Raw genomic sequence first — 110,309 nt, 5'->3', positions numbered from 1 at the left:
TAGTTTCTAAAGCTTAGTACCACACTACAATCCTTTGGTTTTCAAAGTACAAAATCTAATATCAGTTTGTTTATTAAATGTGGTTCAAATTATCTAATTTACATCTTATGCTATGTTGATGACATTATTATGCTGTTGAAATTGACAATATGATTCTTAAGTTGCACAACACTTTTATATTGAAAGATTTAGGACCACTTTCATATTTTCTGGGTATTGAGGTTCACAGGAACAACACTGGTCAATTTCACTTATCACAGACTAAATATATAACTGATTTACTTTACTTGAAATACACGAATAGAGTGAGACAAGGATTGTGTTTTGGATGAATTCCTTGAGAGAATCATCTCTCAGCGTCAATATATATACATAGGTACAAAAATAAAATTCCTTAATACTAGGAGATACAACCGAATTAGATATCTAAAAACAGAAACTATATCAAAACAGAATAACTTATATAAAGCCTATATCTCTCAGAATAACTTATATACAACCTATATCTCTAATCTGATATTCAACACTACTCCCCCTCAAGCTGGAGCATATAAATCATATGCACCAAGCTTGTTACATATGTATTGTATCCGAGGACCCCGGAGAGCTTTGGTGAAAATATCTGCAAGTTGATCGTTGGAGTTGACAAAGGCTGTTACTATTTCCCCACTTTGCAACTTCTCCCTTATGAAATGGCAATCAATCTCTATGTGCTTGGTCCGTTCATGAAACACAGGGTTGGAAGCAATATGTAAGGCAGCTTGATTATCGCACACCAGTTCCATCTTACTCGGCTCACAAAACTTAAGTTCCTTAACTAATTGCTTCAACCATATAAGTTCACATGTGGCAAGTGCCATAGCTTTATATTCAGCTTCCGCACTAGATCTTGCTACAACATTTTGCTTCTTACTCTTCCAAGATATCAAATTTCTACCAATAAAAACACAATAACTAGATGTAGAACGTCTATCAAATGGAGATCCTGCCCAATCTACATCAGTATACCCAACGATATGGTTATGTCCTTTATCTTCATACAACAAACCTTTTTCTGGAGCACCTTTGATATATCTAAGGACTCTAACAGCTGCGTCCCAATGACTATCGCATGGGGAGTCAAGAAACTGACTTAGGATACTTGTGGCAAATGAAATATCTGGCCGAGTGACTATCAAATAATTCAATCGGCCAATTAATCTGCGATATCTACCAGGATCTGCAAGAGGTTCTCCTTGATCTGGACTAAGTTTTGTATTGGAATCCATTGGTGTATCTACAGGTCTAGAATCCAACATTCCAGTTTCTTCAAGAATATCCAGAGCATATTTTCTCTGTGAGATACAGATCCCAGCATTAGATTGTGCCACTTCAATTCCTAGGAAATATTTTAACTTTCCCATATCCTTAGTCTGAAAGTGATCAAACAACTGCTGTTTTAACTGAGTGATTCCCTCATGATCATCTCCAGTAATGACAATATCATCCACATAAACAACCAGATATATGGAGGTCGTGGAGGAAGAATGACGGGAGAAAACTGAATGATCTGCTTCACTCTGAATCATGCCAAATTTAGAAATAACAGCACTAAAGCGACTAAACCAAGCTCGAGGGGATTGTTTCAAGCCATATAAAGATCGGCGTAAATGATATACTAAGCCGGAAGACTCCCCCTAAGCAACAAACCCGGGAGGTTGCTCCATGTATACTTCCTCCTCGAGATCACCATGTAAGAAAGCATTTTTAATATCAAGTTGATGAAGAGGCCAATGGCGAATGGCAGCCATAGAAAGAAAAAGATGAACAGAGGCCATCTTTGCAACAGGAGAGAAGGTATCACCATAGTCCAAACCAAAGATTTGAGTGTAGCCCTTAGCCACAAGGCGGGCTTTTAATCGATCAATGGTTCCGTCTGAGCCGACCTTAATAGTATAGATCCAACAACAACCCACAGTAGATTTGCTCGGTGGCAATGGAACAAGATCCCAAGTACCAGTAGAATGTAAGGCAGACATCTCCTCAATCATAGCATGGTGCCACCCTGGATGTGAAAGAGCTTTTGCTGTGGTTTTGGGTATAGAAACAGAAGACAAAGAGGAGGTAAAAGCATAATGCGAAGATGATAAACGATGATAACTAAGAAAATTATAAATAGGATTAGGATTACGGGTGGAACGAGTACCTTGTCTGAGAGCAATAGGAAGACTACTACTAAGTCCCGAAGAAGGATCCAAGGACGGTTCAACCACGGGTTCAGGAGATGAGTTATCTTAGACTGCAGGCCGTGGGCGGCAATGATAAACCTGGAGAGGCTTTGTGGGAATACGAGGCCCATCTAAGTAAGGAACAGGAAGCACCTCCGTAATGGAAGGTGAAGTGATGTCGGGTGCAGAGAAAAAAGGGGTATTCTCAAGAAAAGTGACATCTGCAGACACGAAGAAATGATTAAGAGCTGGAGAGTAACAACGATAACCCTTTTGAAATCGAGTGTACCCTAGGAAAACACATTTGATAGAGCGAGCAGTTAACTTGTCTTTACCTGGGGTAAGATCATGGATGAAACAAGTACAACCAAAGACTCGTAGTGGAAGAGAAAAAATGTGCTCATGAGGAAATAAAATGGAATGAGGAACTTGATTTTGCAAAATAGAAGAAGGCATACGATTAATTAAATAACATGCAGTCAGAACAGCCTCACTCCAAAACTTAAGGGGAACATGAGTATGGAGAAGAAGAGTGCGAGCAGTTAATCAATCAAGTGACGATGTTTATGCTCAGCCACACCATTCTGTTGAGGGGTATGAGGACAAGACGATTGATGTAGAATACCTTGGGAGGACAAGTAAGACGAAAAGGGTGCTGAAAAATACTCACGAGCATTATCACTTCGTAAAATTTTAATTGAAGTTTTGAATTGGTTTTGAATTTCATAACAGAAAGACTTGAAATGTGCAAATAATTCAGATCTGTCCTTCATTAAATATAACCAAGTGCAACGAGAAAAGTCATCAATAAAGGTGACAAAATAACGAAAACCAGAATGAGAAGTAACACGACTAGGTCCCCGTACATCAGAATGAATAACAGAAAAGGGAGACGCAGCTCGTGTATTGACACGACTTGAAAAAGAACTACGAACATGTTTACCTAAATGACAAGTTTGACACTCTAAGGTAGCAAGACGAGATAAACTCGAGACCATAGCTTGTAACTTCGAGAGGTTGGGATGTCCCAGGCGACAATGGACCACGTCCGGAGACTCAACAGCAGCAACAGAAGACACAGTAGTAGTGGGTAAGGCAAGCCGATACAGTCCTTGAGACTCACATCTTATACCAATCGTCTGTCCCGTCCCTCGATCCTACACAATGACGGAGTCAGCAAAAAATGTAACAAAACAATTAAGAGAACGAGTAAGTTGGCTAATAGAAATCAAATTGAAAGGACAATTGGGCATGTAAAGAACAAATTTCAAAGGTAATGTAGGAAGATGAGTAGCTTGACCTATTCCCTTAGCACCAATTTTAGAACCATCAGCCAAAGTGATAGAAGGAAGAAATGCAGGGTGTTCAAGTTTAGAGAGGACAGAAGAAGTACCAGAAATGTGATCAGAAGCACCTGAGTCAAGGACCCATGGTCCAAGAGAAGAGGAATGAGAGATACAAGCAACATAATTACCAGAGTGGGCCACCAAAGCAACGGGAGTAGATGCCTGCTTTGAAGCTTGGTACTTGAGAAACTAATCATAATCATTGCCAGAGACAAATATCCCTTGTGGTTGTGCGGCGGAGTGAACGTCAGATGGCTCATTAGTTTGGACAACATTAGCTACCTTGGTAGGACGACCATGGAGAGCATAACATTTATCATGAGTATGACCAATCCTATGGCAATAGGTACAACTAAGGCGAGTACGATTACCACGACCCCCACGGCCGCCGCGAGTGAGCACTTGAAAGGACACTTGAGAAGAAGATTGGGATGCCAATGCAGTTTGGTCGAAAGTATGTGTCTCAAGAGAGGGGCCGGATTGCAAGAGTCGTGCAAATACGTCCTCAAGGGAAGGAACGGGTGAGGTGCCCAATATTTGTTGCCGAAGAGATTCAAGTTCAGCTGGCAACCCAAGTAACGTAAGTACCAAAAACAGCTTTCCCTGTTGAGCATGATGGTCATTAGCATTAGACACATAGGGAAGGAGAGTCGAAAACTCTTCCTTGACAGCTTCCACAGCCCCAACATAAGATTCCATATCAGTTCCTTGAAGCTGTAAACTACACAGCTTCTTAGCAACATGGTAAAGTCTTGCAATATCATTAGTGTATAAAGATTTAGCATAGTCCCACACCTTTTTAAAAGTTTTGTAAGCCCGAAACATAGTCAGCTTTGGTGGATCAATGGTCTGCCACATAAGGTTACATAGCTGGGCATCAATCTTCTTCCAAGTGGTTTTGTCAGCGGCGCGAACATCATCAACAGATTTAGTAAGGTGGCCTTCATAGCCTTGGCCCATGAACCAAAGTTCCACAGAATCAGCCCAAGAAAGGTAATTTTTGGCACCCATCAATTTTTCAGAGGTCATTGTAGCGGTTCCAAAAACAACAGATGTTAGAATAGCCGGTTTGCCACCATTGGAGTTGGTGTCGGGGGTTACCTCAGAAGACATGATGGCAGACACTCAGAAACGGCCGAAAAACACCTGTAGAAGGGAAACGAGGTCCGGAAAAAGCCTGGGTAGCGGAGCGTGACGTTCACGCGCGTCTGGAGTGGAGGCACGTGAGGACCACGCGCAGGAAAAGGGGCGGCGCGTACGGCGGTTGACGGTGGTGAAATTTTGGGGACAGGCCGAACTTGGCTTTCCGGTTCTGATTCTGGGGTTGCTTCGGAGTGGGTCTGATGTTTGACAAGGTTTTGGTCGGAAAAATAGTTTCTGACGAAGAGACACCACTGATAGTGTCAGCTGGTGGGAAAAGGGAACACGGCTGAGAGATTGCAGCCGAAAAAGAAGAAAAACAAATAGAAACCAGAGCCGGTTCGGAACTCGCTCTGATACCAACTTGAAATACACGAATGGAGTGAGACAAGGATTGTGTTTTGGATGAATTCCTTGAGAGAATAATCTCTTAGCGTCAATATATATATATATATATATATATATATATATATATATATATATATATATATATATATATATATATATACATAGGTATAGAAATAAAATCCCTTAATACTAGGAGATACAACCGAATCAGATATCTAAAAACAGAAATTATATCAAAACATAATAACTTATATAAAGCCTATATCTCTCAGAATAACTTATATACAGCCTATATCTCTAATATGATATTCAACAACTTTCAAAATTAGGCATGCGTGAGGCAAGCGCTATGCCTACCGCTATGATTTCTGCTTTACAACTTTTCTCTACAGGGTCAAAATGATTTGAGGATCCTAAATTATTTAGGTCTGTTGTTGGCACACTGCAATATATTACCATAACAAGACCAGATTTGAGCTATGCTGTTAGTAAAATCAGCCAATTTATGCACTCACCGCTATTGGCTCATTGGAAAGCAGTAAAGAAAATCTTGCGATACCTTCAAGGAACTAAACATCATGGCTTAGTCTTTCACAAATGTACAGATTACAGGTTGTATGGATTCTCTGATTCGGATTGGGCAGCAGACTTGAAGGATCGAAGGTTAGTCTCTGGTTATTGTGTGTTCTTAGGTACTAGTCTAATCTCATGGTCATGTAGGAAGCAAACTACTATCAGCAAGTCCTCCACTGAAGCTGAGTTTCAGAGTCTTGCTGCATGTGAGGCTAAACTTGTCTGGATCAGGAACCTTCTTTTGGAGTTATAGATTGAAGTACCTACAGTTCCAGCTATTTACTGTGACAATTTAAGCACTATGCTTTTGACAGCCAATCCAATATTACATGATAAGACAAAGCATTTTCAATTGGACATTCAATTCGTCAGAGAAAAAGTCAATTCGAAGCAACTACAAATTGTCCACATACCAGGAATTGAGCAAATAGTTGATATACTTACCAAACCCCTTTCAACCTCATCGTTTGAAAGACTTAAGACCAAACTCAGAGTTGTTCCTCGACACAACTTGAGTTTGAAGGGGGGTATTGAGGATATAAAAGGAAGAGTAGAATAACTAGAAGGGGTTAGAAGTAATTTTCTGTTTTTAGTTAGTGTAGCAGCTTTATATATTAGAAGAGAGAGCTATAACTTGGGTGGGTATCTTCTATTCTCTCATGTATAACCCTAACAGTTTAGTGCACTATTTTTCAGAGTAATCTTCTCAGATTTGATAGACTCTTCTCTGCTTTATTGTCTTCTGGGTTTTAGCTCTTTGTTATGAATCTTTTGTTCATTTCTTGTTCTTTGAGCTTCTATACTTGAGCTCCTACAGGAAGAGGAAGGTGGCGACGATGCCGGCGAAGGAGGACGGACATCGCACACCGCGTCGCCCTTTCTGCTCCTGCACTAATGTTCGACCTCGACGCCAACAGATCGGCAAGGGAGGACATCTGTTGCGTCGCCATTTCTGCTCCTCCTCCTCGCTTGCTCGCCAGTCGCCGCTGCTCCTTACTCAACGCTGCTTTGCGTCCTCGTCGCTGCGCCTCCCTAGGGTTTCAGATCTGCTTCTAATTTGTTGATTTTGTTAATTACATTGTTGATTCTTCTGCTTATGTTTCTTTTGTTAATTACATTGTTGATTTGTTGATTTTGTTAATCATATTGTTTATGATTCTGATTCTATTGTTGTTGTTGATTCTGATTTTATTGTTCTTCTACTTCTATTTTTTCTGCTTTTGTTTCTGATTCTGATTCCATCCTTCTACTTCTAATTTTATTGTTGTTGATTCTTCTGTTTCTATTTCTGTTTTTGTTTTTTTTATGTTTATTATATTGTTTCTGCTTTTGATTTTATTGTTATTGTTGCTAATGTTGTGATGAAGAAGAAGAAAAAGAAAAAGAGATGCTGCTGTGATAGAAAAGAAGAAAAAGATGAATAAAAATTGAGTATTTTTGTGAAGAAGGAGAAGGATATTTTGATCCAAATGACGATTTTAAAACTAAGTTAAATCTTAAAGATATTTGATATGCAAAAGAAAAAGTTAAAAAGGAAAAAAAATTAACCTATATCTTAAAAATTAAAATCGTACTTAACCCCAATAGATTTGTAAGCACGTTAATGCTTTAACACACTAGAGATTAATTTGATAATTTTTGGAACTTTTAAAAGACGTTTCTATGTTTATCAAACAACAACAACAACCATAATAATAATAAAAAATAAATAAATAAAAAGAAAAAAATAAATCTTTAATTTTCTTTGATTATTCAAAAATATTTTTAAGTTTTTAATTCTTTTAAAAATTGAATATATTTTTTTGTTTATATAAATCCGTCAAACCTAATAAAAATGTGTAACGTAATTTTTATAGTGCTAACACAGCTATTACAAATGCACATGTAAAAAAAGTAATTTTAAAATGGAATAATTTTTTTTTAATTTTTCTTCAAGTTATTCAACATCAAATTTAAGAGCTTATGTATATAACTTGAATCTATCTTCTTTATTCTTTTTTAACATATTTACATTAAAATTTAAATTGTATTTTAGACAAATCAATTACAAATAACATGATATATAACCTAAATGACATGTTTCAATACATAACAAATAATAGAACAACTATTTTCTTAAATTCATTTTTCAAACACTATAAATATAAAAAGCAATACAAACAACATGTACAACTATCTCAATACATTAAATTAATAGATTTTTTTTTCTTCTCTAAAATAACCAACTTTTTCAAAAGTGTCATCTTATGATTTAGTCTCTATTTTCAATCATCATCTTCAATAACTTTAATATCCTTCCTATCCAAATGCTTTCCACCAGTGTCAGCACTCCCAATTTTAATAACATGTTCATCTATTCAAACAAAAATTTTGCAATGCAGTTATTTTTTTAGTACAAGTCAAAATTTCTAAGATAGTTTTATTTTTAAAGATTAGAATTAAAACTGAAGGATTAACATTTAGTATTGTATTTGGTGGTTATAAACTGAAATAAAAATTTTAATTAAAACACAAAATTCCAATCATTTCATTACCTCTAAAAAATAAGGACAGAAAGAACTAAACATTTTGATACTAGAAATTAAAATTTTAACAATATTTTTTTTTAAATATTCTCATGTAATTTTTTAAATTTTAAATTTATCTCTCAATCTTTATGTTTATCTTAAATCAAACATGATACTTAGACATAACTTAATCTAGTCTATTTTACACCAAATACAATACAAAGACTTGATTTAGTCTCTATCTCCTAGACTCTGTTTTTTAGTCTTAGTCCCCCTTTCAAACGAAACTTAAGATTATATACTATCTAAACTCATCCCAAATCAAGCAAAAACAATTTATTTTACTTACCTTATAAAATGGGCAATTCAAGAAGAGTCCGTTAGAGTTGCTGATGGTCTTTGACATACACATTATTACATAAACTCCACAAAAAACATTTTGGAGCAGCGTCGTCTCTTCGGCATGCATAGTGCATGAAACCAAACTTGAAAATGAATTTTCTTGTCTTGTCCCACCTATGCTTCTTCTTAAACTTGAGGATACTCTATTTGTGGTCATTGTTACGGCAATTAACACTCTTCACGACTAGTCTATACGAAACTCCCTAATTGAATGATTAGAGTTACTAATTAAACGACGTCATTTTTAAAAAAAAGAGGATTAATTTGTCTCATTTTAAATTTTTTTTTTCTCCACGTATGTATCTATAACGATTAGATTTGACGAACTCATATAAATGGAGGAATACATATGTCCAATTTTTAAAGGGGTCAAAGATTTAAAAGGACTTTTAAATAATAAAAAATAAAAATATCTACAAAATAAAAAATTAAAGATCTATTTATTTTTTTTTAACAAAGGATAATTTTAAAAGATAAAATATTAAAAAAAATGAATAAATATATACATAAAAGATCACACACAAAACAAAATTACCTATTAATTGTTTAATAAGTTAAATATATACATAAAATGTATGTTCCATTTGCCACATCCATCCTTCCGGTAATGAAGTTTTATTTCCGTTAAAAGAAAAATTAACATGTGTAATTAGAGTGTTCATGAGCAGGCTAATTTAATTAGATTTGGACCTACCTTAAAAAAGTGGCGGATATATTTTAATTCAATTCAAAAGTGATTTGAAATAAATCGAGTTAAATCGAAGATTGATCTAATATAAAATTAATATATACAAATTTGTAAATTTTATATATATTAAAGTAATAAAATTTTATTTTTAAAAAATAAATTTAATAAATGATATATTATATTTATATCAAAATAAATTTTTTTACAGTAAAAATAATATTGTATAATATAAAAAAGAGTAAAATATATTTTTTCGTATTTGAAATTTGTTAAAAGTTTTAAAAATACCCATAAAATTTATTTTGTTTTAATTTTATTTTAGAAATTTTCGATCTGTATCAAATATATTCGTCGTGGTTAATTTTTCAAAAAATTTAGGATGAATTTAGCAACAATTTCACAAAAACAACATTTAACACAAATAAATCAAACATAAATATCATGCATTATTGCTGAATTGATCATAAACTTTCTAAAAATTTAACTGTCAAGAGTATATTTGATACAAGTTAAAAATTTCAAAGACAAAATTGAAATAAAATAAAATTTGAAAGTATTTTTAAATTTTTGACGAATTTTAAAAAACAAAAAATATACTTTATCCTATAAAAAATATTAATTAAAATAGAGAAGTATAATATGACATTCACCAATGGATCTATATATATTTTTGTGAGGACAATTGCTCCCATTGAATTTTTTTTTTTTTTAAATAACAATTATATACGTGTAGATAATTTCTCTCATTGTAATAATTTATTTCTCCCCACATTTCAAAAAATATCATGTATAAGAAATATTTATATTATTAGATATTAACACAATAATAAAAATTATTCTATTATATAAATTTAAAACAAATAATAATAATAACTAATAATAATCTAATTATTTAATTACCTAAAATTAATCTTAACTTTTTAAATATAAATAAAATTATTAGTATTTAATATTTTTTATAATATATATAATTTATTTACTTTTTATAGTTTTGTTTAATTTGGTTTTGTTTATACATATAATATTATTTTAGTAAAAATTTTTTTACCATGATATTATAAAATATCAATTTTACAATTAAATATAAAAAAATTATTTAAATATTTTTAATAGAAAAAAATATTATTTTATCTATATCTATATAAAAAATTGTGGTTATTTAATTTGAATTTTGATTTTATTTTTTAAATTTTTGTACCTCTCATATAATTTTGGTGAAAATTGAGACACAAAAAAAAAATCTAAATTAGTTCATTAGAATTATACTTCTTATCTATTTTTTGGATATTGAATTATATATTTTTTTTGTATCATATACAAAATAATCAATAAAAATATAATTTGACAGATATTAACTGCTTGATTAGACACTAGTAATAATAATAAATATATTACTCATAAAATATTACTAAAATATTGAAATAAAAAACTTTTAAATTAATATATTTTTAGATGTGTTAATTATATTTATTTATTAAAAAAATTTAATTAATTAATATACTCCAAAATTTAAATATTTAAATATATTAATATTAATATTTTTTATTATTTTGCTATATTATAACTTTTAAATTTTTTTGAATTCGTCGTTAATAACATTATTAATTTTACTTTAAAATATATATTTTTACTATAAAAATAATTTCAGACTGAATAACCCAAAATATAACTAAAAAATAATATTGAATAAAAATAACAAATTTAATTCAGTAAAATATATCTCGAGTCTGGATTGAGTTTTGGAATTGGGCCGGGTCTGTCACGTTTTCTTTCACCTATCTGGCGATTAGGTTAAATTTTTATTTAAAAATATTTTAAAAAAATATAAAATAAAACAATAAGAGTCAGGGTTCGTGCTTTCTCGTAACTGTTGACATTTTAACCTAGGAGCGTCCCAGTAAAAAGGTGAAAATGAAAGTGGATAACTGAACATATTGTCATATTGTATTCCATTTTCATCCAATTTATGTTTCTGAAGCTGAAGCTGAACATTCAAGGACTGGGTCAAGTGTTCGTTCAACACGCACAGTAGAAAAGTGATCCTAGAGAAACCACTCTCACCCGAGACACGATCAAAGGTAACATATTTATAACTATCAGCTTGTCTTCTCATGGTTTCTTTGTTTGTTTGCAGTTGTATGAATTTATAACTACAGAACTTGTCTTCTCTGGGTGTATGAATTTTTACTATCAGTGCAATTAACTACTTGCATGATTAATTACTCGCATTTACGCAGAAGTTGTATTTGCAATAAGATTGTCTTCTTTGTATTCAATTTTGTGATTAATTCTATATTTCAGTGTGTTACTCATTCTGGATTTGTTATAATTTTACTTTGTGATGAATTTGTTACTAAAAAGTGAGATGCAGTGATGATGAGAAAATTAAAATGCAGTGATGATTCAAATTTGTTTCTCTCTTGATACAGGACAATCTTTTGTCTTTTGATGTGCTTGCTGCTGCAATACTAATTCATCAAAATGTCTGCTCCACATACTATATTAGTTTCTTTCATGATTGATGTTTCATAGTATCTTATTTTAAAAGCATGATTGTGTTGTTAAATGTTTTCAACTTGCAAACGTGCCTTTGATAATCAGATGCTAATTAACCAAAATTATGAGAACGAGAATAGCTTCGGTTAACATTCTAATATCATGAAAACAGCTTGATAAGAAATATGTGCCCAAATGTGAATTTCATTTTTAATATCATGAAAACAGCTTGTATTCTTGTTTTCCATTCTAAGACTTGTTCTTTGTAACATGGTCATTGAAACTTACTTGGTATTTATAAGACTTATTGGATTGTATAACTTATTCCTGTTTCACTTCTTCTTAGGTAGGAATGAACAAGCGCATGTGGAGTGATGAAGAAACCAAAGCATTTGTGGGTTTCATGAAGGAGTTCGTTGTTGATGGTCTGAAAACCGATTCTGGACAATTCAAACCAGGAACTTTTAAAAAACTAGCTTTGAAGATGCTGGAGGCCTTCCCAACTTGTACCATAACCGCCAAACATTGCAAAAATAAGCATAAGCGATTGAAGGAGAAGTATCAATATGCCTCTGAGATGTTGGCTTGCAGTGGATTTGGGTGGAATTCTAAAAAACAGTGTGTGGAAGTAGACAGTAAAGATGTTCTTGATGCGTGGACGAAGGTCGTGTGTAAATTTACCTAAATTTAATTGAATTGTCACTTTAGAGTATGTAGATTAACTTATGTTTATTTTATCGCAGGCACACCCGACCAAGTTCTACACTGTTGGGAAGCCATTCCCTTTGTTCCACCGACTAGAGGGTATATTCGGAAAAGATAGAGCCACGGGTGTAAGTGCAGTAAGTGGTTTCAACACACAGGAACAAGTTCATGAAGAAGGGGAAGATCAGAGTCCAGGAATACTAGAGGGTACATTCGGAAAGGATAGAGCCACAGGTGTAGGTGCAATAAATGGTTTCAACACACAGAAACAAGTTCATGAAGAAGAGGAAGATCAGAGTCCTGGATTGGACGAATTTGAGGTGTCAGCAAATACAAGCTTTGATGGAGAGCAAGGAGCAGCTTCACACTCTGAGGCTGGTGCAGCTAGCGCAAGGCATTCAGGAAAGAAGAGGAAGCAAAATGACATTCTAGAGAGGATGGTTGAATGTGTGCGGTTTTCTATTGCTGCCCAAAAGAAGCATGTTCAAGTACTTGCTGATGCTATTTCAGGTGTGAATGAGAGGTTTAAGATCGGCGAGAAGCTTGAACAACTTGGATTCGATGATGATGAGGTTGTGCAGGTCGTGTTGAAGTTTTCTGATAACTCAAATTTGGAGAAGAGCTTCTGGAGTTTGACAGATTCTCAGAAGATTGCATTAGTGCGATCCATTCTAAGATAGAATTAGTGTTGATTGTCTCCTGTTGTGGTATATTGTGAAACCTTTGGTAGTCTTTTGGAACTTAGTTAGGTTGATTTAAGACTTTCAATGTCCAAGTACATATTAGGTGACACATATTTCAGACTTGTAATGGCATTCTCAAACCACAATCGCAAAAGTGTTCTCCAATTACATTAGAACTGTTGGTGCCATTGGAACCACACTTGTAAATCTTCTACTTCTGCATGCCATTATTAACAAAACTCATATACCTGTTAGAGGTGATAAAACAAAGAACAACATTCAGAACAATTCATTGCAACAAGTCACAGCCAAATATTTTCCGCTTATAAGACATTTCAATCTGATGCCTGTTTTTGTACATCTTTTGCCATAAAATAAGATACTATTGGTAAAATAATGCAACACTTTTTACCAAATCATGATTGTCATAAGCATCTAACCTATTCAATCAAAATATATGGAAATTAGCTTAAAATCTTTATACTACCACTTTCAACAGATTTTGATCAGTGGAGTTGTGACTACATTAATGCAAGTCTGAAGATAGTTTGATAGCTAACAAGAACCTTTTCGGTGATTTTTCATCCATAGAAATTAATCTTTGCAGCCAGCTGGACTATCTGCAACAAAGAAAGAAAGAGCTTGAACAAAATATGGTTAGGGTAATTTAGTCATTTTATATATTTTAGTTTTTATTTTTATTTTGAACCAAACAAAATATTGAGACATAATTCAGTTTTATTAATCTTACACCAATTCTCTATCTTCCAGTTTTTATCTCTCAGTTTCAGCCCTTCTTTCAAAAGCTACCTAAGTAACATGAATATTCTTTTTTTTTTTTCAATTACGAGTCAACCAACATTCAAATCCCACATGGCAATAAATTCTAATAAAATTGAATTTGATTTTGATTTATTTTTCTTTCTTAGCAGTTTGAACTCTCTAATTCCCTTCTCATTTTATTTTCTTTCGTAAACCCTCATTTTCTTAGACTATAATATTCCTTCTCTTTGTAGTTCCACTTTTTTTTTTTGGTGACTATTGTAGTTCCACTTTGTCCCAACTATTTTGAATACCAGAGCTTGATTAGTAGTTTAAGAATAAAATAGACATTTTATTTTTCTTTTTTATCTAATTTTGGTTGGTGACTTTCAGAGTGCATAGTTAGATTTTTTAGTAGGTATAGATAATTTTAGATGTGCTTAGTTCCATTATGAAAAATATATGAATTTTTTATTTGCATCTTTAGCATTTTACATTGCACTTTTCGTAGTGGTAATTCGTTGAGAAAAAAGAACGAGTAGAAGGAGAAGTGAGAGGACCCGAAATAGGAGAATGGAAGGAGGTTTTGGTTTTTTATTTTTGTTTTCTCTAAACTTTATTTTAGGTCTCAAAATGCACACTGAAAATGGGAATACATTTTATTGAACCTTGACTTTCAAAAATGGTAAAGAAAACAAAAGCTAGTTTTTATTTTTTTAGTCCAAGAATACAAAAATAATGAGTCAATGATAGCCAATAGGTGCTGGAGCCTGTTTCAATTGCTTTCCTTGATGATGAATATCCTGCATAAGGAAGGATATAATATATAAGACCAAAATGCAAGTAAATATATGGAAACAAATTAAAATAAGTATGAGACGAGCTGAAAAATCACGTACAGTTATCTTGATGTAAAGTTGATAGTCGAGAACATTTCTCAACTATCAACTTTACATGAAGAAAACTGCACGTGAGTTTTCACGAAACGCACAGAAGCAAAGTGATTGACGTCTCTATGGTGAGCCTCATCAGCGCGAATGACAGTAATAACATCCTTGAGAGTTGCATCCTTAGGAAGCCTCCAATAGTCAATTGCAATAGCAGGAGCAGGGACATTCTGGACTTTGCCAGTCTCAATTGCCTTCAAGTGTTGTGTGTAAGAGATGAGAGCCTCTTCTTCCAAGTACCCAACAAACCTATGCGCTGCTTTTGGTGAGATGAGGTAGAACACAAAGAAAGCATTGAAGAAAACTCCTTGAGCAGTAATAACAAGAAGCCTCTCGTGCCAGCTGGGTTTCACAAGCTCCACCATGGTCATCAGGTGCATCCTCTCGTTCTCTGCCTCCTCAAGCAGTGCTTTAATCCAACCTCCACTGTGTTCAAACTTCCTCAGAGACTTGAGGTGCAGCAACATCCCTCCTACCATTCCAGGGACACCTGCAATTGTTTCTAGCATCATGGCATGGCACCCGTACCGCTCCTGCAATTATATTTGTTAGGAGCTTAGTCTTTTTAAGAGTATAGATAAGAGACTCTTAATTATTTTATTATTTCAACAGCATATTCAAATTCATGTGGAATAATCACACACACCTTGAAGTACAAATCCGAGAAAACCCTAAGAAACTTGACACTCCTGTATGCAAACTTGTCTGCAAAGGATTTTGGCACATGGTGCTTGCTCACGTCAATGGACACATCTGCTTGGTAAGTGTCCCATGGCTGAAAGAGACATCATTTACAAACATCCTCGCTCATCAAACTACAATAATAGACATTACATATACATCGTGTTCTGTTGCAAGATTCTTAGTTTCTTACCATGAAACAGTTCCAAGGCCACTCAGTACCATCCTCCCTTTTAACCTTTGGCCTTGTGATCCCCCAGTAACTTGAAACCACACCATTGTTGTTGTTGACTTCGCTCTTCTTCTCCTCCGAGTGCTGCTGATCCTTTATCTCAGGCATGGTGGAGGAGGAGAAGCAGCGGCACTGATAGTTCCGGCCACTATTAGACAGAGCTCGTGCCGCGAACCTTGTTAGAGTTATATACTTCATGTTGAGAGAGCTTCAATCTCAATGTGTGTGTGTGTGTGAACAAAGTGGCTGAGACTCTTCCATTTTATATATGCATGAATGCATCATTATGCAGATGGCAAGATGATGGGATTATATATTAATTTATTGTTGGAAAATTATGATTATGAAGCTTCCAGACTAGATAAAATATTGTAATGAAACCATCAGCAAACTAATCCCATAAGTAAACAAATATAAAAGTGAACAATCAGAGGATTCTAGAACTAGACATCATCAAAGAATCAACGTAGTTGTGTGATTGTTATTGGCAGTTAAATATTAGAAAGTAGAAACTAGCATTTCAACTTTTGACTGGTTTGCTAATTTTATAATATCCTTCCTTTAACCTTGTCCACCAAGTTTTTCTTAAAACCAATATATCAAACTAACAGATTATTTGCTAAGAAGTTTCGTTGTACCGATTTCTGTGAATGAGGGAGGGAAAGAGAGGCCGTATTCCGTATACACTGTATACTGTTACCCTGTCTTCAACATGATATTGGATATTTTTATTTACTATTCAACATGCTTCGTCAAGAATAGCTTCAGTGCTTAAGATAAAATAACATGAACAAGTATTCAATTTCCAACAATGATACATGATCAATAAGTGTTGATCCAAAGTGTTAGTTAAATCAGATGCAAATAGGCCAGTTAGGTCAATTTTGTTTTATGTAAAATCGAATTTCGCATTAGTTTTTTTTTCATTTATCTTATGTTAAACTTTTTTTAAAGTAACAAAGATCAAATTTTAAACATTTTTTTGTAGTTTATAAAAATTCTGATACGATATAATAAATTATGAGTTAAAAAATGAACATTCAAGATAAAATATTACTAATTTCTCAAACACAATACACTCATACTATCCAGAATAACCATCCGGGTATCAGAGATAATAAATATCTGATATCCTACTGAATCGAACATTTCTATATCCCCATTATACATATTGTACAGATATTCCATTGGCTCCCTGTACTTTCTCATAAATTATTTGTTCAAAAGCTTTATCCAATAAAAAAAGAGAACAATTATATTATGCATACTTGTTCTAGGTTGGGTCGATTATGATTGTAAATAAAATCAATTCAAGCGGACTTGATTTGCACATTTCAAAATTACCCTATTAGAGTGAGACGAGGCACTCAGTCAATTATATGACTCCTATGTTAGAATTAAGAATTAATTAATGAATTATTTGGTCCGAAAATGCACACTGGGAATACATTTTATTTAACCTTTGGATACATAAATCGTTTATAAAGCAAAAATAATGACTCAGTGATAACCAATAGGAGCTGGAGCCTCCTTCAATTCCTTTCCTTGATGGTGAATATCCTGCATAAAGGAGAAGTGGAAAGAAATCAAAGAATGTTGATGGAATTGTAAGATAGAGAGTTAGTTGTTGATTGAGACTTACAGAAGCGAAGTGATTAACATCCCTATGGTGAGCCTCATCAGCACGAATGACAGTAATAACATCCTTGAGAGTTGCGTCCTTTGGAAGCCTCCAATAATCAATGGCAATGGCAGGAGCAGGGACATTCTCAACCTTGCCACTTACAATTGCATCCAAGTGCTGTGTATAAGAGATCACAGCTTCTTCTTCCAAATAACCAACAAACCTGTGTGCGGCCTTTGGTGAGAGAAGGTAGAACACAAAGAAGGCATTGAAGAAAACTCCCTGAGCAGTAATAACAAGAAGCCTCTCGTGCCAGCTTGGTTTCACAAGCTCAACCATGGTCATGAGGTGCATCCTCTCGTTCTCTGCTTCCTCAAGCAGTGCCTTGATCCAACCGCCACTGTGTTGGAACTTCCTTAGTGACTTGAGGTGTAACAACATCCCTCCCACCATTCCTGGCACAGCTGCAATTGTTTCTAGCATCATGGCATGGCATCCATACCGCTCCTGAAATTACAATCATACATCTCTTTAAATTCTATCTACCAAACAATCATCAAATCATTTGTAGGACAGACCTTGAAGTACAAATCTGAGAGAACCCTGAGAAATTTGACACTCCTGAAGGCAACCTTGTCCGAAAACGTCTTTGGCACGTGATGTTTCTTCACATCTATGGACACATCTGCGCGATAAGTGTCCCATGGCTGAAAGTGGCATACATCAGTTATCACATATTCACAGGACAAACTACGAGGCAAAAAATCAGGTACAGTTAACTTAACTTCATATGAAATTAATAGTCAAATCTGTCAAATTATTTAACGACTATCAGCTGAAACTTTAGGTTAAGTTAACTGGACCAGATCTTCCAAAAAAAAATACATAACTGATCAGTGTCCTGTTGCAAGATGCTTACCATGAAACAGTTCCAAGGCCATTCGGTACCATCTTCCCTCTGAACCTTAGGCCTCGTGATCCCCCAGTAACTCGAAACAACGCCGTTCTCGTTGTTGGTGGTGGTGGTGGTGTCCTCCTTTTTCTTCTCTTCTGAGTGATGCTGATCCTTTATCTCAGGCAGGGAGGACATCTTCCGCCACCAGAAGCTTCCGCTTCCGCCGAAGGCGCTTCCACCATGGTGGTGTGTCGCCTCCACGTTCTCCAGTTGTCTGGCGATCGTCACCGTGGAGAATTGGCGGTGGTAGATCCGGCCACCGGTGAATAGAGCTCGTGCCGTTGACCTTGCTAAAACGACGTACTTCATGTTGAATTAACTAGAATCTTGATGGGTGTGAGCAGAGTAGGTGGGAGTTGGCGCAATTTATACTGAAGTGTTATTCACAAGTTGCAGATATTTGTTTAGCGATGTTTGTGTTCAATTTTGAATTTGCCATTTTGAAGAGAATAGTTTCATTATTCCACGAATGAGGGAGGAAAAGTCCGAGGAAGGTCAGAGGGATCGTGACCATGTGCTTTTACAATTATTTCTGTCTGGCTGCTACATTTTTTATCCGTTGGATTGGATTATTTGCGGCACTGATTGGCTTCATGTACTATGACTGCCACGATTTACAAAAGTTGGTCTGCTCTGACTGCAATTCGGCACAACAATTTTTACTTCATCAAACAGTGTTATTGTTTTAAGGACCAAACTTGTTGGTACCTATACCAGCGAATACTTATTATATTTAGAGAAAGACAGAAAGTCTAGCACTCAACATTTTTATTAAAATTTAGTTTTATAAAAAAAAAAAAGTAATCTTATATTATTAGATAAAATTTTATATTATTAAAAATATCAATAATAACTAATTAATAGTTATAAATTATAAAATTTACAAGTTCTGTGGCACTTTTTTTATATTTATATAAAAATATTTTTAAAAAAATAATAGAAAAAAAGAAAAAATTATAAAAAAATCTTTGTCTTTTTCTTTTATACATATTTTTATCTTTTATTATTTAAAAATATTTTTTAGTTTTTTATCTCTTTACAAGTTGAACATATATATCTTTTCATTCATATGAATATGTCAGATTCAACAAAAAAGTCTTATATAATTTCTGTTATATATATCTTTTAAAATAGGATAAATTATCTCTTTTTCTTTAAAATAATATGACATATAAATCCTTCTTCTCTTTTTTTCTACTTCTACTCACATACGACTATTTTTATTTTTCTTCTACCTCTTTTACCCTTCTTTTTTGTTATTTTTCAAATAATAACAATCAGTAATGTTAGAGAGTTAGTATATTTTGTGATTTATCATTAATTAGTCATTATTAATATTTTTAATAATTAAATACAGACTAAATTTTTATAAAAGTACTAACCTTGAGACTTTCTCAATAATAATAAACATTTTTACCAAATCAAAACAAAGCAAATAAATAGCAACATTGAATACATTGGACAAATCGAAACAATGCCATGAACAATCTCTTAAATCATGAATAAGTCATGACACAATAATATCAAATTTAACTAACACAAAACACATTTATTAATTGATTTAAAGTGCTCCAACAACAATGCTTTTCACAAGTTTGTTTCTAATTTAAAATAAGCTACAACAACATACTACAAAATTAGAAAATCAAACAAAAATCTTTCAAATATTAAAATAACATTAAATTCAACCAACACAAAACACATTCGTTAATTCCAAAAATTAATTAATTAGATGAAATTAGAAGAAAAAAAATTCTTTAAAAAAAAGCTAAAACCAAAAAAAACTTTATGTTGACCTAATTCCTAAATCAAAGATTAAAAATTTTTCATAAAAGAATACAGGTTCCAATTAGTTATAAAACAATAGCCACAAAATCTTTCAACGCTTCCATGAATTCATTTCTATAGACGGGCTATGGATTGACATGAATGAAGTTTCTAATTTTTAATTATTAACTTAAAATTAATAGCATATAAATCTTTAATTTTTAGTGAGATTTTTCTACCATGACTTTTCCTTTTTTTTGTTAGACTTTATCTACGATGACGACAATGGTACAATTTTCATATTGGATCTGAAATAGTAGTAATACTCACTAATACAAAAGTTTAAAGTATTAAAGTATTAAAAATTTGTTGAAAGTTAGCCCAGAAAAAAAATGCAAGGTGCGCATTAATTATGTACCTTTTTTTTTTCTTAGCGTGTTTTTTTTTGTTGTTTTTCTATTATTATTTCTGTTGTTGCTGTATTTTTTTTATTTCTTTGCATCTTCTTTTTGAATTCTGATGTTATTGTAATATTTTTATTTCTTTTTTTTTTGTTTGTCCTTTTTCCTTTTTTTTATGTATTTATTTTTTCTAAGAGAATAAAAATAAAAAAATTATGAGAAGATAAAATAAGAAGAAAGAAAAAAAAAAGAATAAAATCAAATAATAATGATGAAAAAAAAGAAGAAAATGAGAATTTTTAATTGTGCGTAATTTATCAAAAAATTACATTAAAACTTTTTAAGTTTGACACAATAAATGTTTAAATTTTGACACTAATTTTTTAACGATAACACAAAAAAATACTTAACTAATTAGAAATTATCAGAAATAAAAATAATACCAAAATTTCTTAAAGATAACATTAAAATTTTTTAATCATGGCACCGAAAATTCTCTCATATATCTTCTTCTTCTACTTCTTTTTCTTCATATTTTATCATTTTTTTCTAATATCTTTTTCTTTTTCATTTTCATGTTCTGCTATTGATACAATTTTTTTTGTGTCTTTTTATGTTATATTTTAAAATAGAGGATTTTATCGAAAAAAATTTGTTTTAAACTTGAATTATATATTATTAAGTGCTAAACAACAAACTATTTTACAATGTGGAGTTGAGATCAATTTAAATTATATGTTTATCGTAATAAAATTTTTGTACTTTATATAATAAATTTTGGTATTATTTCTATTTTATTTCTGTGTTTCATATAAAAAAGTTCGTTGTCATTCTTCATCATCATCATTATTATTTTTTGTGTTATGTTTTTATTCTTTATTTATTTTTTTATAAAATTTTTAAAATATACAGACAAATAAGTAAACAAAGAAAATAAATAAGAACAAAAAAAATATGTAAAAAGAAGAAGAAAGCAATATCGATGACAACAATGACGACGATGATGATGAATGAGGAGAAAAAAAAAAAGAAATAGAGAAAGAAAATGAACGGAAAAAAAATAAAGCGCGTATATATCATAACTTGAACTTGGTTACATAAAATGCTTGATTGTCTAGAATTACTGCACAAAAATGAATTTAACACTTTAAAGTTGCGGTTGTTTGCAGACATAAGATACTAAGACATGGACATAGAGACAGAATCATATTTGAGACATGGACACATATATTGTATATAAAAATACCGAAATTAGTGTATTTATTTTTTTATTTTTTATTATTCCTATCAATTTTTTATAATTATATTTTTATTATTATATATTTTTTTAAGTTTTTATGTGAAAAAAATATAGTAAATTAGACTTTTATAATGTGTTCTTTTTTATATTTAGTTTATTACTAAATAAAATACAAAAATAATAATATTTATATCTCTATTTTTTATATCTTATTTCATAACCAAATGCATAAATTTTAGAATAAGAGAAGAAATTAGTCAAATTTTGTCCTTAATAGATGAGATATGCAATAAAATTTATTAACGTAGATCTAACATGTAGCTTATTATAAACTATTTATTAAACATTAAACATGAAATGTTGTCAAACTTAATTTGGTCAAATCTATTAAAAATTTTGATAATTGTTACGGCCCAACCCAGTTGGTGGGGCGGTTGACCCGGCCCACAGGTAACTCGATCTATGCGATCGAATTGGTGCGCACAACCCGTCCGGCCTTACGACCCGGACACACACCCCCGCTGCCAGCTGCATGACAGCTGTAGGGAAAGAAGCTTCCTGAAAGGAGGCCTCCCCATGTGGGGCCCGCCCTACTAACAGGTTATATAAGGGGAGGGTCCTACCCCTCCCCCAAGGTACGTCATCATACCCTTTACTCTCATACCACCTGCATATTTTTCTGACTTGAACGTCGGAGTGTCCTTGCAGGTGGCACCCCCTCATCTCATGAAGAGCTCGAGAAGTCGGAACTCACGCCTCACACGCCCCACATCCAGATGAAGGTTGGGACCCACCTTCACACTCAGAAGACATCCCCGAACCGTCCGAAAACCGACTAGCCGGACATTGGCACCGTCTGTGGGGACAAGTCGATATCGACTTTATTTTGGGCCCAGTAGTGGCGGACGACGGAGGCGAGCCCCGCGGGGAGGGAATGAACCCAGAAGCGGGAGGGTAGCCACAGGGGCTCCCTCTCGCGAGCGCACCAGATCCCCCCTGCGGCAACCCGAGAGACGACCCTTTGGGGGAACAGGTAGTGATAGCGCTAGAATAATACAAGAACTGCGTTACAGAGTGTAAAACTTAGAACGGGAAGTGGCTAGCAGAGAGCGCCATCAACCGACTCCGAGTCAAGAGCGTTCCCGATCTCCTCAAAGGAGAGAGAGGAGTCTCCGAAGAAGTCGTTCCAGGCGCACTCCAAGCCCCCCGGACAGAGTCAGAGAGCCAGGAAAGTAGGGAAGTACCCAGGAGATGACGAGATCCCGTGATTTACTCCCGATCACCGACAGGAGACACCGTAGAGGAAGACCGAGAAGGCAGTAGAGAAAGACCAAGGAGAAGCCGACCACAGCAAGAAGACAACAGAAAGAGGTCAAGGAGAAGCCGACCACACAGAGAAGACAGTAGAGAAAGACCGGGAAAAAGGCGACAACTGGTGGTCATGGGAGCAACCCCTTTCCACCATTCAATCTTGGAAGTCCGGCTACCGAAGCACTTCGATAAGCCAACGGACATGAAGTATGATAGGACCCAAGACCCCCAGGAGCCCCTAACGACCTTTGAGGCTAGGATGAACCTGGAAGGGGTGGGCGATGAAGTAAGGTGTCGCGCTTTCCCTGTAACCTTAGCAGGGCCGGCAAATTGTTGGTTCAACGCCCTTCCCCAGGGCTCGATAACCACCTTTGCCGACATCAGTCGGGCTTTCTTGGCTCAGTTCACCACACGAATCGCTAAGGCAAAGTACCCAATTAATTTGCTAGGGGTAACTCAAAGGATCGGCTAGCCGACCCGAAAGTACCTGAACAAATTCAACGACGAGTGTTTGGAGATCGACGATCTAACCGATTCGGTGGCCAGCTTGTGCTTGACGAACGGGTTACTGAACGAGGATTTTAGAAAACATCTCACTACCAAGCCTGTGTGGACAATGCAAGAGATTCAAAATGTCGCCAGGGAGTATATTAATGATGAGGAAGTCAGCCAGGTCATGGGGGCCAATAAGCGGCAACTTGCCTACTCCAGTGTTTGCCCACCCGGCAGTGGGGAAAGGTCAAAGGAGCACTCCAAAGACGGAGCGCCCGCTAAAACCTTCAAACCGTTTGCCCGGGTAGGGAAGTTCACCAACTACACCCCCTAGCAGCTCCAATCGTTGAAGTCTATCAACAGATCGCCGACAAGGGCATCCTGTCTAAACCCCGACAACTCAAGGACAGGACGGGAAGAAACAAAAACCTCTATTGCGACTATCACAAGGGCTATGGGCACAAGACCCAAGACTGCTTCGACTTGAAGGATGCTCTGGAGCAGGCCATTCGGGAAGGAAAGTTGGACGAATTCTCTCACCTTATCAGGGAACCAAGGAGGCGGGATCATGATCGGTCCAACGAAGACAAAGGCCACACTGTAAAGCAAAGACGAGAGCCCGAGGAGAATAATGAGCGCGGCCTCATTGTTGTAAATGTGGTAGTCGGTAGAGATGCTCCCCCCAGATCGAAGTCAGCTAGCAAAAAGGACGCCAAGGTCTTAGCTATGTCCTCAGGCTCCATGCCATCCGCCCGGAGGGTACCATCGATATCATTCGGCCCTGAAGACCAATGGGTTGACGACGTCACGGAGAACCCTCCGATGGTGATTACAGCTAGGGTTGGAACCGGCATAGTAAAACGGATCCTGGTGGACACGGGAGCTGATTCGAACATCATGTTTTGCAATGTGTTTGATGCTTTGGGCCTACGGGATACCGACTTGAGGGGCCACCAACATGGTGTGGTCAGCCTAGGGGATAATTTCATCAAGCCTGACGGAATAGTGTCCCTCCCGATCTTCATTGGCGGAGGCCGGGGGAAGAGATCGCTGATGGCGGAGTTTGTTGTCCTGAGGGACTCCACGGCCTACAACCTCATCTTAGGAAGGATAACCATCAACGAGTTTGGAGCGGTGATTTGCACCAAGCTACTGTTAATGAAATTTGTTGCTGATGATGGATCGGTAGGCTCCATCTGAGGAGATTTGGAAGCGGCAGTCGCGTGCGACAACGCCAGCCTCTCCCTGAGGAAAAAATCCAAAGAAGCATCCGGTGTCTTTCTCGCCGACCTGGACGCCAGGGTTGATGACAAACTTAGACCGGAGCCCGAAGGAGACCTCGAGAAGTTCAGGGTCGGCGACTCGGAGGAGAAGTTCACCTTCGTGAACAGAAACCTGCCCCATGATTTGAAAGAACCTTTGGTGGAAATGATCAGAGCTAACGACGACCTGTTCGCCTGGACGCCGGCCGACATGCCGGGGATAGACCCCGGTTTATGTCACACCGCCTAGCTGTGAGGGCAGAGGCCAAGCCAGTTGCTCAAAGAAGAAGGAAAATGTCTCGAGAAAGGGCGAAAGAGGTGGCCAGGCAAACGGCCAGCCTACTTGAAGCGGGGTTTATCCGGGAACTCGACTACTCGACCTGGCTGTCGAATGTAGTTTTAGTCAAAAAGCCCAGCGGGAAGTGGAGAATGTGTGTGGATTATTTCGATCTTAACAAAGCATGTCCCAAGGATTCCTTTCCCCTTCCCCAACATTGATGCTCTTATGGATGCGGCAGCGGGGTACTGATATCTGAGTTTCATGGATGCCTATTCTGTGTACAATCAGATACCGATGCACCGACCAGACGAAGAGAAGACGACATTTATAACCCAAAGAGGAGTGGAGGCCAACCCGGAGAAGTGTGAAGCAATCCTACAAATTAAGAGCCCGAGATGTGTGAAAGAAGTCCAAAGGTTGGCAGGAAGACTCACCGCGTTATCCCGTTTGCTCGGTGCGTCGGCAGCCAAAGCCTTGCCATTCTTCTACAAATGAAGAAGGGGATTGTGTTTGATTGGACCCCGGCATGTGAAGAGGCCTTCAAGCACTTCAAGGAGATAATCTCGGCACCGCCTATCCTCGGGAAGCCTAAGGGCAAAGAAGCACTATACCTGTACTTGGTAATAACAGACGAGGTGCTAGCGGCGGTCTTGGTACGAGAAGAAGGAAAGGTCCAACAACTAGTGTATTTTGTAAGTAAAACATTACAGGGAGCGGAGCTGAGGTACAATAAGCTGAAGAAGCTAGCATATGCACTCCTGACCTCTCCCGTAGGCTGCGACAATATTTTCAAGGACACCAGGTAATCATGAGGACGGACCAGGCAATACGCTAGGTGCTCCAGAAACCCGATCTGGCGGGAAGGATGATGACCTGGGCTATAGAGCTGTCTCAATACGACTTGCAATACGAACCCAGGAATGCGATCAAAGCTCAAGCTATGGCTGATTTTCTAGTAGAAGTAACAGGAAACCCTACCGAGACACTGAACACATGGTGGAAACTCCATGTGGACGGAGCATCCAACCAAACATCTGGAGGAGCAGGGATCATCCTGGAAAATCCAACTGGATTCGTATATGAGCAGTCAGTCAAGTTTGAATTTCCGGTGTCAAACAATCAGGCCGAATACGAGGTCTTGTTGGGCGGCTTAGTCCTAGCAAGAGAGGTCGGAGCCACCAGATTAGAAATATGTAGTGACTCGCAAGTCGTGACCTCGCAGATCAATGGGACGTACCAGGCCAGAGATTCGCTATTGCAGAAGTATTTGGAGAAAGTCAAGGAGTTGAGCAAGCAATTCGAAGAAGTCACGGTGCAGTATGTACCCAGAGAGAGAAACACACGGGCAGACGTCCTGTCAAAACTGGCGAGCACAAAGCCAGGAACGGGGAACCGATCTCTCATTCAAGGTTTGGTAAAAGAACCGGCTGTGACCTTGCATTTATCCCAGGAAGATCCCTCCTGGATGGACCCAATCACCGATTTCTTAGAAAGCGGTAAACTTCCTAGTGACGAGAAATCGGCAAAGGCCACAAGGCGAGAAGCGGCCAAGTACGCAATCATAAAAGGCTAGTTGTTTAAGAATGGCCTTAACCAACCCCTGTTGAAGTGCCTGCGTCCCGACCAAACAAACTACGTGTTCAGAAAAGTCCACGAAGGATGTTGTGGTCACCACATCGGAGGGAAGGCCTTAGCCAAAAAGCTCGTCAGAGCCGGTTATTACTGGCCCTCTATGATGGCGGATTCTAAAGAATTCATGAAAAAGTGCAGAAGATGCCATGAGAATGCCAACTTCCACAAAGCACCAGCAGCCGACTTGAGCCTACTAACGGTTTCCCAACCTTGCTCGCAATGAAGAATCGACCTGTTAGGACCCTTCCCGATCGGGCCAGGGCAGGTCAAGTACCTAATAGTGGCCATTGACTATTATACAGAGTGGGTAGAGGCCGAGCCGTTAGCTAGTATATCCTCGGCAAACTGTCAGAAGTTCATGTGGAGACAGGTAATAGCCAGGTTTGGAATCCCGGAAGTCGTCATCTCGGATAATGGGACGCAGTTCGCTGATAAGAAGTTCGGAGAGTTCCTTGTCGGCTTGGGTATAAAGCAAAAGTTCTCATCAATGGAACATCCCCAAACTAATGGTCAAGTTGAGGCTGCGAACAAGGTTATCCTACAAGGCCTCAAAAAGCGACTTGACCAGAAAAAGGAAGCATGGGCAGACGAGTTAGCGTCAGTCCTCTGGTCCTACCGCACAACTCAGCAGTTTTTTACTGGGGAGACCCTCTTCCGACTCACATATGGGGTAGAGGCAATAATACCTGTGGAGATTGGTGAGCCGAGCCCACGGCTACTCTTAGGAGGGGTTGGGGAAGCCGTAGAAAAGGATTTGATAGACGAGGCCAGGGAGATGGCCCATTTATCAGAAACGGCGTTAAAGCAAAGAATGGCCCTGCGCTACAATGCGAATGTGCTCAAAAGAGAGTTTGAACAGGATGACCTGGTCCTAAGGCGCAATGATATTGGGCTCCCGACACCAGGGGAAGGAAAGCTGATGGCAAACTGGGAAAGCCCATATAGAGTAAAAGAGATGATCGGCAATGGGGCCTACAAGTTGGAACGGCTGGACGGCAAAGAAGTCTCGAGAACATGGAACGCGGGCAATTTGAGAAGATTCTATTCCTAGGCCAAACCCACCGACCGGACAACCAACCTGCCGTTCCAGCCTACTTAGTACGACATTACTTTATGATGGATTATTTGTCCTTGTCATATATTTGCTATCATTTTATATTTGGACCATTTACCACTACTATTTATCTACTACTTGTCATCTCCTTTTCCCATTCATTATTATTAATTAAGCTACCATGACGAGTAAGCAATTTCATAACAACACGGTGCCCTGGGACTGATCACCCCGGGAACCACGAAAGTAACGAACGCCATAATATGCGACTGTTGAAATGATAAAAGCCACAACCTGGCTTCACTAATTACCGGCAAGACGGTAAAACGTTCACAAGCAAACAGTTAATACCAACAAAACGGTAAAAGAACATAAAGATACTTAAGCGCCGACAAGGCGGGAAACAAGCGGTTTGTCACATGCCGATCAGGCGGCAAACAGATTCAAACTGTTCAAAAGGATTACAAAGTTTACAAAAGTTACAAAAACAAACAAGTTACAAGAACACAAGTCACTTCTTCGGCATATCAACGATCATGCCATCCCTAATAGTCTTGAAAACGCCAACAGCTGAGGTGTCAAAATCGGGAGCCAACAGCTTTACTTGAGCTTTGAGGGCCTCCTCGGTCATCAAGATAGCGTTCTTACCCTGCTTCACAGTGTCTTTGTACTTCTTAAATTCAGTAGCTTCACCCTGGGCCGCCTTGGCCGACGAGAGAGCCTCATCGCGTTCCTTCTCTAGCACGACCACCCGACCCTGAGCAGTGTTAAGTTGACTTTTTAGGGTGAGCTCTCACTCGGTAAGACGCGCCACAGAGGCGTCAGCGATCTTGACCTTTTCTTTAGCAATCTTGACTTCCTCCTCAGCAACCTTGACCTTCTCCTCGGCTGTCTTGGCCCTCTCCTTGGCAGCAGCAAGTTGCTCCCGAAGCAACTTCACCTTATCTCTATACTTGGTGTTGGCCTTGACAAAGGACTCAAGTTTCGTTTCCAAAGACCGCGTTCCCGCCTTCCTCGCTATAGCGGCTCTTCGGAGCAAAGTGCGGTACATCCATCTCGCTTGCGAAGCGAGGTCCCACCGTAAAAGAAGTCCTCCATGCCGGGAAGCAGCTGGGAATCGATAAAGTTTCCGGCATCAAAGTTCTTCTCCATAACGATGAGAACCCCCTCAAGACTGGAAGACGGCCTCTTTTTTCTTGGATTGTCAACCAACACCTTAACTTCAAGACTAGAAGACGACTTCTTTTTCCTTGGATTGTCACCCTCCTCCTCAGCCTCCGGGTCCCCCTCTGGTCGGGGTCCCAAACCAGTCCCTGCCTCCTACTGAGGACCCGAAGCGGCGCTGGTTCTGGGCCCTTCCTCCTGGGTAGGTTGGGACTGGACCTCAGGCTCAATGACGTCGTTAGCCGGCACTCCCTGGGCAGGGGTAGCGGAGTCATCATCACTGCCATCAGCCAAGAAAGTATTGAACAAGGTATCAAGTCCTGTTACCTCGGCAGACATTGACACTGTAACAAGATACGGAAACCTGTTAGTCGTCAAATTGGCCGGATAAATAAGGGTAAGGGTAAACACAGGAAAATTACTAGACGGCTACTCACATATATAATTCCTAGCCATGTCCCGATCACCCATAAGGAGATGAGGGTTAACAAGATTCTTCCCCAAAACAGCCAACAATACGTCGGCAACCCTCTTATTCTCAAGAGATAATCCCTTATACGTTATTTTGGTAAAGGCGTTAGCTCTCGCCCCAAAACTCTAGTAAGTCGGTATGCGACGTTCCTCTTCTAACGTCAACCAAAAGGGGTGCCGACCTTCCGCCAGGCGAACTTTGAAATACTTATCCTTAAAACCATGATAAGAATCTTCGAATATGCCGAAGATTCTTTGGCCTTGGGCCACCCGGAAGGACATGAAGCCCTTTTTAGCCTTCCCCTCTTTCAAAGGATTTGTTAGAGTAAAAAGAAAAAGAAACACTTCAACGGAGACTGGCAGCTCAAGATACTCACACACCATCTCGAAACAGCGAATTGAGGCCCAACTGTTCGGATGCAATTGGGACAGCGCCACGTCACAACAGTTAAGTAACACCATTTGAAAAGGGGAGAAGGGGAGGCGAACTCCCAGGCGGGTGAACATGGCCTTATACAACCACATCCAATCGGGGACCTGGGGAGAGTGCATATTTAGTTGGAATATTCGTTCGTTGTCGGCGGGAACGAAAGCTGCATAATTAGCCTCCTCGTCAGTTCCTCCGCAAAGACAATCGGCCCGTCGGAACTTGTCAAGTTCCTCCAGGGACATTTGGTTTGGGGTTTCCTTCACATCTGAAATCACCCAAGCATATCGGTCATAGGGCGCCAGTCTCACGACCCTCACGACAGAACGCTGGGTCATACCTACAGTGGGGCACCACCTAATATTAGTCTAAGAAGCCGGGAAGCCGGTAATAATACCAGAAACTATAATTCACCTATTCAACAACTATAAAACAATGTATAAATCTACAGCCAAGAGCAAGTCCAGAAAAGCAAAATCCTAGAATGGTAACCCCCTATAGTATTTTCCTAATGCTAAAACGCCAGCAAACATGCAATTCAAATCAAGAGTGCAATGCACATGCAAAATCAGGAAGATGAACGACGAAAATAAACAACTCTACACTAATACTAGAGAAAAGAATATGGAGCTTACCAGGGTAATGGCGATGATCAGGGAGGATCGAAAAACTAAGAAAGATCTGGACAAAGCAGGGGCTTGCAGTGAAGATTTTGGGGAGAGAATGGAGAAAGCAAAGGAAACGCAGCGGCAATACAATGAAACTAAAATGAAACCAAAGGAAAACTAAAAAGAAACCAACTCTAAGAAGCGCGAAGGGCAGGGGTAAAATAGTCTTTTCTCGCGGGATTTTGAATTGCCCATTAACAGCATTAAATGCTCGGCACGAGGAACGAGATGACAAAAAACGTTGCCTAGTAACGAACAGGCACACACGCCTTTGGAAGGCGCGTCCTCCATACGGACGACCAACCAGACGACGACACGTGAAAGAGAAAACAAAACGCGCCACCAACGGCGCTCACGGCCATAGCTGGCGCGTTGGGGGCACTGTTACGGCCCAGCCCAGCTGGTGGGGTGGTCGACCCGGCCTACGGGTAACCCGATCTATGCAATCAGATCTGCGCGCACAACCCGTCCGGCCTTACGACCCGGACACGCGCCCCCGCTGCCAGCTACATGACAGCTATAGGGAAAGAAGCTTCCTGGAAGGAGGCCCCCCATGTAGGGTCCGCCCTACTGACAGGGTATATAAGGGAGGGTCCTACACCTCCCCTAAGGTACGTCATCATAACCTTTACTCTCATACCACCTGCATATTTTTCTAACTTGAGCGTCAGAGTGTCCTTGCAGGTGGCACCCCCCTCATCTCACGAAGAGCTCGGGAAGTCAGAACTCACGCCTCACACGCCCCAGATCCAGACCAAGGTTGGGACCCGCCTTCACACTCAGAAGACATCCCCGAATCATCCGAAAACTGACTAGCCGGACAATAATTAAAAAAATAAATTAAAATATATAATGAATAAAAGTCAAAGATATTAAATATATTTACAAATAAAACTATATATATGTAATTAAAAAAATAAATATAGTAAATATGAATTTTTAAATAAAATAAAACATATAAATTTAAGTCTACATTATTGTATTTTTTTAATATAATAAAACTATATATTTATATATTTTCATAAGTTTTTTTCAGTGATTAGAAAGAAAACAAACAACAACCAAGAAAGGAAAAGACAAACAAAATACTGCTTAAGAAAGGTAGTCTCGCTGAATATTACTCTCAAATTTCTTCCAAGACAACGGAATCTCCACTTAGGGAGAAAGGGTCCTCATTGTAGTCTTTGACAGGATAGATGTCTGCTACTGTATTTGTATCTCTCAAGATCAATCGAAGATCAGCATGCCATTTTCAAGACATGATATCTTGGATTTTCAACACTAAATGATCAATAAAACCATAGTAATCCTGTAAATTATTGACAATAATAAAGGCCTCTACACAGCCTGTCTCACATATAATATCTCTTTGTCTCGAGTCTCAAGCTAAAAGAAAGCCTCTCCAAATACCAAACAATTCTCCTTGCAGAGTACTATGACTCTCTTCCAATCTCTGCTAACACAGGCAAAACCAACTCGAGCACCATTGCCATGATAATTAGCATCACAATTAATCTTAAAGGTACCCACCGAGGAAAAATCCAAGAGCTACTAATAGTGGAGGGGATAGACACTCGTTGCAACTCAAAAATATTTTGGAGCTCCATTTCCAAGGACAAAGCCATACCAGTCACCTCGTCCGTGGTCCAAAAGGCTTGTGGGGATATAAGATCTTGTTATTCCTCGAACGCCAAATCCACCAGAGACTAGAAAAGAATCTAAAGGGGCGCTATTTGCTATTATGTAAGAACTAACTCATCAAATCCAGTGGTTGGCCGGAGATCTCCAAAGCTTGCCAAACTAGCTGGGCTTTTGGACAATTCAAATGCAATGTAAAACCGATTCCTGATCTGAGAAACATCGTGGACAGCTATCCATGAGCGAAATACCCGTCCTAAAACGAAATGCAGCAGTAGGAAAAGCCTCCCGAAGACATAGCTAGGCCAAGAATTTGTGCTTTTCTAGAACATGTTGTCGCCAAAGCCAAAGTCAATTCCCCCTATCGTCCCAACTAAACATCTTCTTACTGAGCCAGAAATAACCACTACGTGCGTCATAAACCTTTGAAGTCGCACCAGTCCAACAACAACCGACCTTTGAACCAACTTGAACATCCGAATTGTAAGAGTTGATGTTGTTCTGTAGAGACTGATTAAGAGAAGAATAGATATTCTCAAGGTTCCATTGTCCAGATGACCAAAAGTCCAAGATTCAAAGATCCGAATCAGAAATGTGAACATAATTCATCTCATGATACAGTCGCTCCTCTCTTCTCCATTTCGAAAACCAAAAGTTCTGTTCTAAATCCCTAATGCACCAAATAAAACCTTTCTTTAAGATATCCCAAACTCGACATACACTCTTCCAAACATAAGATTCCCTGCCTTGAGACCAACTGAAGAATTCATCCTTAGACGAATGGTATTTCTCCATCAACAGTTAAATCCATAGCTTTTAGAATGGTGAAAAAGTTGTCAAGAAGAGAAATATTAGTACAAAAAGGATCTCTAATTTCCATCCCCCCAAACTTCTTAGGGGTGACCAACACCTTCCAGTTAACTAGATTCAGGCCTCTACCATCAGCTTGACCCTTCCATAGAAAATTTCGCATCATGGATTCTATCTTATTAGTTACTCCTTTCTTATTAGTTACCCCTTTAGGGAAGAGAGATACCTGCATGTGATAAGTAGGAATCGCAATCAGTACTAAATTGAGCAAACAAAGTTTGCCCGCCTTATTAAGCAATCTCCCTTTCCAGCTGGCTAGCCTTCCCCGAATCTTATCCAAAATATCGTTGAAAGTTGCTTGTGTCACCCGAGAGTGATTAAGGTTCACCCCTAATTACTTGCCCAAGTTCTAGACGAATCTGATGGAAGATACTCCGGTGAAAATCTCTTTTTTTTTTGTCGCTGAAACATTCCTGGAACATAGCGCTTTAGATTTCTCTACATTAACCTTCATCCCAGAGGCTTTGCAGAAGTTTTCCAAAGCTACCAATACAGTTTGAACTTACTGTTTTTTGGCTTTATAGAAAAGAAGCAAATTATCGGAAAACATCAAATAAGAAATTCTTGGACCCTCTTTAGAAACCACAACCGGCTTTCACAAGCCCCTATCAACTTGTTGATTAATAGAATAGGACAATCTCTCTATACGCAACACAAATAGATACGGTGATATATGGTCTCCTTGCCTAAGATCCTTGCTCGGAGTGAAGCTATTTAATCTATCTCTATTCCAGAGGATAAACAGCGAGGAAGCAGTGACACAATGCATAATTAGATTGACTATCAGAGGAAGAAAGCCAAAACTCACAAGGGTTTGTTTCAGAAACTCCCAATCCACTATATCGTACGCTTTCTCCAGATCAATCTTAAAGGCCATGGTGCCTTTCTTTGACTTTATCTTCTTCATGAAATGGATAACCTCTTGTGCTACAATAATGTTGTCTGGAGTTCCTCTCCCCAGAATAAACCCTCCTTGAAGGGGCCCAACAATCTCTTTGAGATGAGGACGAAGTCTATTGACCAGTACTTTCATTATAACTTTGTAAACCACATTACAGAGACTAATAGGTCGGAAATCCTTCATGGAAACCGGATTTTCTACCTTCGGGATAAGAACCACAAGAGTTTCCATCATCCTTGGATTCATATCCAAATCAAAGAACGCATCACGAACCATAGTCCAAATATCAAAACTAACAATCTCCTAGTATTCTTTAAAGAAGAAAGCCTGAAACCTATCAGGGCCCGACGCCTTAAAAGAATGCATATTGAAAACAACTGACTTAACTTCTTCAAAAGTAACTGACACTGTGAGGCTACAACAGACTTCATCATTCAAAAAAGGTAGCAGCACATCACCAAAACAACCTAAATCCACATCCTCTGACTGGCAGAATAGGCGTTAATTCTAAATCTAACTTATTAAAGAATTTAGAGTGTACTTAACTTTTGTCAAATCAAACTAATTTTTTTGCAGACAGTCTAATATTTTTTCACCTGTATTTAAGAGTCCACATAAATCTTCACATATGCAATTAATATGTGATCCCCAAACCTAGTATTTTAGGGATATTTCTAAAAACACTAAAGAAGAAAAAAGTAATGAAATACCACTTGTTAAATGGTTATATAAAAGGTTTAATTATTCGGTAGGTTTTTATAATTTCATCAAATTTACAATTAAGTTTCTATATTTTTTTTTTCAATTTAGTCTCTCTCTTGATAAAAACGTTTGAAATAACAAAATATTTAGTTAAAAAAAAAACAAATATTCTCACTATTACGATAGAAAACCTAATTGAGGACACCTCCATATTTTCAAAATACTAAAAGAACTCTTGGCATTTTGTTCCAAAGTCAGAGAGTCCTAGCTTTATGTTATTCTCAGAGCTCCTATTGTCTCGTCTAGCCACGTTTTTCGTGCTCGTTGTCCGTCGCATTTTTGTATCGTTGTCCGTCACGTATTCCTTGTCTATCGCGTGCATGTCACCCTCTGCTTCATCCATGGGTCGTTCGCCGCCATCATTGCTCGTCCGTCATCACTGGTCGTCCGCCATCAGTGGACCCATCACCTCGCCGCGCCGCGTCTCTGTCCCTCCCTTGCTGCCTAAACTGTAAACCCCGGTTAAATTAGTCAATAAATTAGTTTTTATTAAGGAAGATTAGAAATGCGGATATTATATTAAATTAGGATAGAGCTCATCGAAACGAGAATTTTGACACTAATTTCGAAGAAATCGGTCCAATATTAGACCGAACGGGACGAACCGGTTGAACTGGACCCAAACCGGACCATGGGCCCAACTGGGCCAACCTTTAAATAAACCCAAGGCCCATCTTTTCCCCATTTTTGGCTGAAGTAGCGTAGCAAGCGTACAGGGAAAAGAAGGAAGAAAATCCCCCCAACGCTTATGGTGATTTTAAAATCCCGTAACTCCTCCGTCTGAGCTCCGATCGCCGTACCGTTTACAGCCACGCATCCACCGCGTCGAGCTCTACATTTTTACCGGAACAATTTCATAGGTAAGCTCTTAAATATTCTCAGCCACTCTTTTCTCCCAATTTTCAAAATACAGGAAGGGAAGTTGAATTTCTTTAATTTCTGATGTTTTAGAATCCAATTAGCTTGAGAAAAACGTTCACTCTTGCTTACGTGAAGCTTGGGTAAGGTGAGGATACGATAATTCTATTTTAATTTCATTGAATTTAAGCTTTGAGTATTAAGTTGGGTATATATGTGTTATAAATGTGTATTAGGTTGAGAATAAATAATTAGAGCTTGAAATTGTGAATATTGGAACTTGGAGGAAGCTGAGCTTAGAGTCTGTTAAATTTTGAGGAGCTGCCTTGGTTTTAAGTAAATTGATTTGGTCATTACGTGAAAATCGGCCAAGGCATGGTTTAGGTTTCTTGCATTTAATATATAATGTTCTGTGAAAACTTAGGCTAGATGACCATAGGATAAGTTGGAATGCAGGTGTATATTTAATGTTTAGTAATGGGTTGATGAATATGCTTGGTTTGGTTTGGTGATTTGTTTGTAAGATGATATTGGTTGCTAGTTGGATCTTTGAAAGGATATGTGATTGAATTGTTGATTATATGGCTATATTTTGGTTTGGTTGAATGATGATTGATGAAAAGATGTGGAGCTTGTTGAGGATTATTGTTGGCAATTTGGATTGGTGGTAATAGGTTTGAAAATAATTGGGATGGAAATTTTGAATGAAAAATGAGGTATTTTGTGTTAAAAGCCTAGGATTTATGAACTATGATTTTTAGTTGAATTTTGGTTGTTGGATTTGAATATTATATGAGTATAATTGTTGATCTGAGGTAGATTTATTGTGGTGATTGTTATGATGATGAGGAATGGTATGTTGAATTGGAAAGAATGCAGGTTTGGACCCGAAAATGGTGGCAAAGTCCGAGTTTTAGAGGAGATGCTGCCGAAATTTTATAAAAATTAGAGATTTTGTTTATATGATTATTTAAAAAGATTTAGATTCAAAGGTTATATGGTTTGATTTTGAGTTATTAAGAAAATGAGCATGTTTTAAGTTTGATTCATGTAGAAAAGAATGAATTATGTTTTGAATTGGAACTATTGATGGACGGAATGGGAGGTGTGGTAATGAAGGATAAGGATTGAATATGATTGATGTATGATGATGAATGAGATGCGATTGAGAATGATGTGGATGTTGATGAATTATAATTGAATTATTTATATGGCTTATGAATTTGAATAATCTGAGATACGAGATTTCCTAGATTAAGTGCCGTGGCTTGCCACCACGTGTGCCAGGTTGAAAACTCGATACTCTGTTGACTTTACGACGTAAGTATGACCGGGCACTATATAAATTCCCGGGAATGTTACCCCCATTGAGCAATATTGATTATTTTAGATAAAGCTATGCATAGACTCTTGGGGATGCACGTCGGGGGACAGTCTAAGGACAATTCAGACTTGTCGGGTTGGCTGGATAACTGACAGATGAGCCTCATCAGCCATAGGACAAGCATACATCATATGCATATTACTTGAACTACTTGCTTGTGCTTTAATTGGGTGTACCTATATGTACTTGCCATGCTAAATGTGAATTTATTATCTGCAGTAATTGTAACCTTCTTGTGTTTGTCTTTATCCGTCTATTTGTCTGTGAAAATGCATGATGGAGTTGGAGGTATGGAAGAACGGCAGTATGGGACTTAGATTTAAGATTAAGTTAAATTAGGTTTAAATATTCTTAGAAAACCACCTTTTATGGCTCCTATTTAATACTTTAAGCTCTATAATCTGAGTGTCGACGTTCTAGGATTGCCTCTGGCATTCCCAGGACCTTATATATTATGTGTGTGGCACCTTTACCATACTAAGAACCTCCGGTTCTCATTCCATACTATGTTGTTATTTTTCAGATGCAGGTCGAAAGGCATCTCGTTAGGCGTCTGGAATCTTGAAGCGGAGTGGTTATTGAGTAGTTTTGCTGTATAGTGATGTATATATAAGTACTTGGTTTTCTCTCCGCATAACTTGTTTATGGAGAGGCAGGACTGTGTATATGAACTTTTGGATTTTGGATATGTATATATATGTATATATGTGTGTATATTCTCCGGCCAGTCTTGACTTCGCAGGTTGAGTCAGGAGCTCGTTATTTTGTACCTTTGACTCTTTGTTCCTATTTTTGGTTACTTTACACTTGACAGCTGTAGCTTTCTTAGCACGCAAGTTAACTCATTTCTCGAGCGTTGCGCTTTTATTTCGCGATTTTTATTTCCTCTATTCTTCAAGACTCCTAGCATATTATAATTCTTCTGCTATTATATATATATATACATTTTATTTTAGAGGTCGTAATACCACATCACCTCTATTTTACGACTTAAGCGTAAAGCTCTGTGTGGTAGGGTGTTACATAAACTGCTAGTCATCGTCCTCATATTTTAGCTCTGCAACAACATGTGATAATTTAATTGATTCATGTTATCATTAGTACAATTTACATCCGGTTATACTTGTAGCATTTTTAAGGGAAAATGTGAATGCAAATATTGTCCCTCCCTTATTTCATATTTATCCTTTTCTTTGGTGTTACTCATAAATGAATCGGGAGTAAAATTCCACTCTGACCCTTAACTATTTTGCGAACTTCTATTGCACTCTTTATCAATTGAAAAATGACATTGCGGTCCCTAACTACTGTTCCTGTCAGACCTTTTGCTCCCTCTGTTAATGTCTCCATCTATAACTAACAAATATTGCTTACGTATATCGTTAACTCAACATGTGCCAAGCAACCATTTAAAGGACAAATCGTCCCCTGATCACTTAACAAAAATGATGCATTTTGCCCCTCTCTTCAATGATTTCTTCGAAGCTGATTTTGCTAATGGTTTAGATAATTTTACTCTCGGCGGAGGAGGTAGGCCGGAGACAAATCATGACGGTGATTGAACGCGATGCCTCCAGTACGATTCTAGTGGATTAGAATTTGTACAGAGATTGTAGTGATGAGCTCGCTATGACTGTGCTTGATTCATCGGGGTTGTTAGGGTTTAGTAAGATAGAATTAGGAATTGTGATAATAATGTTAACGCTATGGTTAAGGATAATGAGAAGTGTGGGGTTGGTGATGGTGATGCAAAATCCGAAAGTGAAATTGATCAATTGGATGATGTGGAGAAAGCAGAGGGAGATCAGTTATTGAATTTGGATGGAGAAGATTCAATGTGCATGGTAAGTAATAGTGATGTAAAATTAGAGAGTGGATTGTGTGGTGAGGGCGGGAGATTGGATCAATTCAATAATTTTGGTGTGCAATTGAGGTTGGAAGACAAGAAAGAAAGAGAGAATGAGAGGGTTGAGGAGGGAGCGTTGTCTGGTTTTGAGCATTCAAAGGTTGAGAATTCAATGTATAACTATGGAAGCGACATCAGTGATGGCAATAGAAATGAGTCTTGTGTGGCGAAAAGTGTGCAATATCACAAGGAATTAGAAGTGCGGAACAAGAATCCATTGGTTATAAACTCCTCTGTGACCTTTGACTCAAATGATTTGGATGATTTTCTGTTAGATAATGATAGGTTTGATCGAGGTCTTGAGATGTCTAGTTTTCTTTACGAGAAGTAAAAATGGAACAATAAAGTTGAACAACAAAAGGAAAAAGAAGTAAAGCGTTCCTGGCCTCTCTAAAACTTAGCATTTTGCTGAGTTATCACGATTTGTTCCTTTAAATAATTATTTGATACGAGTTGAGTTAACAGTACACATAAGTAACATCCATTAATTATAGACGATGACATTAACAAAGAGAGAAAAAGATCTGACAAAAATAGTGATTAAAAGTCGCAATATTATTTTTTAATTGATGAAAGGTGGAATGAAAATTTGCAAAATAATTAAGAATCAGGGTGAGATTTTACTCATGAATCGGAGACATGGGAAAGGGAAACTTCTAACCACAAGGGTGATACCAACTGGTTGGCGTCTTTATATTTATCCTCAAGTACAGTGATCTAAATTCCAATGATAATTTGCGTGCATTCCTAACAAAAATATGTTAATTAACTTTGTTCTCTTTTTTTTTTTTTTGTCAGTCCTTCTTAATGAGCAATTTTAATCAATTGAAGTGGTTTGATTAGTATATATAATTATATATATTCTCTAAAACTTAGCGTTTTGCTGAGTTATTAGGGAGGGATTTATCTCTTTAAATAGTTGTTTGCTATGATGCACGGACACTGACACGGACACGGGACACGACACGATACGGGACACACCGACACGCGGATTTTAAAATCTTACATAACACGGGGACACGCATATATATAAAATATAAAGTATTTTTTAGATAAAATATAATGATATTTTGATATTTTATTGATATTAAAATATAAATTAAAATTTTTAATTATTTTTAATATCTTATTTTAATTATATCAAGTATTTAAAATATTTTTTGTTTTAATAAATAATAATATATACTATATCTAAATTTATTTTAAGAATATATGTTAAGAATAAGACTGGATACGCAGACACGTGATGGTATTTAGGTGTGTCCAGGCGTGTTCAGAGAAGATTTTTTTATTTTTTTATTAAGACACGGTTGGACACAGCAGACACGCGTGTCGGATGAGTGTTGGTGAGTGTCGTATCCGAAATGTGTCTGACATACGGACACGATAACTCAGAGAAGTGTCCGTGCTTCATAGGTTGTTTGACACGAGTTAGATTAACGGTATACGTAAGTAACATTCATTAACTATAGATGACGACATTAACAAAAGAAACAAAATATTTAATGAAAATAGTGATTAAGAACCGCAATATCATTTTTCAATCGATAAACGGCGAAATGAGAATTTGTAAAATAATTAAAAATCGGAGGTGAAATTTTACTCATAAATCGGAGACATGAAAAAGGAAAACTTCTAACCACAAGGGTGGTACCAACTCAGTTGACGTCTTCATATTTATCCTTAAATACAGAAATCTAAATTCCAATGATAATTTGCATGTATTCCCAACAAAAATATGTTAATTAACTCTGTTCTCTCTCTTTTTTTTTTTTTGTCAAAACTTCTTAACGAGCAATTTTAATCAATTGAAGTGGTTTGATTGGTATATATATCCCCCCTAGTCAAAAGTCATAACCAAGCCAAGCAAATTTTTGAGAAAGAAGCATTATAAGCACACCCCCAATAGTTATCAAATTTTATTTCTATCTATATCTGTCCACTTTTAGAGTCTTGCTACTTGATGCTATTACCTTTGGCCAATTTTATGGTGTTTTTTATTTGGTGTCTAACTTTTGTCTAAATTATTTTTTATAATAATTTTAAAATTTTTTAATTTTTATACTTTTAAATTTAAAATTAATTATTTTACCTATTTTAGTAATTAGATAATACTTTTTAGACATCATAACAAACACCATTACTTTTATAGAAAATGTAAAATACTCTTTTATTTATATTTTTTGAATGGTTTTAGTGTAGAGGTATTGACACTTTTAAATTAAAAGTAGATAGATGGTACATATATGTTTAACTTAAAAAGTTTTATTCTAAAATTATATCTAATGGCTCAAGAAATAGGAGATGATAATCGAACTCTACTGGATTACAAACTCTATCCTACATGGTAATGCTTTTAGTCTGGAAGTCTCAGAAAAAGTAGAAGAGAAAAAATGAAAAAAAAAATCTTAATTCATATGAATCTATTATAAGTAAAAAATAATAGTATATAAGTAAATTTATAATTTATTAACGGTTTTTAAACGTTTAATATTAATAGATATTAAATTGAAAAAAATTATATGATATAGAAATTTAAATAAAAAATATAAAAATTTAATTAAAAATTTGATATAAATTTACAGAATAATTAAATCTATATAAAAGGAACAGTATATAATGCTCAAAGAAAAAACTTAAAAAAAAAAAAATAATTGAGAGGCCATTGTTGCAAGTTTTTCCCTATTTTTTTTTTTGCAGCAACCAATTATAAAGCAAATGAGGCATCTAATCATTAGAAGAAATTGTGAATCTCACTCATGTTTTACTCGTCTAATCAACTTACTCCTTTTTTTTTGTGACTGAAATAAATTAAAAAAAATTAAAAAAAAAGGATCTTCTTAAATAGAGGAACGATCATTTTTAAGATAATTTTTAAACTCCTTTTAAGATAAAAAAAGTTTCACATGAGAATGTTGTAACTTTATCGTCATCTTTATTATAATATTCATCTCTCATAATCAAATAAAAGTCAACACGCCAATTGGGTAAGAATAAGTTTAACCCACCCCTTTTAAGAATAAGTTTAACACCGCATTGTTAAAAGTGAAAGAAAATGTTTTTTGTAGCATATATTCTCTTGTCAGAAACACTCGGCTCAGGATCCGAAAATATGCGCTTAAGGGTACCAATTGGGTATCCATATACCCGACACGGCTCATAAAATTATTGGCGACAGATATTCTTTAAAATAAGAGAAAATGATAAATAGATCCCTGATCTTTTGTTCTGCGGACATTTTTGTCCCTAACCATTGAAAAATACTTTTAATTTCTTGACCTTCACAAAATTTGGACGGATCAGTCCCTCCTTTCAAATGCCTCCGTCAGGGACTGATCCGTCCAAATGTCTCCGTCAGGGATTGATCCGTCCAAGTTTTGTAAAGGTTAGGGACTTAAAAATATTTTTCAATGGTCAGAGACAAAAATGTCTGTAAGACAAAAGGTCAGGGACCTATTTGTCCTTTTCTCTTAAAATAATATACTCATCCATTCTTTTACAAAACTTTTCATTAAACAATTACCAAAAAAAAAACCTTTTCATTAAACAGTTTAATTAAATATATTAAATTATTTAAATAATTTCAATTACTATATATATGTTTATGTGAATAAAAAAAGGATTTTTTATATCTTGAAAAAATATTTTTATTTTGTATTATTTATTTTTATCAATTGAATATTAATTTTCATTGTAGTATTTACAATTTTATTATATTAATTTTTAAAATTTAAATTAAAAATAGCAGTAAATTCATAATATTTTATTAATATTAATATTTTCATTATACAAGAATACTTATCATTTCTGAAAAAAAAAACATGTGCGTATTTTGGGTTATAAATTTTTCTACGTCAGTGTGAGAGAGAAAGCAAGGTGCAGAAGAAGCTGACTGGAAAGAGCGAAAAAGCGCAGACAGACGGACACTAAGAAGAAAATCTCTTTCTTTCGCTGAAATTCATTCAAAGATACACTCTCGTTCTTATTTCTCTCACCGCGTGGCTCTCTAGCTGATTCTTCACACTTCGACATGGCGGAGCGTTCTTCCTCTTTTGGACTTGGTCCTCGATTAGGTCAGATTTCTCGTCATTGATTGATAGCATGATTGATTTTTTTGTTGTTTTTAAATTATATCTTATATTGATATCTATTTTACGATTTGTGGAATTGTTGAATCCTGTAATTTATGTTCATTTTCTTACCGCTTTACGCAGCTTCATGAAGTTTCGGCTATTTTGGTTTGTTGTTTTACCATTGTCCGTCACTGTAGCTTTCTGTAGAAGTTGGTGTCTTTTTGTTTCTTGAATGTGTTAGTTCAGTTGGGTTTAGTATATTGAAAATTGAAGAAAAAAGAGAACAAGCGTCATTGATGCCATTTGTGCCACTATGTCTGGCAGTAGCAGAGGTAGGTTTCATTGAGTATCCGCCGAAGAAAGCTATTATTTTTGTGGAAGAATTGGGATAGTCTATGCTAATTGGCAGACAGGCTTCTGTAGTTCTGTGTCTCTTTTGGGGAAAAAATCTATGTTGTCTAAGAAATTCTGCTACATTGAGCATCTGATTTTCTAGCTGGCTGGGTCGTGTTGATTAAAAAAGAAAAAATTGTATAGAGCGCTGCTGCTGAGGGCATTGTTAGGTTGGAATATTTGTGCCAATATAGAATCAAGAAAACAAATGAAAAGTAGAATAAAGAACAAACAAAAGCACAGCAATTTATATGTGGTTCACAGAAGTTTTACATGGCAAGATATAAACTCCCCTTTGAATATTTCAGAGAAAATTGCCGCTTTATTGCTTTTTATTAGTTTTCTTGATGATTAATTTCCAGCAGGCTTGCTCCTTCTTTCATTATTTTTCTGTTTTAGTGTTGAAATGGATTTTGTAGCTGAGATGCTCAACTTTCAGCACTTTCACCCAAATTGTAGGCTATAGTGCTTCATCTGTTATCAGTTCCTATCCCCTAATACGAATGCATCAATAATAAATCCATGCAGATTAACATTTTTAACTCAAAGTGGCAATGATACATTTGTTGCGAAATATAGGATATGAAGCACATATTGGAATTTTAAATTAGTAGCACCGGTCCACATCATGTCTTGTACAGGTGTTTTATAGCATGAATATTGAATGTTAGATTTCTTATACATGCGAGACAGTTTTTTTCTTAAAAGGAATGAAAATAAAAATAGAACCTAAATATTTTCTTACTAATGCATGTAACCTCTGGTTAATCGTTTCCCGTGTATGTCATTAATCTAGTATTCAAAAAGATATTTAGCTGAATGTCATATTATATCATTTATCAATTTGCAGATCTTCAGCAACTGCAGTTTGAAGCACAGCATCGGTGGTTGCGCCCTGCAGAAATATGTGAAATTCTTTGTAACTATCGTATCTTTCATATCACATCAGAACCACCAAACAGGCCACCAAGTATGGTTCTAAAATGTGTTGCTCATAAATTTATTGCTAAATTCTCATCACATGTACTTAACACGTGTGGTGATTGCAGGTGGTTCGCTTTTTCTTTTTGATAGGAAGGTTTTGAGATACTTCAGAAAGGATGGACATAATTGGAGAAAGAAAAAGGACGGAAAGACTGTGAAGGAAGCTCATGAGAAGTTGAAAGTTAGTAAACATACTTCTGTTTCGAGTTTGTGATTGATAAAATTTTTGTAAGAGGGAATTTATTTATTTGCTTACAAATTTAGGTGGGAAGTGTTGATGTGTTACACTGCTACTATGCCCATGGAGAAGAAAATGAAAATTTTCAGAGGCGTAGCTATTGGATGCTTGAACCGTGAGTATGAATTATTTATTTATTATAAAATATTTTATGAGAATTGATATGTTGAAACTAAAGTACGTCAATATTTTCCATGGCAGTTGCTGGCTCGGTTTTCTTTCTAAGTATTACATTGTTGCATTTGTAATTAATCTTGAAAAGATTTGTTGATAGTGAATATAGTAATATACACTTGCACATTTAATTTCTGTTTCTGTTTCTTAGAAATTCTTTTAGTTTTCAAATTTCAATATAGTTCTGCTTAAGTAAATATTATTTTTCTTTAAAATCAGGTACAATGTTTTGATTAATTTGTTTGCTTGCAGGGATATGATGCATATAGTATTTGTCCACTATTTGGATGTTAAGGTATTTTCTTCTTCGTGTACTTCTCCCTCCTCCTTATTTGTGTGTGTGGCTGAGAGAGATGCTGTTGTTATTGCTGTTGGTGATTTTGTTTTGTTTGTTATAAGTTGCCCTGCACCCCCCCCCCCCTTTTTAACCTGCGTCAGTTTTAGGAGTAGATAATTTTTTTTGTTAATATATCTTTTACCAAAGAATCTTAAAAATAATATTTTATTGACTTAATATTATTTCTTAATTTTGTAAAGCTGGTATTGACTCGATTTTTGGATTAATTGATATTTTGTGGGTTCTTTATTATTTTAATTTCCTTTTTTTTTTAGGTTAACAAGACCAATATCGGTAGAAATATTGATACAGATGAGGCTATGTCAGAATCCCAGAAGGGCAGTTCTGTGTTATCTGGCTTCCCCACAAGTTATAACAGCATGCCTTCTCGAAGTACAGATTCCATGAGTCCGACTAGCACTTTGACGTCATTATGTGAAGATGCTGATTCTGGTAATCAAGGCTTTAAATATCTTGATGTACTGTTACATTTTTTTTTTCTGCATTGGAGTTTGGTCCATGGCTCATTGTTTACCATTTAAAAGCCTTGATCAAATTTCATACCAGAGGATATTCGTCAAGCAAGTTCTGGAATGCACTCGTTTGGCAACCCTTTGGGGAGTGGTCAGGCAATGGATATCATTGATACTTGTTCAAATAGATCATATTTTATGCATCCCATTTCAGGTTAACTTGTCTTCCTTTCTTCAATTTGTTTTGCATGATTATCTTCTAACTTAAGTTCCGCGCCTAATGTTAATAAGATAGTCAAAGTCTCGACTTGTAAGCTTTTTTGGGAATCTCTATTGTGTATTCATAAAATATTTCAGGTGATCATGGACAATCAACAATTTCTGTAACAGACTACATTCCACATGTCCAAGGGGATAAATCTAGATTAGGTATTACTGCTTACATTGAGGACCGAAAATCACATGTCATGCCATTAAGGGACACTATCACAGAGCAATCTGTTGGATTGTATACACCTTGTTCTTCCATTTCATCTGGTTCAAGGGGAAGCACCCTTGAACAAGAAAAAGCTGTTCCTGAGAATCTCTTCGGATCTAAAAGTGGCCTCAATGAGGAGTCAAGGGGTTCTCAGTCTACCCAGTCAAATTGGCAGGTACTCACTCCTCCTTACATGCAATCTTCTGATAAAATTGCATTGCTGCTTGTGTTAAATTGCAGTTCTCAGGACATAGACGAGTAGTTTAGATTTTGTCAGCAATATATAACACGTGCATATGCTACTTTAATTGTTTATCAGATTACTTTTGATGAGAATACTGGACCTTTGCCAAGATGGAGCCTAACCGAATCGTTAAGTTTGGAATTTGAATCTGATTATAGCATGGCTTTATTTGGGGGTGAAACTGATAATGCAATTCCAGAGATTTGCCCTGACTTGTTCACTTCTAATGGAGAGCTAAAAGAGCAACCTGTGCAACAGAAGTTCCCAAAGCAGTCTACAGATGCACAATCTCAGCATGCACCAAGATCCGACAGTGAATATGAACTTCCTCGGGAGGATAGTGCTGGCTATTCCTTGAATGCAAAGCATGCATTACTGGATGGAGAGGAGAACCTGAAGAAGGTTGATAGCTTCTCAAGGTGGATTACTAAAGAACTTGGAGAGGTGGATGATCTGCATCTGCAGTCTTCCCCTGGTATTTCATGGAGCACAGATGAGTGTGGGCATGTAATAGATGATACATCATTGAACCCGTCCTTATCCCAAGATCAGTTGTTCAGCATAAGTGATTTTTCACCTAAATGGGCTTATGCAGATTCCGAGATTGAGGTACTTGTTAGTTATCAACTTATCATGTCAGTTAATTCTTTCAATAAGAAAGAGACCACAAAGGTGACTTTGATTTGAGATTTAGTCAGAGATATATAACTACTTTTTTAGCCAATTATTTTTGGCTCTAATAATATATTTATCTTGTGTGTTCTGTGCTAAAAATATGATAAATGAAGATTTGATTGATTTTTTAAAAATCTTTTTTTGAATTTTTTTTCCAACACATTTTTTATTTGCATGTGATATCAACTGACCCTGTCTTAAGCGCTTTTGTTTTTGGATGTTTTCCGTGCCATATCTCCTCCTCTGTTACTCCTTTCTTGTATTCTATGATGTATATGTTAATTTGCTGTCTGCTATAGTACTTTATTATATGTGAATAATGGTTTTACTCTTTCCTGCCAAGAAACTACTGGTTATATTTACTCCTTTTCCTTGTTCTTTGCTTAAATATAAGTGTACAGAAGGCACCTGTAGTTTGATTACATCATATCCTATTCGTTATCACACAGGTGTTGATTATTGGAGCATTTTTGAAGAGTCAACTGGAGGTGGAAGCCTGTCACTGGTCCTGTATGTTTGGTGAAGTGGAGGTTCCTGCTGAGATTTTAGCCAATGGAATTATGTGCTGTCAAGCTCCACCTCGTCAGGTTGGACGTGTACCTTTCTATGTGACCTGTTCCAATAGGTTTGCTTGTAGTGAAGTGAGGGACTTTGAGTTCAGAGAGGGATTTGCTAGGAATGTAGATTTTGCAGATTTTTTCTACAGTTCAACTGAAATGATGCTTCATTTGCGACTTGATGAGTTACTTTCTTCGAAATCAGTGCTATCTACTAATCAAGATTTTGAGGGTTATATGGAGACAAGAAACTTAATTTTTAAGCTCATCTCACTTAAAGAGGAAGAGGAATATTCACATAAGGAAGAGGCAACTGCAGGGTTGAGTGTATCACAACACAAATTGGAGGAGCATGTGTTTCACAGGAAGATTAAAGAGAAGCTCTACTCATGGCTTCTTCACAAGGTAACTGAAGGTGGTAAAGGGCCAAATGTATTAGACAAGGATGGTCAGGGTGTGTTACATTTAGTTGCTGCTCTTGGTTATGATTGGGCCATAACTCCAGTTATAACTGCTGGGGTTAATATCAACTTCCGTGATGTGAATGGATGGACAGCTTTACATTGGGCTGCATCCTGTGGCAGGTAAGGGATCAACATTGTTTCCTTTGTTGATTTGAGTTGATTGTGCATATGTTGCAACTACTACTTTGCGTAAACGTTTCTTTTACTACCTTGATTATTCCTTTTTGATAGAGTTCTGGAAACTGCTTGATTGGCCATAATTTCCCCCTTCATATTTAAACATTTTTATGCTAAACATCACAAGTTCATTCACGTTTTTTTTACTGCAACTGCTGTGGTCAATTGATCTTTCTAATCTCTATATACTGTTATGCTGTCAGTATTAGTAAAAACTCCATAGTAGTACTTCTCAAAAGTATTGCAAAATATATGTTCATTCAGCATAACACATCTTTATGTAATTTTTTGTCCGGTGCTCAGAGAGCGAACAGTTGCTGTCCTTGTCTCCATGGGTGCAGCAGCTGGAGCATTGACAGATCCAAGTCCAGCATTTCCTTCTGGTAGAACAGCTGCTGATCTTGCTTCTAGCAATGGACATAAAGGAATCTCTGGTTTTCTTGGAGAGTCATTATTAACTAGCCACCTTGCGTCACTTACAATGGATGATCCAAGTGAAGATGGCAGGAATAAAACTTTAGGTGGGAAAGCAGTGCAGACAGCTTCGGAGCGAAGTGCAACACCTCTACTTTATGGTGATGTATCAGATACTCTCTGCCTTAAGGATTCTCTTTCTGCTGTCCGTAATGCTACACAAGCCGCTGATCGCATACATCAAGTATTTAGGATGCAGTCATTTCAGAGGAAGCAGTTAGCTCAGTGTGAAGACGATGATGAGTTTGGATTGTCAGATCAACAAGTTCTTTCCTTTATAGCTTCTAGGGCTTGCAAATCTGGACAAGGAGAGGGTTTAGTGAATGCTGCTGCAACACAAATTCAGAAAAAATTTCGTGGTTGGAAGAAGAGAAAAGAATTCCTGATCATTCGCCAAAGAGTTGTCAAAATCCAGGTTAATTGTTCTGCTCTCGTTCTTGATTTGTCTTATATATTCTCGAGTACACTGGATATTCTAGATGTTGGTTTCTTTTTCTTTTTTTTTTTTTTTTGGGTGCATTTAGGTGTTGGATTCAATTCGAACTATCCTATTTCTCTTTCTGTTATTTGGGATATTGGAAGTGCAACCTTTATAATTTTCAATGGAGTTCATTTGATGAGAACTCACTTGGGAATACTATATTCTTTTGCCTGTTAAAAATACTGCTACACATCTTTTCATGGGGATTACTTCTAACATCGGCATTTATATTGTTTCCAACCTCTATCCTGTAAGGAAAATTCAGGGATTTGAAAAAGATTTGTATTAGTCGCATCCTTCCAGTCATTTTATGCGTTATTTCTTTCCCGGGTCTTCTTTCTGGATTATTCACAAGTTGATTTTTTCTTTTTTCTTTTTTTATTTTTTTATTTTTTTATTTTGTGCCTCTCTACATTTGAGACATCCTGTCACTGACTTGAATTCCATGTTGTTAAGGCCCACGTAAGAGGTCACCAGGTAAGGAAGCAATACAAATTAATCTGGTCTGTTGGAATCCTAGAGAAGGTCATATTACGCTGGAGACGTAAGGGCAGAGGCTTACGTGGATTCCGACCAGATACCCTTAACATGGTCCCCAACCCACCAAGCAATCCTTCACAAGAGGATGACTATGATGTTCTCAAAGAAGGAAGGAAGCAAAGTGAAGAAAGGTTCCAAAAGGCCCTTTCAAGGGTGAAATCCATGGTCCAGTACCCGGAGGCACGTGCTCAATACCGGCGGGTGCTGAATGTAGTAGAGGACTTTCGTCAAACCAAGGTATTATATTTTCTAATATATGGATTAATGACGAAACTCTGAATATCTAGCTTAATCATAGGTTCTTTTACTATCCAGCAGGAATATACCAATTCGGAAGACACTGTTGATGGGGTGGCGGATTTGATTGATATTGATATGCTTTTGGACGATGAGAACTTCTTGCCTATAGCATATGATTGATCCTCTGCAGTGGTTACTACTACTACTGCACTTCCCAGTGTAAATACATACATGGCCCAGTTGGTTTTATTTGGCATTGGAACAGCTCTAACATCTCTTGCTGTATATAGTTCTAATCAGAACTCTGCTTGGGTCCTTGGCTTTCGAGTTCTGTATCAAAATCCTTGTTGGACCCATGGCTGAATTCAAAGTAGATTGTAAAAGCTAGAATACATTCAGGTTTGACAGTTGTCACAGGTCATATACTGTAATTTAGATATGGTTTGACTTTTATATATGGTGGTTTTTACTTTTTATACGCAAGGAAATCCTATTTATAGTAGTGCGGGACTTGTACAAACACAAGGGTAGTTTAAAAATTATACTTCATTACTGATCTTGATCTTGTTGGGTTAATACATGTTCATAAACAAATTTCTTGAGTTTAAACTATTATATTATATTATATAGTTAAATATTTAAAATATATTAAATATTTGTAACTTATTAAAAGGAATTTATATTAAAAAATTGAATATTATTTTAAACTATTAATGCTATTAACTTTTTAATTAGTAAGAATATAAATTAATAAAAGAAATTATTTTATTATTGGTTATGCAGATGAGCAGCTCCCTCACTATTAATAAAAAATTTACTGCCAAAGTAAGGCCTTAGTTCATTTTTTTTTAATTACTTTTGTTTCAATAAAAAGGTACATTTATATATGAAAATCCCGTTTCAACATCCAAACACAACAAATTTCTACTTTTACTTTAATAATAATAATAATAAATTCTTGAAAAATTTAAATGAATTCATAAATTTTCAATAAACCCTTGGAAAAAAAATTATCCAATAATTTCTAAAAATTATAATAGTGAACTTATAAATTCCTACAATAACAGAATTGAAATCTAAGAAAAATAATTGGGTTCAGCTTGCAGTTTTTCACTATAATTTTCAGATATTATTTTCTTTTCTTTTATCAAAATTGGCCATAATCTAATAGTCAATAGGGGCTATTTGTATCCGTCAGCTATGCTATAAATGCTGGAATCCAAATTTTAGTCAAGACCTTTTCTCTGTTCGAAGCTTATTTGTTTGGTTTATGAATCTATAAACAGAAAACAATTGTTAGCAGACGTCTCAGTCAAATTTTGCTTTTCCTCTCTTCTTGCTATATTTCTCCTTCCAAATTGTGTTTGTTTAGGGTAAACATAGGTGAAATTTTTCATGGAAAAAGTTCCAATTTTATGTATATAATTTTTCTTTTAGAACTGAAACAGATTAGAGAATAATTGGTGTTAATTCAATAAAATCAAATTACGAATATACATAACAGTTCTATTACTTTTATGGACGATCTGAGACATAAGAGAAAAGATCTACTTGTGACTTGTGAGAAAAGGGAAAGAGACCGATTGGTGCTTAAAGTCTCATCTGATTGGATGATACTGATCAGAAACTCTTCTTGGTGGCAGCTTTCGCAGTATGAAAAGCACCAACCCTGATGGAACAATCTCCACCAACTGCACGCACATTAACAACAATCAACAAAATATAGATAACCATTAGAAAGTACTACATTACTACATGGAAGGTTCAGAAAGCCTTTTTAATTTGTCACATGATGTAATAAGATTTGATCCCCTCTATAAGAAAGATAATCTAAGCTAAGATCATGTTGAAACCTACCAAATAATAGATGAGGTTAAGAATGGGATGATCCAACACATCCAGATCTGCTTCCTCGTCAAATGCAGATACTGCAAGCTACAATGAAGGTGACAACTAAGACCATGTTGTAAAACCAAAAATCATTCAACAATATACTTGCATCATTGCATTTATTTGTCGGGGTGTCAGTTTTTGAACATCATCAGAACAATGCATCATCAGTATCCAAAAACATTTGTCCAAGCTCACATCTAGATATATTGATCCAATGATGTAACAAAAAACCAACGGTGATTGATTAAAGAGAACAGAGCGCATAGTATAGCTTTTAAAATGAAAGGAACTAACCATAGTACATCTTATCAAGAAACATGTACAGCAAATAGTTGTCACTGAGCCAACCTGCAAAAGCGAGAAGTTATGCACCGAAAACTTTTACCAGAGTTTGCTGAAATTTCCCCCAGTGAGACTTGCTGCATGGCTGTATTTGATATTGCAAGTGTATATTTTTCTTCTAAGGTTGAATAGCTTAGAGGAACTCAAAGTTTAGATACGAACCTCGTAAAGCTTCTTTTGACGACCTCTGGATTCAATTGGGAAGCGCCTCAGCAGGAAAAACAGCCTAAACCATTGCAAGCAGCTTAGTGTTGAATGACATAAGAAGAATGGTGCTATTGCAAAGAGAAAAGCTTACCTTCCACCATACAACAAGAATCCAAGAGCAGCGCAAAATGAAACAACTGCAACACAGCATTAGAATGAAATTCACAATTCTAAACAACTACGCATAAGATGTTTCTAGGCACTTATACTCCAAGCCGTATAGATGTTTTAACATATCAAAAACATTCCCCCCACCCCCCAGTTTTGCATGTTAAATAGAACATCAACCAAAACAAAGTTGATAGAACTTAGAAGTAAATAACCTGCAAGGAAGAGTTTAGCAATCTCTGCGCCAGTGTCAGCGCTGCTTACGCTCATGAAAATCCAAAAGCAGATCTATAATTATCAGGTCAGAAGATAAAAGCACTCTCAATCTCTTTGAACTAAATTTAAGAACACTTTCTGTTTTTCAGGACTAAAATTGAAGGACAAGGCTATAGATTCAGTGCTTGCCTGTATGAAGTAAATAAACCCATTGATAACAAAATAAGCAGGCCTAAGTTTTTGCGCTGGTTCACTTCTTGCCTAAAATATATTTGGGTATCATGAACAGAATATAATATACAGAGAATTAATAAAATGACTGTTATTTTAGTTATTTAGTACTTCCAGAAGTAAGTAATTATACCTGGTGGTATATCTCAGCCCAGAACAGGACAAGCAACGTATAAGTAGAGAAAAACAGAAGACTAGGAATCTCCATTAGCACCCTCTCCAGTGACTACAATAATAACATAATATGATAAAAGGTCAGAACAGAGAGGAAACAAGGTAGGCAAAAACAAAATGAAAGAAAAACAAAGGATACAATAAAATTTCTGATATTATATTGTATCTGTGCATTTACTTGAACTACTTTTTCTTTTTCCTTGTCATAAATTACAGTAGAAAATATAATCTCTCATAATAAAGGGTACCAAAAGTGCTATAGATTTAGCCCCCATGGTCAACGTGTAGGGACAGAAATACATAAAAAATAGGAGATACAAAGTCACAAGCTTTTGAAGTATCAGAGACACACAAAGAAGTAAGATGTCTCTGTGAGACAAAATCCACTGAATTCTTTGTCCATCCAGAAACTGGGAACAATAAGTCAAGGCTAGAGAAATAACTTTTCTATCTTGTTTCAGTGTCTATGTACCTGTCACGAGGGATCTTATCAATTATCATACACACACCCTCTAAGAGTCATCAATTGTACTAACAGATTTTTCTCCCATTTAAAGAAAACAAATCCTAAATTGATCCAACTAATTCCGTAACACATTTCCCAATTTTACACTTGCCAAATTCATTCTTTGCAAAAACCACTATACGTGCTATTTTCTCTAACTTACCAAACCAGGAAGTGAAAGGGAATTAATGCACAAGTGTCAGTATTTCTAATTCTGAAAATGAAAATTACCTTGGGTTTAATTGCAAAAATAGTTTCGTATGAACCAAATATAACAGCCCTCACTGCAAATGTAACAAAGGTTCATTAATCAGCAAACATAAAATATGCATACAAAGCTAATTTTAGCTCTCTTAACAAAAGAAATTCACAATTCTTACATCCATTGACAATAAAATTCATTAAGTGGAAAACCTTCTGTGTTGTCCATCCATATTCAGGTACTCTCATTTGAATGCGCACCAGTTGCACCTAACATTACCATAAATCAAACCAATGATCATTGAATCCTTTTGATACAATCCTCGTCTTAAACTAAAAAATTAAATATAATCTACAAGAACGAACAATTTTTCCACAGCTAAATAGGTTCATAGGGTTTGCAAAAAACAGTTATGCTAAGAGAGAAATATTAGTGTTTGAACATCGAGATTCAAAAGAAAATTAACAATAGCTACAATTTGAAGCAAAAAAAGGGGATTGAAAACGATTGCAAAACACCAATGCAGATCCTTGAAAAATTCCATTCAATTTCCTGTTGTGAACAGTCATCAGTTGAGGAGAGAGGTAGAGCTTCTATTTTTTATTTTCCCGGGAAAATGAAAGAAAATGACGTACGATGGCAACAATGGAAACGGTGGCGTAAGCGGCACAAAGAGCATAGTAAATGCCTCTTTGCCATTCATCCGATTCATCAACGTCGTTCCACCAGTGAGATACAGCATCAATCTGAGGTCCTCCTTCTCCGAACACAAAACTCTTTGTCCTCAGTGAAGACGCCATTGACGTGGAGCTGCAAATGCAGAAGGAAAGCGATGAAGAAGAAGGAGGAGGAGGAGGAAGAAGAAGACGGAGAAGAAGAGAGGAAGTTTTGTTTGTGTGTGTTCGTCACTCATCACTCATGAGAAGAGAACCGGTGGGACACGTGGCGAGAGGGGAGAAGGGACAGGTGGAGGACGTTGTTGAGACACGTGTGAAAGCGTGGCATATTCTTTTGTTGAGTGAGAGGACGATGCCTTGCTTTGTTGGAAGAAAGAATGGTGAAGTGATGATGTGATTTGTGATGCCCCTTCTTTTGAATTGACCTTATCAAATCAATAATTAATTAATTATCATATTCTTAATTCTTCCGATCAATCAGTGCACTGCACACGCTTCCTTATTTACTTTCAATTTGACCCTTTCAACTTTATCCATATTTTGCATTTTCCTATTTTCCTTCAAGGATTTTTTTTTTTAATTCTTTCTTTTCATCTATATAAGTAAGGTTGGAAGTTAGTCGAGATAAACAAAAGTTTAAGCTTGGCTCATAAAAATTGAGTTTGGCTCACGACTTAGGGGTAGCAATGGGTAGGGTTGGGTAGGGTTTGGAGTCAACTCTAACCCTACTCGCGGGTTGAGATTTTTATATAAACTCAACCCTACCCTACCTGTGGGTTGAGAATATCTCAACCCTAACCCTACCTGCGGGTATCCGACCCTACCCGCGGGTTAAAAAAAAAAAAGCAACGTTATTATATAACTTGATGATAATTTAAAATAGAATTGACTTTTATGTAAAAAAAGTTTATTAAATTATCAATTAATGATCTTCTTTTAATGACTAAGGATCTTTTGTATTTAGTAAGAAGTCTTTATTTCAACATCCACTTAAAATATATTTTTATATAAATATATAACATATACATATATAGGGTGCAGGTTGGTCGGGTAGGGTTGAGGCTCAACCCGCACGAAAACCCTACCCGCACCCTACCCTACCCGCTGCGAATCGGGTTGGCAACCCTACCCAACCGGGTGGGGTCGGGTTGGGTACCCGCGGGTAGGGTACATATTGCCACCCCTATCACGACTCGACTTATTAATAATTGAACCTATTTTTTAAGCTCAAACTCAGCTTACCAAAAGCTCACGAGGTGGCTTTAACTCACAAATTAGCTCAAATAATAAGAACATAATCTATAATTCTATATCAATAAATTATAATTTTTTTTATGTTCTACATTAAAATTATATATAAAAAATAAATATAAAATTTTAAATAATTAAGATCATTAATATATATAATTATATATTACTATTTTATATGTATATATATAATATTAAAAGTATAGATTAAATACATAATATATATATATATATATATATATATATATATAATCAAACCAGCTCATGAGTTAATGAACTGAGCTTATTCAAACTCAAGTTCGACTCATTTAATTTATGAGTTCAATTCCAGACTTAAGTTTGACTCACTAGCTCATGAGTTTAGCTTATCGAGCTATTAACGAGTTAAGTTTAAGCTGACTCATGAACTGACTTGCCTCACTTCCAACCCTATATATAACTCATATCCACTCAACTATTTAAGGGATAAAATTCGAATTCATTTTAAAGATCTTTATTAAGCAAAAATATTAAATAAATTTTAATTCTTGATTTAAGATTTATATTTTAAAATTTAAATTTTATAATGTTTTAATTTTTTATTTTTAATAATAATTTATTTTTTTAAATATTAGAATTTTTTACTTTTGTCCAAAATGTATTAGGACATGCCTTCATTTTATTATTCAAAATTGATGGTTGAATTAGATTGTTAAGTTTTTAAAATAATCTACTTCATATGAATACTATCATATTAGTTGATATAAGTTAAGTTACATAAATTAATTTTAAAATATTATATTAACTACAATCAAAAGTATTTATAAATTAATTAGAGGTTAATATTATATAAATGTATTGAATAGAAATTAGTTATACATCTATTTTAAACAAATTTATGTAAAATGAATAAAGCAAATTTAATTAAATATATACACATAAATCGAATCGATCAAATTCAAGTAAATCGAATTAACTAACAAACACAAATAAAAAATAGTAAATTGATCTGATTTAATTTGATTTACTAATTTTCTACTACAACAACCACGACCAAGTGGAATGAATAGAGAAAGTGGCTACTCAGCTTTACATTATACTCACTTACTCTAATGCTATTATAAGGCTACTTTACTACACTAGTTCTCTAAATTTACTATTTATTCATAATATAAAATAAATATCTAGCATACTATATAGTTATCATAAGAGCATCGTTGAGTATTATTAAATTTTTTGTCGAATTTAGCATTGCGTGTTATCGTCAATTTAACAGGAAAAAATTGGAATTATTTTATCGTATCAAATATTTATCGTCGGATTTGCTATTCCAATGGTAAACTAGTAATAATTGGATGAAAAATGGAAAATTTGGCGCGAATTCGTTACCGTCCGATAGATCCGAAGATAATTCAATTTAGTGCGGTGCAGCGTTTTAGTCACACGTAAAATATTATTGTCGAATTTAGTCGCCAATAAATCCGATGATAACGAGTCCTAAAATTCAAAGTGTGAATCCTTTTCCATTTATTTCGAATCCCCGGCCCTTCTTTCTCTCTCTCTACCATCTCTTCTCCCACTCTCTCTCTAACCCTCTTTCCGCTGCTCCGTCAGTCCCGCCACCGCTGGCAGCCCACTTCACCGCCTCCTCTCTACGCCTCACCCTCTGCAGGCACTGTAGCCCACACTCTCTCTCACCCTCTCCCTTGACATCCTTTCTGCGCGGCCCCCTTCTCTCTCTCTCCGTGCCATCCACCTCTGCCAGCTACCACCAACAACACCAACCCTCCAACATTCTCCCATCGTCATTGCTATCGCTGTTACTGTCTTTACTGTTGTTGCTGTTGCTACTGTTATTGCCGCCGCTGCTCTCTTTTCTGTTCTCTTCTCTACTCCTGGATTCTAGGTTCTTCTTCATTTTAATATTAATTTCACTCTTTGTTTTAGTTATTCTTAATATTATTATAGGTTTTAGTTATTAATTAATTTTATGCTTGAGTTAGATTTAATTTTAAATTTTAGAGGATTTAGATTGTTAAGATATGCTAGATATAAAGTATTATATTTTAAGTTGTTGAAAAGTATTTGAAATTATTAATGAAGTGATCAATTTATTTGGATATTCTGCTGGAAATGTTGTAAATTACTGCAGCTATTATATTATTAATGTTGGCTTCTTGTCAATTAGAGTTGAAAGAATGCTTGGTTGTGTTATTTGATAAGTTTGATGCTTTTGAATACCAAGTATTCCATAATATGCATCTTGTAATAATTGAATTTTTGGTGTGTATGCAATGATATAATGTCATATTGGTTTGTTTATGAACTTACTTTTAATTGCTATATATCATACTTTAAAACTTTACTTTTGTACAAATTTACCATAAATTGTTATCTTTCGTATGTGTATTAATATTTTTAGATTTGGTGAATTTAATTGAGTTTTGACTAATGTTGTGGATTGAGGTTGGTTGGATTTGTAGGACGGTGGATATATATCCAGTTTTAGAGAAGGTTATGTCAAATTTTTTTTTGAATAGTATAAATATTGAAGAATTTGTGTTGATTAGTGTTAATTGGTATTCTCTTTGTAGACATGACGACTAGTAGCAGAGGTGTCATGAGTTAGTCTCGTGGTCGTGGTAGAGGGAAGGTTTCTACCAGTACCCTAGGGACTTCTTAATCATCTCCCTCTACTTCGATTACCCCGTCAACCCCTGTGACGTCGCAGGTGGGTCCACCAGACCAGTAATTCATCATGGTCCCGAACCCCAACTACGTGGCTCCTTCTGCTATGTCCCTCCAACTCCAGCGACAGAGGCCGCGACGCCGGAATTCTCTAATGCGTCCCAGCTAGATGTCCTTCCACTACTGCCTATCATACCAATGAGCAGATGCGCACTGGAGGCAGCGGCGCTTAGGGCTGGCAATTCATATCCTATCCACAGGTACCCAACCCGGTCCAACCCGTTCAGGTAGGGTAGGATACCCTACCCGTTGCGGGTAGGGTAGAGTACGGTCCGGGTAGGGTACGGGTTTAGGGTGTACTCTACCCTACCCTACCCGCACCTCAAATATAACACATATTTTATAAAAATTAGGTATATAGTGAAGGAAGTGAGAGTTAAACCCACAACCTCTCTTATGTAATAACTTACAATAAGTGAACAACCACTAAACTAGTTAGTTAATTTAGTAATTTAGAGCATTAGTTTGTTATTTTTTATGTTATTAATATGTATAAAATTTGAAATGATTGAATTTTATATTTACTTTGAAAAAATTTGATATTTCTACGGGTAGGGTAGGGTAGGATAGAGTTTAGAACTTTAGGGTGTGGGTAGAGTTAGGGTTGAGAGATTCTCAACCCGCGGGTAGGATAGGGTAGAGTTTTAATAGAATTTTCAACCCGCTGGTAGAGTTAGGGTAGGGTCCAAACCCTACCATACCCTACCCATTGCCAGCCCTAGCGGCGCTGCTAATTAGGCACCGACATCATCACCTAGACCGCCGCCTCAGCAGGGGAAAGACGACGACAACTAAGATTAATGGGGTCCGTAGGGTTTAGGGATTTTATGCACTAATTTTGTAAAAAAAAAAAAGTGAATTTGACTACTAATTGTGCATTAATTGCGAAAAAAATTGCTTACAGTCAGATTTATCGGCGAAAAAATCTGACGATAAATAGACATCACAAAACATAATATGGCGCCAAAATTACTGTCGAAAAAATCCGCCAGTAACCATAAACCGCTTATTTTCATCATGTTGATTGCAAATTTCAAATGCAAAATCCGCTAGTAATTACCGTCAGACAAAATAATTCGCCGGTAAATGTTTTCCAACGCCGTTTATACCTCAGATGCATTTTGTCGTAAATCTAACGGTAAAAAAATTACCGGCGGATTTCAATAATAAATTCGCCAGTAAATCTAATGATATTTAATATTTTTCTTATAGTGTATTATTTATTCAAAAAATAATGATTATTAGTCATTATATATTTTTAAATTAATTATCATTTATTTATTTGAGTAATAATTTATTATTAATTAAAAAATATTACTCAAATAAATAGATAAATAAAAAATAAAGTAAGTTATTTTAATTACAAATAATATGATTGATTTTCATAGTAAATCTAATATTTTTTTTTAAAGAAAAAAATATTTTTAATTATATACAAAATTAAGAAGTAAATTAATTTCTTTAATAATAATAAAGAACACTAACCCATTAAAAGAAATTTAAATATACATATAACTAGAAAAACATTAAGTAGTGTTAGGTGAAATGTTACTGTATATAGATACCTTGATCAAATATTGTTTACTCTACAGTTTACACATCATATAGCTTGCGTTTGTTTCTGAGAATAGAATAGGACAAGACACTAAGAATAGGACATTAATGAATAGAGACACAAATTTTTATGTTTTTGTATTTTATTTAGTGATAAACTAGAACAAATTATAAAAATTTAATTTACTTTTATTTTTTTTCATTCAAAAAATTTGAGATAAAAAATATAATAATAAAAAATTAACAAAAATAATAAAAGAAAAAATAAAAAATAAGTTATGTCCTTTGTTAGTGTCTTCGTGTTCTTCATGTGACACAAAATACACTAATACAGTATCTTTGAACACATTATTTCTGTCTATATCTCTTTTGTCAAATACAATTTTGTATTTTTGTATTCCTGTCCCAATATCTTGTCTCTGTAAACAAATACAGTCATAATGTTTTTTTTTTTTTTTGTGACTACATAATGTCTTTAATTTCTCCTCAAAGTAACAATGACGGTAAAAACGAAAAAAGAAACAACATGGCTGGATCTTGAACAGTAAAATCTCCCAATATAATCCATGAAGACCCATTGAGGTGTCCATAATGTAGCTGACTCAGCTGATGGAAACAAGTGCAGGAAGATGGTATGGACTATGGAGCTTCTAAGAAATTGTATGTTGCATTGAATAATTGCATCCAAAAATCGGCTAATTTTTTTGGTTATAGTAAAATTTAGTATAATGCATCGATATAAGATGAGATAGATTTAGAACAAATTGGGAATGACGATTTAAATAAGCGACGAAAAAATATACGAAACTATCCATTTATAGAAAAGAATAAATTTTTTTTTTTTAAAATGAGAGCCATGATTTGTTAAAAATATTTAATAAATAAAATTGGTAATGCCGATTTTTTCAATAAATTTTAGCCATTAATCAAAGATCGGTTCTTGTTTTTTCTTTTTTATTTTTTCTCTCTTCCTAAAAGTGTCATTTTCGATTTCTTTAAAAATATTAATACCGATTTCAATAAAAAGTTAAAAACCATTACTCTTTTCATATCTATGCATAACACGTTGTAATGTTTATTTTACTGTATTACACTCATTTAATAATCATATTAAAAATAAAAAGCGCAAAAAATTAAACCCCGCAACTCCTCTTCCCTCCAGATATTTTCTCTTAACCCAAAACGGAAAGAGGTTTTAAACATGTATTTATTTGTTGTTAATCACTTATGTTATCTTTAGTTACAATATATTAAGTATAAAATATAAATAATAGAAACACAAAAAAAATAATATTTTTATATTTTTAAAATAAATTATAAAAATTTAATTATTTATATTTTTTATTTAAAAAATATTAAAAATATAATAATAAAAAATTAATAAAAATAATTTATATTTTTATTAATATTTTAATATTTTTATTATAATAAATATAAAATATATTAATTTAATATTTTTTAATAAATATTTTATTTATCAAATATAATTTTATGTATTTATATTTCTATTTCAATGTCATCGCCTCTTCGTATTTTTTTTTTTTATTTTATTAAAGATAGGAGACCTCGAACCCGCAACTTTTTAATTGAGTATGGAGAGACTATGTCATTTGAACTATAACTCTCTTGATACCTTTAACCAAACCGTCCAAACGGGTTTTTATGCCACCACGTACGTGGTACTAGCAGGAGGGTTCAATGACCCATATGAGAAAATATCAACTATATGCAACCTCAGCTTTGACTTGTTAACGCGTTTTTCTTTTTTCCAATCTATCATCATCAATAATTAAAATAATATTTTATATTTAATTACAAAATAATTACTATAATATTTTAAAAAATAGTGTTTAATTTATAAAAAATATTAAAAATTAATATTTAATTTAAAAAATATAAAAATAAATAAAATTTTAAATATTTAAAATTTATCACAAATAAAAATTAAATACTATTATAAACATCATAAAATTTATCTAATTAAAAAATTGTTGAGATTAAGCATTTTTAAGAATAATTTCTAACCTTTATGATAGGTTATTAATTTTCTACTTTCATCCGACAAAAAGCATATTTTATTTTTCATTTTGAGAAGTGTAAAAGTAATAAATAAATAAATAAAGGAAAAAGATTAAAAATATGTTTGACACTATTAAAAAGTGGAATAACAAGTTCTTAAAAATGTTTGTAATATATTTTTAAGAAAAAAGTATTAGATACGTATTTGAGAAATTTTTTCATTGACTTATAGGTGTTTGGAAAAAAAAAATGATGTCTCTGAAAAATTATATTAGCGAATTTATAAATTACTAATTGAATATGACAAAAAAAATGGCAAAATGTGTTCAGCGGTATAATTTTTCAAAAATCTATAAATCTTTGCATCACTAAATTTATAAAAGATCGATAAAAATGATGAAACACACTTAATTTTTTTAACTCTTTCATGACCTAAATTCTTGTAGACATATTTAATACTTTATTCTCAAATTTTTATAAATTTATCATTAATTTTTTTTAGAAACTTATTTAATGATTTTTACTGTAAAACCCTAAGTTCATCACAAAATGTTTTAGAATCTAATTATTTTATTTTATATTAGTGTATCAATAGATATTAATATATTTATTAATTTATTTTTATTTATGAAATATTATAAAAATATAAAAATAAAATTAGTTGAGATGACAAGTTGTATATAACTTAATTAAGAGGGCTTGACTTTATCTCTTAGAAATAGCAAATTTTTTTTTATGATTATATATATATAATAAAATGTATTTTCGTAAAAAAAAGTTGTACACTAGCTCTTTTATAGTATAGTATTTTTATATAAAATAAAAATTTAATTTTAATATATTAAAAATTGTATACAACTATTTAATTGAATTGGTCAATTTAAATAATATTTTATCTAACAAATTTTAAAATTAAAATTTTTATAGCCACAAAAATAAATAATTAAAGAATTTATTTTTGATATATTATTAATATGTATATATATTCAATTATATTAATATTCAATCATATTACGCATATTTAAAATTAATTATTAATATAAAATATATATTTATATATAAATATATGGTAATTGATTTCGGTAGTTAATTTTAATGTATAAATAATATTTTTTATTAATATTATGTTAGTAAAAAGAATTATTATAGCCAATGAGTAACAGTTTAAATGGCATAATCTCCATCTAAGAGGTTGTAGGTTTGAGTCTTTATTTTTTTTTTTTACCAAAGATATGAGACTCGAACCCGCAACCTCTTAATTGAGTATGGGGAGACTATGTCATTTAAACTATAACTCATTGGCAAAAAAAAAAAAAAGACTATTATATATTTACCGCATTCGTGTAAATGAATAAAATTAAATTATTATGTTGGTGGATGCATTAAAATTAAAGTGATTAATAGATTGAAGTTAATTTGATAAGAAAAAATCGGCCGACTTTTGAGTGGAGCCCACGGTAAGATCCACACGGCCGGGGGGTGAGAAACCCAACCAAAAGCAATGACAAGGTTTCAGTTTTACGGAAAAGAATCGAGTGAAGGAACAAGTGAAACCTCAAAATCAGCTGTAATAATCAAACAAACAGTGTCAGCAATAAAAAACAAATCAACACGCACAGAGAGAAGAGAAAAAAAGTCAATAAGGGCAACCTACGTATGTATTATCCCCACTTCCCCTATTTCCTGCTTGCAAGCACCAAACACTTCTTCTTTCTCTTCACACATACCAAATTCCAGACGGTTACTTTCTCACTCTTTCTTAAAACCATCGTCTCTCTCTCTCTCTCTCTCTCACCCTATTCTATTCTTATTATTTTAGTTCTTGGGTTATAAAATATTTTGTGTTCTTAGTTTCTCTCTCTCTCTCCCCCTCAAAGTTGACGGTAGAATTAGAGACGACCCACTTGCTCCTCAGATCTTTCAACTTATTTTTGTTGCAGAAAGTTTAGATTTTTTTCGGTAAGTGAATTTTTGGATTACCGGTTGATTATCTTGGTGTTGGTGTTGTAAATTAAAATCCCGCCTTTTAAAAAAAAATGTTTTGAATGATCCGGGTGGGGTGGTTGTGACTTGTGATGCTAATTCCTGTTTATTCAGAGTTGTGGAGTTTGTTTGACTTTGGTTTTCTGTGCTGTTTGTATATTTGTGTGGTTTGAAGACTGGCAGAAGAATTAGATGTTGAATAATAGAAGGAAAAGGTGAGGTGGGGCTGAATTATATGGATAGTCTCTGTTGCTTCAGCTCTGTTAGAGGGGTAAGCAATTTTTCCCGCTTTCTTATCATAATTTTACTTCTCTACTTTAATTTCTTTTAATCTTAAGAATAATTAATCTCTATGCTTATATTATTGCTTAAAGTTTTAAGGGATTTGGTTGGATATGGAAGAGCCTAGGAGGCATATGATCTGGTTATATATCGTGTATCATTTGTCTATTTGAAGATTAAGTTCTGGTGGTATAGAGAATGGACTTGGAACTTCCTTGATTTTTGTCTTCCTGAGCTTATTTGGTGAAAGAATTGGATCATATAGATTATTGTTGATTGTTTGTGATTATGGCTACCAAGAACCAATTCTTTTCAATACATAAGCTGTGAGATGGAGTCTGAGTAGTGGCTTTATATGGACAAGTTGCCGACTGTTAAAGTATCATGGATTTATTGTACAAATTTATGGAAAAAGGGATGTAAATCATAGATTTTAAGGTGTGCGTGGATGAAACGGAAGAATGCTTCATGTATTTTGTGTTATTGAAAGCTCTCAAGAAAATTTTCCTGAACAAACACAAGAAAGGCCCAGCTATGTTTTATGGTAGTTAATCTTTTGCCACAATTTGTGTACAAGGCAACAAGGGAACTTGAAGGCATAGGTAATCATGGAAATACAAAGACATAGATAATAGTTACATTTGAGCACCTGCTGTTGGTTTGGTATTTCTTGTTTAGTACAGAAAATCCTAGTAAGAGAGGAGATGTTGTCCCATTCCAAGATTCGGGCATACCAGATAGGCCTGGTCATGTCAGAGTTTATGAACTTGCTGTCCGAAAATATCAATCATGAAAAGCTAGTGCATCATGAGAGAGAATATGGTTGGTTTCTTGAGCTGAATAATCCATAAAATGAGAGAACTGGTTCAGAAATGTTGTTATCCCTCGCTGTAAAGATGGAACTGGCATTTGCGTCTAATGATATGCAAGATAAAATGCTCTAAGCAATCAATCACCTTTTGAAGCTAAGTGGGGTTTGGTCCAACTTTGAGTGGGGACTATGGATTGTTTTTCTCCATTTAAATATGGTTGTGGCTTGACATATCTATACTTGTGCTCCGGGTTGTAATCATGGATGTACAATTTTTGTTTTCTTTAATATACATATTGTTGAAACTTGAAATATGTTAAAAAAGACCTAAAACACTTCCGTTAACTGTATTTGAACTTTCATATCTTTAGGTGGTTGGAGGGCATTCTTCAAGTAACTCTGGAAAGGGCAAGAGCCATCAGTCTACAACCAAGTATGGCTATAGCCTTGTTAAAGGGAAAGCAAACCACCCGATGGAGGACTATCATGTAGCGAAATTTGTCCAGTTCAAGGGGCAAGAGCTGGGACTTTTTGCTATATATGATGGACACTTGGGAGATAGCGTACCAGCATATTTACAAAAGCATCTTTTTTCAAATATCTTGGATGAAGTAAGTTGTTTGATCAAACAGAAGATATAACGTTGTTGTTATTGTTGTTATCACTTTCTATTTTATGTCGAATGAAGTATTATAAGTTGAAAATTTTAGTTCTATTCCCAACTGGCCAACTTCCCATACTTTTTTGGCAACAGATATCAACCATGTAAAAACATAATCCACTTTGGTTAACTGTCTTGATGCAACCAGTAGTATACCTTTCCTGTCAAAAGAATATTGTGTGGATTCTTCATAATTCCTTTTCCCATAATTTTATTTATGATTGGTTATCCAGAAGGACTTTTGGGAAGATCCGTTCATGTCTATTTCTAAAGCTTATGAGACAACAGATCAAGCAATTCTTTCTCACAGTCCTGATTTGGGACGAGGAGGGTCAACTGCTGTGACTGCAATTCTTATAAATAGTCAGAAATTATGGGTAGCCAACGTTGGAGATTCACGAGCAGTTCTGTCAAGGGGAGGGGTGGCTGTACAGATGACTACTGACCATGAACCTAATACTGAGCGGGGCAGCATTGAGAACAGAGGTGGCTTTGTCTCAAACATGCCAGGTTCTTCAACTAACCCTGATTTCTATGCTTTGTTGCTACTGATATTCAGTGCTGATTTTTGTGTTTTCTATGATATCTCATTTGCATTTTTTCGTATTACAATATTCTTGTGGAAGAGATTGTAACTCGTGTCTTGTGCCTTCTCAAATTATGATATGAGTGAGTGATATGGGGAGTAGTTCTGATTTCACTGTATGCAATGCATTCATTAGAAATGGAAAGGATGAATTGAATGAAACAATAAGTTGCTGTCTTTTGGAATTAGAAATATCTTCTCAATTATGTATCTGACATGCGTTTGACATATTTTGAGGCCAATACTCTTAAGTAATCTGAATGTTGATGGAAGGGATTTTTGCATCCTATTTTATTTAGTTTGACCATCCAATTTCAAGAATTGCATAGGGGATGCTAAAACATCTGTCATAGTGATCTAGAATTGTATTGACAAGTGATGTAGCAAATGGAATTCTAAACTTGGCTTCAATGCCAGTGTGTTATGACATATTGTGCTGCCAGTGCAATATGCCTCTCATTTTGATAATTCAATTTTGTTCCAAGGTTTACATGTTGAGGAGAGACCAAATATTTGGCAATGCACACTCGCATCCTAATAGTATCACTACTTTATGTTTGAGTCTTGTTCTTTTTTGTTGTAATTTATTTGTGTGTGGATCATATCAGGAGATGTTGCAAGGGTGAATGGGCAGCTTGCAGTTTCGCGAGCATTTGGAGACAGAAACCTCAAAACACATCTGCGATCGGATCCTGACATCCAGTATGCCGATATTAACCCAAATATTGAGCTTTTGATACTTGCTAGTGATGGTCTATGGAAGGTTTTCTATTAATCTCTTTTTGTTTCCCTTATTTCTTAAAAGGCAAAAATGCACTTCTAAAATCACATAAATTTGTCATTTGGTTTTTTATTTTATTTTCCCCACAATCATACATTCATTCTCATTCCATTTCTTTCCAAAATTCAACAAATTTCTTCCACATCAACTCCAATAGAAATACCAATGGTGGTGGTACCCGGCTCTTTGCCATGCAGGATGCACTTTAGAGGGTAGAGTGTAACATTTAAACATTCAACCATGCTACATGTAGTAATCCATATTTTGGTTTCTCACTTTTTATTCAAATATTGCACTTTACTTTCTAAAGTGCACCTTGCACGGAAAAGGAGCCCGATCTTTGGCATCTGATTGGAGCATGTTTAATTTTGGCTGCTCAATCTGGACGAATTTGATGAGGTTTTGAAATGATTCAGAATGAAAATGAATTGGATAAAGATAAGTGATGGGAAGAAAATTAGCCTTCCACAAAACAAGTAATTATGTTTGTACTTAAAATTTTTCATTAAATCCAGGTAATGGGAAACCAAGAGGCTGTAGATATTGCAAAAAGGATAAAGGATCCACAAAGGGCAGCCAAACAACTAGCCACTGAGGCATTGAACAAAGACAGTAAAGATGACATTTCATGCATTGTAGTTCGTTTCAAGGGATGAAATAAGGAAAAAAACCTACTTGGGTTTTGGGTACATAATATGGGGGTGCAGTTCCATACCTACTTATATATATCATTTTGGTATTTTATGGAGAATAGCTTTTGCTCCTTCCCTTCTTGATATGTAAAATTGAAGTTATTGGATTTTAGGTGGTGCCTTTTAGTATTTCTTGATTTCTTGGCTGTGTAGATTCCATACCATAATTTTTGTTTTGTAATATGCTTTATGACCTGGAGTAGCAGTGTGAAGATGAGCATAGTTATACACTCGACATTTGTTTTATGATATACTTCAAATGACACTAGCTTGAGTTGCTTCAGCTGCAATTCAAGTGAGTATACCCATGTTTGAGATTTGTTTCAATTCCCTTTTTATCCCCTTTCTACACGCTATAAATGTTAATTATGAATGAAAGATTAAGTATGATTACTTGGTTTTATTCGTAGTGACAAAAGAACAACTTCAACTTTATTGGGAGGGTTATATGCAAGAAAGTTGCTACCCTAGGATACTAGGCTAAGTTTGGTTATGAGGATATGACGAGATATCGAGAGTAAGACATAAAAAATAAAGATACAAAAATTAGTATTTTTGTATTTTATTTGATGATAAATCAAAATAAATTATGAAAATTTAATTTTATTTTTTATACAAAAAATTTGAAAAGAAAAATATAGTAATAAAAAATATAATTATAAAAAATTAATAAAAATAATAAAAAAAAATAAGTTACATCTCTTGTTGATATTTTAGGATTATATATGTTGAGAAAGACATAAAGTATAATAATTCAAACAAACAAATAAGTAGAAAATATAAAAGTAAAAGCCTTTTTCGGTTTTTAACCATTTATTCGATCAATATTACGTCTCCTAACAATTATAAAAATACAAATTGGTCTCTATCCACTTTTATATTTGTCAATCTATCCCCTAGAACTGGTTACAGTTAACGATCACGTGTTAGGTAACGTCTTCTTGGTAATAGGGACAAATCGCCTCCTGAACTCTTCAACTATCTCGCTCCTCCGAAACTCTTTCTTCCTCCTCTCCTCCCTCTTCTCCACCGCCACTGCACTCACACTCCTCCCTCTCCCTCCGATCCTCCCTCTTCGCCACCGCCACCATACTCACAATTATCATCGTCATTAACAATATCATCACCACCATTTATGCATGATGATTAATGAAAAATTTATATTTTTCTAAATTCTCTCTCCCTCCTCTCTTCTTCTCCCTTTCTCTATTTTTTTACTTTCTCATTTCTCTTCATCACTTACCACTACCACCACCGCCACAACTAGGGGTGTTATCGGTTCTTACAGATGCACAACCGTTCGGTTTGTTGTTTTTACAACAATCGAACTGAACCAACAGTGATTTGGTTCAGTCGGTTTTTTTGGTTTTTGATTCCTAATGAGAAGAATATGAATCACAATAATTAGAGGTTTAAAATAGTCAATAAACTCAAATAATAAGAGTAAAACATTGAAATGGTTAGGGGTTAGAGATTTTTGTTGTTAGGTTAAAGGTTAAAATGTTTAAAACATTGAAATGTATGCATATCTTCGGTTCGGTTCCTATCGAACCAACTGAAAATCGAATCGAACCGATCGGTTTTGTCAGAAAAAACAAAAAAACCGATTTTTTCGGTTTTCAAGTTGGTTGTTGTAATTTTCGGTTCGGTTTTGCGGTAATTTTCGGTCCAGTTCGATAACTTACACCCCTAGCCACAACAACATCATGAGTTTCATTTATTTAACACTCAAACTTTACTTTTTTTTTTAGTCATTTTTCTGGTAATTTTTTCGAAAAATAAATGAATTTTTTCCTCCAAGTGGTTAGGTACTTTTTTAGTGTGATTATGTTTTTAGTTTTTGAATTTTTGAATTCTGATGATAATATTATTGATGACGATAATGATTGTGATGAGAATGAGGAGAAATGAATACAGTGATTTTGATGATAATTGTGGTGGTGATAATTTTGATGATGATTCGGAGAAGAGGTAAGGCGGATTGAAAGTGTTGGGGGTTAGGGTTTTGGAGTTAAGAGAGGCGATGCAGAAGAGGAAGAAGAGGAGGGAGAGAGAGTTTTGGAGGGAGAGGGAGGAGGCGGTGGCAGAGAGAGAGAGCCAGTGAAGTGGAGGAGGGAGATGGTTGAGGAGATTTGTCCTCATTACAAAAAAGACAAAGCCACGTAGACACATATACCTGATACGTTAGCATTGACCTGCTGTTAATTAGTCTAAAGGGTTGGATTGAACAAATACAAAAGTAGATAAGGACCAATTCATATTTTTATAATTATTAGGAAACACAATATCCATTAGATAAATGGTTAATGTCCGAAAAAAACATTTACTCAAAATATAATTATATTACATATATCCTACAAAATTAATTATCAATCAAGTCGCGGTCTACAAAAATAAGTCGCAACTGTAGATTTAATTATTTTACTAAACTATTTTTGTTTGCGTAAAAGTGTTATTTTTATCATAAAGGATAAATCTTTTAAATTAAAGAAATAAAATTAAAAATGTTTGTCAAAAAATGATGATGTAATAGTTTGATTGCATTTGCAAATCATGGCCGTTCAGGAAAATTCTTAACCTTTTTTCTGTGTCAACAATAATACGCTATGCGATGCTATATGCTAATTCAGTATCACCCGCCACCAAACCTCTCTTTACTCCTTTCTCGCTTCGCTAAAACCCTTCCAAAACCCCTCTCTCACACAAATTCGTTGACACTGCTTCTGAATTAGCCTCTCTCTCTTGATTGATTGATCTTTGATCATGTCCAAATCGTTGGAGCTGATCAAGGAGCATGCTTCCAACCCCAAGCTCTGGTTGGTCGTCGGAGTGGGAGTTGCCGGGATCGTTGTTCTGGCAGAGACACGCCGGAGAAGACGGCGCCGGAACACACACAAACAAGACTTCGGTGCTTTTGTTGAGCGTTTCGAGCTTCTACCATTTCCTCAGCCTCCACCTCCTGCTGCCAAACAGATGCTTTCTTCTCTAACTTTTGCCATCAGCGACATGTTCGTCTCTAAACATCATACTTTTTAGCTTTGCTTCAATTTGAGTGTTTTTCTAATATTTTTTTAGTTCCCCTTTCATGTGAAAAATTACCTGATAGCTACAGTGTGCGGTATCTGTATATAACATTTGATTTGTTATGAAGGCCATGCTTGTTTCAGCTAATGTTTATGGTTCAGGTTTTCTAATGGTTTGTATAAAGGAGTTGACCTTTCTTGGTTTTCTTTGTCTGGGTTGAAGGAATAGGTTTGCTTAGAGCTTTAGAGTTGATACTTTTATCGGGTCTAATTAGATTTTTTCTGGTTCGAAGGTTTGATGTGAAGGGCTATGTGACGGGGTTTGGGAATCCTGACTGGAAGAGGACGCATGAGGAGGCAGAAAAGACTGCGGTTGTGGTTACTGCACTGCTAAAAAATGGTGCTACTTGTGTTGGCAAAACCGTTATGGATGAATTGTCTATTGGGTAGGGACTCGGTTAGAAGTTCTTTAGTTTTGTGTACTAACTGAAAAAACTTGTTCTGCTCAAATGTGATTTTACTCAAGACACTCTGTGTCAGGATTTCTGGTGAGAACAACCATTATGGAACTCCGACGAATCCTCAAATGCCATCTTGTATCCCAGGAGGGTCTTCTAGTGGTTCAGCGGTAGCAGTTGCTACTGAGCTTGTTGACTTTGCCATTGGTAAGCTTTTGTGATTAGTGGACCTTGAATTGCTTGAAGTGCTAGACTGCTAATCTATTGGTTTGTTTATTACCTTTGACACTTGTGATAATAATAAATTCTGAGCTTCAAAACTACTTGCTTGATTTTATTTCTTATCTCTATATGTAAACATAGAAGAAATAAAGAATATTGGATCTTTGTAGGTACTGATACTACAGGATGTGTGAGAATTCCAGCATCATTCTGTGGTATTTTTGGTTTCCGGTCATCTCATGGTACTGTTTCTACTGTTGGAGTTCTTCCAAATGCACAGAGCTTAGACACTCTGGGTAAGTGCATAATTATATGCAATTATTGCGATGCTTTTAGTTGGTTATATATTTAAATAATAAGTTTCTGCGTCATCGTTTCCTTGTGACTAACTTTGTGAAAAGAAACTGGAGCAATTAGGTGCCTGTTTTTAATACTAAATAAATTTACATGAGTAATATCATTAAAAAAGAATATGGCTGGTTGTAAACTTCTATAGTTGAAATTTGAATATATATGCTCTAGGTCTTGATCTTCCATCCCAGTTGAATATATGATTAGCTTAATAAGAAATTACTACATAGTGAGGTGAATCAGCATTTTTGGAACCTTTTTTTTTCCAAAAAAGGTTAATCTTTTTTCTTCGGTTTGTTGATTACTTTATTGCATGAGTGCATTACAGGATGGTTTGCCCGTGATCCGTCTGTCCTGCATCGTGTTGGACATGTTTTACTTAAGTTGAATTCTGCAGAGACCAAAAGGTCAAGAAGCATTATATTTGCTGATGATCTCTTTCAGTTATCTAAAGTCCCTACACAGAAAACAGTATATGTTGTTGGTAAAGCTATTGAGAATATGTCTGGGTGTAAGTTTCTTTACCTGTGAAGGCTAATTGGTGAAACCAGTCTCCCAAAAGAAAGTGTCTGTTATAAATTACAGTGTTTGATCATTTTGGTTTTGCAGATCAAGTTCCAAAGCATATGAATCTTTGTCCGTACATTGCTTCTAAAGTGCCCAGCCTAAAGCTTCATCCAGCATCAACAGACCAAGAAAATGGAGCATCTATATTGAAAGCTCTTTCTTCAGTTATGCTTTCATTACAAGGGTATTCTATTATATGCTTTATGATTTGGTTTATTGTAGTAGACAATATTGTACCATATGGTTATCTATTCTTCATTTTGATATTTAGAAAAACTTTTTTGTTTGTTAATTGATGCCTTTGCCTGAGATATTTTTCTCAAACATTTTTGAACTTAAGTTTCAAAGAACCATCCTTTGCAATGAATGGTTACTTCTTTCTTAACTGCAGAATGCTTTGTGGTGCGTAAATCATGTCTTATTTATTTATATGCTTATATTGTTTTGTATTCTGTCTATAAGAAACAAATAATATTATGGCATGTATTTATTCTAGAAATGTGTTTTTTCATCTGATTTCAGATACGAATTTAAAACCAATCATGAAGATTGGATCAAATCCATCAAACCCAAATTAGGCCGTGATGCTTTTGATCGTGTTATTGCTGCTATTAATACTACTCATGATAATATAAAAACCTTGTATAAAGTCCGGACTGAGATGCGAGCTGCATTTCAAAGTCTACTAAAGGTACTATAACATCTGTAGTTATTCTTTATTTATATCCATTGTGCTCTCTAGTTAGTGTTATCAATATTGAAGATTTTTTAGTGATGTTAATCTTAATTCTATCATAGGAGACAGAAAATAAAATAATGTAGTAAGCTGTTCTTATTATTTAATATTTTGAATAAGTGGCATGACTTGTCATGGAATTTCATTATTTATGCCAAAATTACTTAGATCTCTGATTTTTACCATGAAATGACCAAAAAATTTTGGCAAGTCTACTTTCCATCCCATCCAATTAAACACATCCTGATTTTGGTTAGTCGTCCCTCAGGATGATGGAATACTCGTTATTCCTTCTGTAGCAGACAGTCCATTAAAGCTTAATACAAAGAAAGGGTTGTCTTCTGAGTTTCATGACAGAACTTTTGCATTGTCGAGCATTGCTAGCATGTCTGGATGTTGTCAGGTAATTTACTATCTTTAGGTGCTAGAGGTGATCTTGTTCCTTTTCTCAGTTTCATTTGTTCTGAAACCTTGCTTGAGCTGCTTGCTAACTTTTATACTGTTTGTTGCAGGTTACAGTTCCATTAGGTTCTCATAATGGTGGTTGTGTTTCTGTTTCATTCATCTCATTCCATGGGGCTGATAAATTTCTGCTTGATACGATCTTGGATATGTATTCAACTCTTCAAAAGCAAGTTAGTGTTGCCTCCTATTCTTTGCCATTACCAGATACCAATGGCAACATTGAAACTTCTGAGCTTCTAAAGGAGAAGGTTTGTTCTATCTTGCTACTTTATTAAGAGCAGCAGCTTGCATTATATGTGCAAGGTGGATAATATGATATAAGCTGATAAAAGGCATATTCTTCAGGGAAATGCAGCCTTTAAAGGAAGCCAGTGGAATAAGGCACTCAATTACTACACTGAGGCTATCAAACTGAATGGCATGAATGCGACTTACTACTGTAACCGAGCGGCTGCTTACTTAAAGTTAGCATGGTATGAGGTTTCTCCTATTTGTCAATTGGTATTTTGTCCATTTCTCTATTTAAACGGTTTCCCATGAAATTATGCAGTTTTCAGCAAGCAGAAGAAGACTGCAATAATGCAATTTTGATTGATAAGAAGGTGAGAAGATAAGCATGTAACAGTGGCATTTTTTACAAATCTTGTCTTCTAATATCTTATTTGTAATTAGTTTCTAAACTTTGATAACCTATTTGAAGTGTTACAGTACCCTCTAATATGTTGAGAACTGCCGATCACCCTGTTACCTAATGCACATCTGTCTTTTGCAATTGCCAGAGAAGTTCAAAATGGACCTGATTTCATTGCTTGTATTCTTTTTCTTGATAATGATCATAGTGTTCATTTCCATATTCCGATAGTTTCCTGGGATCTTTGAGATTATGAAATTGGTTGTATTCTTTTTCTTGTTAATGCACATCTGTTGGGCTTTGTATTAACAATCTTAATATTTATACATCTATAGAAAGTATCCTTTTTGTCAAGTGTAGCTCATTTTATGTTTTCTGCAGAATGTGAAGGCGTATCTAAGACGTGGAGCTGCTAGAGAATCACTACTACGCTATAAGGAGGCCCTTGAAGGTGAGTATTAATTTATTTACTTAAATATTTTTGAAGATAGTCCAAACTTTGTTTATATTCTTAATAATGCTGTTCCATTTTCCTTTGCCATTTTTGTGATGAAATGCAGATTTCAAGCATGCGCAAGTTCTTGAACCACAGAACAAGGATGCTAGTAAGGGTGAGAGAAGAGTCAGAAAATCGATGGCTTGATCATTGGTGTTGTTTCTACCTAGATGATCGAGAGAATTTCAGAATTTGTATAAATTGTGATTGATTGTCTCCTTTTTCTAGGAGGAGTTAAAGAAAGATGAGCCTCTGTTGATGATGATGAGGTGCTGCATTTTTGGTTTCTACATGTTTGTGTATATCTTTGTTAGAACTCTTATTTGGTGAATGCCAATAATGCCAGATTAGTGTGTGTACAAGTTTGCCTTATGGCGGGTACAGAGCACTTTGTTCTTATTGTATCACATGTCCTGTCCTAATCTCTCACCAAACATTTTTTTCTCGATTTGCACGGGTCATCCTTGTGTAAGGGCCATGCTAATATTCTCTGTATCGTTCCAATTTTATCGGATGTCCCCGAAGGGACCTCACCAAACATTTTTGTGATTAGATAACCAATTTGTCAAGGCTCTAAAATTCCAGGTTCCAAATGTGCAAAGCATGCTGATTTCAGTGAAAGGTGGACTTATTTGTTTTGGAATAATAATCAGTTCTTTTGTTAAAAAAAATAATCATGTTAAACTCAGCCCAAACAAACTCAATAATTCTGTTGCAATTCTGTTTGCGAGAAGTTACCAATTTCCAAAGAATTCTAAAGAATTCACCAATTTATTAATATTTTCGTACTCAATACAATACTCAATACTCTTATTTATATTTCTAACAATCTCTAATAGATTAACCAACTAATCAGTATTTATATTTCTAACAATCTCTAATAGATTAACCAACTAATTAAGCGATTAGTTGGGTTGTAACAAAATTTCACGGGGAATTAACTTTTCACTTTAGGTAAAGTAAAAAGTGCAAGGCTCTTTAAAAAGATATGATTAACTTGGTTATAATTTTAGAATTTAATTATCTTTTTGGTGTATTTAATATATTGAAAACAAATAAAAATCTTTTCAATAATTAGTAAAACATTTTTCTTTAGCATTGTTAAAATTTGTCCGTAAAATATTTCCTTGAGAAAAACCCAAATCAACCCCTAACAATTACCTTGGAAGACAACGAGGCCCTGACAAAAAAAAAACTCAACCTGGCCCCTGACAAAAAAAAAATCCAACCCGGCCCCTGACAATTACTTCGAAAGGACAATGAGGCTCCTGTGCCAAAAGAAATTTAATGTTATTTTTTTTGGCACAGGGGCTAATCAGTCCCAACAAAAAATTATCAGGGGCCGGATTGGGTGTTTTTTTTTTCTTGTCGTTGTCCTTTCGAGATAATTGTCAGGGGTCGGATGGGGTATTCACTCTATTTCCTTAGAACATATGTTAACAAAATTCATATTTTTAAATTTCAATTATTCATATAAAATATAGAAAAATGGAGGATTAAAATTTGCCGCTTAATGATGAGATGTAGTGGACTTGTGGTCCATCAAAATAATTAAATGTTTCAACTTTTTCTTAAAAGATCTAATTCTAATCGTGTCTTTAAAAAATTGTTTTATTATTTTAAATTTTTAATAATTTAGTTCATTAAAAATAATATTTAAAAAAAAAATTCGTAAGTCGTAACTATATTACGATTTTATTAAAAAGATTATATGTAAAATTGATCACTTTTGAATATATTAATATTTATATCTATAATTTTTCTATAAATAAAATTTTAACACATCTAATTTTTAGACAATTAATATACGTATAGTTTGTGTTTTAATTTTTAAACAAACACTTTTCAAGGTTGAACACTTGAAATCAGAGTGTATTTAACCTTTTAATTATTAAAATGTTTAAAAGAAAAATAACCAAGAATTTTTGTTTTTCCTTTTTTTGTTCTTATTTAATGCTTGTGTACGTTATACACACCTAAATTTGGCGCGAAATGGGTACGACGGAGACTCCTCCGATCCACCGCCAAGCCCTCCATCTTCTCGCTGGTGGCAACCAACTGCTTCTTCAATCAGATTTGAAAGAAGAGGTACACAATACTACTAAACTTTTTTTTTTTGTTGACCACAGTATTCCTAATTGACAGGTCAAAGATTAAACGGATGCGGATTCGAACTCTATTTAATAGGTTGCTACGTGCATAAGGCTAAATTCGAACACTCACTTATTTAAGCGGATGAGTGAACTGACCACTTGACCAATCCAAGTCGATTACAACACTACTAAACTAAGCTATACTTAGAAAAGCGAAAATATTCATTCATTCATAACGTTTCAATAATTTATTAGAACCGAACATAATAAAAACTTGGACTTTACACTACACCATAGTTGTTGGTGCAAAGCTTCAAATTAGATACAGATGCTGATCCACATTAATCAAAGAATATGCAATAAACAAGCAATTCAGATCCTCTTACATGCTCACAATGCGAATATTTTTGTAGAAACATCAAATTTCTCTGATGATGAGAGAAGGGGATCCTGCAAAGTATATTTAGTCTCATCACAAAAACTATATCATAAACTGTTAAGAAACTAAAGGGTTAAATGTTAGTTGAAATCAAACCTGTACAATTTTTCGATGGAAGATACGTTGCAAGATGCTGCTACGGCATCTACTTCTATTAATCTTTTTAATTTCAATCTGTAACTTGTCTAGTAATGCCCCATAAGTTATTTGAGGGTGTTCCCTTATTGCCTTTGCGAGAAGATAAGTAAGAACACCGTTCATTCCTTTTCCACCAAAGACCTATGTAGGTTGGCAAAACCCACAAGAGTGTGAACAAGTATCTTACATTATTCAACTTCATTATTAATTTAATCGGAAATGTTTGGTAACAAAAAAAAAAATTAGCTAAAAACAGCATAAACTTGCCTTATTTAACATTTATTAATTATTATTAAAATTAATGAATGTTAAATTAAATAAGGTAAGTTTGAGCTATATTTTTTGTCTCTCTAGTATTACCGTAATTTAATATTTGCTTACTGTGCTATCATTAGCTGATTGGCTATCTTCACATGCACTGAGACAAATTGCCACTCCCCCACTTGTATGTTTTCTGATAGGTTCCTTTGATGGTGGCTTGTTATCCTCCCAAATGTTCCTTCAAGCATGCAACAGAAACTTTTACAAGGGCTATGATGAGGTTGAAATGCTCAAATGCAGTAATTATTTTTAAAATAAATTAACATTTGTACCCATGAAATATCCAGACGCTGACAAATATATTCATATATAAGAATAAAACGACAATTGTAACACAAAAGATGGCCTTCATGTGCCAAAAGTACCCAAACGTTGGTTACGCAATTGGTCTGTTAGGGTACTTTTGGCACACATAAACCATCTTCTGTAGTTACAATTGTCGTTTTATTCTTATATGGATACATTTATCAGCGTCTGTATCTTTCATGGGTACAAATGGTAATTTATTCTTATTTTTAATTATCTTAGCATCTTTGTATTTTCTATCCTACTATATTTACTAATTACTAAACAAAGTCTACAAAACATAACAAAAGTAGAAAACCTCAAAATTGTACTTTATTTTGATGAATCATGATTATAAGCATACAATAGATCAATAATTGAAATAAGAGAAACCGCAAAATGTAGTTACCTTTCAAGATTATAAACATAGAGAAGATCAAGAATGGTTCCACTGTGACAGGCATCAACAATGGCATGGAGTGTGACACCACTCTTGAGAGGCCAAACAATGGTAGAATTTATATCATTGTCAATGATCATTCCTTCTTTGATAAAATCAACCGGACAGAGAGCTTCATCAAAGCCATCAATCTCATCTTCTTTGAAATCCGGTTGTTGCAGGCCGTGCCCCGAGAAGTAAAAGACCAAGGAGTCTCCTGCCTGGCAGTCCTTCACAAGCCACCTTAAGGACTCCATGATGTTATGTTTTGTTGGTATTAAATCAGCATTCTTCTCTTGTTCTGCATTTCATTTTGTTGGTATTAATCACCATTTCAATCCCTTAGCATTGGTGCAACTCTTAGTATTCTAAAGTTGAAAAGGAATATGTGACATGGAAATGAACAGAAAGCAGAGAATAATTTTTACATGCTAGTTATAGTAGCCAGATAAAAGTTTGTGAGATACCTGTGAGGACTCTTATGCACTCATTTGGAAACTTGAAATTCTTAATCAGCAACTCCCTCATGTTGTTAGCATCATTAACGGTTCCCTTGAGCTTGAATTTCATTTTTGTGTAAGAAACTCCACAGAGAACTGCACGCTTGCTATGTCTGCCTGGGAAGGATGATGAGGAGGAAGATAAAGCCTTTGAAGATGGTGCTTCTCTGCTTAGCAAAGTTCCAATTTTGTTTCGATTATCCGGATAACCATGTTTGAAAAATTTTGTTCCAATTTTCTTCACTTGGCTGCATATTCCACACACTTCCCTGGATTTCTCTTGTCCCAGAGTTGGAATACTAACATTGTGGCATGTAGAACATAGGTATGGAGTTGTTCTTGAAGTAACTACACTTACACACTCAGATTTACACCATCTGCAAAAGAACCTTGCTTCTGCACTAGGCTGAGAACTATTACAAACATTTTTGCAAGCATAGCAACGTTGAATAGTAGTGTTTGTGGGGGATGAAACAATAATCTTTTTGTATCTTTTGTTCTTAAGTGAAGCTTCCATTTTTTGCAGTACTTATAATTATAATTAGTTTCTGCTATATGCCAATTATGCAGGAATCACCAACATATATATACATAATGAATGCAGAGTGTTGGATTAAGAAATCTATAGCTCTATATAGAATGAACGGTAAACGCAATTTCAGATCAGGCTACAATATATCTATCACCTTTTTGCATGCATTTCATTTACATTAACGTGAAGTACACTTTTCCAATGCCTGAAAATTGTGGTCCATTGCATTGTCTATTCAAAAACTAGAAAGTGTGGCACCCAAATAGCGTGTTTTGATGATTAAAGAAAGACACACAAAATGTAGAATCCAAATGCTAACTTTTGACAGGGTCCCATTTGAAGGTTAGTCAATTCTGTGTTATAAGGGGAACCCCACACCAGTGAATAATAATTATTAATCAACCACTTTAATTTAAGAGGTTAAGAGAGTGAGAAACTAGAAATATGTGTTGTACTGAATGGCGTATCTGATTAGCATCTTGGTAAAGATATAAATATATATGCTTCTTTCTATTCCTTATTCTCACAACTAAAGCAGGCATATTGGAACCAGATGCTCTTGACTTTAATTTCTTTTGCTTCTCAAAATGGGTTACAAACCTACAATTTCTCTTTTTCCTCTACAAAAAAATTAAAATTTATTACAGTCTGGCTTCCAATTTGGCCTGATTTATTGGATTCAAGAATATAAAGTGCCTAACTATGATTGAGTGGGGGGGAAAATAGCTATTTACATCACACACACACACTAAAATTAAAATCTTTTGAACTGAAAATGAGACTAAATTACAGCAAATTTTATAAAGTCACGTTTTGCATCCTCTCAAAATATGAAAAGCTGGCATCTCTCTAGTGGATTCCTTCCCTCAATTAGTCTTTTGATTAAGACAACCAAAGTTTGAAGCCAAAACAAAATGTGACAGGCTTTGTTTAACGTTATTTGCAGTGACTGTCGTAGTGTTTATCTCTATCATGAGTTGGAAATTAACACCAATGATTGATGAAGGCATGAAGCCACTCTTTATGATGAGTTGCATGTCAAAACTGTTCGCTGTTGACTTTTCACGGGTACTCATTTTCCACTTTCCAACACATTACAGAATCACGAGCTGCTTTCACAGTTATTATGGTTTGTTTTGAGTTTTTCTAGGCATGCAACTCAACTCTCTTTGTACAAGGGGGCATGCATGATATGCAATATGCAAGTCGTTTCCCAATCAAATACACAAAATTATTATACAAAAATTTAAGAACCAAAATTTTATTGTTTTGTATAAGTATGATTTTTTAACTCATGAATAAGTAGTGTATCTTACAAAATGGATATGTTATTTCTATTTTAAATTTTTAATGATGTCACTATCATTTTTAACATATTTATGTAAAAATATCATTAAAAAACCCATACATGAAAATTAACAAATATCTTACTTCTTTACTTAACAATTCTCTTATATTAATTTTTGCAATTCCGCTACGTTACCAACAACATTTCTGTCAACTCTTATTTGAGGCCTGCTACACATACAAGTCTTTTGGACTTACAAATCTTACAAATCTTACAAATTGCTACCCTCTTCCTCTTCCTCTTCTTCTTCGTTTTTTTTTTTTCGATTTTCATGGTTTATGAAATCAAGCTTTGAAATCGTTTTGAAAATAATGGAACTTCAGAAATACACCCAAACGATTACAGAAATACACCCAAAATTCGTTGAAGTACACCTTATGCATAATTTAGAACTCTTTCTCTTTCTCCTCTTTATCTTCTGCTGCTTCTTCTTTTTCAAAAACGATTTCAGAGCTTGATGTCAAAAAACAATGGAAATCGAGAATAATGAAGAAAGAAAACAGAGAGAAAAGCACGTAAATGAAGAAGAAGAAGAGGAAGACGAGGAAGAAGAACGTGCAGCAAGAAGAAGAAGAAGGAGAAAGAGAAGGCAAGAAACTAAAGAAAAGGAGAAGAAGAAGAGTAAGAGGAAGAAGAACGTGCAGCAAGAAGAAGAAGAAGGAGGAGAAAGAGAAGACAAGAAACGAAAGAAAAGAATAAGAAGAAGACGAAGAGGAAGAAGAACGGTTCGAAGCGCGTTTTGAGCGTTAGTTTTAATTGGACTTGTATGCGAAGAATTTCTCCTCTTATTTATAAGAGTGTTTAATGAAAGTGTCTTTATAAATATATTTTTTGGATGTGTCTCTTTATATATGTGTTTAAAATATAATAATTAATTATTGTTCAAAACAAGTTGGCACATAATATGTTAGTACCTATACTTTTCCTAATTTTTGTTACAAAAATGATGGGTTGATTGGTTTTGAGTTGTCCAATTACCAGTGGAGTGATGCTTTTTTGTGGTTCTCATGCAAGCCCAATGAACAAAACTACTAAGGGGGATGAATTGAGTGTCAAATATATATAATTCTAATCTCAAATGAAATATAACAATTTTTATAAATTATTTTAATTCTTATATTTATATCTGGCCCATATTACTTAAATTCTGAACCCGTCACTATCTATGTTTCTTTCTGCTAAAATCTTGAAATAAATGAGTGGTGATTTGGAATGAATTGATGTTGGTGCATTGTTATCAGTTGTATGTAAGGATATTATGTTAATGTTAGTATTAGTTAAATTTTTTTAATTTTTAATGAATATATAATAAATATATTGAAAATTAAATTGTAGAGATTTTTAATATAATTTTTTAAAATTAATCATTTTAAAAAATATTTTAAAAACACACGTTAACTAAACTTAAAAAATAGTAGTTGAATGAAGTTTGGTTTGATAATTTTGGATATTTATTAAGTATGAGATTATATTATATTTCTTTAATTTGAATAATTATAAGTTAATTTTAAACTTTTTTAAATACTTTCAAAAACACTTTTAATTTTTAGAAACTGAAAATAGTCAAATACAAATAATATTTTTTATTTATCAAATACAATTTGAGATATTTATATTTTTAAAAACATAAATACTTTTCAAAAAAACTTTATCAAATAAGAGATTATTTATTTTTCAATTTGGCAAGTCGTTTACGCATATTTATTAGTGATTTGTGAAATAAATAAAAAGGGTTGAATAGCTGAACAGCACTGTTCAAAAGGACAAATAATTCTAGACGGAAGACGTAAGACGTAAGTGATGAAAAATTCTCTTATTGGTTAAGTGGTTATGTTGTCGACCTCTAATAGCAAAGCTAATCTGCCCGTCTTATCCTTCGTTTAATAAATTAAATTGAAAAAGTGTAGAGAGCTAAGTGAGTAAGTGTTCATTAGCGAAGAATTGAATAACTCAATTAATAATAATTAATAAATTTAAAATTTAATTAATTGATATTAATAATATTTTTGAATCAAAATTTATCTTAATTTATTTTCACTTTTACTTATTATTCATCCTACAAAACCACAAATCTTAATCCCTCTTTTCAATGCTCAACGTTATCGCGATTTCGTCCTCGTGCCGCTAGCGTCGTCGCAGCACTGTCTTCGCGCGCCATCGCCGGTCGTTCTTGTATCTTTCTCCGCCACCTCATCTGCCGTTCGCGCAGGAAAGACAGCTACCATCACGCTTCTACTTCACCCTCCTCGCGTCCCATCGCGACTTTCCATCGCTCGCCACTCGCATCCCACGATTCTCCATCCGTCACGACGCAGCCACTATCAGATCCCCATTCGTGACGCACGATCAATTACTCTGATCTATGCTGACTCCTCCACTCGTCGCAACACGCCACCGCGAGTCGTCCCCCCACTGTCCATGCAACGCCGTCCAAGACGTCGTCGCCAGCCACCCTGCAACTCTTCTTCTCCTCCTCCTATTTAGTTTTGGATGATTTTTTTAACTAGTTTTTTATGTTTCTTTTTTCTACATTTCGGATGATTCTTTTTATTAGTTTTGGATGATTCTTTTTCCTATGTTTTGTATGTTTTTTTTTAGGATTTAGATTATTCTTTTCCTTATATTTTCGTGTTTTTTGTTTTTTAGAGTTTCGAAATTTTTTTTGAAAAGAGGAATTAGTGTTTGCGTAATAAATAATGAAAAGTGAATTAGAGTAAGAAGAGGCAATTAATCATCATTAATTTTGTATCTTTAAAAAAAAATTAAATAACCACTAATTAATGACAATTAATATTATTAATTAGTTCCCTAGCAGCATTGAATTAAATTATTAAATCCTAAACCCTTACAATAATTTTAAAAGTAATTGTCATTGAATATATGTGCCTTTAAATAAATAAAATTGACAAATTAATTGACTACTTTTTAAAATCTCAAATAATTTAATTTTTCTGTTCAAATACCCTAATATTTTCAAAGAATAAAGGTTAACTTGTAATCTATAAATATTTAGCATCAAACTATTATTTTATTCTATTAAAAAGAGTATAATTTTGATATGTTAATAGTATAAATTATAAAATATTTTATAGAATTGTGTAATTATATTTATCTTTTTAAATGATTATTTATGTCGTTAATATAATAAAAAATAATTATTTTTATTAATGTAATATTACGTAATTAAATATACTTATAAGACTATTTTATCTTAACAATACATCAAAATTAAATTCTTATATTTAGTAAAGGGTACTACAACTACCTTGCTTATTAGAATATTGCAGTTGAATATTTGCAAAAAAATATTTTTTTTAAGTTAGAAGCGAGATTTGAATCCAAAAGGATGAAAAGATTATATTATTTGAACTATAACTCGTTTAATTAGATTTGTAATATTTTGCGTGACGATATATTCAGGAACAAAAATACTATTTGTACACTAAAATCATCTACCAATATATTTGTGTATAAATACATGTGTGGTTTAATTTATCTTTTAGCGTCGTCACAGCACTGTCCTTGCGCGCCATCGCTGGTCGTCCTTGTATCTTTCTCTGCCACCTCATCTGCCGGTCGTCCTTGTATCTTTCTCCGCGACCTCATCTGCCGTTCGCGCAGGAAAGACAGCTACCATCACACTTCTACTTCACCTTCTCATCGCGACTTCCCATCGCTCGCCACTCGCACCCCACGACTCTCTATTCATCGCGACGCAGCCACCACTAGGTCTCCATTCGCGACGCGCGATCAATTACTCTGATATATGCCAAATCCTTCACTCATCCCAACACGCCACTGCGAATCCTCCCACTATCCATGCAACGCCGTCCAAGACGTCGTCGTCGGCCACCCTACGGCTCTTCTTCTCCTCCTCCTATTTGGTTTTGGATGATTTTTTTAACTAGTTTTTTATATTTTTTTTTCTACATTTTGGATGACTCTTTTTATTAGTTTTGGATGATTCTTTTTTCTATGTTTTGTATTTTTTTTTTTAGGATTTGGATGATTCTTTATCTTATGTTTTTGTGCTTTTTGTTTTTTGGAGTTTCAAAATTTTTTTTGAAAAGAGGAATTAGTATTTACGTAATAAATGATAAAAGATGAATTAGAGTAAGAATAGACAATTAATTATCATTAATTTTATATCTTTTAAAAAAAAAATAAATAACCACTAATTAATGACAATTAATATTATTAATTAGTTCTCTAGCAGCATTAAATTAAATTATTAAATCCTAAACCCTTACGATAATTTTAAAAGTAATTGTCATTGAATATATATGCCTTTAAATAAATAAAATTGACAAATTAATTGCCTACTTTTTTAAAATCTCAAATAATTTAATTTTTCTGTTCAAATAATATTTTCAAAGAATAAAGGTTAACTTGTAATCTATAAATATTTAGCATCAAACCATTATTTTATTCTATTAAAGACTAATATATTTAGAGTTTAATTTTGATACGTTGATAGTATAAAATATTTTATAGAATTGTGTAATTATATTTATCTTTTTAAATGGTCATTTATATCGTTAATATAATAAAAAATAAATATTTTTATTAATGTAATATTATATAATTAAATACACTTATAAAACTATTTTATATTAATAATACATCAAAATTAAATTCATATATTTAATAAAGGATAGTGCAACTACCTTGCTTATTGGAATATTACGGTTGAATATTTGTAAAAAAGTAATTTTTTTTTTTAAAGTTAGGAGTGAGATTTGAATCCGAAAGGATAGAAAGATTATACTATTTGAACTATAATTCGTTTAATTAGATTTGTAATATTTTGCGTGACAATATATTCGAGAACAAAAATATTATTTGTACACCAAAATCAGCCAATAATGTATTTGTATATAAATACATGTATGATTTAATTTATTTTCAATGTATATTTATATTTCAATATATATTTTATACTGGTGACTAACTTTAGTGACTGATTTTAATGAACATGTAACATAACTCATTTCAGAATAAATAAATGTAACCTTCTCATGTGTTTCTACTTTCTTCTTCACTTTATACTTGTTTTCTCACCCTTTGAGAATCTTTTGTTACCAAGTTATAAGAGTAGGAATCAATGGAAAATTGGATCCTTTCAGTAAGTTATAAGCTTTGTTATAAAATTAACTTGGTTTTTAAATCGGATAATTATTATATTATTACATTTAAAATCTAGACGTAAATAATTTATATTCATATATTAATTTTTGTAATATATGAATAAAATAACAAATACATAATAAATTCATATAAAGAATAAAAGAATTTAAGCAAATATGAACTTGAAAATAATGAATTACTGTAAAAATCCAATATTTATCAAAATTAATAAAAATTGTTTATTGTAAAGATTAAGAATAGACAAAACTGCCGTAATGAATATTCCAGAAACAAACCATCAACCTTAGCTTACACCTACATGACACAAAACAATATACAAATTGGACAAGATTGTAACAATAATCATTAATTTATCGGTTCATTAAAAAAATTTTCGAAGACAATTTTAAAAGTTTATTCTTTAGGAAGAGTTTAAGTGTATCAAAAATACTTGTGTTTTAGTTGTTTTAACGGTTAATCTAAATTATAAGAAATACATATAATATATATTAATTAAAATTAATGGTTAAAATAACTGAAACACTAATTTTTTCAGTACAGTTAAAATTTTTCCTATTCTTTAAATCCATTTCAATGGCGGCTATTAAAGTATATAAAATCAGAATTATTTGTGCTGCATTTGTAAATCCTATGACCCGGTTTTGTCATTATCGTTAAATTTTGAAGAAGAAAAAAAAAAGTACTCTCCTATAAAAATGAAGCACAAGAAAGCAACACTTATCATGTTGTATGCACCACTCAAATTGAAGTCATAACTTTGTGAGTGGAAATGGATGCAGCAATTAGGCCTCATGTGGTTTGTGTTCCTATTCCAGCACAAGGCCACATAAACCCAATGCTAAAGCTAGCAAAACTCCTTCACCTCAGTGGCTTCTATGTCACCTTTGTCCACACACAATTCAACTTTGACCGCTTGCTCAAATCAAGAGGCCTAACCTCTCTAAAGGGTCTCCAAAATTTCAGGTTTGACACCATATCTGATGGTTTGCCTGAGGGAAACCAAAGAGGGATACTTGACCTCCCACAACTCTGCACAACAATTCCTGTTGAAGGCTTGTGTTCTTTCAGAAAACTCATTGCAAGCCTTGTTTCTCCAAACCATGATGATGTGCCTCCTGTTACTTGCATAGTTTCTGATGCTGCTATGTGGTTCACTTCGGAAGTTGCTCAAGAGTTCCACATCCCTCACTTTGTGTTTTTCACTCCTAGTGCCTGTGGCATGCTGGGATACATTAACTTTGAAGAGATTCGGAAAAGAGGTTATTTCCCATTGAAAGGTACTCTCTTGTATTATATTTTGACAAGTTTTTATTTGTATCATACAATTTTTTAATAGAATAAAGTAAAAATTTATTCTTTTCAGATGAGAAGAATCTGCTTGATGGATATCTTGATACTGAAGTTGATTGGATTCCAGCAATGAAAGGAGCAAGACTAAAAGACCTTCCCACATTTCTTAGGACTACTAATCCTTCTGATGTAATGTTCAATTACAACATAGTAAAAGTGAACACTGCTATGCATGCCAAAGGGGTTATCCTTAACACCTTTGAAGACTTAGAATCAGAGGTTTTGGATGCCATCAGAGCCAAATACTCCAATGTCTACTCCATTGGTCCATTATCAATGCTATACAAACAGCTCTCAAATTCAAATACTCAATTGGAGTCAATTGATCTGAATCTGTGGAAGGAAGACAGCAAATGCTTGGAATGGTTGGATAAAAGAGACAGAGGTTCTGTTGTCTATGTGAACTTTGGTAGCTTAGTGATTATGACACCAAAGCAACTAAGTGAATTTGCTTGGGGTTTGGTTAATAGCAAGTACCATTTCTTGTGGGTCATAAGGCCTAATCTTGTGCATGATAATAATAATAATGGTGATGAGAAATTAAGTGATGAATATGTGAATGTGATTGAAAGATGTGAGAGGGGATTGGTATTGGGGTGGTGCCAACAAGAGAAAGTTCTGTGTCATGCATCAATTGGCGGATTTCTAACACATTGTGGGTGGAACTCAACATTGGAGAGCATATGTGAGGGAGTTCCAATGGCATGTTGGCCTTTCTTTGCAGAACAACAAACAAACAGCTTCTATGCATGCAACAAATGGGGGATTGGGATGGAGATTGAGTGTGATGTTAAGAGAGAGCAGGTTGAGGGGCTTGTGAGGGAACTCATGGAGGGGCAAAAAGGGAAAGAAATGAGGGACAAGGCCATGGAGTGGAAGCACAAGGCTGAAGCAGCCACATCAATTGGTGGTTCCTCTTACAATAACTACAACAGCTTGCTTTTGCAATTGAAAGGCCAGTAAGTCATTTTGTGTGAAAAAGGGCTAAGATCAAGTTTCTTAATTGTAGTTGTTTCAGTTTGCATTGTTGATGTTGTTGGTGTTATATTCACTCAAAATTAGGGCTGCTATTTTATTTGCATGATATGTGTCACTTCAATTCTTCTTCAAATGGAAGTTATGACTTATGAGACAGATCACAGCTCTGAATCCTTCCAAAATAAAAAATAAAAAAGCAAAAAACAAGAGTTTTTTCCTTACCAGAGACAAATGTAAAACTAAGGAATGTGAATCAATAATTCAATACATAGTCACGAAAAAGTGAAAAACACGCTACTTTTAATTTCCCGGCTCGGTTCGCACTTGACCCAGTCAACGGTCCGTTGAAAACCGACCAATTCATGCTTAGGACTGCTATTGACTCACGCGAGTCCACCATGCACCCGCGTGCCGCCCAACCATCGAAAAAGTTCCACTTGTCCGCTTCAAGCCTTCAACAGTAGTGGAAATTAAACTAAAAAATGTTGGCTTTAAGGTTCGAAGAGGGGACATTGTGGATGTAATGTTCCTTTGGTGGTTCGGCAGCACGCGGGTGCATGGTGGATCTGCACAAGTCAACAGCAATCCTAAGTACAAATTGGCCCGTTTTTAACAGATTTGATCACCGTTGACCAGATCAACTACAGGTCTAGTTTTAAGCACGAATCGAACTGGTCAAACTACTAGTCACCAATTTTTCAGTCAAATTAACTGGTTCGATTCAATTCTGATAATTATGCTTTTAATAAATAAATCAGAGTATAATATTTTTTTTTTCATACATAATTTACTTTCACCTATTACACTAGAAATTTTTTTTCAACCATTAAAATTAGAATTTAGTGTGATTTTTTAAGAGACAAACATTCTGAATTTTTAACAAAAAAAAACAAGTGATAAACATATTTGCCTAGAACACGAGCCTCAGCCACGAGTACAACATTGAATTAAAATATTTCATTGTTTATTGGGTTAAAGTTTCAACTTTTGGTCATGAACTCATGGGTTGGGTTAAATTTTGGACTGATGCTATCATGCTAATGACTTTTTTTTTCTCGCATGTAATGAAAAGACGTGGAATAATTTGTTTTGGGACGCGTATTTATCTTGTCTACACAGTGATTGTTGTATGTTCAAAATTGGGGGCGCAAAAAATGCAGGTTATGTTGACACAAATTTAAATTAAGTATATTAGATTAACGTATAATTAATGATGCTAATTATATTGTTGGACTTTTTAGAAATATATGTAAATTATCCTTCTTTTGGCATGAAAAATTTATATTTTATGTTGTCCGAGTAATTAAGATGATGGACGTCCTTATTTTTGGGATCTAGTGTTTTTTTTTTATAAGTAATATAATTATTTATTTTTGAAAAAGTGTGATCACTGGATTTTTTTGTTTTATGCAAATAAGTTTATTTTTATGATGTATTAGTGTGTGTTTTCGTGTAGTATATATAAAAATATATAAAAAAAATTTATTAAAAAATTAAATAAAATATATATAATAATTATTACTATAAATATTTTATAAAATTATAATTAAAATTAAAGTTTAATAATTTTTAATATTAAAGATATTAAATTAAAAATAATTAATATTTGTCTTAATTAATTTGAATTAGTTGAGTTTGTTTATTTAACTGAATATTAGGAATTTGAATTTTGTGTTGTGTATGTAATATCTTATTGGTTAACTGGTAGATTAATATTCAGCCTACCGAGATAAAAAATATTATGGAAAAAAATAGTATTTGTCTTTAAAGTAGAATAATTTCTTATTGATAGTAATACTCATAAAGATTTGTCTTTGTTAAAATTTATTTATGACAATTTTATTTATTAGTATCATATTTATTTTTAAAGTCAATACAATATAGTCAATTTTATTACCTATTAAAATTTTATATTTTATGACACAATAATTTTTAAGTTTATAAATTTATAATCTTATGCCATTAAAATAATAGGAAAGAAGTTCTGATGGATGTTTAGAGTTTTAAAATCAATTAATTAAGATCTTGAGAAGAAGTTGATGTTGAATAGGAAAAAATAATAGAGAAAAAAAAATTGTGAAGAATAGATAGTATAGTTGTTCATTATTAAAATAATAAATGCAGTTAAATCATGAAAATATGGTGCAAAATTTTTTTCTATTATAAATCCTTATTACTAAACCAATTCAACACATCCAACCACAAAACTTTCTGACAGCAAGATAGTCTTCCATGCTTTCTTTTAGAAAATTACTAAAAATCTAATTCAACACATTCAAGTACAAAAATTTGAAGCTAAATATAGTTTCAATCAAGTGAGGGGCCAGTCACGCGATGAATGATATTTTCGCTCTCATTTTGACCGAAAAACTTTATTTATATGAGTTTTGGTGTAGGATACAATTTCTGGAAAGAGGTGAGTGTATTTCGAGACTTATAACATCTTACTTTAGTCAAGAATGACCTCTTATGTAAATTTTGAGATTAAATATAGTTTCAATCAAGTAAGAGACACTTGATAAATGATAATTTAGCGTTTGTTTTGACCAAAAAAATTTATTTACATAAGTTTTAGTGTAAATTTTATACCCTAAATTGTAAATTCTAAAATTTAAAGTCTACAATATAAACCCTAACATATTGATTTTTTTTCTTTCTTTACTACAAAAAAAACAATTCATTTATTCAATTAAAGGATTTTAGGTTGTCATTCATATTGTTAGTTAGCTAAATAAGGAACGAAGAAGATAGATACAAGTATTTAAATTCAAGTTTGTTATAATTATTAAGCAGAAGTTGTTATAATTATTAGGCAGAAGTTTGTTACTTAGTATGACTTCAACTTGTATATAAGGGTGAACTTGTTACTTCTGCAGAATAAGAAAAAACTATTAGTTCATTCATAATGCTTGAATAACACTTACTCTCTCTCTTCAAATCCTCTTCTTATTCTTCAAATTCTCTCTTATTACTTCTTTGCAATAACATTTAACATGGTGCGGTGAGCCATTGCCATTGCAATGCTGCATCACCTTCATCCTATCCCTTCTGTTTTCTTTTCTTCTTTTTCATCATTCTCATTTCTTTTCTCCTTAACTCACACGATAGAGCTGATGAGAATGTCATCATCAGAGACAGTTCCATGCATTTGATGATGCGTTCCGATCACGAGTTTTAGAGAAGAAGTTCTTCTACCTTATTTGATTTCCAACAACCCAGTACGCATTTTTTTTTTCTCTTTCCTCAATGGACTCAGATCCACCGTCTCCGAATTCCTCCCTTGGCAATATTGATCTACAAACTCTTGCCAATTTAATTACTCAACTCAATGCAATTCAAGATGTTAGCTCCAAACATCCAGTGCATCCAATCATGGATCCATCTACTCCTTTCTTCATTCACCCCGGTGAACAACCTGGTAAATCCCTAATTCCAATTGTGTTATACAACAAAAACTATGGTTATTGGTCTCGGTCAATGCGCATGGTTCTTAAATCCAAAAATAAACTTGCTTTTGTGGATGGTTCTCTGCCACCACCATCCAAGGATGATGCTACCTTTGAAGCTTGGGATCGCTGTAATACTCTAGTTGCTTCTTGGATCACACACTCACTGAGTCGGGACATCGCTAGCAGCGTCATTTGGAACAGCAATGCTCATGATATTTGGGAAGAATTGAAACGGAGATTTTATCAAGGCGATGTTTTTCGAATTGCAGAATTAGATGAAGAATTATTTTCTACTAAACAGGACGACTTGAGCATTACTTCATATTTCACAAAATTGAAAACAATTTGGGAGGAATTAGAACTTTTTCGGCCGATACCTCTATGTCCTTGTTCATCTACTTGTGTTTGTGGATTTCAAGTGATAAGAAACTATCGGCAAGACACGTTTGTTGTGCGATTTCTTCGGGGCCTCAATGAGCAATACTCTACCGCTCGGTCAACTCTCATGATGATGACTCCTTTGCCTTCCATTGATACAGCCTTTGCTTTGCTTCTACAGCAAGAACGGCAGGTGCTTGGGACTGATTCACTTGGTTCTCCAGTCCTCATCAATGCAGTAGATCGGAATGCCACTTACAATCTATCATGGAATGGTAGAGGAAAAGGAAGAGATATACGGGGAGGCAGAGGAGGCAAACATTTTGGTGGAAGAGGACCTCCGAGGTTGTGTTCCTTCTGTGGAAAAATCGGTCATCTTGTTGATGCTTGTTACAAGAAGCATGGCTTGCCTCCCCACCTCAAGCAAAAAATGCTGCAATCTGCTAATAGTGTCACAGTGAAATTCGATGAAACTGATGGTCACAATAGCATTGATTTGTATAAGGAGAATGCTTGTTCAGGTACTTCATTTACCGCTGAGCAAAAGGACGCCCTGTTAGCTCTTCTCCAACACCATTTAACACCTAATCCTCAAAATGTGAATCAATTTACTATTGCCACAAATCCACAGTCTTCAAGTGAAGGTAACTCTGTGGTTATGTCTTCTCTTTCACCTCATAGTCATGAATCCTGGGTCATTGACACAGGTGCCACGGTCCATGTTACTTTTAGTCTTGCTGCATTTGCTTCATACACTAAAATAAATCCAATTAGGGTCAGATTGCCAAATCAAAGCATCTTAGTTGCTACTATAGCTGGTCAAGTTAAATTTTCAAATTCATTATATCTCACTAATGTGCTTTACCTCCCAGATTTTGCATTAAATCTTATCTCCGTTTCAGCATTGATTTCTTCACTTGACTGTCAATTCATTTTTAACAAGTTTGGTTGTGAAATACAGGATTACCATACAATGAGGATGATTGGAGCAGCTGAAATCAATGATGGGTTATATGCACTCACAAAAAATTCTCGTTCACTTAAGGAACACACAGCATTGAGCATTGGCACCATTTCACCGTCACTCACTGACCCTACTGCACTTTGGCATCTTAGATTAGGACATTTACCATTTAATAAATTGCAAATTATGCAGCAATTGTATCCGTCCATTCATGGTTTTAAATTCAATAAAACTGTAAGCATGCATCCTTGTGATTCTTGTCACTATGCTAAACATAAAAGATTGTCTTTTCCAATGCGCGTTTCAAAATCAACTTCTTGTTTTGAGCTTATACATGCTGACATTTGGGTCCAATCAATATCCCTTCAACACATGGTAATAAATATTTTCTTACTCTTGTTGATGACCATAGCAGGTTCACTTGGACCTTCCCTATGTCACTAAAATCTGATACTACTCCCTTAATTCAAAAATTCATTATTTATGCAGAAACACAGTTTAATGCACATATAAAATGCATTCGTTCAGATAATGGCAAAGAATTTTCTCAAGAACAGTTTTTTAACTCTAAAGGCATTTTGCATCAACGGTCTTGCGTAGAGACTCCCCAACAAAATGGAATTGTAGAAAGGAAACATCAACACCTTCTACAGGTCACAAGAGCCATCTTGTTTCATTCTTCCGTTCCATCTTGTTATTGGGATCTTGCTTTATCATATGCAACTCACATAATTAATTGTCTTCCTAGCAAGTTATTAGCTCAGAAAACTCCTTTTGAGATTTTAAACACCACATTACCTAATTTCACAAATTTCAAGGTCTTCGGTTGCTTAGTTTTCATCTCTACTCTTGCTTGTCAAAGGAAAAAGCTTGATCCGAGGGCAAAGAAACGTGTTTTCCTTGGATTCAAGCACGGCATCAAAGGTTTTTTGGTTTTGGATTTAAAAACTAATGAACTCATAGTTTCTAGAGATGTGACATTTTATGAGCATGTTTTACCCTTCAAAAATTCTGCATCCACTACTAGTGACAATAGTATGAACTTTCATTCTCCTGCACAAGCACATGATTCCATTGCATTTGATACACTTTTTGACTACTTACACACGCACAATCCACCACAAGGTCATACATTCATTTCCGACACAGCTCATGCATCCATCACACCTCAAAATAATATTCCTTTCACTCATATTAATGCATCAGCATCTCCCTCTCTTCCTAGACCTGCATCACAACATGCACAACATAACTCACAACTTCCACCCTCACTTCCCAATATTAGAAGATCTACTAGAGAAAAGAAACAACCTGCATATCTTAATGATTTTCATTGTTTTCAAACCTCAATTGATTCCGCTGTGACAAAATCCTCAAGGTATCCAATTTCTAACTATGTTTCTTCTCATAATTTATCTAAGACACATCACACACTATCTGTGGCTATTGCATCGTTTGTTGAACCCAAACATTATGAGGAGGCTATTGTTGAATCTTGTTGGAAAGACGCTATCTCCGCTGAATTAAAAGCTTTGGCTACAAATAAGACTTGGACCCTCACTCCTTTACCCATAGGAAAGAAAGCCATTGGTTGTAAATGGGTGTTTAAACTCAAACTGAAGCCCGATGGCTCCGTTGAGAGACATAAAGCAAGACTGGTTGCAAAAGGGTACACTCAGAGGCAAGGCTTTGACTTCTTTGATACATATAGCCCTGTAGCCAAAATGACAACATTACGACTTCTTTTGGCTTTAGCTGCTGCGAAAGATTGGCATCTTCACCAGCTTGATGTTAACACTGCCTTTCTTCATGGTGATCTTGACGAGGAGGTCTACATGCAACTTCCTCCTGGCCTTGTTGTCTCTCAAACCGGGTTGGTGTGCAAGCTTCAAAAATCTCTTTATGGATTAAAGCAAGCTAGTAGACAATGGAATGCTAAGCTGACCTCTATGCTCACATCTCTTGGTTATTCTCAATCCAAACATGACTACTCTCTCTTCACAAAACGGACCGGTGAGACATTCACTGCTGCCCTAGCCTATGTTGATGATCTCATACTCACTGGGAATAATATACAAGAGATTGAATCTACCAAGAGACACCTTCACGAGGCTTTCAAAATCAAGGATATTGGGGATGTTAAATTCTTCTTAGGACTAGAAGTCGCCAGGGGAAGCAAGGGAATTGCTGTTAATCAACGAAAATATGTGCTTGATCTTCTAGCTGACTATGGTATGACTGATTGTAAACCTGTATCTACTCCTATGGACTACTCTAACAAGTTAAGTAAAAATTCAACTCCTCCCTATTCTGATGTGGCTTCATATCGACGATTAATTGGCAAGCTTGTTTATCTTACCACAACAAGACCTGACATTTCTTTTGCCGTTGGCAAACTCAGTCACTGCCTTGATTGTCCAACCACTGCTCATTATCAAGCTGTCATTCGTGTCTTAAAGTATCTCAAACAAGCCCCTGCAGCTGGTTTATTTTTCTCAACTTCCTCAGATTTGTTGCTTTCGGGCTACTCTGACGCCGATTGGGCATCATGCATCGATACAAGAAGGTCCGTTTCTGGTTTCTGTTTCTACTTGGGGACCTCCCTCATTTCATGGAAGAGCAAGAAACAATTGACAGTGTCCAGATCCTCTTCAGAGGCAGAGTATCGTGCTCTTGCCTTAGCAACTTGTGAAGCTCAATGGCTCTCTTATCTTATGTCTGATCTTGGCTTACCTTGTTCTAGTCCTATTCCTGTCTATTGTGACAGCCAATCCGCTCGTCACATTGCTGCCAATCCCGTTTTTCATGAGCGCACTAAACACATCGAAGTCGATTGCCACGTCGTAAGAGAAAAATCTTCATCAGGTCTTATCAAACTTTTACCAATTTCCACCAAAGAACAAAATGCTGACATCTTCACCAAACCACTTGCACCTGCTCTTTTTAAGACTTTCTACGTCAAGTTGGGATTGTTGGACATTATTCTCCCAACTTTAGGGGGAATGTATGAGTTTTGTGGCGGTTGTTAATTCAAATTGTAAGTTGTCAGTTTTGTCTCAAAACTAGCAACTTAAGGGGGAATGTCATTCATATTGTTAGTTAGCTAAATAAGGAACGAAGAAGATAGATACAAGTATTTAAATTCAAGTTTGTTATAATTATTAGGCAGAAGTTGTTATAATTATTAGGCAGAAGTTTGTTACTTAGTATGGCTTCAACTTGTATATAAGGGTGAACTTGTTACTTCTGCAGAATAAGAAAAAACTACTGGTTCATTCATAATGCTTGAATAACACTTACTCTCTCTTTAAATCCTCTTCTTATTCTTCAAATTCTCTCTTATTACTTCTTTGCAATAACATTTAACATAGGTTATTACATTTTTATTCTTGCATTTTAATAAATCTAAAATATTTACAAATTTAACTCTTATATTTATATTTATTATAATATTTTTAAATCTTAAAAATTATTTTACTAAACATAATTGTTATTACTTGTACTTATTGAAACCTAATTTTAATGTGAGTTATCAAATATAGATATTATTATTTTTAAAAAGATATTTTTAAAAAATTAATTTTTATAAGTTATTTTTAAAAATTAAAAATTTTACTAAACCACGTCTAAATCAACCTAAGCTTTCATCATAGGTTAAATTATTAATATTATTATATATTTATCATGAACTGCATTTATTGTTATTATTTAAACATAACATGATTATAGGGTTTAATACTATTAGATTTTTTAAACATCTTCATTCTTCAGAAGTTAATTTTAAAATTAAAACATCTTTCATAAATTAAACATTGCTATGTCAAAACTCTACAAAATAATAAAAAGTATTTTTCTTTCTGGTAATAAAGAACATGAGTTGTTTTTGTTATTTTCGCAAAACAAAGAATAAGAATTTATCCACAACTAGCATCCACAAAAATAATGGTCCAAATAAAAACTGTGTATGTCAAAGGAGTAAAATATACATGGACAACAAAAAAGCCCAGCACCATAATTATCATCATTAACAATACATTAATCCGTACCAACGCAAGTTAGCATAGATGGATGAGGGTCTGTATCCCTTAACCATCTTTCTCGGGTTCGATACTCACTGGAGGATGGGAATGGAACTTGCTTGGGAGGGTTGGGTCAAAATTTTGTCCAAGTTGAGTTTACGCACCGTAATTATCCTTTATATTTTTGACCTACAAAATCGTACATTAGTCTTTATATTTAACATTTTTTGTTCTATAAATTGATATTTTAATTTTGATAATGTTATTAAGAATAAGTACAGAAAATTAATTTTTAGTTAATTAATTTTAGTCAAAATTTTTATTATAGAATTGCTTTTGTAAACTCTAATTTTTATTATGATGTACTATATATATATATAATCAAATCCATAAGATTTTCTGTAGTCAAAGGTTGGTTTACCCTCATTAGTGCTGCTTGTCCTTGATGATATAAGATAAAAGATTCCGAGGATTAAAAAGATCAATATTAGATTTAAATAATGATATATATGTGCTTTGATTGTTCCGTAGCACTAAGAGGTTTTCATAGGATATAGCAAGTTTGGAGAAGAAGCCAAATGAGCAGAGCATTGTGTGTGTATGATAAATAGCGTGCGTACAATAATGAAAGAGCATATTATAAGTGAGCATGACCTTCCCTGACTATTATGAGCCTAGTTCTATTGCTGTTGAATCTAATCATAATAAACAAGAATTTGTTACCATTGAGGAGGAGGGTATATTTTTGACATGGAAGGATTTGCACGTGAGTGTTCCAAGTGGAAAGAAATATGCATATGGTCGGAAACCAATATTGAAGGGTTTAACTGGCTATGCTAAGCCAGGCCAACTCTTGGCTATTATGGGTCCTTCTGGCTGCGGCAAGTCCACACTTCTTGATGCCTTAGCTGGTAATTCCTTTTCTTAGGGCTCCACCTAAATAACTTTTTTATTCTATATATTCAAAATTTATTATTTATATCAAATATATATATTAGCTGATAGAATTTTTATAACCGGAGACGAAAATTAAAAGACAGAGACTAAATTTATTTTTTTATTGTGTTTGGTATAAAATGTATTGAATTGAGTTACGCCTTAATATTATATTTTATTTAAGATAAATATAGAATTGATGGATAAATTTAAAATTTAAAAAGTTAAATAAAATATTTTTGAAAAAAAATATTATTAAGGTTTTAACTCTGTCTCTAAAAAGTTCAATCTTCTGTGTTTCTTTTTACTCTCTAGAAGTATTAAAAAGACTGAAATTTAGTGTTTTAAGACTAAAATTTTAATTTCAGTTTCTAACAATCAAACACAATATTAAGAAATTAATATCCAATTTGATCTCTGAAATTTACAATAGTAACTCATGTTAGTCCTGAGCTTATTTCTGTAATTGACGTGTTAATTTTATATGTTAACTTACTAATATTTAGATTTTTCATCTAGATTTTATATGACTATTAAGATCTAGTAGATCTTTAGAAGCTTGATTGACTCTCTAATATCCTCACGAAGCTAACAAGTTTAATTTGAAAATTTTGTGATTCTGAAAGAGCAACAATCAAATTTCTATAATTCTAATAAATTTTGATCACATAGAAGTTAGATAAAAAATCCTAATCACAACAAGTTAATATACTAAATCAACACATTGTTAATGGAGTTTTTTTTTGTTAACTCAAAAATTAATGTAAATTATAATTATGAATTTTAAAATTTAATTTGAGTCTATTAAAATTTTAAGAGTGAAAATAAATCTAACTTTAAATTTTAAAGACGAAATTGAATAATGACTCCAATTGCATTCTCAAAACATATTCATTTTTTACACCAAACCAATTGCATTCTCAACATTTTTTACACCATAGGAAGATTGGGTTCAAGCACAAAGCAAACAGGGAAGATTCTGATTAATGGTCGGAGAGAAGCACTGGCTTATGGAACATCGGTGAGTAAAACACACCAACAACGTTCAATATTATAGCCCAAGTTAGTTGGGTTTTATTTTATTGACTAGAATGCGGTCCAATTTGGTTCAATCTAGTTTAATCTCTTTAAACTCAATTCTATTAATTACTTAATTAACTAATTGTTTATCTTTTGAAATGAGGCATACGTAACACATGATGATGCCGTATTAGCAACACTGACAGTTGGAGAAGCAGTGAACTACTCAGCGCAGCTTCAATTTCCAAACTCAATGTCGAAGAGAGAGAAGGAAGAGAGAGCAATCTCTACAATCACACAAATGGGTCTGCAAGATGCCACCAACACAATGATTGGAGGGTGTTTGTCGAAAGGCCTCAGTGAGGGACAAAAGAGGAGACTCAGCATTTGCATTCAGATTCTCACCAGCCCAAGCCTTCTCCTTCTTGATGAACCAACTAGTGGACTTGATAGTGCTGCTTCCTACTATGTCATGACCAGAATTGCAAGTCTAAAGACAAGAGATGGCATCAAAAGAACCATTGTTGCATCCATTCATCAACCTAGTAGTCAGCTTTTTCAACTCTTTCAAGACCTTTGCCTTCTCTCTTGCGGTGAGACTGTATATTTTGGCCCCACTTCTGCAGCTACAAAGGTTCGTTGTTTAGTTCTCAAAAATGTATAGCAGCACAATGCTCTCTACATTTATAACTTACAGTGTAAATTATTGTAACTTTCCAAGACTTATATTGCAAAATGTAAATAACCAAATTGTTGTAACTTCATAAGTAGAGACAAGACATTTTGGTGAATAATGTTGTAAAGGACAATCAGGAAAATCTATGTTTTTTTTTGTCTTTTATTAATGTAAAGAAATTCCCTATTTTGGTTGAATATAGTTTTTTGCTTCACGTGGCTTTCCTTGTCCACCTCTCCACAACCCTGCTGACCATTTCTTGAGGATCATAAACAAGGATTTCAAAATGGTGAGAAAGTAATTAAAGATTTCAATGCTTAATTAGAGCGCATTATTTGTGGCAACTGCAAATTTATATATCTTACTCTTTCTAGGTCGAAGAAGACTGTTTCCACATAGGAATGAAGAATGAAGATACCTTTAAGATCCTTGTGAAGTTTTATTCATCATCTAAAATTAGTAAGCAAGTCCGGAAGGAAGTAGCAACAATATGTGAAAAAGTATGCAGTTAACATATTCTTTGATCGAAGAGCAGCGATGTACATGAAGGACTAACTTTTTTATGAATTCAGGAATATGGTTTTGTGGAGAGGAAAAGAAGACAAGCTTCGTTTATAACTCAGTGCAACATTCTTTTGAGAAGATCTTCGCTACACTTATTTCGTGATGTAAGCAATTACTGGTTACGCATAGCAATCTTTACCATAGCAGCTCTAAGTCTGGGCACTATCTTCTTAGATGTCACTTCAAGTGATGCATCAATTCAGGTAACGAACACGGACACAAACCACAAACAAAGCAATCATGGCATTTGAAGCATCACAGCATATATGAATAGTTATTTTTATTATGCATATATATTGCAGGCTAGAGGATCTCTGGTCTCTTTTGTTGCATCAGTCCTAACTTTCATAACCCTTCTTGGTGGATTCCCCCCATTTGTGGAGCAAATGAAGGTAAAGAATTGCTCTCAACAATGTAGTTGAATAATTGGTTTAATTCCTAGTCTAGGATGTATTGGTGGATGTTTTAGATAGAATATGTAAATTGAGCCTGTTATACTAGAGAATTCAATTCAGTCAATTAATGTAAGCATAACACAAACATCCTGTCAATAATGTAAACACTATATATATATATATAACACCCTATCTACAATATTGGTGACTGTTTCTTTTAGGTATACCAGCGTGAGAGATTGAATGGCCATTATGGTGTTTCTGCATTTGTGATCAGCCAAACACTATCTCCTGTTCCATATGTGCTATTAATGTCACTGATTCCGGGAGTAATAGCATACTACCTCTCTGGACTCCACAGAGGCCTTGAACGCTTCATGTACTTCTCTTTTGTGTTATTTGCATGTGTGATGTGGGTTGAAAGCCTCATGATGGTTGTTTCAAGTGTTTTCTCCAACCCCAACATGGGAATCACAATCTGTGGTGGAATTGTGGGAGTGATGATCCTAACTGCTGGGTTCTATAGGCTGCCAAATGATCTCCCAAAACCATTTTGGAAATATCCCATGTACTTTGTTTCTTTTCATAAGTATGCATTCCAAGGATTGTTCAAGAATGAGTTTCTTGGATTAACGTTGGCTAGAGATCAAGGTGGAGACAGAGGCACCTATATTGGTGATAAAGAGATACTGAGAAATATATGGCAAGTGGAAATGGGACACAATAAGTGGGTTGATCTTGCTATCATGTTTGGGATAATTGTTTTCTATAGGCTCATGTTCTTGGCAATCACCAAGATTAAAGAGAAGATAAAGGCTTGAAAGCCCAAATGTGAATAAGTGTTTAGGCATGCATTAGGTTGGGATCCTAAGTACCAGGCCACCAGCACCAAACGTCCAAACCCTTGCTAGTTTTGCAATGCAATGACATGGGATTATTTAAAGCAAATGAAACTTGATGGGACCAATAACACATACATGATCATGATCATGTTCAGGCCTAGTGGATAGGAGGCCTGGTTTGATTGGCAAATGAATTGCCTCCTAATTTCCCACACCTAGGTTTGAGGTTTATGATCCTCAATTCCTCCCCAATGAGAGTTAAAAAAATAATTTCATAATAATAAAAAAAATTAGCTAATGTTGATTAATTAAAAATTAGTTTTTTTATACTTATTCATAATTTATTGGTAATTATGGTAAATAATTTGTAGTTCAACTTTAAAAAATTGAGAAATAAAATATGAGTATATAATTCTCAGAAATAAAAAATAATATATAGCATATTTTTCTAATACTCACACGCCAATTCGTATAAAAGAATACAAAAAACGTCTAAATTAACATATGAAAATAAAAAGTATAAATTAGCATATTATTTCTATTTCATCTACACTCCCAACCTAAATTACAAGAAACAATTTTGATACCAATTACAGACAGTAAAAGGTACAAAACTATAAATAATATAATTTTGTTATATATGATGTTTTACCATTACAAATATACACATTTCCTTTTTACTCACAATAGAAAGTAATAAGTGTTAAAAGGGGCAACCAACCGTGCAAATTAATTATTTATTATTGTGGAACTATAGTTGTAGCGCACGAAACGCAATAGGTTCAAACTTTTCTTAACAGGGAGCAAGATGTTTAGTAAGTGTAGAGTTTCGGCAACCAATTTGCAAACCTTAAAGATAAGGCTCTAATTATTCTAATAATAATAAATTCAAATTAGAACTCACACCCGTGTGCATCAACAACTAATGTTGGTGTGTTTGCATTTGGTGAGCCAATAATCATAATAATCGCCATATTAGTTTCATCATGTCTGTATAAGTAACAAAACCAGCCCGTTTTATATTAATCATCCTTTTGCATCCTAGACATGGCTATATATTTTATTAATTTAATTTGGACTAATATATAGTAGAAATATCAGATAAATATGCATGAAGCAAAAAAAAAAAATTCGAAGAATGAGATAGGTTCTTTTGCTGCTTGCCCACCTCATATATACTTGGCCTAGTTATGCCTGTGCTGCAATTTCGAGATTTAAGCTGATTTCAACTTGCTTTCAGCGTTCGTGATGCTTATGGTTTCATTCAATCATTCATTCCATTTGGTATTATTGTATTCCTAACTTTGGAATAAATAATAGTTTTGTTCAGGAGCATCATGTACCAATCTGAGGCTTATTTTATTTATTAAATTATTGAGTATAATAATATATTTCATATCTTTTGGTTTTCTTCAAATATTTATATTTTCCTAGTTGTTTTATGCTATTCTTAAACATTCTCACCAATTTTATATTTTTCTCGCATATTCTAACAACATATTAAGAAGTTAATTAAATATTGAGGCCGTGATTGATTTAGGTTCATCAATCGTCAGAAGCACTCAACTGAGATTTCATACGGATGGCTTTGGATTTTATTTCTTCAGTCTCTTGGGAAATAAATTAAATGAGCGTAACTCTGATCCCTTATTTTATTTTGGATAAGCTTTTCTAATGTAAAAATGTTGGTAAAGTAAAAAAAAAAAAACTTTTAAATCAAGACAATAAAATCACTTCACATAAAGATTTATTATTATTATTATTATTATTATTATTATTATTATTATTATTATTATTATTATTATTATTATGCACAGTTTCCAAAAAATTGAATTAGCCCCTTTTTTCTAGAAATAATTAATGGCAAGAAGAAGCCAAATGGGAAGTCAAATGGGTCCTAAATAATTGATTTGCATTATTTCAAGTTTTCAACCCATATTATTATATACACAACTTCTATATGTTCACATTTTCTTTTTGTTAAAAGGCCAACTGGCCAACAATGCAAGCTGTTTCTTGGAAGGAATCCTTTAAAAATCACAAACTTGGGGATATTTTTATTTTGAAAAACCGGTAGTTTCTCTCTAGATTAATCTAATCAAAATAAAACATATTATGGATATACTAAAAATAAATTATTATATATTTATAAATAAATATATTATTATTTAATTTTTAATATATTATATTTTATATCTTAACATGTATTTTAATTATCTGCTTTTGATCAAAACAACAGTGACTGCACTATATTGGAGGCCGGCTGCGCGACAAAAGAGCATGACTAAGTCAAAGTTGCTTCCTGTTTTATTTATGAAGTCGTAAGTTAAAATAAACAATCAATAATACACAATGGACTTGGAACTTAGAAGGGAGCAAGTTGATAAGTGATTAGTTGTAGTTTCAATATTGGCTTACTAAGGTTGACCCTACTTTTAGCTGAAAAAGGTTACTCAATTATATATAAACGACACCACTGCGTTAGTTAATATTACTTTTAAAAGGCAATAATAGTAATAAACAAGGTTTTGAAAATCGGCTCGAATTGGTTGATTCAATTAGATTAATCGAAAATTTATTATTTGGTCAGTTTAATTTATTTACAAAACTGTCATGTAAAAAATTGATATAAAAATTGGTCGAATTGAATTTTAGCAAACATTAATTTTTTTTCAAGCTACCAAACGGTGTCGTTTTGACGTTAGTAAAAAAAGAAAAAAAAAAGAGGCTGAAGTAAATTGAACGCTGTTGAGCTACTTTCTTTTTCGAAGACAGTTAAGACATTTACCTCCCAATCCTAATTTCCTCTTCGACCTTTCTCCAACAAACGCTGGATCAAAGCGTCACCGTCGCAGACCGAAGCAACTGTCAGCAGCGTCGTTCTTTTGAACTATGAACTCTGAAGCGTCTGGCATTGGCGTCGTCTGGTCATCGGCTTGTGGTCCTAGTTGTCGGCTTCTGTCAACGTCGTCATGGACTTCTCTCAACGCTATCGCTCACGCACGTTCGCTTCTCGTCGGCGTTTTTCTGCTTCGTCTCTATTCTTTCTCTCTTTCTTTCTCTCTCTCTTTCTCGTAACTTAGTCACTGTCACCGTTGGTAGGCTCGGAACAATGGAACACTTAATGATAATTATGATTCCTATTGAGGAGTGTCTTTGTTTAATTGAAAATTTGTTTGTTTAATTTTTTATTATATATTAAATTTTTTTTATAATTTTACTGTATATTTAATTAAACCGATTCAACCACAGTTCAACTTCAGTTGGACCATTAAATTATTGAACCGATTATTTGACCAGTTCAATGAACAATCTGATTTTTGCAACCTTGATAATAAGTTAATAACTACACACCTAGCTATAAGTACATAACTATACAAATCTATATTTAATTTAAGGATACAAAAATATAATAATAAATGAAAGTATATATATCAATTTAGGGGTGGCAATGGGTAGGGTAGGGTAGGGTTTGGATCCAACCCTAACCCTACCCGCGGGTTGTGTAACACCCTAAGATATACCCTATCGTGGAGGTCTTTAAAATAAGGTGTCACACTTGATCAAGAAAAAGAATGACTTAATCGTTACGCAAGGAAGGAGTAAATGCGCGTAAGGCGGAAAATGAGTAGCACTAAAACTTTGGAATTTGAATAAAAGTGAAATAACATCTTAACCATGAGTACGTTTCAAAATACTTATAGGAAACTAAAACAAGAAAAGAAACTAATTACGTCCTAAACTAATCTCGTCGAAGAAGCTCCCATACTTGCATCCTATCCTATCCTTGATCAGGACTCTTTAGTTATTCACGAATCGAGGTACCAAGGGTCTCCCTCCAACACCTTTTCGCGCAATGAAGACCCGGTTCCGTTGCGCCAATGTTCCTCTGGAGACAGTATGGAAAAAGAAAGGGAGTGAGAACCTAACGTCTCAATAGGAGTGCTATGCAATACCTCCATATCCATCTCCAGCCCACGTGCGGGATTTAAAAAAAGGAGCGTATAACATGGCATGTAATATGCATCTTTCTTGTAAAACATGTGTGCAAAAAAGGAAAGCATATAGGAAAATAGAAGAATAACATCTTAAGTAACATCAACATAATCATAATTAAATCTAAAAGAAAAACATAGAAAACGAACTTTCATTCATGCCTTCTCCTTTCTTAATTTATAACTTTTATGGAGGGTATTGAGCTCAAACCGGTATAAGTGGGAGTCCCCTTCCCTTACCGAAGGTTCTTATCCCAAACGTCTTGGCGATCACCTTCCCTTACCGAAGGATCATCTCGATTGATCACCTTCCCTTACCGAAGGATCATATCGATATCTTGTCTTTGGGGGTCACCTTCCCTTACCGAAGGATCATTCCCTCAGTTTAATTTACAATCAAGGTTATTTAGACATACACAAGAAGGGAGTCATATAAAAAAGATGTATTATTATATAAAATTGATGGGATAGTCCCCTTCCCTTACCGAAGGTTCTTATCCCAAACGTTTTTCGATCACCTTTCCTTATCGAAGGATCATCTCGATCGATCACCTTCCCTTACCGAAGGATCATATCGATATCTTCTCTTTGGGGGTCACCTTCCCTTACCGAAGGATCATTCCCTCAGTTCAATTTACAATTAGGTTGTTTAAACATACACGAGAGAAAAAATCATATAAGAAGAGATCATGCAAGAAAAGGGACAATTGTGATGATAAAGGGATATATGAAAATCATAAGACTCTAGCATGTGTATGAATTTTCTAATTAAAAGATCTTGGTAATATAATAGCATGGATTGAAAGAGGTCCTATCAAAGTGCAGAAAATAGAGCATTTTAAATAATTGCATAAAATATTTAAGAAAGCATGTACTCTCGACTTTAAAGGAGTAATAATAACATAATTACATGCACATAATAATAGGGTATATTAAATATTTGAATAAAATATTATAAATAATAATATAATAATGTAAGAGATCACGCATATGCATATAATAGAATATGGTATGTCGAACAAGACAGTATGACAAAAGGCATGTACTCTCGGCCCTAAGGGAATATTGATATAATAATATAGGAGATTGAATAAGCATTATAAGCAGGCATGTACTCTCGATCTAAGGGAATATTAACAATGTAATCATATGAAAGAGTACAAAATGAGTATAGTGAATAATTGAATGAACATCACAAGGAGACATATACTAATGATTCAAGAAGACATGAATGACATGGTGGACAAACATGATCAACATGAATAAAGGATGAGTGAAAGATAATTAATTCCATGATAACATTCGTGAATGGAAGAAAATAAAAATGGAACATAACACATGTCAAGCATTTTAAAAACGTAATTCCCTACTCTTTTTCCTAACGCTTCTTTGAGCTTGCCTCTTGTGTTTGTCCGCAGAATATTATTTCTTTGTAGAGAGAGAAGGGAGAGGATTAGTGTTTGAGAGGAGTGATTTTTCTATCTATAGGTGCTCCCCTATTATATACATTTGGGGATAGGGTGGTTGGGATATTTTAAATTTCAAACGGAGGGTGATTACTAGGTTCCTATACAAAATTTCAAAATTCTAAGCTTATCTCCTAACTGATTTTCAAATTTTAAATTTAATTTTGTTTCTAGAAGGGTGGTTGTTACAGATTGAGATTTTTATATAAACTCAACCATACTCTACCCGCGGGTTGAGAATATCCCAACCCGAACCCTACCCGCTTTTAACCCACGGATACTCGACCATATCCGTGGGTTACAAAAAATATACAACATTATTATATAACTTGATGATAATTTAAAATAGAACTGATTTTTACGTAAAAAAAAATATTAAATTATCAATTAATGATTTTCTTTTAGTGGTTAAGTATCTTTTGCATTTAGTGAGAGGTCTTTGATTCAACATCCACTTAAAACATATTTTTGTATAAGTATATAACATAAACATATATATAGTATGGGTTGGTCGGGTAGGGTCGAGGCTCAACCCGCACCCTACCCGACCCGCACGAGAACCCTATCCGCACCCTACCTTACTCGCTGCGGATTGGATTGGCAATCCTACCCGATCGGGTGGGGTCGGATTGGATACCCGGGGATAAGGTACATATTGCCACCCCTATATCAATTAGTAGGTTTTAGTTAAGTGTTTAAATACTATATATATATATATATATATATATATATATATATATATATATATATATATATTTAAGCAACAAAAAAAAGTGAATAATTTTATATTATTAGATATAATTTTATATTATTAAATTTATTAATAATGACTAATTGATAACTATAAATTATAAAACTTGTTAATCTTTAACATTTTTTATTAAAAAAATATCAAATATATATTATGGAAAATTTTATTTTAACATAGGAACAGGTAGTTTTCAACCTCTAACAAGTGAAAGTTGTGAACCAAGTAAACAAATCATCAACTTGCATTATGAACATAAAAACGTTTTAATGTCCCTTAACTAAAGGGTGGGTAATACAGTAGTGGACTAGTTAATCGTAATCACCAAGTAGCACGGCTCTTTTCTTCATTCTGGCTGATGCCTAACTAACATTTACTTTTTGGAGATTCAATTATGAAGCTATATACGTACTATATAGTGTATGTTTCCCCATTGTTGTTCTTCTGTCTCATATAGGATAAGCCATGCCCTCCTCCTATATTTGTCCAATCTTTATTTTAGAATTCCTGAGATAAAAATTAAAAATCGATATCATATATACAGATTGTTCTTGTTGCTTTTAAACTTTAAAGTCAGCCGCATATTCTGACTTTCTAAAGGATGACATTAATTATTAGAACAGTATAAAAAAAAATTGATACTAATTTATCCCTTAACTTTGATTTTGTGGGTTGTATATTATTAACATTTATCACTTTTATTCATGGAGGTGCTCTTTAGGTAAAAAAAAAAAAAAACACATAAAAATAATAATAATAATTGTGAATAATATGAATAATAAATTAAAAAATAAGATAAAATTAAAATTAATAATTAAATATATTCACGTTACGTATTTTTTACACCTTCACCTTGTGTCAACACACGTGTTTTCTTTCCCGTCACACAAATCTTACTGCTGTCCCAACAAGTCTCAATGCTGCCGCCTACTACTGTTGTGTTGTCCAAGACGCACGTTATTTTCATTGTCTGTTCTCCCTGTTGCGTCGTTGCTGCTGTTGTACCGCACCTCATCGACGCCATTCTTCCTCCCACTAATTCGACTCCTCCTCTTCTTCTATTTCTGACTGCTACCCGTTTGGGTTTGAAACCCACGGAGCAGATTCGCAACCTCGCCTGCTAGCCGAAGTTGTCGTGGCATGGCTGCTCTGTCGCCTGATCTCCTCCCCTGCCTCCACGCCTCGCCGTCGACTCTCTCCACCCCACAAATGTGCTAGATGTTCAATTCACTAGATATGCAGTTGGTTATTTTAATTCTTAATTGGATACTTATTTTGTTCGGTTCGGTTTAAGTATATACAATTAACAAGTATGTACTAGATAATCATTTCACTAGGCAGTCGGATGATTATTTTTAATAACTACGTGGATGGTTGTTTGATGACGATCTTGCGACGATGAGAAGAATACATGCGGCGACTTCAATTTCCGGTGAGGGAGAGAGTGGCGCTAGAAAATGGGGTGGTTGGTGAAGCGGTGACGGCGTGATGAATCCGGGAGGCGATGACGATGTCCGGTGAAAGGGAGATTGACGCCGATGAAGGAGGATGATTGATGAAGGAACGGCAGCAGAAAATTTGAAAAGAAAATGTTGATTTGATAAATTAATTTAGTAAATTAGAGTATAAGAGATAATTAAAATTTTAGAATAATTAAATGAAATTTTTTATTTGATTAATTTAAGTGGTGTTTTTTTTTTGTTAAGCTAAATTCTCAATTTATTATTCACATTATTCACCATCTGGATTGTTTACCTACTTGATATACAAAGATGAATTTAGGGCATATATGATACGGGAGTGGATCCTTTTCAGTAAAAAAAAATAGATGATGTGTAGTGTTTAATTTAACCATTCATTACTCTCTCTCTCATTTATTTTTTATCCCACTTATAGAATCAAAGGTGAAAGATCACACTGAATTCTGTCAAGTATTAAAAAAATTGGAGAGGATCCATTTTCTATATAATACACCAATTATGAAGAGTTAGCTATTGCAAATCAAAGGCATGGTAGGATGTGACCAACAAATATGCTCTCATTCCACTTGCCAATGCTCATTGCGATCAAACACCGCATATTGATTGGGTGAAAAAAATTAAAAAACTTTAAATTAATAAATGGGCAAAAGACGTATATAAACTAAGTTGAAATAGATTTCACATAATTTTACCAAAGAGAAAAATATGACAAGGATTTACTAGGAGGACATTTTTATGTAGTCCAAAATAGACCCAATCGAATTACACTAATCAATAGTAATTTGAATCAGATTATTTCGAATTATATGTGCACATAGTAATTCGAATTGGTACAATTTAAATTAGGCCTGGATCAAACCATTATAGTAATTCGAACACCCTGATTTGAATTACAGACACAAACCCACACTAGTTCGAATTGGAGTGATTTGAACTAGCACCCAGTTTCAACGCTCATAGTAATTCGAAGCATACTAATTCGAATTACCAACGAACTAGCTACCCATGGTATTTCGAAATGCTCCAATTTGAATTACAATGCTTTTGCCTATAAATAAAGTTCGAAATAACCTCATTCGAACCACTATTTCAAACCCTTACCCCACCAAATTTTAGAGAAAAGTCTTTCCAAACGACTCCAACAAAGGGTTGAACAAAATATTCAGCCGAT

The 110,309-nt window shown here is 34.4% G+C and overlaps 11 protein-coding genes and 1 non-coding gene across 18 annotated transcripts; 7 read left to right on the top strand and 5 right to left on the bottom strand.

The window, feature by feature from the left end:
• Positions 1–11,074: 11,074 nt before the first annotated feature.
• On the top strand, positions 11,075–13,271 carry LOC112734428 (uncharacterized). 2 transcript variants are annotated; one of them, XM_025783737.2, is made up of 3 exons: positions 11,075–11,289; positions 12,054–12,371; positions 12,451–13,271. In XM_025783737.2, exons 2-3 carry the CDS (start codon positions 12,060–12,062, stop codon positions 13,090–13,092), a joined length of 954 nt encoding a protein of 317 aa, XP_025639522.1. In that variant the 5' UTR covers positions 11,075–11,289; positions 12,054–12,059; the 3' UTR covers positions 13,093–13,271. The 2 variants fall into 2 exon arrangements, with proteins under 2 accessions (XP_025639522.1, XP_025639521.1); XM_025783736.2 differs by having other exon boundaries at positions 11,083–11,289; positions 12,054–12,374.
• A 1,154-nt stretch (positions 13,272–14,425) lies between these two features.
• LOC112734429 (alternative oxidase 3, mitochondrial) lies at positions 14,426–16,706 on the bottom strand. The gene is made up of 4 exons (XM_025783739.3): positions 15,679–16,706; positions 15,451–15,579; positions 14,849–15,337; positions 14,426–14,660 (listed from the first exon to the last, which is right to left on the bottom strand). Exons 1-4 carry the CDS (start codon positions 15,913–15,915, stop codon positions 14,601–14,603), a joined length of 915 nt encoding a protein of 304 aa, XP_025639524.1. The 5' UTR covers positions 15,916–16,706; the 3' UTR covers positions 14,426–14,600.
• A 430-nt stretch (positions 16,707–17,136) lies between these two features.
• On the bottom strand, positions 17,137–18,865 carry LOC112734427 (alternative oxidase 3, mitochondrial). The gene is made up of 4 exons (XM_025783735.3): positions 18,261–18,865; positions 17,920–18,048; positions 17,360–17,848; positions 17,137–17,277 (listed from the first exon to the last, which is right to left on the bottom strand). The coding sequence occupies exons 1-4, from the start codon at positions 18,603–18,605 to the stop codon at positions 17,218–17,220; spliced, it is 1,023 nt and encodes a 340-aa protein (XP_025639520.1). The 5' UTR covers positions 18,606–18,865; the 3' UTR covers positions 17,137–17,217.
• A 6,675-nt stretch (positions 18,866–25,540) lies between these two features.
• Positions 25,541–27,732, top strand: LOC140183654 (uncharacterized). The gene is made up of 3 exons (XM_072232119.1): positions 25,541–25,851; positions 25,968–26,600; positions 26,907–27,732. Exons 1-3 carry the CDS (start codon positions 25,541–25,543, stop codon positions 27,730–27,732), a joined length of 1,770 nt encoding a protein of 589 aa, XP_072088220.1.
• Positions 27,733–42,605: 14,873 nt separating this feature from the next.
• Positions 42,606–50,262, top strand: LOC112734425 (calmodulin-binding transcription activator 2). Of its 4 annotated transcripts, none has more exons than XM_025783733.3 (13): positions 42,606–42,857; positions 44,101–44,220; positions 44,300–44,415; positions 44,499–44,587; positions 44,899–44,941; positions 45,259–45,436; positions 45,551–45,670; positions 45,814–46,109; positions 46,254–46,787; positions 47,303–47,994; positions 48,355–48,940; positions 49,463–49,783; positions 49,865–50,262. In XM_025783733.3, exons 1-13 carry the CDS (start codon positions 42,815–42,817, stop codon positions 49,964–49,966), a joined length of 3,240 nt encoding a protein of 1,079 aa, XP_025639518.1. In that variant the 5' UTR covers positions 42,606–42,814; the 3' UTR covers positions 49,967–50,262. The 4 variants fall into 4 exon arrangements, with proteins under 4 accessions (XP_025639518.1, XP_025639517.1, XP_072084679.1 ...); XM_025783732.3 differs by having other exon boundaries at positions 42,610–42,857; positions 49,862–50,262; XM_072228578.1 differs by having other exon boundaries at positions 42,745–43,189.
• Positions 50,263–51,235: 973 nt separating this feature from the next.
• Positions 51,236–54,772, bottom strand: LOC112734424 (tobamovirus multiplication protein 1). Its single transcript, XM_025783731.3, has 11 exons — positions 54,300–54,772; positions 53,843–53,933; positions 53,694–53,746; positions 52,917–53,009; positions 52,742–52,813; positions 52,552–52,624; positions 52,320–52,365; positions 52,184–52,247; positions 51,974–52,027; positions 51,644–51,721; positions 51,236–51,477 (listed from the first exon to the last, which is right to left on the bottom strand). The coding sequence occupies exons 1-11, from the start codon at positions 54,462–54,464 to the stop codon at positions 51,385–51,387; spliced, it is 882 nt and encodes a 293-aa protein (XP_025639516.1). The 5' UTR covers positions 54,465–54,772; the 3' UTR covers positions 51,236–51,384.
• An 8,629-nt stretch (positions 54,773–63,401) lies between these two features.
• Positions 63,402–67,993, top strand: LOC112734423 (probable protein phosphatase 2C 9). Of its 2 annotated transcripts, none has more exons than XM_025783729.3 (6): positions 63,402–63,848; positions 64,048–64,143; positions 65,337–65,576; positions 65,860–66,136; positions 66,821–66,914; positions 67,509–67,993. In XM_025783729.3, the coding sequence occupies exons 2-6, from the start codon at positions 64,108–64,110 to the stop codon at positions 67,510–67,512; spliced, it is 651 nt and encodes a 216-aa protein (XP_025639514.1). In that variant the 5' UTR covers positions 63,402–63,848; positions 64,048–64,107; the 3' UTR covers positions 67,513–67,993. The 2 variants fall into 2 exon arrangements, with proteins under 2 accessions (XP_025639514.1, XP_025639513.1); XM_025783728.3 differs by having other exon boundaries at positions 63,405–63,848; positions 66,821–66,975.
• A 2,215-nt stretch (positions 67,994–70,208) lies between these two features.
• LOC112734422 (outer envelope protein 64, mitochondrial) lies at positions 70,209–75,041 on the top strand. 2 transcript variants are annotated; one of them, XM_025783726.3, is made up of 13 exons: positions 70,209–70,693; positions 71,002–71,154; positions 71,249–71,373; positions 71,559–71,684; positions 72,068–72,250; positions 72,349–72,490; positions 72,829–72,997; positions 73,311–73,445; positions 73,555–73,755; positions 73,853–73,980; positions 74,058–74,109; positions 74,520–74,589; positions 74,699–75,041. In XM_025783726.3, the coding sequence occupies exons 1-13, from the start codon at positions 70,449–70,451 to the stop codon at positions 74,779–74,781; spliced, it is 1,812 nt and encodes a 603-aa protein (XP_025639511.1). In that variant the 5' UTR covers positions 70,209–70,448; the 3' UTR covers positions 74,782–75,041. The 2 variants fall into 2 exon arrangements, with proteins under 2 accessions (XP_025639511.1, XP_025639512.1); XM_025783727.3 differs by lacking the exon at positions 72,068–72,250.
• A 24-nt stretch (positions 75,042–75,065) lies between these two features.
• LOC112739730 (U6 spliceosomal RNA) lies at positions 75,066–75,163 on the bottom strand. The gene has a single exon (XR_003170666.1). It is a non-coding gene; the product is annotated as a U6 spliceosomal RNA (small nuclear RNA).
• Positions 75,164–76,948: 1,785 nt separating this feature from the next.
• On the bottom strand, positions 76,949–79,681 carry LOC112734420 (metacaspase-3). The gene is made up of 5 exons (XM_025783724.3): positions 78,817–79,681; positions 78,320–78,650; positions 77,686–77,803; positions 77,263–77,445; positions 76,949–77,177 (listed from the first exon to the last, which is right to left on the bottom strand). The coding sequence occupies exons 1-5, from the start codon at positions 79,364–79,366 to the stop codon at positions 77,118–77,120; spliced, it is 1,242 nt and encodes a 413-aa protein (XP_025639509.1). The 5' UTR covers positions 79,367–79,681; the 3' UTR covers positions 76,949–77,117.
• A 6,808-nt stretch (positions 79,682–86,489) lies between these two features.
• Positions 86,490–88,361, top strand: LOC112734419 (7-deoxyloganetin glucosyltransferase). The gene is made up of 2 exons (XM_025783723.3): positions 86,490–87,154; positions 87,241–88,361. Exons 1-2 carry the CDS (start codon positions 86,647–86,649, stop codon positions 88,188–88,190), a joined length of 1,458 nt encoding a protein of 485 aa, XP_025639508.1. The 5' UTR covers positions 86,490–86,646; the 3' UTR covers positions 88,191–88,361.
• A 10,452-nt stretch (positions 88,362–98,813) lies between these two features.
• On the top strand, positions 98,814–101,578 carry LOC112735615 (ABC transporter G family member 1). The gene is made up of 7 exons (XM_025785141.3): positions 98,814–98,972; positions 99,135–99,605; positions 99,850–99,936; positions 100,022–100,147; positions 100,220–100,414; positions 100,514–100,603; positions 100,828–101,578. Exons 1-7 carry the CDS (start codon positions 98,814–98,816, stop codon positions 101,425–101,427), a joined length of 1,728 nt encoding a protein of 575 aa, XP_025640926.1. The 3' UTR covers positions 101,428–101,578.
• The last annotated feature ends 8,731 nt before the right edge of the window (positions 101,579–110,309 follow it).

The sequence above is a fragment of the Arachis hypogaea genome, chromosome 3, assembly GCF_003086295.3.
Source record: "Arachis hypogaea cultivar Tifrunner chromosome 3, arahy.Tifrunner.gnm2.J5K5, whole genome shotgun sequence".
Lineage (NCBI taxonomy): Eukaryota > Viridiplantae > Streptophyta > Magnoliopsida > Fabales > Fabaceae > Arachis > Arachis hypogaea.
This window is presented reverse-complemented; position numbering and strand designations above follow the sequence as displayed.

Excerpts from the sequence above, each read along its gene's own strand:
- LOC112734428 (XM_025783736.2), top strand. The coding sequence starts at position 12,060 with ATGAACAAGCGCATGTGGAGTGATGAAGAAACCAAAGCATTTGTGGGT. Across the intron at positions 12,375-12,450 it reads TTGATGCGTGGACGAAGGTC|GCACACCCGACCAAGTTCTA; the intron begins GTGTGTAAATTT and ends ATTTTATCGCAG.
- LOC112734429 (XM_025783739.3), bottom strand. The coding sequence starts at position 15,915 with ATGAAGTATATAACTCTAACAAGGTTCGCGGCACGAGCTCTGTCTAAT. Across the intron at positions 15,580-15,678 it reads GGCCTTGGAACTGTTTCATG|CCATGGGACACTTACCAAGC; the intron begins GTAAGAAACTAA and ends TGTCTCTTTCAG. Across the intron at positions 15,338-15,450 it reads TCTCGGATTTGTACTTCAAG|GAGCGGTACGGGTGCCATGC; the intron begins GTGTGTGTGATT and ends ATATAATTGCAG.
- LOC112734427 (XM_025783735.3), bottom strand. The coding sequence starts at position 18,605 with ATGAAGTACGTCGTTTTAGCAAGGTCAACGGCACGAGCTCTATTCACC. Across the intron at positions 18,049-18,260 it reads GGCCTTGGAACTGTTTCATG|CCATGGGACACTTATCGCGC; the intron begins GTAAGCATCTTG and ends TGCCACTTTCAG. Across the intron at positions 17,278-17,359 it reads ATGTTAATCACTTCGCTTCT|GATATTCACCATCAAGGAAA; the intron begins GTAAGTCTCAAT and ends TCCTTTATGCAG.
- LOC140183654 (XM_072232119.1), top strand. The coding sequence starts at position 25,541 with ATGAAGAAGGGGATTGTGTTTGATTGGACCCCGGCATGTGAAGAGGCC. Across the intron at positions 25,852-25,967 it reads AATATTTTCAAGGACACCAG|GAATGCGATCAAAGCTCAAG; the intron begins GTAATCATGAGG and ends ATACGAACCCAG. Across the intron at positions 26,601-26,906 it reads ACAAGGCGAGAAGCGGCCAA|AATCGACCTGTTAGGACCCT; the intron begins GTACGCAATCAT and ends CTCGCAATGAAG.
- LOC112734425 (XM_025783732.3), top strand. The coding sequence starts at position 42,815 with ATGGCGGAGCGTTCTTCCTCTTTTGGACTTGGTCCTCGATTAG. Across the intron at positions 44,588-44,898 it reads AGCTATTGGATGCTTGAACC|GGATATGATGCATATAGTAT; the intron begins GTGAGTATGAAT and ends GTTTGCTTGCAG. Across the intron at positions 45,437-45,550 it reads ATGTGAAGATGCTGATTCTG|AGGATATTCGTCAAGCAAGT; the intron begins GTAATCAAGGCT and ends ATTTCATACCAG.
- LOC112734424 (XM_025783731.3), bottom strand. The coding sequence starts at position 54,464 with ATGGCGTCTTCACTGAGGACAAAGAGTTTTGTGTTCGGAGAAGGAGGA. Across the intron at positions 53,010-53,693 it reads TTTTTGCAATTAAACCCAAG|TCACTGGAGAGGGTGCTAAT; the intron begins GTAATTTTCATT and ends TTATTATTGTAG. Across the intron at positions 52,028-52,183 it reads GTCAAAAGAAGCTTTACGAG|GTTGGCTCAGTGACAACTAT; the intron begins GTTCGTATCTAA and ends TCGCTTTTGCAG.
- LOC112734423 (XM_025783728.3), top strand. The coding sequence starts at position 64,108 with ATGGATAGTCTCTGTTGCTTCAGCTCTGTTAGAGGG. Across the intron at positions 65,577-65,859 it reads TTTCAAATATCTTGGATGAA|AAGGACTTTTGGGAAGATCC; the intron begins GTAAGTTGTTTG and ends TTGGTTATCCAG. Across the intron at positions 66,976-67,508 it reads CTAGTGATGGTCTATGGAAG|GTAATGGGAAACCAAGAGGC; the intron begins GTTTTCTATTAA and ends CATTAAATCCAG.
- LOC112734422 (XM_025783726.3), top strand. The coding sequence starts at position 70,449 with ATGTCCAAATCGTTGGAGCTGATCAAGGAGCATGCTTCCAACCCCAAG. Across the intron at positions 73,446-73,554 it reads GCATGTCTGGATGTTGTCAG|GTTACAGTTCCATTAGGTTC; the intron begins GTAATTTACTAT and ends TGTTTGTTGCAG. Across the intron at positions 74,590-74,698 it reads CTATAAGGAGGCCCTTGAAG|ATTTCAAGCATGCGCAAGTT; the intron begins GTGAGTATTAAT and ends GATGAAATGCAG.
- LOC112734420 (XM_025783724.3), bottom strand. The coding sequence starts at position 79,366 with ATGGAAGCTTCACTTAAGAACAAAAGATACAAAAAGATTATTGTTTCA. Across the intron at positions 77,804-78,319 it reads TATGTTTATAATCTTGAAAG|GAACATTTGGGAGGATAACA; the intron begins GTAACTACATTT and ends GCATGCTTGAAG. Across the intron at positions 77,178-77,262 it reads TCCATCGAAAAATTGTACAG|GATCCCCTTCTCTCATCATC; the intron begins GTTTGATTTCAA and ends TATACTTTGCAG.
- LOC112734419 (XM_025783723.3), top strand. The coding sequence starts at position 86,647 with ATGGATGCAGCAATTAGGCCTCATGTGGTTTGTGTTCCTATTCCAGCA. Across the intron at positions 87,155-87,240 it reads AGGTTATTTCCCATTGAAAG|ATGAGAAGAATCTGCTTGAT; the intron begins GTACTCTCTTGT and ends TATTCTTTTCAG.
- LOC112735615 (XM_025785141.3), top strand. The coding sequence starts at position 98,814 with ATGACTCCAATTGCATTCTCAAAACATATTCATTTTTTACACCAAACC. Across the intron at positions 99,937-100,021 it reads TAAACAAGGATTTCAAAATG|GTCGAAGAAGACTGTTTCCA; the intron begins GTGAGAAAGTAA and ends TACTCTTTCTAG. Across the intron at positions 100,604-100,827 it reads CATTTGTGGAGCAAATGAAG|GTATACCAGCGTGAGAGATT; the intron begins GTAAAGAATTGC and ends TGTTTCTTTTAG.